Below are 144,179 nucleotides of genomic sequence, written 5' to 3' on the forward strand. Positions count from 1 at the left end.
AGTTCGCGCGACCTCATCCGCGCGGTGATTACCTGCTATGCCGCTGTGCCCCGGTAGCCATTGGTAGATAATGCCATGTCCTTTGTTGATGGCAGAGTGATGTAGTTGTCGAATTTCTGCGACCAGTTGTTCATGGGCTCCACGGCGAAGAGCAGCTTGTAAGCCTTGGAGGGCAGCTTTCGAATCGGTAAATAGACCACCGCTGAGGGCGCTGCTGACTGATGTATTCAATGGCGACACGAAGAGCGGTGAGTTCTGCACCCGTCGAAGAAGTGCGGTGACCTGTCCTAACTCTAATTTCTGTAGTGCTTGCGGGTATGACGACGGAGCCAGAAGAAGAGATAGGGTTCACTGAGCCGTCGGTGTAAACGTGCACCCGGTTTGCATGGTGCTCATGTAAATATTCAAGGGTGACTTGTTGTAGTTCTGTCGGCGATAAGTCTATCTTCTTCCTGATGCCAGGTATCGAAAGAAGCACACGGGGATTGTGCAGGCTCCAAAGTGGCGAGGACGGTCTAGAGGCGGGTGGAAACTGGGACGGCAGAATGGCAGGATGTGCGTCAATGATGTCTGTAAACGATGTGCGCGGCCTGGTAATAGGAAGACTGGCAAGATGGTGAGAGGAAACCCGGGAAATGTGCCGGAAATGTGCCCTCAGTGCGTCAACTGTTAAGTAGAGGGATTGGATGCTCCTGGGCAATAAGTACAGATGCGGCCGTAGAGGCCCATTTCGGCAATCCTTGGCAAGTCCGGAGAGCTTGAGCGCTTTGCAGACTTCGTATGTTTGTTTTTCGAATATTTCCAAGTACAGGGAGGCTGTAGCGAAGAAATCCCATGAATAAGGCGTAGTAGAGCTGCATCATCGACCGCACCGACGCTCCCCACGACTTTCCCCCAAGAAAGGCGAGAACGTGAGAAATCGCTGTCAGTCTCTTTTTCATGTATGAGATATGAGGGGTCCATGATAGATTTCGGTCGATGATTACTCCCAGAAACCGATGGCTCTTTACGTAGGGTATTGCTGTGCCGTTTATGCATACGGTATAAGGAGACATGTTCTTTCGTGTAAAGGCAACCAGTGAGCACTTTTCGGTTGAAATCTGTAGGCCTTGCTGGCGAAGGTAGGCCGCAAGAATACTTGACGCCTTTTGAAGTCTCGCTCGAACTTGTGGGCGCGTAACTCCGGATGCCCAGGTACAGATGTCATCCGCATATATTGAGAGTTGCGCCGACTGTGGTAGTATATCGACAAGCCCGACAAGTGTAAGGTTGAACAGCGTTGGGCTGAGCACTCCACCCTGCGGGACTCCACGGGAAGTGAAATGAGAAGATGTTGGGCCTTCCTCTGTCTGCACAAGAGAGATCTGTTGGATAAATAACTACGTATCCAGCAGAATACGCGGCCACCAAGCTCGGCAGCTTCCAGAGCGTCCAAAATAGCCTGGTGGGTTACATTGTCGTATGCGCCCTTTACATCCAGGAACAATGCCGCGGTCAAGCTCTTCAAATATTTTGGCGCTGGACGGATGACACTAGGTCGACCACGTTGTCGATTGAAGAGCGTCCACGTCGAAACCCGGACATTATATCCGGATATATGTGGTAGCGCTCCAGGCACCACTCAATGCGTGTAAGTACCATCCTTTCCAGTACTTTGCCAACACAACTAGCCAGCGCAATTGGACGGTATGATGTCAGGTCAAGAGGCGATTTCCCTGGTTTCAGGAGCGGAACTAGACGACTAGACTTCCAATCGTCTGGAACTGTGCCCTCATTCCACGATTTGTTGTAATGCTCCAGAAGGACATGCCTAGCTTCTTGTCCAAGGTTTGCAAGTGCAGTGTATGGCACACCGTCGGGTCCCGGCGATGATGATCGTCTGCAACAAGCCAGCGCGGCGTCAAGTTCCTCCACGGAGACGGGAAGGTCCATCCGAGAATCCCGAGAAGCAGGAACATCGCTGCAATGCAGCGTCGCAGATGGGGCAGATGGTCCTGCTACCCTAGCGCAGAAATCCTCAGCTACCTCGACCTCGCCACGTCGTTGGAAGAGTGCAAGAGACTTGAAAGGGTGCAGCTGGTGTGGAGATGTTCGAAGGCCACGAACTACATTCCAGATGCGTGACAACGGTTTCCGTGGATCAAGCGTTTCACAGAATGACCTCCAACGTTGTGCCTGTACTGCTTGAATTCTGCGCTGAATTTTCTTTTGCATGGGCCTCGCATCTCTGAGGTCAAGGCTCGACTTTGTGCGTCGGTACCTACGCTCGGCCCTACGCCGCAGTGATCGCAGGCGCTGCAATTCCATATCGAATTCCGTGTACTTTTTAATTGGGGTGAATAACCGTGTCGCGTTCTCCATGGCCTCCTTAACTTTCCCTTCGGGCCTCTTAAAGGGACCGTTGTGAGACATTCCAGCGGCTGAAAGACACGCACGAAAGCAGACGAGACGGGACGAACGCCTGACTTCGACTCAGGTTTATTCCACAAACAGGTATTACATACAAAGGGGGGCGCAAAGAGAAGTAATCCGTGAGAAGATAAAAACCCGTTATCCAGCCAATGCAGAAGGCACCAGCGCCATACCACTCATGTTCGCCACATCGGCGCACACTCTATTTATCGCCTACCTGGCTCAATCAACACGTCAGGTAATCTATTTTTTTTTGCGTAGCGCCACAGAAGGGCTGCTGACGACGCAGTTTTCTTTGTCACTGATTATGCTGAATGCTTCAAAAATTTCTCGGCTCTTTTGAGTCTTAAACTTACGCATCACACATGTTCTTACTAAAAACGCCTTGCATGCTGGTTTGTGTGAGCAACGGCGAATGCGGCCAGCTAGGTGACCTCCGCCAGAAAACGAATGAGCTGTCCGGCGATGCTTTAGCAAGCGTTCGTTGAGTCAGCATCCAGTCTGTCCGATGTACACAGGCGAGCGGGATGCTTTATACCACACCAACTACAAATTCAACAAGAAGTTTGGTGTGCTTAATTTTGCGCATAGGCCTCTTTTTGTCTCCGGGGCAAACAGTACATATCTGCGCATATTATGCTCCTTCGCAGAATATGCTTTATCGAAAGCAAGCCAACACATCTTGCGCCTGCATTTCAATATAGTATGGTTCTTGCATTTTCATCTCTGAGCTGCGAGAATTCACTCCTTCAGGCTATGTCGGTGCCGCCATACCTGGCTTGCTGAGATAAGAGGCTTTCCTTCAATTTTGATAAGACATGTTTAACTAATATAGGAGAGCACTTCATCGAAATGGATGAACCCAGTTTATGCCAGGTTGGTAACAGGCGCCAAAAACTCAGGTCACTGCACTAAAACTACGAATCCGAGTTTGCTTTTTCCGACTGGGCCCAATTTCTCTTGCTAGACGGCAGCAATTTTATTTTGAAAGCTCACGTCTAATGTTGGAGCAAATGATCTTTCTTTCTTATGTTCCAGGGTGCATCAAGAGTGAATCTCTGCGTGCATCACGACGAGTGTTTTGCTGTTTGTTTCTTGTCGAAATTCTGAAGTTCAGTCAGCATTTCTGCATACTTAGCCTTCTCTGGGCACAGCTGAACTGCTGCAGTAAGAATAGGTTGTTTATTTGACAAATTTTGGTAAACTTCTTTGCAAACTGTCCTTTGTATATCGTGAAGACACAGTTTGAGGAGCATGGAAATCAAAATACAGCGTGCTCTGCAAATAACTATCGGTATTTACTAATCAGCTGAGTGAAACGAAAATGACGCGTGAGTAAAATCGATGAGTGCCACATCCGTCTTCCCACACAAGAAAAAATAAATGAGTCTTTTGAGCTTAGGCCTATTTTGTGAGAAACTTTTTTAAGCCTTCATCTGCAAAAATACTTCACTGAGTAGTCCACGCACAGTTTCACAAGTGCAATACAAGAAGCGCTAAGGAAAAGAGCACACAATACCATGAAAAAAGAACATAACATAGTTCTTGCGAAGTTCGGACACCCAGAGAAAGAAAAAAGCTTTACGGTGGTACGGAACGACAAACTGAGTCCGAAACATCGCACAGCCCACTTCTCACCACGGAGCTAACAGAGAAAGCAGAAGCAGTAAAGAAAAGTGTGTGGAAAGCCCTCAGGGCCACTCATGCCTTTTTAGAACTGCAAAACTTCAAACGGCCACCGGGGACCCGCTTTCAATCTTGGAACTCCATTTTTGTTAACTTTCTTATTTTTTTTTTACTGCTGCTACCCATGCTGAAAAAAAAAATGTCCACAGGACAGCTTTTGTGTCCTTTTAAAGTTACAGGTTTGGAAGTTCAAGGAGCGAGTGCATGGAAGCGGAAATTTGCCCTTTTTGCTTCCGGTGTTGCAGGGAGGTGTTAAAATGTGGTCTGGGCGTCTTGTATATAGCACATATCAGTTGCAAGTGCAACTTTTTCAATGGCCGCGCTGCCTCGTAAAGTCTTAGTTCATAGCGAGTAGGCTCCACGCAAATTGAATCAGGTATAGTAATTGCAATTTATATGAGTTGAGGCGTTCAGTGGGATAGAAAAGAAACACTGAAACTAAAGGAGAAAAAATTCACAGCCGATTACGACAGTCAGTAATGCAAGATTTGAGAACAGCTCTTCACGCGCCACTTGCAGCCGCTGCCAGGTGCAGTATTACGCTCCTTGGCACCCTCCACGATCTTCTTCTTGCAGGCACCTTCCAGATGGCGTTTCGCTCACCTGCATGTGCGTACTGTTACGCCGATAACGCCGACGCGGACGGCGAGGCGGAATACAGGAACGGTGCCTAAGAACCGTACTCGAAAAGCTGTGAAGATGGCAGGAAATTCAAAAGGGCGTCGTAGGCAGGCTACCAGCAAAGCCAGGCTGTGGAACGACGTAAGCTGCAGCGGGCTGGAGAACAAGAACGTTACGAGTTCTGTCTAGATGCAGTGTTTGACATGTACATAAGCTTACGAACGTTGTGGAAGTGTCCTTCCCTTATAAAAATGGTCTATAGACAGCCTATAGACTTGTTATACACTCTATTGACTTCCTATAGATATTGCTTTTTGTCTATTCATAGTCTATAGACGAATGTCTACCAAAAGTGTATGGACATAAATCTATTGATTGTCTATAGACTGTCTATGGCATTTGTGCTGCCTATAGACATTTCTCTAGGATTTTTCTACAGACAGTCTATAGACTTAATAGACAGAAGTTTATAGACACTCTATAGACTGTATAAAACTTTTTTTAAAGGTTAAACCCAATTTCACCTGAATCAATTGCATTACTGCGTACCGCAATAATTTTGAAAGTGCGTATCAATTTGCACAAGAGGTTGGAATGAAATTTAGAGGAAGAAGTTAGCTTTTGCAGTGCATCTAATGCCAAGGCGAGAAAAGCAATGGTAATTAACATTTTAATGTTTTTATGGGATTTATCATTCCGAAGGAACCGAGACGATAAGGGATGCCGTAGTAGAGGGCTGTGAAAATTTTGACTACCTGAGGTTATTTAACATGAACTGGCAGCACACAGTACGTGGGCCTCTAACATTTAGTCTCCAGCGAAATGCGACTGCTGCGGCCGGGATCGAACCCACATTCTTCGGGTCAGCATTGGGGCACCATAACCACAGAGCCACCGTGGCGGTGGTTGTTATGGGTAACGGACTGGATTCCAAGAGAAGGCAAGTGTAGAAGGGAGCGGCGGAAAGATAGGTGAGCGGATCACATTAACAGGTTTGCGGGGATAGGGTGCCGCAGCTGATACAGCTGATACAGCAAAGGAATAATTGGAGAGAGATGGGAGAGGTTTTTGCTTTGCACTGGGCATAGTCACGCGTTCCGCTTTGGCACACGTCTTGATATTTGTTGACGTTATGCCAGGAAGGTACAAACATCTGGTTTATTTTAAAAAAAAAGACCTTACGTACACCATGAAGAAAGACGTGCTTTTCAGATTTGTGCAGAAGCTTTAGTTCTCTTTCAAGCGACAGATGTCAGGAAACAAGGGCTAGGATTGCTCACTCTTCAACTGCACAACTACCGTAAGGAGGTGGCCACCGTCATCACAGATGTTTCACAGTGCTCTCATTGCACCGCGTAAATAACATCGCTGTACCGCAGTCACCGTGCGAGATATTAATGTGTAAATTCAATAATGTCATTAATGACAACAAACGAAACCTTTAATAAATTTTCTGGCCTACCTTTTATGTGTTTATGCAGCCTAAAAATTCTTTCAGTGAGCGTTCTAGTGCTGGGGAGGAGGAAGTGATCCTGGGCGAAGCAAATACTTACAGGTGTAACGATCTATAAGCCACATATTAAAGAAAGGTAAAATAAAAAAACTTATGATGAGAGAGTTTTGATAAAAAGCCACGTAAACCGCCTCAAAATTTTGTAACACCTGTATTAGTCTAAATGATTATTTTTTCATGCTGGATGGCAGGCTTTTCCTGCTGCTATTGTGAGAGGTATGAATAAGGTCACGCAATTTCTTGTGATGCACGATATTCGTCTGAACTTTTATGATGGTCACACAGCCCACAAGACAGTAGGATGACAAGAGTAAGTAATGTACTTGGGACAATAACAGAATTGGCGAAATAGCGGGAAGCAAGTGAGCTTTCTTCTTTCTGATAATGGCTGCAGCGCGGTGGAGGTTCTTAATGATATCATGACGTTTAAATGTGAGCAATCCAGAAAAGATCTAGCAAGCAGGTGCCCTTATTGGGTGTTTTCTATCAAGTAATATTTATGAAAACACGACATGCTGGAGGCATGTCCAAATGGGGAGTTTTAATAATAGTACATCAGTGCTGGTTTGGAAGGAAACAATATTTTACTGATATTTTTATGATGAAAATATTGTGGGCCTTTTGTAATTAAAAACTGAAGCGTCCGACATTTATTACAAAGAAACCAGCGAAATGAAACTTAGTGAGAAGATGCTGTGCCATAAATTATATATTTTCACAATATTCCACGTAAAAAAGTTGTAGCACACAACTTTAATCCAATCTGACGCTTTTGCAACAAGAAGAAAGGATCGCCTTGTTTACTCCGCAGCTGCGTTCTCCGTGTACCGCGTTTGTCTTACCGCCGGATTTTATTAAGCAACTCTGGCGATATTTTTATCAAAATGGCCGTTTACAAAACCAGCTCAGCCATCCCTATGTCTGCACTTTTTTGCAGCACGAGTGCAGTTTTAAAAGATGGGGCGATGTCTTTATTACCCGCAGTGTTCTAGCTATCTTTAATGTAGTTCCTTCGTGGCTTTCCCCCCCAAAAAAGAAAATGAACCCACCCCAGCACAGCAAGCAAGCCAAATTCTTACATACGTCTTTCCACCACCATAAGAGCAGCGTTTATATAGCCTCTGGTAAACACACGAAAAAAAGCCGAACTCGAAAATGTTTTGTATAATGAATATTTCTCCACTGATTGAATAACAGATGTCACAAGGCTGGTGGCAGGCGCTTTCTCCCACTGGAATACCCAAACTTTTCAGGAGACAAGGAACAGCTTTGGTAGTTTATGCGAAAGCAGTTTTCTGTGATTTTTTCTTCAAGCAATTGATTTCTGATTGCTGGGGCTGTGGGAAAGCTATGCAGTGGTTGAAACCATTTGATGTTGTCTTCGTAGAAGGCTGAATTTTCAAAGAAAATCTATTGACACTTTATGGCTACGTTTCCTTTATTTTCGTGGCAGTACTTTTAGTGAATCACCCTTGCGCTGGTAAAGATTCCTTCATTTTAACAAGCTCTGTTAACGCGTTCATCAGCTTCAAATACTGCTGGCATAAAAACTACATTCAAGCTGTGCGACACGTTTTTGTGTGTAGGAAACTTCGCTTGAACATGAAGGTTTTCCATGCTCTAGCTTTACGGCCCTGAAAAAACATAGTGTGCAGAACGAAGTGCAGAACGAAGTGGTTATTTTTTTTATTAAAAAACGGAATAAAAAGGATGTTACCAGCTATGTCACCTGCCATCGATTCCTGAAGCAAAACTCAGCTGCGAATGAGGAAGGATAGATGGAGAGAAGAGAAGGAGAACGAAGTGAACAATGTGGGCTGAGCCCAATCAAAAAAAAAAAAGAAATTGAGAACTTTCTCATTATGCTAGAATAGCACGAACTAACTAGATAATGTCACGTAATTGATATAAATTCGTGTTGCAGACGCACACGCCATCAAGGACTTGATGCTTTCATTCATCGCGGAATCTACGCTCTACAATCGAACAAATGAAGAAGCAGGCAGAGCAGCTGCGATAGAAGCATCATATTTTCTCCCTCCAGTTTTTTAAAAACACTAATTAGCCTTGCAAAGGGTAGGTTGCGATAACCGGGTGGTGTGTAATTACTGCCTTGCAGGTGCCAAATCTAGTAACCAAGTATTAATCACTATTAAAGCGCTAGCGCAGGCTTTCCTATATGCTAGGTCCGTGTACTGCTTAATTGATGCTCTGATGTCTGTTTTCCGGATGCTGAAATCTTACTACAGTTGATTGAATTCACTATTCCTCTGTTTTGCTCCTTGTGAATATACGTCGACTTTTCTTTTAGGTTTGCTGATGCGCGCTAACTATTTTATCGCATTCATCTGAACCTTACTGCAGGATTAAAACTGTATCTTGTTGGAAAATATAAACAGGTCAGGTTTGAGGCTGATCCCAAGTTTAAGCATTCCTGAAATTTTTCCTCCCCTAATAAAAAAATTCGTGGCAAACTTAAAGAGGCAAAGCGGTGGCAGCCACCCAGCCACCAGCGAAAATACTTTCTGTGTCAAATCCACACTGGTCGCCATTTCTTTCGTGGAAACAAATTGCGACCTCACACACCACTATGCACCGTGGTGTCTGCGTCTCTGCACAGCCCAATTTTGCTGAGCTGCAAAGAGATATCGCCACAAAACTTTGTAGTCTTTGTTGATGCCAAAAGCTGCCGGCAAACTGACTTTTTATTTTCTTCTGACGAAAAATGCGACCAGACTTATTTTAAATGATTGCAACCGCGCACAGCTGCGTCCACATTATTCCAGATTGTTTTAGTTGCTATTCCGCTCTATCTCAGTGGCTCCTTTTTGAATTGAGCACGGGCGACAGCATCAGGCATTTCCCTCAATGACTGCTTAGCAGGCTTGTAGCTTTGCCGCTGCCGAGTCATTCAGGCTTGTTGGGCGCAGGGCCGCCCAATAAGCCCTTGCTACGTTTATATAAACACGACAAAGTGAAGTCTAATCCTTTTCGAGGAAAAGTGCACAGAAATTGAGGAAGAAAGTACATTACTATTCCTGCCTTCCTTCTCAAAAATCGCTGTCCTCACCAAAAATCATCTCGACCCGCACTCCATCGAACATATGTAAACGGCATTACTTTTATATGGAAGCCATTTTCTCTGTCTTTCCGACTACCGGACTGCCATCACCACTACGTGATATCTGGTGACGATGCTTAGAATGACCACACTATTCCTGTCATAGCCACACCAGGAGACCAGACCAAAAAGACAACCACACCGCCAAGACCAGCCACAAGACTCGGAATAGCAGCCGTGCAAATGGACCGCCACCTGAGGTCGGTATCCTACCGTAGCCCACCCGACAACGCAAAAGTAACCGACATGGACCATGAGCCCGAGAACAGCGGCGACCGAAGTCATCCTGGAGCATCCCCAGATACCTTTAACCTTGAACGGTTCACCTGGTGAAGACCCTCGTAACAATTGGACCAATTAGAGCGCTTGTCAGGATTCAGCAGATGGGAAAATAGCATGAAGCTACGTTGTTCTCTTTGCTCTCGACGGCTCCGGTAAGGCGCAGTACGAAAACCACGAAATATCCTTGTCTACTCGAGAATCATTCAAGAAGGAGCTATAGTGAAGACTTTCATGAGTGTCAGAGGGTCGAACTGGAGTTGGAATCACGCATTTAAGAGCCCAAGAAGTCCTATACGATGCACACCGGGGAAATTAAACGGCTCCTACTGCGCGTGCAGACCATTTCATAACAGAGGGTAAGAAAGTAAGGCTATTCATGGGAGCTTCAAGGCGCAACTGTTTGTTTGCCTCGTGCGCAACCCTCCCAAAAATATACTAGCGCATTCATTCAAGAAGTGTCTACCATAGAAAAGACCTTCGACTCGTGAGCCCGCCATGGCAACTGGCAAGCCAAACTCCCCGTGATCACCCAGAAACGACGCTTGCAAGCAGCGAGAACTTGAGGGAGATTTTACGTGAAATCTTCCGCAAAGAACTGCGCCGTCTCCTGCCATTGCAAACGCAGCCTCAGGTGGCGTCGCTCACTGTTATCATACGTGAAGGAGTCAAAGAGGCGTTTTGCGCCCCTGAAGCCACACGCGCGGCCACAGAACCGTTGGCCATGCCTTACACCGCCGCATTACGCAGCCAAAGGCGTCCCTCCATCACGCGAAAGAATTCAACAGTAGAGGACAATTTCAAAAGGCCGGACACATTTGCAAGATTAATGCGCTATTTACTACGCGAATAATTAAGACCTCCAGCAAAATGCAAAACAGAGATTGTATAATATTCTGTCAGACTCCGAGTTTTCGCCAAAGAGCAGACCTTCATGACACACATATAGTCAGTAAAAGCGCCTGCAATAATCTTTTAATCGTGATTACCTATACTTGCGGATAACAATTTCAGAGGGCTGTCAAGTATATCACCATCGGCCCACAATTTATCGCGAGCACAGGAAGTTCTGGAAAGAGAAAATGACACATGTCCTGGCATTGGCAGGTTTCACCGCCGACGTATTTACTGAGAAGACATGCCTCAGAGATTGTTACTGTAGACTGCTTTCAAGTTTGCAAACAGACCTAGGTTCTGGCGATGACAGCAAGCCATGAAGCCCTTCCGGCATCGTTACTACCCCGTTTGCAAAGGCGCTGGTGCAGACGACACAACTAGCGCATTTGAAAAAGCACCAATGCTGACAAGTGTCAGACAGCTTTTTAAAAGTGCCGATAGAGACGACACGTGTCACGCTGCTTTTGGAAAGGCGGCGTTGCAGGCAGCCTTTTCACCGAAAAGGTTCACTGTCTGTTTAAAGGTGCCTGTGCAGGTGACACGTCTGTGTTCGGTGCTAGTGCTTCTTTTTTAGCGTTCGGCATGAGTAGTTCCAGAAGTTGAGTTTGTTCTTACAACGTTGCACTCCACAGGGACGCAAAGACATGTAGTTTTTTCGAAGCGCTATAAACTTGCTATGAGTTGGAGCTGTGAAAATATTTGTCTGTCTCATAGGTGACTTAATAGCTAAGCGAGCAAGGAAAGAGAAAGCCTCACGGTGCTTATCTCTGTTTTCTCACCTGTATTTTTTACATGGAGAAACCATTTAAAAACTATAAAATTGGGAAGCACGCACTTGGTTTCTAATTGGCAAAGTAAATAACTGATCGCGTTCAAGGCTGGCAAGTGCCTTAAAGTATTTTTTTTTTTACGGCCTCAGAGGACTCGGGCTAGTCACGTAATGAAGCCTGCGCAGCCTGGTGGGTAGTAGACAACAATGGGACTGTTGTTAGTGTGAACTGGAGATGCCTGTCTCGGTGAGGAAGTAGCTGCTCATTATGTGAACACGCTACAAACGAAGAACACAGAGCCCAAACGCTGACTTGCACACGGCCTTTTTATTCAGGGAAACTTATAAAGGGAAGATTATAAGTGATGTTTCTCGGAATAAAAAAACCTTTTTTTTTGCTAGCCAGCTCTTCTGCTGTGCGTTGATCGTTTGCCCCGTCTTTGTACGCATTTAAGCCATGAATCCGCACTAATATACCATAATCGCCGCCCTAAGTAATTCAAATTTTTTCTCCTAGCAGACCCCATTTATGTTCAGGTCAGTAATAACCCATGCTTTCATTTACTTCGTGCCATTTTCCCCCAAGCATCACGATTTCTGATTTTGCATCTCTTCGATATAAAATATGCTGGAGGGCGTATGGCTTCATCAGGGTGCAGGGGGGGGTGGGGGGTGGAGCTTAGTGGAAGAAATATTTTTAGCGATGGTTGCCCGAAGGTGCACCTACCGGTTGGTGGTGCTTCCGGAGAGTTGTCTTCGAAGGCCTCCTAGAGAATGTAGGTGAGTAGGTTGTGCGTGCAGACTCTTAGGATGGGGATGCATTTTTACCGGTGAGTGCACAGGTGGAAATATTATAGTGTGAGGCGTGTTTTCAATGTCCGTTTTTAGAGTGCGCTGAACTACGTCAAATAGTACGCATTATGCAATAGGTAAAAACGCGCCCGTATGCTGTGCGGTGTCAGAGCACGCTAAATATTCCCAGGTCGTCGAAACTTTTCCGGAGTCCTGTACTAAGGCACCTCTTTTCTCTCTAACTGCCATTTTCCTCCCATCCGTCTCGGCTTGGTTCAAGTGTCGATCGAGACATGAGACCATTAGTGCGCGATTTTCGTTCTTCTAAAACCATTATTATCACGACTCAACACAAAGCACTGTTCAATAGTTTATAGTTGGTTACACAGGTAGCAATTCATTCACAACGGCTCAGGCGTTCTCTTGGTGGGAAGGCACATCTAAAGGTTTAAGTTTCACATGTGAAGTCTAAAAACGTTTTGCGGCTGATTGAATCTGCATTCCCTGCAATCTCTTTAATTCACTGGCGTCAAGAAAGGCTAGGATAGGTATGTGGGAGAGGAAGTTATGACTGATGAGAACTATTCTCTTGTGCCTTTGGAGATGCCGTACGATAATTCTTTAGAAAATCGGAGAGTTAGTATATCAAATGTATCAGCACAAAACTTTCTCATGACCATGTGCTGAAAAGCCATCAGAGCACTTAGACGCCTATTAAGCACAGCTGCTGGGAACGAAGAAGATTGCTGTTATGAAAAATGAAAACCCTGAAATCAGATACGGGTGCCTGCACACGGGCCCTCGCGTGTACGTTGGAAGCGGGGTCCGGTTTGCAACAATCGGTGGACCACGGGGCTCTCTGGACTCTTTTCTTCATGGCTTGAAGCTCTTCCTTTCTGGTTCCCTCAAGTTTTTGAGGAATCCTTGCAGCTCCCCAAACATGTTTTGTTTACGGCTTGACAGTCTTTCAGTCGGCTGGCGAGGGGCAGAGAGCCAGCACCAGGAGCTTTAGGAGATGCATGCCCTATTTCGACGTCCGTCGCGGCGTGGTGTTCGACGCGCTGGCGCTCCGCACGTACGCCGAGGAAGTGCGCATCGAGTTGCCGCTTAAGCTGTGCCCTGCAGCCCAAGAGACGCAAGCGCAGTCCTGTGGCACTTGATCAGCGAGGCGCATGGGCAAACAAAACTGAGTAGGGAGCGTCCGGCGACAATCTTGAAGCCTAGTCTTCACAACTAAATATCTAGTAAAAAAAAAAGAGAGAGAGAGTTTGTCCCCCCGTGATCACGCCGCGTGATAGCGTGCGGTAAAATCTAGCCCGCTGCGCGCGCGCATGCGCGGGTTAGCGCGGCAGACTGACTGTAGGTCAACCTCATTGCTGTGGACGCTCCGCGCCACAAGCCGCGCATACGCGCGCACTAAAACATACCGGAACCAAAACATAAAGGACTGACTGGGAGAGCGAAAATCTGAGCGAGAAAACGGCTTCACAAACCGTCGGCTTGCGAACGCTGGCCGCGTGACGTCATGCTCCCTCCTTAGTTTTTTTTTTTCCTCCATGGAGAGGCGACATCGCAGTGTGAGCAGCCGTCATTGCGGATTGCGCGAGCCGGCGACACAGGACTCTGGTGCCGTCCATAAACACCGTTAGTGACCAGCTCTCGTCACGCGGCTTGCCAAACATAAAGGAAAATTCGGCAGGGACACTTCAGACTGCTTACGCGTGGGAATGCGAAATAGGTGGTGGTTAACTGTTCACTGCGCGAGCACACATACAATCAACTCGTCGCAATGAAATCCATGGAGGAAATGTCGCCGCAAGCAGTGCGCTACAATGTAGGCGTCGTTTCTGAAGCCGCAATGTATGACCCCGCCCCCACACACACGACAGCGTATGACACCACCCGAACGCTGTACGGCGCATGGTTCATCATCATCATCAGCCTGACTACGCCCACTGCAGGGCGAAGACCTCTCCCATGCCTCTCCAATTAACCCTGTCCTTCGCCAGTTGCGGCCCCCGTATCCCGGCAAACATCTTAATCTCATCCGACCACCTAACTTTTTGCCGCCCCCTGCTACATTTGCCTTCTCTTGGTATCCACCTCACTATTTTGATACGAAACTCTTGAAAGGCATAGAATTGTTCACCGATTCGAATCCATTTCGCAAGACATCCTCTAAATTGACTAGCACATACAAGCTATATGCAACGAGAAATCGCGTATGACACCAGCCGGAACGCCTTGGAGCGAACGACTGCGTCACAGTTTTGGCACGAATGTCGAGATTATATATAGACCAATGAGATGTACAGGGTTGTCTAAAAGCGGCTGTGCTGGGCTTGCTGTGTGGATCTTATGGCCGCTTGACGACGTCACACTATTTTTCTTGCCATCGCTAGAATGTTCGGTACCGTCTGTGAGTACACCCACACACACGCGCGGCCAGCCTTTCACGTTATCGCACTAGTAATTCCTTTGTTTTTATTTTTTTGATGCGAAAGCAAGCTGAGCGCGCTGTCACTGGCGGAGCGAAGCGTAGGAAAAAAAAAATCGGCTGATGTGAGCCGCTGTCCAAGACTCCAGTGCGGCTATCGGCATGAATGAGCTGCCCTAAAATACCTTACTTCTCTCTTGCAGTGCATTTAATGTTGGTATCTACTCTCGATAATGAGATAGTAATTTTGTTTTCAATATCTCCGAAGGAGCTTAAAGTTCGCGACACCTATTACACTACAAAGTTTGTGATACTTACGCAGTGCTTGTACACATGTTTTATGCGCCGGTTGCACCCGGGTATCCTGGCGGCTATGTGCCGGAACTTACTTGCGTACACATAGAGGCTTTATGTACATTTCATGAAAAAAAGTCATCTCTCAAATAGTGTCCAATTCAATGTTTCTTAGTACAGTGTAATATTTCTTTCACCGCAGTCATTTTAGTGCATGTTATTGTAGTGGTCTATGTGTGCACAACGCTGGACAACAAAGGCACACCGATCTCAGCAAGTGTCCTGCTTTTAGTCTCTGTCCTACTGCAGTCCTCTTACTTCTGCTAGGAAATAATTTTCTTTTACACTGTATTCTGAAAAAATCTATATATTTTAAAGAGAAAATCTCTCTTCGCAGCCTTTTAATACGTCTCTGTAAGCGTATCTGCTGTGGGACTCCTCGTTTTTAAGCAGCTTTGACATCAATCGGTTCGGCACGCTCGCCGCTGCCGGCAGCAATCTCTCGCAACCGGTCGAAGGTAAGTTGCCGGATCTCCGCCACGGACAAGACGATGTCGTAGTCTCGCTCCAAGGTCTGCTTCACCTCGATACCCATCAGCGAATCCATGCCTAGTTCTCCAAGGCTCGTGTTCGGGTTGAAGGTAGACGGTTCCTTCACGCCTGTAGAGAGCCATTATTAACGGCGCTGTAATTAAGTCTAACACAGCAGAAGGTGCAAGATGCATAGACTATATAAACCACTGTGCAAAATAATTTCTCTTCGGGTTCAGAATGCGTGCAAACAGACCTAAGCAATCCCATCAATGAACGCTGAAAGATATCGCAATGCATAAATCTAGTAAAGTATACCTGAGGTATCATATTCATTCTAGAAAAAAAACTGCGGCGACCCGGATTGGGAGAGTGCGGAAGCATTGACGCCTCCACGGCACTCGTCGTGTTCTTCGCCTCTGTTTCATTTTGTTCTTATCTCTTGCATTTTCTTTTTGTTTGTTAATTTAACAACTCATTTATCGTAATTATCTTGAGCTTTAAGTACAGATCGATTTATTTACTTTGATTATACCTGCTTTTAACTCAATCAGCCATTTCGGTTTTTTAAATTGGCGCCGTGCTTGCTTTCACGTCCACTTACTATATCCCCGCCCAGCCTATTCTTCCGCCCAATGGTTTTTGCTGATAATTAACTAATTATTCTATTTGAAGGGAACTCGATTAATTATCGCTCACCAAATACATTTCAATTGATTTCAAACTTTATTTTCACTGTTTTGCCTATTCTTGCACTTATCTGTTGTCCACGGCTGTTTTGCCGTCCACTCGGTATATAGATGTCCGCGCTATTTCGACGTTTTTTCTACATTTATGCCTCTAAGTAATTAGCTAATCATCCTGTCGACGTACTTTTTTTTGCGCAGTATCCTGACATCATCCTCTTTCGATTACAGCCACTCGTTTAATGCTACCTCTTCGGAGAACGTCACAACTGTTGCGGACACGTTTTTGGACACGTTTCGGTGACACGACACCGCTGACATAGCCTAGAAACGCTTTCGCATTAATAAACGTCAGTCAACACCTACATCCACAAATGTAAGCAACGGAGCGGGGGCCGGGGGAGGGGGAGGGGAAGAGGTCAGCTACAGCGCATATTATAAACGTTTTCGAACCCCCCTCAATGTATTAACCCAGCGAAAATTCCTAATCTCGTCTTCTGTGATTTCCAGTCTATAACAAATCGAGTGGAATTGGGCATGCCCTTCCAATTACATTCTGAGTGTAATTAGCCATGCCCTTCAGCTCGGTAAATATAACTATTTTAATGGCTGAAGTCTCTGCGCCCCAGCATATCAGAGCCAGCACGGGACTAACTAGCAGTGGCAATTCATTTAAGAAACATTTTGCGATGAAGCATGCGGCATTGGATGAGAAATTTTATTTACACAGACAACAATCGTCTTTTGCACTAATGGTCACTCATTTGATATAAACTTGTTCTGTCAGGCTTTCGCGATGAAAGCATTTTAGGTTGGGGTTTATGCGTTAGCATTTAGGTTGTCTCCCAGAAAAAATCCGGGCTCTTCATAACAAAATTCCCCGAATTATCAGTACCGTGATAACGTAATCGGGGTCATGTGAGCCCAACTGACCAATCAGAAAGCTCCGCGAAACATTACACAACACTACTAATCAATTTGATTCGGGTGTGCAGCATATGGGTTCGTCGAGTTGCTTTTGCTACTGCCCATTCAGGCTGGGCATTGCCTAGGCGACCGCTAGTTTTTTTTATTATCGGATATTTGAATAACGACCTGAATCTGTTATACTGTTAAGTGCTTCGTTCTATTTTTGTATCATTTATTGCAATACACCGTCAAATCAGTGCACGCTAAAGTAGCGCTTCGTTTCTCCTCTCCCCAGTACGATAACGTCACACTGTGATTTGCGTGAGTGCTCAGGTGCCCGCAAGGCCTAAACAAGTTACAATGTAACATAACATTGTAACTTGTTAAGGCCGTGTTTGTGTTTTTTTATACTCTGTCTTTGGATGTGTGCTGCTTTGGTTGTACTGTATGCCTCGGCATTGCCTAGGTTCAGTTGTACGGGAAGAAGGGAATTATTGAAGCTGGTTTTACGGGTGTGTGTGGACAGATAGGAAGAACACAAAGACGAGTGCTGTCTTTTGCGCTGTCGACATTCATGGATTATCAACTCGCCCAAGCGTCTGTTTTAACGATAGTTATACGGCTCTTTTTCGGACTATCCGAATATACTGAGCGAGGAATGTAGGGGTATTCTCATAATACATATCCACAACATATTCGTGCCCCCAAATAGCACTTTACGAGTCGGCAAAAAAAAAAAAGAATCTGGACATCATCACAAGTGGCGACTCCGCCATGTGACGCTCGCCTGACGTGGTAAAGAAATGTGTATTCAATGAGGGGGCATGGTAGATGTCTAATAACCTGCAGCTGACAATATATAGCAGCAATATATAGCAATATAGAGCAGCTCCTTTTATGAAATGTTAACTCATTATTACATATTTTACAGTACTAGTAGCCAGCCTCAATGAACATCCCACCCTTTTTGTACAGCGTGCACCAAATGCAAAATTACAAAGTTTGCGCACTCTCCGTAAGATAGCATTTCATCATTCCAGCAATGCAGAACAGCTTTTTATAGTTCTATTCGACAGTATTCCGTCCCCATTTCGCCGAAATTGCTGTTAGCCCACCAAACCAGCGCACCTAGCGGGGCGGAGCTCAATTAGCGCTTGCACCGGTGGAGTGCGAGGGGCAGGCTGGCAGGTGAGAGAACCCGGTTTGTTGCATTGCACCACTTCATCGACGCCGCGTGCCAGTCCCGCCTGGTACCACCGCTACGCTCACTTTTCTTCGAGCTTGAGTTTCTGATGGTTGCTAACGGTGCCTCGACTAGCGAATATTTAGCAGCCCGGCACGCTGGGTGGGCCGAATTGCAGCGTCTAAGGCGACACCTGCCGAAGCGGAAGAGCAGCGGACATTCCGCTATAATCTGGTGCTGCGTCCGTTCTAATTAAAAGGAATGCCTAGGAAACGCGAAGTGCAAGCGTTGGCAGTCTGCCGGCACCCTGCTGTTGAAGATTTGTCGTATGACACTGTGTGATCGCGTGCGAGTTTTTTTCTACCCACTTTTCTGTTACAATTCAGGGCAACACTGTGTCCTCACTGCAGAGCTGAGCGCCATATTTGAATCTAAGAGACGTCTTAGTTGCTCTAACATCACTTGCAATGTCACCTGGGTCAGAGAATTGGTTGTTCATTCTACTCTGGTGATCTTCAGAAAATAAGAAGGAGAAGAACAGGATTGAGGATGGGACGAAGAATACAGCCTCCTTACAACACAGTGGCTTGCGTTGGCGATGTATGGGAATGGATATGTGTGGCGGTTACAGACAGTTTTTGGCATGTGTATTACCAAATATTGAAGCAGCGCATACAGTTGCAAGACTTATGATAAGCCTAATTGGTAAACCTTCGTACTCTTCGAAGCATGAAAGCTGTCAGCGTTAAAATATGCCAGTAGCCGCTTACCAAAGATGCGTGCGATAGTCTTCGCGATATCTTTTGTGCTCGTAATTTCCTCTTCAGACTTAGTTGAGCGGTCGGCCTTCACAAGGCATGACAGAACCGGCTGCCTCTGTCTCAGGAATTGGTCCAGCACGTTCATGCAGGACCTGATCCCTTGTGGCGCACAGCCGGCGACTTCAGCGTCGGTGCCCTTTCTCTGGTGCAGCACGCCTACTTCAGCGATTGGGCCCCACTGAATCGCTAGCCCTTGAAAGAGAAATCATCCTCTAGGTAAATGCTTTGCCCTGAAATAAGTCGCTATCACAGAATTGTAGCTCAATATAAAAATGACCCTTCATCACCTCCGGTGAGAGCTAAGTGCAGGTCCTTTTCTTCGTTTCTTCAGGGGTGTCGCCACACTACTCTACAATTTTAAGTTTCCTAAACAATCAGAAGAGAGACTGCAGAATCACGGGCAATTTCCTGTATATTCTACCGTTTTAAATTTGGAGATAACGCCCCTTGCTTATTTGTTTTGGTGTCAAATGTATCATGAATTGTTCTCTTTCTCGCATTGTGGAACTCAGTTTGTCATTTCGCGTGATGTTTCTGGAGTGTTTTGCTGGCGTCGAAATAGCGCCATCAAAATAACACAGGCTCAAAAAGTCTCTAAATGCTTTTGAAGATCTAATTCAATCTGAAATTCATTTGTACATTTCTATTGAAATTACGTGACCCCATAAAACTCTAGGATTTTACAACCTGACTAAATTCCTGTAAAGGAATAGAAGAGGAATTGATTTAGTGTCTGCAAGGTGCTGTTGAAAATATATCAGATGCAGAATTATGCAACCAGGTTGGTGAAGGAGTTTTTCAACCCTTTAAGGTCCTTTAAGTTTTTTAGGATTGTCTGTGCGATCGTACAACATGAAGATCGAACAAGAACTCGGTTACGTGCATGCACGTGTAGCTCCCAAATTTATTTTCCAAGACAAGAACTGTGGCGCGAAGTCAGAGGCAAAGTAATCTATGGTTGCCAGCGCCACTAAAACACTGTTTGCTACTGAAAGTAGCCGGGCTAGTTTGTACATGGTACATGAGCGCTGTATGTGTCTCCTTTTCTCGGTCCAGTCTTTCGCGCGCTGTTTTCGTTGAAGCCACTGCTTGCTAACCGCAGTGCTTGGCTTATTATTCCAAACTAAGCACCTGAGGGTCACCGAAGGGCAATGGAAGTTCATGTAAAAAGAATCCAGTCACTCTGAATCATTTCTTCTGTTTTGACTCGAGTGATGCAAAATATACATTTGTGGATAATGTGCAGATCGAGATAATTATTGGTTTGGTTTGGTTTATGGGGTTTAACGTCCCAAAGCGACTGAGGCTATGAGAGACGCCGTAGTGAAGGGCTCCGGAAATTTCGACCACCTGGGGTTCTTTAACGTGCACTGACATCGCACAGTACACGGGCCTCTAGAATTTCTCCTCCAAAGAAATTCCAGCCGCCGCGGCCGGGATCGAACCCGCGTCTTTTGGTACAGGAGCCGAGCACCATAGCCACTGAGCCACCGCGGCCTGCTGCACAAAAAGTATAGAATGAGATAATTATTCTATACTTTTTGAGTAGCAGGCCTCAGCACTATGCCAAACTGTTGCGTAACCAATGCGTCGCCCGTACGCGTGTTTGGTGCCAAGGGAATCACCCCATTTGGGCGAAGCCCTCTCGAGAGGGGCAACTCACCGGGGAGGCCATCAGCGAATCGCCGTTCGCAGATTCTCTCCATGGCTGAGTTGGCGTAAGCGTAGTTGCTCTGTCCGACATTGCCCCGACCGCAAGCCACGGACGAAAAGACGACGAAGTGGTCTAGGTAGGGACAGAGGCTGCGGGAGAGCTCGTCCAATAGCTGAGTGCCGGCAACCTTCGGTTTGCACGCATGTTCGAAGGACTCGGCTGTCTGGTTTTCTAAAAGGGCGTCACTGAGAACCTGTAAGGAAACGCAGCGTGTAAGTATATGTTGAAATCGTATTTCACGCATTTTAATTTTAATTTTTATGCGTGTGTGTGTGTGTGGGGGGGACTGAAGTAAGAAGGAGTAAAAATAACAATTACCCTGTAAAACGACCTCTTAGATGTAAAGTGAGTGCAAGAGAAGCAAAAGTGGCACGCGCAATGACCAGATTTTTTTTTCAGTTCTGTTAGTAATTGTAAGTAAGTAAAATCGCGGTGGAATAACAGTTCAGCGCAATGGGAAACGGCCAAAAACATTTCCACGCTTAACGTTCACTTCTTAAATAGTCCCCCGAACTAACACTATCAAAGAAAACTATCAAACTAACACAATAGAAACAAAATGTAGAGAAGGGCTTCTAGGTTCCGCGGCTAACACCACGTACTGCAAGGTGCAGAACATCGAAAAATAACGCTGGAAGTTTGAAGAATCTGTGCAAACCATTCATTTTTTATGGCTGCCAGAAGTAGTCGGAGCGACGACAGGAAACATTTGATAGCTTAGGTTCCACAACGCATAGGAAGAGTCGGCCGTCAGTACCTATACCTTCCTTCGGGAACCGTATCACCGCGCTTTTGAGTTTCTTCGCGATTAGCAATGCAAATTATTCCTTTGAATTACAGTGTTCGCAACTGACGACTGAGGATGGCGCTAGCTGGTGATGCCAGGAAAGCTAGGCATATCTGTAAATCAGGCGTGTACTCTATTTTGTCATGTGGTCACAAAAAGCAAGCAGCGAGGCAGCGAAAAGGCTTTCAAAGGAAACTGTTTATTGTACAGATCTGCTACCGCAGAGAGCTGAACGATTCGGCGAAGGCGTAGCAACAAACGTACTCAACGGTCATCGAACAGACTGCGTGCAGTTCTTGGCCGCGCTCAATTTAGAGCTGCAAAGATCGAACGTTCGAGAAAAGAAACACACGCACTCGAGACACAGTATAAAAATTTGCGCTCGTCCTGTACGCTGTATCGTGCGTGTGTTTTTTTCGTGAAACTTGGTTTGGTTTAGTTTATGGGGTTTAACAACCCAAAGCGACTGAGGCTATGAGAGACACCGTATGAAGGGCTCCGGAAATTTCGAAATGACAGCAGTAATTGTGCAACTGGCCCGACAACTTGTTCTACTTAAACGCTTACTGAGCACCTAAGCATCGCGAAGTCAAAAGTGAAGATGCGGCTCAGTTGTTATGGCGCTGAGGTGCTGATCCGAATGACTCGGTTTCGACACAGGCCGCAGCGGTCGAATTTCGATGGCGGCGAAACTAGAGGCCCGTGTACTGTGCGATGTCAGTGCAGGTTAAATAACAACCGGTGGTCGAAATTTCCAGACCCTTCACTAAGGCGTCCCACATAGCCTTGCCCGCCTTGGGACGTTAAACCCCCATATAAGCAAAGCAAACCAGTGCGGAAAAAGCTAGAGAGTTTTCTGCTACGATATATGGCACAGGCACGCATAATTTGTTGCAAAGTCATCAGATACAGCGCTTACTTCGAGGTGTGATTCCACAGTAGCCTTAAACATTTTGATTTAGGCGGTACTTGGAAGAAATAAAACCAGCAGATGGAGGAGACGTGCTCTATGCAAGTCTACAGTTGCGAAGTAACAGTGTTGACTTCTCTCTGCACACGTTATCAACATCGGAAAAAGCCAAATGTGAAGGGCATTTGTTCACTTACCATAGCGAGGTTGAAGATTCCGCCAATGGGTCCCATGGTCGAGGCTTCTTCGATGATCTGGTGAGCACCTTCTTCTGTGGAAACGTTCGCACTGGTCGCCACCACTTTGGCCCCAGCGTGTTGCCACCGCTGAAGGCACAGATGTTGGTACCCCGTCCGTACTCCCGACCGGGAGCTGAGCAGTAGGTTTCGACAGCCGCGGCCTAACATCCAGTCGGCGAGCTCCAGACCGAAGCCTCCCAGTCCTCCAACGATAATGTACGACTTGTGCTCGTAGAAGTAGGTGCGCACTAAGGCCTCCACAATAACAGGTGAGGTCGGACAAGTCTTGCATCCACTCTCTTCTGGCCGAACCTGCGCGAAATGAACATCACTACTGTCGAGCATAATGTAATAATAATAATAATAATAATAATAATAATAATAATAATAATAATAATAATGTTTATTTGATCACCACGTTGTACATGATGATGCAGGGGACCGAAGTAAAAGCTGTCTTTCAACAGCTTGACAGAGCAACGGCCCCCCTTTTTCGCAGCATACAAACTGGCGCAAAAACAAAATATACAAGGTAAAGGGAAAACTACGTGCGATGAGCACACCGCACTAAAAGACAGTACAGAAACATGTTACAAAACAGATGCACCTGGCACATATATTTAAAGCAGTACAAAACCATAAACACATGACAAAAAGAAATGAGGAATTCTAATATTTAACACAATGCAATTACATGGTAAAGACACTTTAATAGAAAACATATGAATACGAGCCAGGAACACCAACAGTTCCAAGGCGGCTGTTTTCTTTGCATGAAGAATTACATGAAATGTTTACAAAGAAAGTAAGTTAGAAGTCTGTGAAATGTTACACATTGGGGTGTTATATTCTGTTTTAGTAGATCATTAAGAAGTCGTGGAAGACGGTTTTCTAAAGTTTGCAGACCATACGTTGTTCGAAATGTATTAGTTTGCCACATGTCATTATTTCTTGTTTCACAAGTTTGTTCGCGCCTTTTCAGGTCTGAAAGATTTTGAATAAAGGACGTTTTATTCAAAAATTCCTGTTTAAGTGTTCGGCTAAGGTGAACGAGTAAACCCAGTGCAACACACTGTGACAGTCCGCTGCGCGTTTCCAGAGGGCCGCTCCCTCCGGCGACATCTTTCCTTCGTGTGACCCCGGATTTGCTCGAAAAAAAAAAGACTGCATGGCGCCAGGAATCGTCGGTGTCGAGGGCCGAGGCTTATTATGGGTCTGGAGGGTGACAGCCTGACCGCCATTTTTATTTCCACGCGAACAAGCATTCATTTTGTCAAGTACACCAGCAAGAGGGACAGCGGCACCGGGCGGAGGAGAAAGGGCCCAGACCAGTGGGAAAATGCGGTCGAAGACGGCGAATGCCGCGTGCGCTTTCGTGGAGAAGCTAAGCCTCGGAGTACGAAGAAGTTCAACTCCGCAGTCCCTCCTTTCCTTCTGACGAAGACTAATAAAGGCGCGTTTATAGTCCGACGTGGTCGGCGCGCGGGCAAGCGTCGCTCGCGGTCAGCCACGCTATTCTGGTTTCGCTACGCCAGACAAAATGCGAACCCCTCTATACTTCGGCGCTGCGCGCCGTCGGCGGCACTCTTCGGAGCATGCGCAGAACGATCGCAGACCCGCGCGCCAATTTCCGACCCGCGGGCCGTCTGCATTCCGTTCGCGCCTTTTTCTTCGGCGGCTCATCCGTTTCGCTCCATCCACGGCATCGCGGCTACTACGAACCATGGCTAGGATGTTATCTGCGCGACAGAAACTTGCTCTCGCGTTATTAGTACGCCGCCTGCGGCGAAAGCGCAGGCGCTCGATGTATGTGCGAGAGATTTTCTCTGAGCGGAAAAGCACAGGCGAGTACCACCAGCTTGTTCAAGAACTGCGGCAGAAGGACCCAGAGTACCATCTCAAGTACTTCAGGTAACCAGACCGCACAAAGGGTGCTTTTTATTCTTGAGTAGATTTTAGCTTGCTGTGAAGTATGTGAGCAGCTTTTTATTTCTATAAAAATGCACGAAGGAAAATGGAGCCCTGTTTTATGCTTTAGGGCCGAATGCTTTCACACTATGTGATGCTGTTTGGCCCATTTTAAAAATATGGCTGTACTGTATGTAACCTGTCGAAACGGGATTTGGTGTTGCTTTGAACATGCTTAGTGCATGCTTGAAAGCCGTTATGTACAATGACCTCCCGCGCAGGATGACCAAGGCCTCGTTTGATAAACTCCTGAGCCTTGTCCATGACCGCATCCTCCATCCGCCGAACCACAAGAACCCGATCAGCCCAGGAGAAAGGCTGGCAGTAACGTTGCGGTAAATATTTTTGCTTTTAGTTGTGTTCAATAGTCTATTTACCGAGATCCACTTGTTTTTATCTGTCATAATGCTCTACCTACGAGGTTATCGTGTGTTTATCGCTGTGAATAGTATTTCCTAGATCTCCAGATGAAAGTAAGCACATAACCTCCTGATAAGGTTTAGAAAATTTTTATTCTTTTGATCTCTCTTGTTTTTATGCAGTGAAATAGCAGGGAAAACAATTCTGTGTCGTCTGACCACTTCTCGCTCTGGTCTTTCCAAACGCACATTTTCTTTCCACCTGCATACCGCGCATTTCATTCTTTTCCGTGAAAAACAGCACGTCACAAATGACTGAACGCTTGAACATAGCTGAAGACAGCTGCGTCGTCACCCCCTCCAGCTTAATCGTATATTAACACTCCTTTTCAACTGAGTGACACTTTACGTGCGTGCTGCCTGAGTCCCAATTCTGTTTCTGAGAACGAACAGCACTGTTGCATTATAATTCAATTTTTATGTTTGTACCCGTCCCATGTTTCTGGCAACCGGCAGCTCTATGATCGACATTGCTATGAGCTATCGCATGCATGTAAGCACGGTCTCCGGCATTCTGAAAGAGACTCTGCCTGCCATTTGGGACTGCCTTTCCCCAATTGTGCTGCGACAGCCGACCTCAGAAGAATGGCAGCTCATCAGAGAGGGGTTCGACACCAAATGGAACTTTCCCAATTGTGTAGGGTGCATAGATGGCAAACACTTCGCTATTACGTGCCCTGATGAGAGTGGTTCGGAGTATTATAACTACAAGGGTTTTTACTCGTTACTGATGCTGGCGGTCGCAGACGCAAATTACCGCTTCACACTGGTTGATATTGGTGCCAAGGGCCGACTCTCTGATGGCTCTTTCTTTCGAGAAAGCCCCATCAGAAAGAGCTTTGAGGACAACACACTTAACTTGCCTTCGGGGCATAACGGGTGGCCACTGTGTATCGTGGGAGATGCAGCATTTCCCCTGCAGCCTTACTTAATGCGCCCTTACCCCGGCAGGCAACTTAATGACACAAAACGGGTGTTCAACTATAGACTGTCAAGAGCACGTCGTTGCGTTGAGAACGCATTTGGAATTTTGGTTTCACGTTGGCGCTGCTTCCTAGGAACCGTTAGTGGTGATGTGGAGTTGTTAACGGACATGGTTAGTGCGGCGGTGTGCCTGCACAATTTTCTGCTGTCGCACAATGCCTATTGCCCTAATGATTATGGTGACAGGGTCAGTGGTGACAGAGTCCAAGAAGGCGGCTGGAGGCAGACCATAGCACAGATAAACCATCAGGGTACTCGCAATGGCAGCCGCTCAGCTTCAGATGCCATGAGAATTCGAGACTTCATTGCAGAGTACTTCATGTCCCCAAGGGGTTCCTTGCCATGGCAACTGAGGGTATTTCAAGAAATGCTTCGGCGCGGCAGACAAGGACAAAACGTAGAATAACACCACAGAGCGCTCTGTGGTGTTATTCTACGTTTTGTCCTTGTCTGCCGCGCCGAAGCATTTCTTGAAATATGTATGACCAACTGGCCTACAAAACAACCCTTCTCAGCTATATTTCTTCTACTGTAGGCTCTTTTATGTGTTCTATGGCGCTCCGTGGTGTTATTCTACGTTTTGTCCTTGTCTGCCGCGCCGAAGCATTTCTTGAAATATGTATGACCAACTGGCCTACAAAACAACCCTTCTCAGCTATATTTCTTCTACTGTAGGCTCTTTTATGTGTTCCATGGCGCTCTGCGGTGTTATTCTACGTTTTGGCCTTGTCTGCCGCGCCGAAGCATTTCTTGAAATATGTATGACCAACTGGCCTACAAAACAACCCTTCTCAACTGAGGGTAGTCAGGCGATGCTGATGCACAGCACGAAGTTGTTGCCTCTCTGTCTGTAAACTGCGTTCTTTTCCATGTAAAACAAGCAAAAGTCACACGCCAGCTCAAAATGTGAAACTTTATTTAGCAATCTCGTGATCATTCAGTTCAGTAGTTGTACATGGATTGCACTAATGACATGCCACACGTGTGTTGCAACGGTTCTTGTAACATTTGTGTTTCTGCTTTTTGTACACGCATACCACATAAAGTTGTGTGCTTGTTTTATACACCTTATTATTGAACTGTTTTCGTGTTTAACGTTTCATTTGAACACATCAAGGCACGTAGGATTGATTATGTTGCGGAAGAGGTTTGATATATAAATCAACATGCCATGTGAATAAATATATGGTGGAAGTTCAGCAGTGGCCCTCTTTTTCTTCTTGTTTCCAATCAGTATAAGTCTCGAAGCATGAGATCACTTGCAAGAGTATAAAGACATGCTATTTGGTCTCAGTGATTCGAAAACATTTTTTCAGTGAAAAATTAGAGAGGGTGTAGGAAAGAGACACACCCAGGACAAACACAGGACACGGCATTTCTGCTGCGTGTGTCCCTTTCCTACATCCTACCTAATTTTGCGCTGAAAAAAATGCTTTCAAGTTACCATCACATCACAGACAGCTTGCATTGCAAAAAAATAAAGTGGTGAAAGAGGCAGGAGACTACTAACCACATTGAAACTTCCAATAATTACAATGAAACAGTTCAACAGTCTAATAACAAATATATCACAGCTGTGCAGCTGACTAAAACAATAGGAACATGAACACAATGATATCAAAAAACTGCGCTGCATGACAGGAAATGCAAAAAAAATGAACTCAAATGCACTTGAGGTTATCTAAAGAAACAAAGCGCAGATATCTTTGCTGTTACCTACGCTTCAAAAGGTATATGTTAAAATTAAGCATCACACTGGTCAACATCTGCTATGAGTTCCATTATTTTCACTTTCAAGCGAGAGGCAATTCTCGCTGGCATCCTGTCAAGGCTCATAGCAATGGACTGCCCAAAAGCCTCATTTTCTGTGCTGTGCTTGCCCAGCTGTGAAAGGAGCTGCTGCTCGAAAGTGTCACAACCCCTTCCTTTCCTTGGCCGTTTTGAGGGTGGCTCGCTCAATGTGATGTCTTCCTGACTGGCAGATTGACCAGGACTTGATGCCAAGGGCTCCAGGTGTTCATCAATATTGGCGATGGGCGACGGTGCTGACGAATTACCTTGAATTGCGTTAAAGATTTCTTCTGCTGTTGAGGCGCTGTCATCACCTCTTGGCAGGGCACCAGAGCCCACGTTGCAGGTAGTCCTGAAAAAACAGTTTTGACTCCAGTTAGTTCAGTCTTGTCGTTTCACTTTTTTATTTTACTGCAAAAAGAGCGCCAGTGTCTTGTCGAGTGGAACAGCATTACACACAGGGAAGACGAAAGTAAGACAAACATATGAGCTTTGACTTCAACAGATGTTTGAAATTCAGTTGAAATTCAGGACCCATGTGTTTGTCTTGCCTTCGTATTCGTGCCGCTGAGTAGCGCTGTTCCAGTAAGCAAAATACTAAACCAACTGCTCCAATTGTCCCCGTTAGTATTAGTGTCACAGTGTGTTGTCCTCAAACTACGGTGAGCAACGCCTCTACCTTCCAGAAGCAGGAGCCACCTCCCCGACCCATGTCCTAGGCAGGAGGCTGCCCACAGACCCTATGCAACCCTCGATCCACCCTCAGCACAAACAGCAAAGACACAGGCCGAACAACCAAGCAACGAAAAACCAATGCACATGCCACGTTAGCCCAAAACAAAGTTTACGCGAGTTCCAAGAATGCAGCTGAGCCAAACCCATGAAACCAAACATGCAAAAACACACAACACCGAAGCAGAATCCGAAGCTCGAGGATTCACAATTTTCGCAACAGATGTCTGACCGTCCGGCAAGTTCATTTGATAGCATCTTTGGTATTACTCTAGCTTTTCAAAGCTGGCCAAAATTTTATCTGATTTTATTACGGATTGAGTCCTCTCATTTCTGAGCCGCATAAAAGCTACGAAACGTTCCGAAAAGACCAGCAATTGTCCACACGCTTCTCCAGGGTCTTCCCCTGAAGCTATGCTGTTAAACGTAATACAGCGCAATAGTTCATAGGCAGTTACATGCAACAAAACAAAAAGCAAAAAAGGGTACTAAATGCTCCCACAAAGACGGTGAAAGTCACAGTAAAAAAGCATAAATTAATGAAGGAGGCTCAGTGAACAACATGTGCGTGAACGTAGCACACAATTCATGCAGTACAACTAGCACATTTCATGCTCGTAACTCCACGTACCTCGAGCCGCGAAAACAGGCCTTCCAAAACAGAGAGAAAACAACTCACTTTCTTGGACGACCACAATTCTTGTAAAAGTTCATCGCATCGGCAAACTCCCACGTCTGCCTCGCAACGTAGGCGCTGCCTCTCCTTGTTGCGAGCTCGATTGCTTTGAGTTCACGGGTAAAGCGATCTCGCAGCTTTTTCCACAACTTGTGGCACTCTGCAACTACAAACAGGAACAAGGGACAAAAAAATCGGACAAACATTACGGCGCAACCAGCAAGTGGGATTGGGATGCTTCGGCCGACAAACGTACAAATGAAGCCGAACGCAGCAGTCGCTAAACACCTCACCTGTGGAGAGACCACTGCGTTGCCGTATCTCTTCCCACGCGTTCTCTTTGCGCGGTAGGTCCCTAAAATCGAGTCGCTTGGTATCATACACACAGGGGTGCTGTTTTATCGCTTGAATGAACCTCTCCACCACGCTATCCGACGCAAGTTCGACGTTTGAGCCGCTGGCGCCACTCATGCTGCCCGCAAAGACATCCGCCATCTTTGTCTGCGCGATGCATTGTGGGTCGATGCGGTCGGCGGCGCCGGCGCGCGAATGGAGCAGAAGCCAAATCTGCGCCGGGCTCGTCGGGGCGCGCTGGCAGCCGCCGGTTACGTCGGCGCTGCAGTGCGTCGGACTATAGGAGGAGTTGTTTTCGGCAACGTAACGCAGCGTGTGCGAGCGCGCGCGCGCGCGCGCGTTACGTCGGACTATATTCGCGCCTTAAGGCGCCGACGCAGCGGCATATAAGCTTCGGCACCCCAGCCCCTGCACCATGCACTCGATAACATGCGATTCTTGAATATATCTGTTTTGTTCGAACTGAGTGAAAGCATCTCCGTCCCATGGGGACCCGCGAAGTACGTGGGGTCTTCAAAATACGGTTGCTAGAAATGCCAGTCATTGTCACTCAGGGCTGCATTATTAGGCAACGTACATATCAATTTCCAATCATTTTTTTCTTGTGAATCGCAACTTCGTTCTTTTAATGACAAATTGGGGCCGTAAGGCTTGCTCGTAAGGCTTGTTTGACAAAATCCACGAAGCAAGTGTCTCGAAACCGAAAGCGAAGGACAAAGTGCTGTTTGTACTTTCTCCTTGAAACGTTAGTGCGCTATTAACGATAAACAACAAAGTTGCTGATGGTGGTGTTAGTGCCAGTCATTCTGTCCTAAGTTTTCGGCAGCGAAAAAGTTACGACAGTGAAAAGCTTTTTTAGCGAGCTCACCTCGACCGGAAGTTCGGTCCTGTCCCCGGAGTGCTCTCGCCGTGCCCTTCCGCACTCTTATGCGCCGCACTGAGAAGTGTGCGAAAGAATTTGCATGGGCGTCACAGTAACCTACAACACTACACAGCCTTTAGCAAGAAATTAGACGCAGTTGTGCAGTCGACTAGGTACGTGTGTCTACGTTTCTAACAAACCCCTCCTCTGCCCCCCCTCTCCATCCCGCACCTTTCCCGGCATTAGTTTTGGACCACCCCTGTTCCTACCCTGCCCAGCCCCCGCGAAAGGGTGAATTCAGATGGAAAAGGCGGAGTCGGCGAAGAGCAAAAAACACCGCTCGTTGCCCCGCGGCTGCTACTGCAGCTTATTTGCGGTGGACTTGCCCGCGCCGCTGCCGGCCGGCTTCAAAGAGGACGTTCCTAGAATCTGCTGCCCAGGAGGATGTGGAGTGAGACTCAAGAGCGGCTGACTGCAATATGTGCGTCTGTTCACCTGGGCTACAAAAAGCGCGGGTACGCTTCAATGGTGCACTAGATCTAGCGACAATGACGTAGTGTTGCAGCTCCTCTCCGTCGGTGTAATAAAGACTCTTGATCATCGGTTTGGCCTAACACACAAAATTATTCACTCAGCTCTATGAAACCATTGGAATGACGAAGAAGTGCCCACGCGGCAGCGAGACTGCTCTCGGCGAGCGCATGCTTCGGGCTGGTGCGGCTGGAACCACCGACTGTCAGTGAACGTCATTATGCGCCTTGTGCTCTGTGCCGTGCTGTGCTTTGTGCTCCTGCCTCCTCACCTCCACCCATTGCAAGTGGTGGAGGCGCTGGGTATCATTACCATCCTGGTCCCAGAGCTTCGGCGTCCACCACCTGCCGCGATCATCATCCATGTGTACCTGGTCCGCCCCGCCCGGTTGTGGCCCAGCCCACCATACCTGAACAAACCTCGCCGCTCATCCCAGCCCCGTCCCCCGCCCCGACCACAAGTCACGACAAACTGACGACACTGCCGCGACCAGAACCTAGAACCCCACCGACTCGAGACGCCGCTGACAACTAAATACACGGTCCTCTGCCCATGCTGACCTGTGCGTCCAAGGGTCTCCGCGGTCGGCTCCTGGCAACCTGCGGCCCGGATGCTTCGTGGACCGGGACTAATTTGCTCACATCATATAAATAATAAATTAATGCGCAATTCCTTCAACCTAACATGTGTACGCATTCTTATTCTGAAAATGATCACGAAATTTAAATTCACGCTTTCCTCTACCTTAGACCTTGATAATTTCAAAACCGCCGTTCGATATGCCGCACTTTTACATTTTTTCTCCTTTGTTTGCTCCACTAACAATTAGGCATTGTTGCGCAGCTGCCGCTGCTCTGTTGATAGAGTTTATTGCAAGGAATCAATGAACAAATAGATCTCTAAGCGTAACAAACCGTAAATCGATGACAGGGCTTATTCCCATGGTTTCGTTAAGAGCTAACTTGGGGAAAGCCAGAACAAAGATAGTAGAACAAACCCTGTTCTATCGAACTGTATCGGTAGTGCATAATTGTTGCTGACGCTAGCAGCAATTTTTACACCACTCTCAAAGTATAAGTTGCCTTAGAACAAGTGAAAAACGCCGAATAGCAGGGCGCATTTTCAACTACAAAGATTTTCAACTACAAAGATTACATATAGCACGGCTTACCTCAAGTACAACTTTCCCTATATGCTTGCCAGAAGCCATGTAGCGGAACGCTTCTTCAGCCTGATCCCATCTGTAACGCTTTGTGGCTAGCGGCCGCACTACCCCGGAGGCAATGCCCTCTCGAACAAGTTCTCGGACACGCCATTTGTCTTCAGCAGTGACGGGATCATTCCCGTGCAGTGCTTCAAGCAGGATGCCATGGAAAGAGATACCCTTGAGGAACACGGACATTCCCAAGGAGGAGTCCTTAGAGAGGTCGAACTTGCCAATCTCGAGGAACCGGCCGTGCTTCGCCAGGCATCGCACGCTGGCTTGGAGCTTCTCTTCGGATAGAGAGTTCAGTACGATATTAACGCCTGGAGAGAGAGAACAGAGGAGAGGGTAGCAGTTTATTCAGCCGTATTCTTCTAGATTTTCTGCTGAGCGCAAGGAAAGGGGGATGAACGAAGTAAAACAGGGGCGAAGGAGAGCAAGGAAACGTGCGGCCTGATCTGTCTATAGTAAAACCTGACCGTAGACACCGGTCGGTAACGTAAATAAACAACGAAAACAACCCCCACTGTTTCTGCTCAGGAAGCCACCGCCCAAGTCTGTGGATATGAAAAGTTGCACTACTTCTGTATTCTTCATGATCGTAGCGGGGACTCTTGTGTGCATAAGACCTTTAAGCTCTAGAGGGATGGCGTCACGAGAGTACGCGTCACGATATTAGGCTTCACGAATTTACGATAAGTTTATGCCAGGAGACAGTATGAAAAAAGGGACATGTGGGAAGGAAATGCATAGCTCGAAAAGGTACCTATAGCGCTGCTTTTACTTTCAGTGATGCAGTGCTAAAGGGCCGAAGGCTTAGCCACGAGCACCATACGTTCTTAATTCCCTCTCTGTTGAGTGCGCAAATATCGCTCAAAGTACTTATCCTGTGAACATCTCGAATACATTACATCTGGGATACATTGTCGCCAACTGGAGCCAATCAATATATGCCATACCTGCTCAAGTTAAAATAATGATCACTTCGAGAGCTGACCTAAATTAAACCAGGCGCGAAGTAAGGATAGTAAGCTCAAATTATTTTCTTAATTTCAGCTTATATATAACGAACAGTGATTATGAACCGAGTGCCTGATGCGGAAGGAAAAATCGCAAACATGACGCGGGACACTTAGCGACGCGTCAACATCGCTCTAAACGAAGTGTCTGCGTCTTGCCCAAGAAACAGCGCCTGATAACCCTCAACGTCGCGTCACTTTAACAGGTTTATATTATTGTTTAATGTAATCAGTCCCTGCTTTTCGGCGATTGGGAGTACTGTTCCTGCTTTTATGCGAAGCATATTGCTAGAGCTACCACTCACGCCGTCGGCGTGGGACCCCTAGACGTCACACCACGTGACACCGTGACGTCACACCACCTGACACCGTGACGTCACAGCACGTGACACCGTGACGTCACACCACGTGGCACCGTGACGTCACACCACGTGACATCGAATGAGAGAGGCGGCCTCCACCTCGCGCCGTCGCCGTGGGACCCCTAGCCGTCACGCCACCTGACACCGTGACGTCTTCGTGACGATGCCATCGCACAGACGCCGGAATGTCCTCGAGCGGCATTCCCGCGCATTTCGAACGCGCGTTCACACTCGGTGTAGGTGAAACGCTCGCTCCACCGGGCAGGCAGACGCGGCTTCCGTGGCAATCCAGGCGCTCACCCAACGCGCGTCTCGGGGTTAGTCGGCGTTCCGCTGTAGCCATGCCGTTGGCTTCCCCCACGACGAAGGCTTCTAGTGGTTGTATTAAAATGACCAAGTATGCAACCAAGGAAAGCCATGTATTACCAAGCCTAGCCACCAATATGCTTCGCATCTGACTAGGCTTAACCTTAGCTAAGCCTCAGCCATAATTTTTTATAATGATTCTTCCAATAAGGAGCCGAGAGGATATTGATTTAAAGGATTCCATCCGAAATCGAATCATGAAAATTGTGGCTGTGTTGTTAAGGAGAAAAGAACGCAACTTATTTACTCTTACTGGATCAAGCGGAAAAGGCAAGTGCGATGTCAATGTTCTGATTGCTTGTTCTATAAATCTGGCTGAAATTGTGATCTCACCCTTGCCGTTGGTTTCATGGAGCACATGATCCTCAAACGACAGGTCCCTCGATCTTGCGATGTTCAGATCTCCAAGCTGAGGAAAACGACGGTTGAGAAATTCCCGCTTTTCTTCAGAGCCTACGGGATCGGGCACAAAGACAATACAAGAGTATTCTGAAAGACTGTTCTCCTCAAGTCTGAATTTACTCTCCGGTGCGCCCATGGAATTATGTTCACCCTTTGTCAAAAGTTTGGAGAAAAGGGGGTTTGGTTCTGAGCCACACTGTGTGGTTCGGAATGCATCTACAGCGCTCCAAATTTCCTGAAGGTAACATGATTTCCGGTCCTGCCTCCTCCAATGGGTAGGGCTGCCACGAATGCTTCAGGAGTCCCACTACAAAGCTTACAAGCAAACCCCTTGGGCTCTAAATGTTTGACAAAGACTGTACCATTGAAATGAAGGTTACAATATATCCTGGTTTAAAATCAAAACAACCATTAGGAGCGACATCGGGTGTCCTCGAATGGTGCAATAATCCGTGCTTGGTGTCATCCAAAATGAAGATGGCCCGGGCCATCAATGGCTCCCTCCATTTCGAAAGCCTTTTGAGCGTACGAATGCGTACCATATAATCATACATTATTTTTTTCTCAGCGAAAGCTCCTATACGTTCTTCATACCGAGCGCAACCAGCGAGTTGACTGCAGAGCTAGCTTTAGGTCAATGCTAAGTTCCAACCACGCATGCACCAAGTTCTTGGCGGCAGCTGGCGTGAGAGTTTGCAATGTTAGAGTTAGAGTGCCTGGGGAGAGATGTAGCAGAACGCTGCAACTGCGAGTGCATTGTGCCGCGCATAGCACCATCTACTATCTGCTAACCTCTGTTGGCCAATCGGGGCGCCTTGCAGCGAGCTGGTGAATGCGCTTGCCGTATGTCACTCGCAGAAATTCACAGGAACTGTTGGCGCGTCCTTACCGTGATAACAATCACACAGAGCACTGTGACGATATCTGTCAGTGGTCGCTTGCTGTATGGGCCTGTGTGGATCGGAGAGGGGCGCAGTCGCTTCCATCCCGGCCATGGTTGCACCGAACGAGCCCGTAACGGGAGCCGCTTAGTCAGCTGTGCCACTCTGCTGATCCTTATGATTTTGGGGTGTGCGCCGTGTTCTTTCTGTGAGCGCTTTTGTCCGAGAACGGCGTGCAAAAAGCCGCCGCTAGCGTATCCGGCCTAGCCGCGGACAACAGTCAGGGGGCTTTACTAGGGTCTTCTACAAATCAAGAGCCTTCTGGCTATATTCTCAATCACCTCTAACTGATTAATATGCACAGCCTACCGCTACGAATTTTTCATTTGCAAAACATCGCTTAATCCGTTACCATGAAATGCGGTCTTTTAGTTGAGAAGACTGCAGGTCAGGGCTTCTGTCAAAGCACACTGCTTTCTCCATGCGTTTATTTAGAAGCCATCTTTCCCACTAACTTTTTCACGGCAGTGCTGCCACCTAGAGTCAAATATTTCTCCTCCTGGCAGAGAAAAATTCCAACCGTTACTTCAATGTAAATCCTATTCAGCTACGAAGAATTGAAACAATAAAATAGAAATAGTAATAAGGAGACTTGCTTGTGAGGCAGGGCTTTCTGAGATATTTTCAGACCACCACATTTAAACACCATAGAAAGAATACAATATTCAGCATCGTAAATAAGACAGTACTTCAACATCATCGCACGAGGCCTACAGCTTGAAAGCCAGCATTTAATAGACAGTGTGTTTTTTCTCTAAGTTTTCTTGAAAAAGTTACGACTACATCAGACATCCGACGCTACAATTCTGCGATAGCAGTTCGATTTACCCTCGACGATTACTCTGACGCCTTTCTTTATTGAATGATCAAAGCAGTGGCTCAGTGGTTATGGTGCTCGACTGCTGACCCGGAATCCATGGGTTCTATTCCGGCTGCGAAGGTCACATTTCGGTGAAGGTAAAATGCTAGAGTACCGTGTACTGCGCAATGACAGTGGGGTTTAAATAATCCCCGGTAATCGAAATTGTACAGTCGTTTAGTACAGTGCCCCTCAGAACCTTAGTCACTTTGCAATGTTACACAACTTAAAACAAACCACAGCATACATTAATGAATGCTTTTACTCTAAGCCGAGGCTTCAGAAACACGAGAGAATTTTTCTGGAGGACGAAGGAGGGCGGAGCTAGCTTGAGGGTAGCAATGATTCGTTGGGCAGCCCCCAACTAGGGGGTGGGGTGGGAAGGTACCGGGTCGTTTGTGTTTCTTGAGGGAACCTGACTTTCCCACTGCGTCTTTGTGATTTAGCGTTCGCTTTTGCGTTCGTTGCTGCGTGGGCTTCTATTGGGTGCAGGCATTGCGGAGGGTGTAGGTATGTGCTTGGTTCGCTTGTCAAGGTTGAAGGCAAGTGGAGGTGTAGTAGTGGATCGAGAGTACTCCCCCTTGGCAGCTCCGTAGCTAGGCAGCCTAGCTACCCATACACCCACCACCACACTCAATCCACCACAGCTTGGGAGAGGGGGGCTAAGATGCGGGACGGATGCTGCTTCTGGCGGGGGAAGGTTTCAGTAGTACAACTTTTTGACGGGTTATTGGGACATCGTCTTCAAAGAATGCCGTACGCCAAAAAAAAGGACGAAACAGGAAGGAAACACAGAACAGGAAAGAGGCGCAACTTCCAACTTTCAAGTTCACGCATGAAAAGGCAGATCATGATTGTATACAGTTCTTGGATTTTCAGCTTTCCTTTACCAACAACCACGTCTGTTGGATGTATCAACCTCGCTCAAAGAAGTCTCTTTTAGCCTACGATAGCGCCCACTCAAAATTAGTAAAACGAGGTATAGTTTCTCTTTGCATTAGGTCGGCCCTAGAAAAATCTTGTCCGCACAAGATAAGTGAAAGCTTCCAGTATCAGATCGGAAGAGTTATGTCAGCAGGTAACCCATTGCAACTGGTCACCAGCGTGTCTGAAAGCCTCCTTCAAAAAATGAAGAAACCGGGCTAGAAGCGTGACATTGGAAACAAACCTGTGCAGGTCATACCTTACCTGCATGGGTTTTCGCACAATTTGAAAAAAATGGCTTCCAGGCACGGAGTGCAGCTGGTTTTTCCAGCCCCCTGCAAACTGGCAGGCATATGTCCGATGGTGTCAGGAAAGCGGGTCAAAAAGGCCTGTGCTGTCAAACATCAAACAGTGTTCACAAAATGCACCACTAATGTGGTATACGAGATCCCTTTGACGTGTGGCAAAGTATATGTGGGGCAAACGGGACAGTGTTTCAATGAGCGTGCTCGACAGCACAATGTGACCCTAAAAAGCAAGACGGGAAGCAACCTAGCTTTACACTGTAGCAGATGTAAAGATTGTTGTCCGAAATTTAACGAGACCAGGTTTCTAGCCAGAGCAAAAGAAAAAATCGAAAGAGAAGTGATTGAGGCTTTTTATATTGATCAAAGAAAAGATAACTGCGTGAGCACGCCTTCTGTTCTCCTCACCAGAAACGAACTAGCTTTTTTGGACGGTTTCGTTTAGATGCCCTTTGCAAAGTCCGCTTGCTTCCTACAATCGGTTTTATGATTGTTAATATCTTAGCGTTGGTTCTTATACTTATTCATATTCTTTCAACCTGTGCTGTCATTCACACTCGCATGTGTTATCGACCCTGCTTTTAGTAAGAGCGACCTTCCTATGACTCGTCCACCACCGCATTTGTTTTTTAGTTCACGCACCCTCATGCAGCTCAGCGGCTATAAAAGAGCGCCTGGTTTCCTTTTGTGTTATTAAAGTTGGAAGTTGCGCCTCTTTCCTGTGCGGTGTTTCCTTCCTGTTTCGTCCTTTTTTTGGCGTACGACATTCTTTCAAGAAGGTTTCAGTCTCCGAGGTTAAGACACACGCGGGTATTTTCGCATTGTGACATTAGCACTGCTCTCACCTTAAAATTATTCGAAACCCTTTGATCTGACATGTACTAAGACGCGAAGAGATTCGTCATCCTACCTGTTACATATCACTAAACGTTCACGGAATAAAATGTCAAGAAACACCTTACTGAAGAGAACAAAGTGCACGCTTGAGGTTTCCTGAGATCACGTTGCAGGTATAGCCCAAAAAAAGCTTAAAGATTGGCGGCGTATTCTAGAGTGTTATGTAAAAAAAAAACTAATAGAAGAGCGGCATGGCTTCATTTGTGCTTTCGACGCTTAGTTGGCAAAACTCAAACGAGGCCAACTAGCGCTTAATACTACCTCTGCCGCAGTTAATTATGGATATGCTGGTATCGCTGCATGAGTAACACGGGGAAACAGCGCCACACTTTTCATAGAAGTAGATAGTCAGAAAGGCTAGTGAAATGAGTTTATAATCTGCACACTTAATCGATAAATAAACAGAAATGAGAGCGTATGCCAGTAAGAAAGTGAGCGTGCAACTTGCGGCAATCAGCAAGTTGAACCACCGTCGTAGCCCTACTTCCATGTCTGTAAGTGAAATGGCCACTGTTAACAAGTGGCCTAAAGCGGGGCGGGCAGTACCTAGTGAAATTGTCGCGCTCTTTTTGTCGAGCTTAAAAATTTCCATGAGCTGGCTACAAGGAAAAAGTGCAAAAAAAAAGACCGCCAGAAATCGGCATATGCTTGCCTTCCAGGTCAGACGAACGAGCCATACCGACAGTTGTACCATTCACCTTACCTTTGCGGCAATTCTACTGTGCACATGTGCCAGGCCCCTCTGCCTGCATCACGTGAACCCAAAGCACATTTTCGACAGGGGAGTTCATTCCAGAGTTAATATGGCAGACCTCGAACATGTATCATGAAAATTTATGGCAAGTTCTAGATAACTCCGAATCCACGACTCATCGGGCAGGTAGACCTGCCGGAATGCCTAAACTATATGTACCAAAGGGAAATTCTCGACAGAGCCTGTCACACAGTTTAACAAAGGGCAACATCTTCCATGAAAAATGTGAACCCGGTGCGCATCCTCGGTAGTGCTCACTCCATAGTTCGGGTACGGAAAGCCAACCTGCCTGGGTACCGTGAACCCAGGACATAATCTTGCCTCCTCCACCCCCCCCCCCCCCCACACACACACAAACACTTTTTGTTAACATGGGGGATTTCATCCTGCCTATATTAAGTCCTCCAAGGGTATGTGCACTGCAGCGTGAACTTCCAAGCCAAGCCTTTACGGCTAAAATCACATTTATAAACTGTTGGGTTCAGGAGGTTCGATTACGATCGCCTACGACGGGGATGGTAAGAGCGTATAGTGCAAACGAATCCTGATACATATACCGCTGCAATAAACAGCGAACTCTGCTCAGAAATCTGTACGAACCGACGGTGGTGAACACGGTGCACCCCATCGAGAGGGCGATGGAGATTGCCGCCTGTCCGACGCCACCGCTGCCGGAGTGGACTAGGAGAGACTCTCCTGGTCGCATCTTACCTCGTACGAGGAGCGCGTAGTAGGCAGTGGAGTAAGCCACCGGCACCGTTGAAGCCTCTTCCAGACTCCACGTGTCAGGAACATCCCAGAGCCAGTCTGAATCCACAGCCACAGTTGTAGCCATGCCCTCGCAGGGCACCAAGCCCATCACCCGGCATCCCTGTGGGTCGCGGCCCGAGAACTCTAGGCCAAGCAGACACTCAGAGTTTGCGACCTCGTCTGTGGGTTTGTGAAATAAAACGAATTGGTCAATATGTTACTAATCCAATAAAGTAACCGTCATGAGCTTAAATGGCACGAATTTTTGAGCAGAGAGCAATTTTGGTTACTCACTATTCCTAGCACACTTAATGCTAAGTGAGAGTTTTTCTCACAGATTTTTTGTCAAGTGACATTTCCTTTCACGCCATTGGTTAGCCAATTTTTCTTAAAGGGGTACCTTTTCTCTGTATCATCAGTGATGTCTCTTTCACCGGTGAAGAGCGCTTCTTGCGTCACTGAATAACAAAGTTCTTCCACGTCAGTAGACGACGCACAGTCAACATGTGGCATACGAGCTCTAAGGATTTCAGTCTAGTATTAAGATCCCGCCACTGTCAAAATGTCTCGTAGACTCGGTTTACTGAAGCCACCAGAGTAAAGTACATTTTTTGAAAAAAGTGCGAAGCATTTTACCCAACGTAAAGGAACACGAGAATTATGAAATCATAGTAAGAGGTACCTGAAAGAGCAATTGTACAGGCTTTTGACGTCGTTAGCTGTGACACACGTGATTTTGAAAGCACGCCTTTTATTGCCATACTCAAAACTTGTTTTCCATTTTACTCGTGATTACTAGTCTTATTTTCTCCAAAGACTGCTTCCGTACACGGGATGTTGATATTGCTGGTATTTCGGGCGGTGGTGGTGGCGAAGCATACAGGCGGGGTAAGCCTAACAGAGGCCTGTCGGAAATTGGTCCGCCTGACTCATTCATTTAAGAGATTGAGTCCCTACTGCTCACCGATAAGACCAGGGTCCTCTAAAAACTTCATTACTGATCATGGCCCTAATCGTCACTCATTTCTGGAGCCCTGAGGGTACACGATCAGTAATGAAGTTTTTAGAGGACACTGGCCCTATCGGTGAGTAGTAGGGACTCAATCTCTTAAATGAATGAGTCAGGCGGACCAATTTCCGACAGGCCTCTATAAAGCTTACCCCGTACTCACCGATAAGACCAGTGTCCTCTAAAAATTTCATTACTGATCGTGGCCTTATCGCCGCTCAGTTCTGGAGCCCTGAGGGTACACGACGCGTGAGACGTCGTCCCTGGAACTGTTCAGTGTCCTCAGGCTTTCCAGTGGGTGTCTCACATTCGGCGCAAAAGCGCGGGCTCGCTAACACGAAATATGGCTACATTATGTCATATCACATTCAGTAAAGTCCTTCCAAAAGCTTTGAAGATGAATCTAGGCCGCATTTGTTATAGAACCAATCATGAGACTCTCAAGCCCGACATGTTCAGGCGTATTAGATCCCGTACACGAATAAAGCTAGTTTGAACGCAATAGTGATAGGCGTTGCGTGTCGCAGAAAATACGGGGTCGTATTTGACGTGGCATCATTCGCCGTATGCGTAAATTCCACAAAATATAATAGAAGCAGCCTAGCTGTGACACATAGGTCACCGGACATCACGACTTCATTCCAACCTGCCCGCCTGATTGTGGTCAGTGGGCCCACCGTTGCAGCTAGCGGTTATATTAACGATTGTTTCCGAGAGGTTGCCCTGCAACGGCGACCTTGGTCTCAAAAAACGCCACTACTCCAGGAGTCGTATAGGGACTGTCAAAGATCTGTGCCTGTAAATTACAGAATGTCTCATTCCGCATATACAGGTATGCGCTTTAACTTAGTGACGCTATCACGTCATACCCATAAAGCGTACCCATGAGTTTCTGCTGCATTGTTTAGTTCTGACAGAGTTCAAGTTCTTTTCAGAATCAGACACGAAGTGCCTCCGGTAACTGCTTGTGGTAAATGATTGCACACTGTATAGAAAAATATTAATATTAAAACGAGAATGATCCGCATTTTGTTCGAATGGGTGGCGCATCTAGCGTGTCGGATGAAATTGACCGTAGGCCACGTGATAACTCGGAAGTTGTCAGCGTCTACGGTGGACAGGTTACAAAGCGACGAATCGATTTGTAAGGGAGGGCAAGCACAAGATAAACGACGCGTTACGTTAATGACTGAATACTTAGGGCTGGAAACCGAAATGCTTCTGAATCATGTATTTTCGAACCAAACTTGTGCTCACTGGTGCGTTTTGAGCCGTTCCAACTGGATGGAGCCTAGTCGGATAACTAAGACTATATATTGTGCCTGCGTTGGCGATGTGGGAGTCTATCAAAACGTGCTGGAACATTAGCAGCACGCTCAATGCAAATAAGGTCCGGAGCTTTCGAAGGAGAATTTTACTGTACATTTTAAGGGTGATATAAACCTACACATGCCATAAGAGCCGGGAGTCAAGGTATACGTCTATATATTAGGCTTTCTTAAGAGTTTGTAATATTCCGTTAACAACCAACCTATTCTGTTTGTTTATTAATCGTGTGTTCAGAGCAGGAACTTTTGTGCTGTTTTCTGTATTAATATTCGGAGAACTTTTATCGATCTCCAACCATTCCGAAAGATTTTTGAAAGTTTTATTTTTTTAAATACAATTCTGTTTCACTATATGCCGTTACAAAAATGTAAGGGTGGTCTACATAATTAACACAAAAATCAGATATGTAGGATGCAAGATAATTATTCCACGTTATACAGTGGTAAGACCCACTAACTACTCCAGTTGTCTATGTCTACGCTTAGTTAAATATAGGAACCGGCCGAGAAAAAAATTCTGCGGACTCCACCATTCGGAGTTAGTCGTGAAGATATGGATTCACTAGTAGTCACATTGTGTTCATGGATGCACAAATAAGTTTTAAGTACCTCTAACTGAATTACTCTGATTCTACAGTTTTCAGGCTCTGATACTAAATTGTCGTGATTTATTTGGTCATATGCGTTTCGTAATTTGCTTTTTACAATGCTTTTTAATCAAATGCTTATGGATTTTTCACGCATGTCTCAATATGCCTTTTTGTCTAAATAATATGGAGTGAAAGATTCGGTAATAAAAAAACAATGCCCTCTCAGCTATCTTTGCTAAAAGTGGAAGAATGGTTGTTGGACGGCACTAGCAAAAAAAAGAAAACATAAGGCGGGGTGCACAAACAGTTTCTAGGTGCTATGTCTTATGCGCGCGATAAATTAGTAGGAAATATTGAGGCTGCACCATTTGTTATAACATTGTTTTCTATCTCAAAAGACATTATAGCCACTGCAAATGTGCAAGCGACGTATAAAAATGACTTTCTTAGATATATATGGCGCTGCCCACACTTTTCTAAAAGACCAACCAACCCGTATCTGTTGCCAGTTCCAACTCAAGTTCTTCAAACGATGATTATATCAGCTGCTTAAGTCCGCGATACAAAAATAGAGTAAGCCTCCCTGTGATAACTAAACGCACTTACCGGACAAGGCATCGGGCGGAAGTTTACCACTGGCGAGCATGACGTCACGGAAGTTGAGCGGGGCGTAGTACACATTACAGAGGACTTTGCTGCTAGTGCTGGATGTGGCGGTGTAGCGCAACGGAGATTCGTACCAATGCAGGCTGGAGAGGTCTCCGCGAGCCTGGACGTTAAGGTATGCGCAGCTGGTAGCACTCTTGGGGGCACCTGTGGTGCGCGCATTATTTGTCAAGCACATCTCAAGACAGCTTTTGTGTCAAGCTAGGCGGGGTACGAAGGTAGCATAAAACACTTTTAAGGGCATCAAAGCACACTGTTACATGCCGAAACCAGTTTTCTTATATTGCTAAAGTTCGCTGTTCTTTATCATGTCCACATTCCATACATCACCTTTTCTCGGTTCCTTTTTTATCTTTGCTATTCATCATCTAGAACAGCTTGCTAAGTGTGTTGTGTACTCCCTTGAGAGCCCATATATATCTGTAATGTGTGACTGCTTTCAGAGCGCCTTTCCAACGTCATACTTCGATACCTATCCCAGCAGCCTGCGCGCTTTTTTTTTATTGGAAACCTGTTCAATACTTATTACAGTCTGCGTCTATGCAGAGGTTATCGCCTTAATGCTCGCTAAACAGTGTCCCTGAAGCGTACTGTTTCTTTCTGCAGCCTGTGTCTAATTTCAGAGAGTACAGATCTGATAGTTTATGCTGCGCGAAGTCTTCTGTGGAAGCGGCGGTATTTTCACTGCGGTGAAAATACATGTGCAGTCACGCCGGTGTACCCTATGTCACCACCTCAATGTACACGTTGCCCTATATATCTTCTCATCTAGGCACTCGAAATATCAATATCATGTGGCACTTCACTGGCTACGTAATGTCCGCTCATCCCATATGGATCCAACCAATACAACAGGCACTTTGGCGTGGAAGAGCTGGTGATTGTATATCTGAATGGTAATAGTGATTTTAGCACTGCTTGCTTTCTTCCGGATGTCGGATATAATTCGTTCCTTATGTATGGTTTCTGATTGACAATAGTGAACAATATCTCTAAAACCTGTTTTTTGTTTCGCTTAGGCACGATTTTGGTGCTGCTCATGTCCTCTCTGCATATGATGCGACTGCGATAGTTACAGTAGACAGCACTTGGTGGACCTGAAAATGAAAAGGATGCAAAGCTTACGTGAGAGTATTGTCAGATGCCTGAAAGAACCCCACTGTCCATCACGCTGAACGTTCATAACAAGGTCGCGCTCCAGCAAGTATTTGTGTGTGACGTCACTCAGCGTGAAATCGATCTCCTTGTACGGCTTCTTTAAGCTCGCGTCGAATACGCACCTGACAATGATAAACAGAAAACATAATTACTTTTGCGAAAAAGCATTAAAACGTCAGCTTTCTCCAGAAGCGTGGGGACAGGACGCTGCCTTTGATATTATTTACTTTTAATCCCAAGGCATTAGCTTTTTGGACCTTTTGAGCGCAACTCTACGTATTTGCTTCTAATAACTGACTGCCTTTTGTAAATAAGGTCATTGGAATGCTTACTTCTTAATAAACATTTAATTTTTATTAGGTAATAATTGCTTTGGTTAGATTAAAATTAGGAAACAAACCTTTTGAGGGGCCAAAGATCACCCAGCACCGCAAAAAAGTGTCAGAGAAGCAGCGAGCCAGCTGTACGTGGTTGCTTTTTGTTTTCTCTTGTGGCGTTAAAGTCTGCTAGGCTGCCATAACAGAATAGTCAAACTCAAGCATCCTAACGAGCCTTATTATTCTTACCTTATGCGGCTGGCACCAGTTTCCAGACGAATACAATTCATCAATCCAACGACACCGCTGACGCCGATGTCCTTTGCTACCAGCCACAAGTTGTGCCCTGCTGGCTTCCTTGCGCATTCATTAACTTTCCTCTTCAGTGTCTCAACCCAATCGAAAGTTCCGTTGTCTGTTAACATCATTTCTTGTTGTGCTACTCCTGGGCTAGTGGTAATTTTCCTCAGTAAAAGCAGCGTAGACCACTTGTTAGACTTGAGTCCTACGAGGCGAAAGCCACGATAGCCAAGCACTGCCATAACTTCATCTTTTGAGTGAATTGTGCTCGGAACATTAGCCACTTTTGACAAAAATGCCTCAGCCGGAGTAAGAGCTGAGCGCAGAAAGAGTAGCGCAAATCCGGTCTCCTCGCAGTGCGCTAATAGTTCTTCAGCCAAGGTTTCGAGACCGTTTGACCCGCTGGGAACCATTCGAGCAAGAACTAAATCAGCTTCAGGAAGTTTCTTCGCAGTAGTTGAGGCCGGATCCCAAAAGAGCGTCACGACACTTTCAGGTAAATGCTGCGGCATTAGGTCATGTGGACGCTGGTGGGCTACCGTGTACTCGGTTTTAAGTGATATGTCGTAGAGCGGAAGCTGTTCTGACACAAAGGGCGTTAAGAGGAAGTTGCTTTCTTGCGACGTTAGTTCGAGAACACGGATTTTTCTTGCAGTCGTATTTTCAACAGCGACGTCGAGCAGGTGTCGTAAGGGATCCTCTTCTAAAAGGGCTGTGCCAACGATGTCTTTGTCAAGGTCATTCTTGTAGGTTGTCAGCGCCCATTGGACGGCGGAGACGAGAGTTCCACCCGATACGTTGACTCTCGTCTGAATGCCTGTGAGAACACGCATGAGTCCGTTGTTCTCAGCGTTACTTTTCAGCTGTTGGTCGAAGACTTCTTGGGATACCTCGCAGGTGTTTTCAAAGAGCTCCGACACCTCATTCATTTCCTCTCCATCTCTCTGCAGTATGTCCCGGACAATGGTACTGCATATATCGACGTAATCTCGTAGCCTAGCCTCCCGCTTCAATATTGTGGCCTCATCGTCGACGTACGGGACAAACCTGTACTCTTCAAGGCACGGTGTTTGGCGGCAACTGCGGCGTGGTGCTGTGGAGTATTTGTAGCCTCGAACGACGACTCCTCCAGCACGGCACGCATTGAGGCAACCGTCATAGATAGCGGGTATCCCTGCACATCAGAAGACATAGCATCGTGTAGGTGTGCAGAGGTCTCCTATCTTGCCATTTCTTAATGTCGGTGTGAAACATAACGCGGAACTCATTTGGCGCAAAATATCCGCTGGTGTAGGTTAGGCAAGATAACCGCTGGTCCTTAAGGGTAACGGAGTGGATTCCAAGAGAAGGCAAACGTAGCAGGGGGCGGCAGAAAGTTATGTGGGCGGATGAGATTAAGAAATTTGCGGGAATACAGTGGCCGCAACTGGCGGACAGGGTTAATTGGAGAGACATGGGAGAGGCCTTCGCCCTGCAGTGGGCGTAGTAAGGCTGATGATGATGATGATGATCCGCTATTTTATGTTTGAACTACATAGCTACTCACTAAGTTGACATTTAGCTCACTGCAGAAAAAGAAGGAGCTTGCAACAGACACGACTAGAGATGCGCTAATTTTGAGTGGTACTGGATTTGCGACCTTTACTCACGGATGAATTCGATCACTTCCTTGTTAGTGCGTCGTGTCTGCACATTTGGTTTATGTTTTGTTTTTATAGTATCGCTGATATTTTATTATAAATTTATGCAGCACTCGAAATTGTGTGCAGAATCATCGCCTTACGGAGCATTTTCGAATCCTCACAAAACAGAAATATCCCTCAGTACTTATGGCTTCACAGAAACGCTATGACGGAAAACCTTTATCATTTGAACCCTCTGAATTTGTGACTTTATGAATTTTCGCATTTTTTTAAAGTGGAGCTGCTGGCATTGTTGCCTGCAAGCATAATTTGCCAAGACAGGTTAGTTTTACAATACAAACCTCTTTCTGCTGCCTCTTCAACAACCTGTGCATGGAGTCTTGGATATATGTGGCATGACTGGATCTTTGCAAACAGCTTGAGTGTCCGCAGAGGCTGAAGAAAGCTGTAGAATTGAAATATACCGTCGATGAAGGCCACCCAGTTGTCCTCCCACTTGAGCTTGCATTGCGGCCCTGTATAATGCAGAAAGAAAATAGCCGGGTTAAGCTACATCATAGTGCGTAAGAAGTTAAACGACGATACCTAAAAGATGATAAACTTTATATATGATTTTAGTGGTACACTGAAGGTCATGTTCCGATATCTCTGTAATTCGTTCTAAGGCTGTCAGGCTATGGTCAGTAGTAGAGAAGTTGCCAGACGTGGTCTGCCAACCTCTTGGCTACGGGAGCTTCAGCCCATGTTCCTTCTAATTACTATACTGTTTCCTTCCGCGAGCGCGATACGAGTGCTGATGCTGTAATAAATTCTGAGTCTTACTGTCTCTGCTGACGATAAGAAAAAATAAAAAAATATCAAACCCTGCTACGATAAGGGTTTTATTGCTTGTAATATTTTACCCATTTTATTACTGTAATAATGTTGTCCGGCGGTCAAATGGTAAAAGAGTCGCACCTTATAGACAACTCCACTACCCTCTATGTCATGATTCCATGTAAACAACTATACACCGACTATATTGCTTATCTTGTCTTGGGGTAACATTTATCATTGTCTTTAATATTCTAGCTCAGGTAAACAGAACGAGCTCCTTTCACGAGCAATTTCTGTGACAGAAAATATACCCTGCCATCCCCGCAGGTACGAAGTTATAAAGATTCCCGTTCTTTAAGCGCGAGTTTTGTTGAAGGACGTTACATAAAGAAATGGAAAGACGAATTAGCAGGTCTCAGTACCCTGCGTGCTTGCGAAAACCAAACTGCTAAAAAAGACAATGCTTTGAACTAAAGGCGTGATTCGCTGCCAGCAGGAGTGCATTTACAGACTACTTCGCACTCTGCATTGGCTACTTTGTGAAATTGCAGGGACAAGGACGAAACACTAGACATAAATAGTGTGCCGAAGAACTAACTATCCAAGTCGACGCTGAGGATGCTTTGGAATACTCCGTGGTAGCCGCAGCCAGACAGCGCCAGTTCCTTGTAGACTTCTTCACTGTCCAGTTGCAAGACTGCTGCCTCGTTGGAGGGCCATGGTAGGCCATTGTCGAGCACCTTCTCCCCTTCCTCGGCGATGCGGATGCGGCCGCTCGCCGCCACCGAGCCACCTTCGCTGACCTCAAACTCTCCAGAAGCCGGCATGACAAGCACCAGGAAGCGCACTGTACCTGAACCCAAGACATTTCCTTGTTAACAACTAAGGTTTCGGACCAGCTTCCTAAAAAGGTGCAGTGAAGAGGAATCTGAACTCGTATTTTTGCCACGGGAACTCAATCTACACGTTCCAAGCATTCTTAGAAACTTTGATTTATTGCCCTGCGTGGCTGATTTCCCTAATCAAATTGAATTAACGTCCGGCTCCCGCCTTTTTTTATTTGAATTCTCCCCGTACGGTGGGCGGAGTCGACCAACGCGTGGAGTGCCTTTCACCCAGTGCCGTGGCGGCTTGCCGCTCTGCCATCGGCGGAGTAATACGTAGTAATCTGTAGAAGCAAATAGTCATCGTGTATTTTTATTTCTTCGGGCTCATTTTGCGGCTATATTATCAGTGAATGAAACTATTTATTCACGGAAACCTAAAAAACAAAATAAAGTGAAAGCAAAGCCTCCACGGAGCTGGCTGAAAGGCACTGCACGCGTTGGTCGACTCCGCCCACCGTACGGGGAGAATTCAAAAAATAAAGGCGGTAGCCGGACTTTAATTCGATTTAATTAGGAAAACCAGCCACACAGAGGGCAATAAGTCGAAGTTTATAAGAATGCCCGGAACGTGTAGATTGAGTTCCCGTGGCAAAAAGTCGAGTTCAGATTCCTCGTCCCTGCACTTTTAAGAAGTTTTCTGATTTCCTTCCCAAAATGGAACACACGTCCTCGGCACTATAAGGCTACATATTCAAGAGCAGTAAATGATCACATTACATACTTGCACACTACAGAATGAAAAGTTATGCACCATCCGGCAGAAGCGGGGTGAAAAGGAACCCGCTAGCTGATACCAGAAAGGAAACGGGGTGAAGAGAGATTTTGCTAGACACTTACATGTCAGGAAATTCTGATATTCTTCTAAAACATGGCGAAATGAAAAATCGATTCAGTGTTATGCAGAACATGATTCCACGGATGGCCTTTTATAACACCGACAGAGTCACAGTAAACTCTTAGAAAAGCATAAAGTACGGGTGAATGAAATAGGCGCCATGTTAGTGATAAGCGGCTTGTTCACACTTCAACACCTTATGTGGTCGTTTGGGAGTGTAGCGTTAACTCCTTATGGAACCCGCTCGGTGGCTCCGTGTTCTTATTGCTGATATGAATCGGAACGTTCACATCCGGGTGCTCGATTTTAGAACAGGCGTAGCAAAAACCATGACAGTCACTTCTCGATAAGAAGTTGTGCTCTTGGCTCGGTTCCTCTAAATGTGGGCCTATTGTTGTTTATACTTTTCGCTATTACCGCAAATACTTAAAGCCTCCTTACTGTGCATAGGGTACTGCTATTTAGTCGTTATCACGTGGCTTCCTCAGGTGTAGACCAAAAAATTGGCGAGGGCACTTAAGCTCAGCCTTAAGGGTATGACATGATAGCGTAGTGAATGAATTCTCATATATGCAGCAGGTAATTCCCTAGTTTTCATTCATAGATTCCTGAGACTCCTGATTTCCCTCCTGACGCAGTGGTGCAGCGGATAAGTGATGGGTCATTGCCCTGCGATAGCAGGGGCTCCCAGCGGTGGGCCTTGTGCGGCCCAAGTTGATATTCCGGAGCGACTAATCAATAATTTAACTGTCACCAGCCATGGTGGGAACCTAGTGAAGACGCCGCAAGTTCACCTGACCAAGGTGGCTCAACTGCTTTCTGGTTTACTCTGTGGTCATCGCCTTGCTTGTAATTTTGCGTTCACAACGCCGCGTCGACAACGCCGGTGCCAAGTTGTCTGGCCAACGAGGCCTTTAACGCGATAGCGTTAAAACACTGCGGGCCTTTGCTACTAGGCTTAAAAAGGATGGGGGAGATACTTAACCTCCGTGATAAGGGTATGAGGTGATGCTAATGCGTTAATGCCCGTATATGCAGAATTGGCCATTTTCTAATTAACGTTCAGCGATCTCCGGGAGTCCTCCTACCACTCTTGGCGTAGTGGTGCAGCGGTTAAGCCATGCGCCACTCTCCTGCAAAGGTACGTGCTGCCAGCGGTGGGACTTGTGCAACCCAGGATACTCATCACCCGCTGTGTTAGGCAGTCTGTCACATTCAGGTGGGCAGGTTGTGATGGCGCTACGAGATCATGCGAGCTACGGGGCCCATCTACCTGCTAGTGTGCTTTTCTGGAGATTTTTGGCTCACTGTCAATGGTTGGGATGCCGGATTTCTCACGACACGAGCTCCTTAACGCTGTCGCTTTAGTTTAGCGGGTTTATAGTTTATAGGGGTTTGTCGCGCCAAAGCGACTCAGGGTATCAGGTACGCCGTAGTGAAGACCGCCGGAAATGTTGACCATAGGGGCTTTTTAACGTCACTGACATCACAGAGCACGCGGGCCTCTAGAATGTGGCCTCCATCGAAATTCGACCGCCGCGGCCGGAATCGAACCCGCGTCTTTGGGGTCAGCCGCCCAGTGCCATAACAACTGAGTCACTCCGGCAGCTTCAATTTAGCGTGACGCATTGGCTAATCGTCAGCTAACAAGTTCACTGTGAAGGAAAAAAGCATTCGTTTATGAGCCTGGTCGAGAAAGTGGGAAAAAATCTATCTTTAAATCACGTTTATTAAACAGGTACAAATTGATATATTGGCGATGGAGATCAGCGCGGTGGGTAGGTTTCTGACGCACGGCTGTGCAGACGATAGTGTGAGGCGCTGTGTTGAAAGCTGTGCAGCAAGGAAAGCGGCCTGTCTGTTTCGGGAATAGGAGGTGCGAAGCAAGAAGTGTGCATGGAAGGAGGCTCACCACTCTTTGGCAAGATGGTGGCCCTGTGCAAGGTGAAGTTCTCGAACACCACAGGCACCTGGTCGAAGGGCTTGCCGCAGCGTCTGCTGAGGGACTTCCAAGCCAGCACCATGTAACCGGACGCAGGAAACAGCACGCGACCGTCGAGCTGGTGGCCAGCCAGATAGGCGTCTCTCTCATTCGTGTCAAGGTTTACCTCGACGATCTCCTCTGAAAACTGTCAGTAAAGGTGTCCTGTGTTAGGGCGGAAGGCATCATCGCAGTCAAGGATGTCCCACTTTACTCAATCTCTATATTTAATGTTTGCCCGAGTTGGCATGTGTGATGCGAATTTGTAATTGTCTGAGCAACCTGAAAGAGGGAAAACAGAGTTGAAATTAAATTTGTTTTGAATGACAGGCTTAAACCATTACGATATGAGTGAAAACAGCGTGAAAGAAGCCCGAAGGCGAAACGAGGAAGGGAAGGGACTTTCCTGGAAGGGACTTTCCTGTCCCTTCCTCGTTTCGCCTTCGGGCTTCTTTCGCGCTGTTTTCACTCATATCACAATGAACCAACTAGCCCAGCAAAAAGTTCTGCTTTAAACCATTACCATTCATCAAAGCATACGGTCATGGTTTCACCTAGCGTCTTCCCACCACTGCAAGGTAAAGATGACCGATGGATTGTCTCATTGAAGGGTGACATAGGAAGTGTAGAGGTTGGTTCATTTGGAGAGGCCGTAGAGAAAACGAAGACGAAACTCAGGTGGAATCGCTCCCGCTTGAATAACAAAACCAAACACACATAAAAACACAGACTTAGGCGGGATACGCCAAGATGCTTGTATTGATGTCATTTTTTTGTTCGATGATCAGTGACCGCACTAGTGTAGCCGATGCGCTAAACTCTTAAATAATTTCGGTATCGTGTGGCAATTTGTATGGTAGTAGTTAAAGTGCTTCGAGGGAGACATCGGGGTACCTGTCCCGCTCCAGCGAAGTCGCTCCACCTCGGGACGGTCCACCGCTCTGAGTGGTCCCAGCTGACGAAGTGACCGATGCTGGGTGTGCCCCGAGGGACGGGGAATTGTACCGGGGGATACAGTGGGTACAGATCCAACTGTACTCCGATTGTGTGCAGCTTGCCCAACGATTTGAGGAAGAACATGAGGTTGTCCTCGCCACGCTTCATCAGGCCAAGGGAGCTGGTGTCAGGACCGAGAGCGCGCCGTAAGATAGGCTGCAAGCGGTCGAAATAATAGCGTTTTACTGAAAGCAGATAATGTGTTAGGTGTCGAAAAAATTTGAATGCATATGATGATGCTCGATGACCATTTTCAGATCCATGAGTAGAGACGGCACCACTGGTTCGTATTGCTAGAATATAACCAGAACATGTCCAGTAGAGCACTTCTGTTCGAATTTCGCATGGTTTGCAAATTATCGACTCCTGAGCACCTCTTCAGCTGTCGTAAAGGTTTAACGCAGCTTTGGGTACGCGTAAGTGTAATGTGTTTGTTTTGTTTTGTTTTTATTTGCAGGAAAAGAGCAAATAAGTGTTTGGTGAAAAGATCCTGTAATGTGGTCAGAGCAGCGTGTGTCAAAAGGTAACGAACAAAGTGAAGCTACCGTGAAAGTGTTTGGCATGGAATTCGTTCGCTTTATGAGCGGAAGTAAAGTGAAGATTTGCCCGTGGTAGCAAATGAGTTTAAAAGGCATCCAGCCGTCCATACTTAAAGATCATATAGCCAATACTTGTTTTCTTTTTTTATCGGCATATCATGAGGGAAAACACTATATCTTGACGCAAAACTTTCCTGCTTAAAGTCACAAACTGTGGCGGACGTCATGGATAATCTAGGAAGAGTTTATTCTCTTCAGGGACATGCGCATGGGTGTGTTAAGGACGAGGTCACCAAGGAGAAGACCACCAAGCACCAGCCACTCGTTTAGCCTTCACGCGTATACATTGGTGGTCTATGCAAAAATGAAGTTTAAAAGCTTGTTTCTGCATTTAAATAAAATTTTCACGTCTTAACTAAGGCTTCGGAGCTTTGAGCCCTTGAGATAGAATTGCAACAGCCATCTCTGAAGATGGCATCAGCGTTTACGGGCATTTCCACTACGCTACCAAACAGGCAGAGCGACCTAATATTTGGTTAGTTCCTCTCATTTCAGTCGGCAACATGAACCAGAGTAGCCACTCTCCAGCATGTCATATCCTTGCGTACATGACTGACAGAGTAAATTCAACTGTTTATCCCACACGTCCAAACCACTAAATTAGAGCACGGTAATGCGCAATTTGGCATTTGTATCCCTCACGATAAAGCAGCAAAGAGGCGACAATACAAATTATAAAAGTCTTCATCAATCTGATCAGCAACGTGTGCCGCTCCTCAACTGAGTATATCGGCATATAGTGCAGTACTTTTCTTGGAAGCACTGGTGGAAACAATTCGAAGAATAATGACACAACCGCGGCCGCAAATTTCTTCAGAAGTATTCTTTCGAGGGCCAGTTTTTCCACAATCAATGTTATACACCGCTGTGCTGAAGGATAAAGTCCGGGGAAGGAATGGTCTACTCCCGTCTCGTGTTGCTCATTCCTTCCTTCGTCCGAATGTTTTTTCTCCTTATTAACTGATTAAACAAAGCTCCTGAAAGGTTGAATTTTACACTAACCTGCAGAAGACAGTGGGGTCCGATCTCTATTAAAATGGCGTCCTTTGGCACTTGCAGAAAAGCTTGGTGGAAAAGCACAGGAGCAACAAGGTTGTTGACGAGGTAATCAACCGAGCAGTTTTCGGCTTGCGACTCCTGCCAGTGGTCAATAGGCACAGAAGTGCTGAGCCAGCGGTCGCTTCGAGGCTTCGCCTCAGATACTACCTGTTGAAAGAAAAAAGAAAGCAATGATGTAGTCCACTGACGATATGGAACATGCTCACTCACTGGTTTGTGGCCTTCCAAGCATGGCCGCAAAACATTACCGACAATTCTGGAAAAGCGCTTCAAGTTCTTCCGGCTGCCGTCACGTGGTGCATAGCTTTGAAATTTCAAAAGTAGCGCTTCCAGATCATGCGTGCCGTAAAAATGAATGACCGCGTGGCTATCATTGAAGAACTGCAGGCTGCTGTGCTTACCGGCACTGGCTGGACGGTGTCCTATTTCTTGGTAATGACCAAATCCAAGAAGTGTCCTCCACATCACGCATCACTTACTGCCATCGCTCATGCCTCTCTCCAGCGACAAATGCTGGTGTATTAGAGCGAAGCTGATTGTGCTTGCATGTTTAGATTTCAATGAAGGATGATCCAAAGCCCAACGGTTTAAACAAAAGAGGGCGGGGAGGGGGAGACGGAGTTCACAGCGCAAGTTCTAGTAAGGTTATGCCTAGGTTTCAAAGGAGCTTTGAACTCAACGTGTCAAAGGCAGCGTCAGGAGATCAAATCAAACGAATGAGATATAATGTCCTGAAATATGTGCAAAAAAGTTGAAGCCTAAAATTTTCGGAGATAAAAACACAAGAGCTCGCTGTTGTTTAGCTTATATGAGGTCAAATAAGAAGAGCTTACAGATTTCGGGGCAAAAGCAGAAAGGCCAAAAAATTCCCTTTTCCACTGCGGTGAAGAATCGGAAACTAAAGCTGTTAAGCTCCTCTGCCCTCCCCAATCTGCTGAAGGGACATCTCTCTCTTTCTCATGTTTACTGAGGTGTTGGCGCCAAGAATGTCACATATCCACTCCCAGGTCCTACGTCTATTATTGCTTGCGATCATAAACACAAACTTTGCTCACCGAGATAAGTGGAACTGTATTCTCTCTTGGGACAGCGGCGCTGCTTATGGCGTTGAACAAACAGCTCTGATTATTCCTGTGATGAACACCTCCATACAACCCATGTAACAGAATATGCATACTGTGACTCCACCTGTGGTATAGAGATGAGCTTCTTCTCAGCTCATAGACTACCCAGCTCATACACGAGGACGCTGTCTGCTAACCTGCTTAAAGTGACGACGAGAAATAGATGGATTTGGAAGTGGGCTTTCGCAACCGGAATTGCAGTGTTGCAAGGAATTTTAGTCATCTTCGAACCTGCGTTGTAAGCCACGCGGACGGTATCATGTCAATGTGGCGTCAGTACAGTGCCTGTGCGCTCTCGTTACTGCGTGGAGAATATGAAGAAATTTGTTTACGTTTCTAAAGTTACTATAATGAATTCTGTATTCTTTCGGCGCGATGTCAGCAGGACTACATGATAAACTCCTATGTAATCTGACCAATACGTATGTATTGTGTGTTAAGTCCGCCCACGCTTCATTTTGTCTAAATCAGTCTGCGAAAAACTTGCGGAGTTAAATGAGGCAAAAATGAATTCCTCATTTTGAGCGTCGATTCCTAAAGGTCGGCTACATGTAATTTAAACCCTTTTACACAAGCACAGTGCAGAGGGTAAAGTGTTGCCGATAGCAAAGCACACCGTAGACTATACTCTCTGCATTAAAATCTAGTGGCCTGTATTCAGCAACCAGCAAAACCAAAACCCCCAAACTTTTATAACAGTTTCGTTGCATAAAAGTTATTTACCTTCTGCAAGGCTTCCTGGAACGCAGGAGCGATGCTCCGCATGTGATCGCTGTGGAAGGCCACATTCATGCTGTCAACCTCGCGGACAAACACGCCTTCCGCCTTGAGCTGCGCCACCAGATCAGTCACTGAGTGAGCAGGACCGGACACTGTCACCGAATCCGCAGCGTTGTGGCACGCCGGCAATACGCCATCCAGGCAGCGCCGGGCCGCCTCCTCCCATGTTAGCCCTGGACATAGGATTCGCCGCCCGCTCACTCAAACATGACGTGCGCTTGAAGGCGGCTTGTACACTTCTAACTTTCGCTATGACGTGCGGTATATGCAAAGAAATTATATCGGTTGCCTACCATAGTAACCACAAAAATGCCCTGCTTATTTTTTCGCCAGGTCACTGGTGCCAGCAACTGATTCCTTTGCGGGGCCGACAAAAAAAAAATGTCTGACAAATCAAAGACGCTGGGAACCGATATCTTCAAAACAGTCTCGGCTTCTTCAGGAAGGCTTTCGTCCGCTTTTTGTCGGCTCAAGAGACCCGATAGGCCGCCCTGTCACCTCGCGTGCGGCCACATAGTGCTGTTGGGCGCGATCCAACCAGTGCTTCCATCCAGGTTTTGTAGACGCTTGCTACCTCTTGAACCATCTAGACCTATCCACCGGTTGTTGCGCTAATGCCAATGAACACGCGGAGTCGTTGGATAATCGTGCCAGATATGAAGCGTGACTGTCGATGAAAACAAAAAGCTTTTATGCGTTTTCATTATCTGCTAATTCTTTCGGACTGACCAACTCTCCTTTTACGCAGCACAGACAGACACAGACAGATAGAAAGGTCCGTAGGTAGGTAGCTTGTTCGGTAGGTAGGTGAGTCGCTATCGCATTAGCTCTCTCGTTTAAAAGTTAGGAGCTAGTCGTTATGACACCTGAAAAGTCTGCGTCCGCTACATAATGGGGAGGATATCACCCCTCACCTACGAAATTCTGCATGCGAGCATGACGTTTGCCGGCTTCACTGCAAAAGACTCGGTATAGACACCAGGTCGCGAGCGACTTCGGGAGAACTAGGCCGCAAACGCAGCTACCTGAGCGCTCATTCCCTGGGTACCTCATTTGAGCCCTATGGATTGGAAGCCGCAACCGCCCCTGTTGCTGTAGAAAGAAAGTGTGGAATACTATCGCTCCCAGCATTGCCGATATCCACACCCGCCAAAGGCCTTAATAAGGCGGGAGGACGAATTCTATTCCAACTCTAAACAAAGAGATTGCTCGGCCCGGCTATATTACAATACTTTGACCCCACGGTCACTAGAAGGTGAAAACTGAAAATACTGTGGGGAGACAGCGGATGTCTAGCACATGGTATAGGCACGCCAGAACACATTCCTTCCCCCAAACTTACCTGAGAGGACTGCGACACTACCCTGGTTAGCCGCTCCGATCTCGGGGCCCAACAAGCCGTCATTGCGCGCGCTAAAGCAGCGGGATTGTGCTATTATTCCCGGACTGAGGATGTCGCCGAGTCTGTAGGGCTAGTCTGTAGTGCATATGAGCCCTTCGGCGGCTCATATGCTCTCTTTTCTGTAATAAATTTTCCACCACCACCAACCGGGTTATGGGCGAGTAAGTGCACGTAAAAGAATCCCAGGAGGTTGAAATCATCCGAAGCGCTCTACTACGGCGTCCCCCATAGCCTGAGTCGCTTTGGGACGTTGTTCCCCATAAGCAAAGACATACATCGATACTATTGGCATTCCCTTTCAATCGGGTAGATGGGGGGAGCACCAACTACTAAATGAATGTGTTGGTAATTTTAATTTTTTACACTTGCCTTTGTTATTGTGTACTGCTTATTTCTTTTCTAGTCGGCGCAATCGGCGGCAATCATTGTGGCATGTGGCGTGTTTTGCTTTAGATTCTCCCTAAATCATTCTGTCCGCTTCCTGTCACTAGCACCACGTCCTTCATGTTCGCCTTTTTACCGGTTGCGTGTCCTTTCACGACTTTGAAGCTGAATATAAGCCAATACATGAATAAACTATTTATCGTACCTTTAGGTTTCATGAAAATTTTTTCCTCTGTGCTGTTCTATTCTTGCGAAAGCATTATGTGGCTCATGGGCAACGAAACGCGGCATCGGCATTCCCCAGCAGCAGTGGTCCTGAAATCTCCGATGACGTCACCGTGGTATCAACGAAAGAAAATTTATTCGGAAGGTGCGGGGAATTGAACGCAGGACTTGATATTGCAAGGCGAGCACGCAATCGATCAGCCAAACAACCGCGGTGCTTTTTTTCTCACTACACAACTCACTACACAAGGTTATGTGCGTGAAGCTGCGCTTTTTGGCAAACAAATGTGAACCTAGTATATGTCTTGCCTTGTGAGTGTACACAGGTAAAAAAAATCAGATACGAAAAAAAAAATCCTTTCGCATCCTAAGCACTTAGGATGCACTTGTCTTTAGTGCCCTCCGTAATTTTCTTGTTATAAGCTACAACAAAGCCCAATCTCGTCGATGGCTTTCAAAAACCGTCCTTCACAAGGGCGCTTACCTGTAGCGGCCATGGCTCCATCAGGTAACTTTCCCATGTCGATGCAGTGGCCTCGCCAGTATGCACACACAACGGCCTGTTCGGCCGTCAAGCAGCCGTCGGCGTAGGCGCAGCCAATTTCCCCTACAGAATGGCCCACCATTCCATCCGGCTGAACGCCGATGGCGCCAAGAGTGTCTACTAGTGCCACCTGTTGCCGATAACAAGGAGGAAAGCGGGGATTTATTGAATTAATATTTGTTTGTGCTACTACGCGGTGGTATCAACACAAAGTTCAACGGCCAGCAGAGAGATTTATCTTTTTGCTATCGTTATTCATCATCATCAGACTGACTACACCCACTGCAGGGCAAAGGCCTCTCCCATGTCTCTCCAATTAACCCTGTCCTTTGCCAGCTGCGGCCACTGTATCCCCGGAACTTCGTATCCTCATCCGCCAACCTAACTCTCTGCCGTCCCCTGCTACGTTTGCCTTCTCTTGAAATCCACTCCATTACCCTTAAGGACCAGCGGGCATCTTGCCTTCGCATGACATGCCCTGCCCAAGCCCATTTATTCCTCTTGATTTCAACTAGGACGTCATTAACCCACGTTTGTTCCCTGACCCACTGCGCCCGCTTTCGATCTCTTAACGTTACACCTATCATTTTTCTTTCCGTAGCTCGCTGCGTTGTCCTTAACTTAAGCGGAACCCTGTTTGTTAGCCTCCACGTTTCTGCTCCATAGGCGAGTACCGGCAAGAAATAGCTGCTGTATACTTTTCTCTTCAGGGATATTGGTATCGTTATTTGGCGCTTGCCAACTAGGCTTGACATACCTGTACAGCTGCGATTGAGGCCTGCACGGACGCCATACTGTGATTTTCTGTCTTGTCGTTGGTGACACTGTCAATGAGGTTAACGCCGTACTGCGAAAGGCAGTCGTGCGACTTGCGCAGGGATCGCGCGAACGCGTCGAATTGCATCATCTGGCGTCCCATCCCCTTCCAGTGGCAGCCCATGCCGGTGAAGACAAACCACAGAGGGCGTTTCTCGCATGAGGCCTGTTCGACGACCTTGGCAACTTCCTTAGTGGAGCCGTCCACAGGAATGACAGCGAAGCCTCGGTAGGGAAAGTGTTTGGCGCTCGGCTGGCCCACTCGGTTGAGAAGCGCGTAGGCGGAGTCTGGGAGCGGTCCTTCATCTTCCAGCCGGTTGAGTGTACGCTGGAATCACTCTGCACATCTCAATTTCCACATCGTGTACGCAAAAGGACAATGTCAACAAGCTAATAGGTTGCTGAACGAAGTCTCTACAACCGTTACTAGGCGCTGGCAGACGGCGCACACAGCACTTACTAAGATATTCACGCTATAAAGCAATAAGCAAATAAGTATACAACTTTTCAGGAGCAATTTTTACTAACACTTTTCCAGAATAGGTTTTATACTTCATAATAAGGCAAAACACGTGCAGTATTTGTGAAAGTATACAGCCCAAGAAGTTGCTTCCAAGCCGTGTAGCGGGCCTCTTAAGCACATTTGACAGTCCTAAGCTTGGGAGGGTTAAGGACGTATGTTACTCCCGCCTTCGTAAGGTTAGGGTCCCTGAGTATGCAAGAGGTGGCAGGGTGCATGGCTCAGAAGCAGGCCCCTTGGTCTGTATACTTTTCACAAAGCCTGTGCATATAGGCAACAACTGCTGCATTGGCTTACCTATACCATAACTTTCAACAACGCTATCTGCAGTCTCCTCGACGAAGGAAAATCATGATGAATCCTTAATCAATCAAAAGTTGCGGCACACTTTTATCTCTTCCAAGGAGTCTACATTGTCAGCCAGATGCACTACGAGGGCGAGTTAAATTAGCCAATGAAAATTCGTTGCCTCGTGCACTGCCTGATGTAGCACCCTGAGTGCTCTTTTCGTTTATGCGTAGACAGCATCGGAATCACTATTTCCGGTTAGTTCCTGTTACCCACTGCAGACCACTTTCGATCTGTCATGCTCTGAATTCGATTTTCGTATTTAATATTGAGAATGTGAGCAAATATTTTTATTTTGGAATTGTCCCAAATATGAGTTGTTAATGTTTAGCGTGGAGTTGTTTATATTGTACGGCAAACTTTATTTATTAGGCATTTTTCATACACATCTGTTGCTTCTATTGACCATTTCCCCTTCGCAGTAGTAATACTTCTCTATAACTGCGTGATTCTAGTATTTATGCGGAGCCGATATTTCTATTCCTTGTCGTTGTTATTCAATCATCTCCTGGAGGCTCGGAGAATTGTGAGAAAAATTTGTATAAATTTTTTATCGATAAGTTTGTAAGAAAATATCAATAATTGAAGTCGAAGTTCTCCACGAGTAAGAAATAAAGGAGAATTTTGTCACAAGCTCTTGAACAAGTAAATGTTTCATAGCGGCTTTTAGATACTCAAAAGAAGAACACTCACCATTAGCAACTCTTCGCTCCGTCCAGCTGCAAGAACAAGCCTCGGAAGGTCGCATTTATCCCGCGGAATATTGTTCACGTTAGGTTCTTGTCTTGACTCAAGAATAACGTGGACATTGCAGCCCCCCAACCCGAATGAATTTATGCCAACTGGACCGCCAGGGAACGGAGTATTTTTGTCCACAACTTCGATACTTCCATCCTGCAAAGAGGGTATGTTGGGGTTCGCTTCTTTGAAGTGCAGATTTCCAGCAATTTGTCCTGTCTCCATGGCCAAAATCACCTTGGCAATGGAGCTGACGCCTGCGGGAAGAGAGAGGACAGCATTGAATATTGACGAGCTTAGATACGGCTAGTACACATTCATCAGCTTAAAACATGGCCGATGTACTTCAGATGACGTAAAAGTATAATGCAGAGGGCCAAATCATAGCCTATTCTATATGCTTTGATTCAATGTCTTCGAAGCTCTGTGAAAATGCATGCACACCAAAGTCAACACGCGCAACGAGGATATGCCGGGCTGTCTTGTGCGTGATCGGAACAAATGTTACTGATCAGTTCTCTTCGGGCTAGAAAGTGAGTCGAATGAATATCTGGAACGTTCAAGCATTTATATACCATGTTTCTCTGGGCTTAGCTGCCCTTACAATCAGCTTGCCAACTTTTAATCGCAAATTGATCGCAAGCTTCAGAAGACAGTTAATATAGGATTTCCGGAAGCCTGAACAAGCATCGCACGGAATGCGGCTGAGCTTGTCTAATCCAAGCACACACTGTGTGTCCGTGAAGACTGTTGGACTAAATTCAAAGGCGCATCACCATAATCGTTATTCTTTATTTTATTCTTTATTCAATTTTTACCCCGCTTAGCCCGAAGGCGCTACAGCAGGGGGGTTAAAATGATGAAAAAACACATCTTCACTCTTACGCGTACACCACACTTGCTCACCTGAAAGGCGATTCCATTCATTGATAGAAAGTACAAAAGTGAATTTGCATACATATTAGCTCTGGTACGGTATTCCAAAATTTTATAGCAATGATCAATACAAGAAGAGACATAATAGGGCCTGTGTAAATATTTTTCCTTTCTACGCCTGACTATGCCCATTGCATTTTTCCTGACTCCGCCCACTGCAGGGCAAAGCCCTCTTCCTTGTCTCTCCAATTAACCATGTCCTTTGCCAGCTTCGGCTACAGTATCGCCATAAACTTCTTTATCTCATCCGTCCACCGAACTCTCTACCACCCCTCGCTAGCTTGCCTTCTCATGGGACCCATTCCATTACCCTTAGTGACCAGTGGTTATCTTGCCTTCGCAGCGATTACGTAGAGGTAGAGCATCCGCCTCGCGTGCAGGCAGTGCCGCGCAGTTCTCCACAGAGTCTAAAAAAAAGACCTCCGTGTGTCGATGGAATAGCATAACCAGGTCTGGGGTGCAGCCTGATCTCGGTGACCAGCACCGACAACGCACTTCCTCACCAGAACAGGATTTGGGCACCCTGGTGTAGTACCTGGCCACAACCTTCTATGAGCAAATCAATTTAAAGGCACACTGAAGAAGAATTGAGTTGTGCCTTCATTGTTCGGTCACCGCATTCTAAAGACAATTTCGCTACTTTCGATCAAAAATGTTTTGAGCAAGTAAACACCCAAGGGAAACAAATACGGGTTTTGCAATCACTTATTTATTTCTTAAGCAAACTGCGCAGCATCGACAACGTCTTCTGGACCTGGAGGCTATATCGGTATTCATACCAAAATGCTCATCACGGAGCCCTTCTATGCATTGAAGTCAAGGGCTTAAATCGGCTGGCAGCTAAATATTCCAATGCAGTTTTGTCAGCAATGAATGCGGGGCGACACACTCTACGCATATTCCCGCGCCGCCTCCGCCTTGTTGTCATCCGGCACAGCGTAACACGGCCACACGCTAGACTGCGTTACCGATAAAACTCAGCGCCACGGAAGCGCCACCGCAGCGCCACCCGAGGCATGGGTCGCCGACGGTGGCTACAAAAAACAGGCTGCCCGACTGGGAAGGGGGGCTTTTTCCTTCCGCTACCGAGACGAGCGTAGCGTTGGTATGCTCGTCCGCTGCCACCGCTAATTGAATAAACAGTTGCTACGTTTTTATGTTGGGATTCGTCCTTCAGCAGAAACGACATCCCTGAAATGCGTCTCTGGTTGTCTGACCAAGGGGAACATACCCAAGAAAGGCGGTAGAATCAATTTTCGCTAAGAATAAACATTTGTTGGATATTTCCTCAGTATACCTTAAATTAAACCACAGCCCACGCATCGCAAACTACGCCGCGCTGTGGGTGACGCCTCCAGTTCAGCACACAGTGCATGACTTTAACATTCCCCCGCAACGCAGAGAAATGGTACGATAAATTAACTAACTAAAGCCCACTATCCTGTTGCTTCTGGCTCCTGTGCTGCTGTTCTTCAAAAACCATTGACCAGCTCGCGTGTGTTCTAATTGTAAACCGTCGAGCAGTCCCTTCCCTCTCAGCCTGCACCATATATCTGCGCAGAACACAGCTGGCGCTATTCATCTTCATTTCTAGTCTTTTCTGAGTGACGTGCATCATGGCATCATACTTAGGTCGGGTTATGCATAGGATTCCGCTGTCGAGGTTCATCCCAAAGCACCTCTGTATAGCTTAATTCTCCCCTAGAAGGTGCACCACTAGTAACCTTTGTTCTAGTTAATAGCCCAGTTAAAATTGTCGATTCGGGCGCGCTTTGCCTTTCTTGTTCACGGTAAAGCGAAGTTTTTTGGTGCATGTGAAAGGCAGTTAACCTTGCTCAAGTGACAATCGACAAACTCTGGGGATGGTCGCTTCTCTACGCTAATGGCGTAGACTGATGTAGTCGATGCTGTGATGAAAAGAAAAACTATTTACCTATCTTGATTGTGAATGGGGTGGTTCAGTGGGAACGAGGAGCAGCAGCGCTCTTAAAATGCCAATCTTGAAACTCTTCGGACGTACTTTTCAATATATCTGTCACTTTTCTTGGCAGTGAGTTCATGGCGGTACATTCACCTCAGCTGGCCGACGCATGCATCTCTGATGGTCCCGAAGTCCATGTCAAGTAGCAATTAAGTAATTTTAAACGACTTTCTTAGTCACACTGCAGAAGTGAAACAGGTCGCATATACTTGCTTGGAACTCAACGAAACTTTCCTCCGCTGCACTCCTTACGCAAAGAAATACCACACTACTAGCTTGTTGCGACTAGTTTCGAGAACACGTTGTGGTTGCCGCTAAATTTGTGGCTGCGGTGCACCGTGTCAAATGCTGTGTTTTGCGCAGACCGACTGGCTAGCTAATTTCATTCATTCATTCATTCATTCATTCATTCATTCATTCATTCATTCATTCATTCATTCATTCATTCATTCATTCATTCATTCATTCATTTAAATTAGACCGATTTAAGGACGTGAAATACGCAGTAGAGTAATGACTACTCCTGTGTTCCTAGTGCAGAGATAATTCACTAAAACTTGTGAATAACAAACACAGATTGCGACGCGCAGTTTCCTTTACCGGAGGCAGCTTCGGCGTGTCCTACGTTGCTCTTGACGGCTCCAACCTTGAGAGTCTTGTCGCACCCCTTCCGACAGAACACGTTGCTGATGGCGCACAACTCATGGCTATCGCCCGCCGGCGTTCCGGTGCCGTGGGCTTCGACGTAGCCGACATCGTACAGATCCACCTTCGCCTCGGCGTAGGCGGCTCTGAGAAGCTTTTCTTGCGCTTCGCTCGAAGGGTGAACGAATCCTAGAAAAAAGCACGAAAGGCACTTACGACGTCTGTTACTTGCCCTCTCAACGACCCTAGACACGGATTCACTACCGCTTTGAGCAAATCTGAAACTGCCTGAGGATTTTTAGCCGATTTCATCAATTAAATATCCTTCATTTTTTAGTGGAACATAAAAGTTTTAATTTATAATTTTTCTAGGGTACAAACCAAGCACAAGTGTAGCAGCTTTCAGCATAGTAGAACAGGGCTATTCGTTACGAGAGCAGATGCTTTGGATACGTTTTGGATGTAGATTATGTGAAATAGCATGGCACGCCAGAGTGTTCCCAGCCGCTCCCGATACGTACCACGCCCGAGCAGGAAGCACGGTTGTTTTCTGCGCAGTGTTCGATGGAGTTCCTCAGAGGAAAAACTTACACTGCAGTGGTTCTTTGTCTAAGTAAATGCCGAGAAATCCGAAATTTGTATTCGGCTTTTGCAAGTGCTTGATCGAAAATGTCGGTTCGATCACCTGCCGTATTTATTGAAAACGACAACAATGGCTTATTCGTTAAATGCATGGCCAGCACCGAGCGCTTACAATCAAAGGTGTATGAAAAACAAATTTAGAGCTGCAAACAATTCTTTCCACATAAGCGGAAAGTTTTGACTTTCCGTCAGATTCTGAAACCTTCACTCCTTTTTCAGAGGCTTCGCGATCTGTAGGGACACATTACAGCATTGTGATCAAGATTGTCAGCGATTTCTAGTCAGCTGCCACTGCACCGGTAAAAACTTTTCGACGGTACTGACTTAAGTTTCCACCCTGACCACTGGATTGTGGTGCAGCTCTATTCCCGCATTCCGAATTGATGTTTCTTTTAGGCAAACGTACGGCAAAATAAACAGTTTCCAAATTATAACATTTCGTTTGTGGAAAAACGCGTTTTAAGACATTCGCACATGCAATGGCGCATCTCTGTAAATTCGAGAAATTTATTGGTTCTCCTGCGTTGCTTTCTCTGGGCGCTCTCGATCATCCATCCAAAGAGGAAAAAACTATTCCAGAAAGTCACTATAAGTAGAACGGGTGCCTCAACCAGTTTATCTTAGTGATACAAAACTTATTAGTCAAGTCAAGTCAAGTCAACTTTATTCCAGACATGTAAAGAAAATCACATGGCTGAGGAGGAGGGAAAGAAAGCCGCAATATTGCGGCTTGACAACGTTCCCTTCCCCCTAACTACATCGGCGGCAGGGATAATGAAACCATATAGAGCATACATACAAAGCACTTAGTTCACAATTTGAACTGAAAAAAAAAGAAATCGAACAAATAAGAATGTACGGTTTATCCGCAACCGAAAAAGCAATCAACATAATATATTTTACATCACATACAAAAGAAAAAGGCATTTCAAAGCAAACACATTCCAATACAAAGAGCAATCAAGGCATCGCAAAGGCAAGACTAGCAAATATTATAAAAATAAAGTTTTCATAAAAATAAAGTTTTCATCTGTTTGTTCGAAGGCAAACGAGCGGAAGAGCTTGGCAGGTGAAATTGATTAAGCAAAGTAGGTAGGGCGTAATTTAGTGTCTGAAATCCGTAATCAGTGCGAGGACGTGGAACATACCAAACTTCATGATGGCGAGTTAGATGGGAGTGCGTATTTTCGCGCAAATTGAGAGTTTCTTCTAAGAACGGCATTCGACGTTCGGACAAGGCTTTGTACAGTTGGAGGAGGCGAAAATTATAAAACGAGAAAACTTTAATTATATTATATTTTGAGTATAAAGGCCGAGAAGACGAAAAAGAAGGCAAATTTGCTATTGCTTTCAGCGCGGTTTTTTGTACCGTTAACAGCTTGTTTCTATTGGTGGCTGTAGTGCTGCCCCGGATTAAGTTACAATATCTTATATTGGATTCGAACAGTGCGATATACAAAAGAAGCTTGGTTCTCTCAGGTAGCATATATTGCAGTTTTCTAAGAATTCCGACTGTACGAGACAACTTGGTCTGTAGATGCTCAATATGAGCATCCCACAGCATAAGTAAGACTTCTCATCTACTTCTAGAGGGTTGACTGTCAGCAATCAAGCATTCAATAGTTTGCTGTGACTGCAAATTTCACTTTCATGCTGTTGAGTGTTCTGGTATGACGGAAGAAGCGTTCAACTCTAAAAAAAGCAAAAAGTCCTGGAAATGTGCAATGTGCACACCAAGTGGCGCTCGGGACGACGGTCCCGTGGCTTTTGGAAAGGAGGACGCTGAAATAAAGTCCCTCGTATTAGAGATCAATCGGAAATTGTCAAACCTTCTCCCAGCAAACAGAGAAAGTAGATGGCATTGAACAATCGATCCAGATGTTGTCGAACCCGTTCGATACAGTGCAAGAAAAGTTAAAGCAACAGGGAAAGGAAATAAAAGACATTAAGGCACGAATTGACCGAATTGAGAGAGAGGAAGACGTCGGGAGACTGGCGCAATTACAAATGGATGTTGACGATCCTGAGTGGCGGAGTAGGCGGTTAAACATCGAAATACATGGTCTAGCGGAATCTCAAGATGAAGACCTCCATGCTAAAGTCAATGAACTTGCGGACGAGTTGAACATGCAACAACTCGTAAAGGAGGACGTTCTGGCTGTTCATAGGCTGCTCGCGAAGTCCGGGAACACAAAAGCCGTGATCGTGAGGTTTGCGCGCCAGGGCCTAAGAGATGCATGGTTGGAAAAAATAAAAGCTCTGAGGGATGCCGAAGGAAAAAGATATATCACAGAAAACATGACAAAACGTTCAAAAGCGCTCCTGGTAGCTGTCAAGGCATGGGCCAAATCTCATAACTATGACTTTGCCTGGCACACGAACGGGAAGGTCCTGGTGCGCAGAAGGCCCGGAGACTCCGCCGTAGTCATCAAATGTGAAAGTGAACTCTCAAACCTGGTCACCTGAGTCTTGAGTCTGCGCTGTGTTGCCTTTGTTCTGTCTAAATTCCAAGTTCAATGGCGCATTTGGGATACATATCTTTGGATGAGCTAACCAAAGAATATGGAAATAGAGACACTCTCCTGCGTTGTTTCCATTTAAACGTTCAGTCCCTACAAAACAAAACTGCTGAACTTGCGTGCTTATATAACAGAATACAGAATTGCTTCAATGCACTAATGTTTACCGAGACCAGGCAAGCTCATGAAACGGATGCGTTTTACCTTCCTAACATAAAAACATTTTATGTTCATAGAACCAAGTGCCGTGGTGGGGGCGTATCTCTTCTTGTAGAAAACTCCTTACAAGCCCGTTCATTGCCAGACTTTTCTGCTGTTACAGATAGTTACGAAATTGTATGTGTGCAGGCAAAAGATATCACTATCGCAGCATGCTACCGTCCTCCAGATGGCAATTTGTGTGATTTTTTTTGAATTCCTAGACAATATGTTAACATTTGTAAATGAAAATCACTATAAGTGTAGTGTAGGACGTCTACGAAGGCGCTGCGTCGCGAACGGCTAGCGGTACGTCCCGGCTCAGTCCAGAGGCAGCGATCAGTCCCAGCGGCAACGATCAGCGCACACGCTCGAGCATCGGCGCCGCTGTCTTCGTCCTCTTCTTCCTCACGCCAGCCGCCCAAGGTTCGAGAGCCGAAGGCCTGTCTTACAATGTCATTATTGGCATTGATTTTAATATTGACATGGCATGTAATACCTCCAGAAAAGTTGAATGTGAAAATCTGCTTAGTAGCAATGCCTGCTCAAACCTTATAAATATGGCTACTCGATTGACACCTACTTCAGAAAGTACTATAAATTTGTTCCTAGCTAATTATGATAAAGGTTCCATTACTACAGCTATTCTTACCTGTTCCATTAGTGACCATATGGCAATATGTTGTAAGGTTGACACTAATCCCTTTAGTACAACAAAGAGCTCTGCGATGTTTTCTCAGTTGATTTCACAGAAATCACAGACTCTTTCCGTACAGAGTTAAAAACTACAAGCTGGGACTACATTCGGAACATTGCTGATGAGAATGCTGCATATGAAGCGTTTATGGGTCGTTTCATATGTATCTATAACAAGCATTTCATTCGTAAGGAGTGTGTATAAAACAAAAACTATAAAAGCCTTGGATGACCCGTGAACTTCACAAAAAAATCCATAAAAAATATCGACTTTTCAAAAACATTTATGAATTCCCGTAAAGAGGTGGACCTTCTAGCATTTAAACGTTTCCGTAATGTTTTAAATAAAGAACTGAAAAAGGGCAGGGACACCTACTACTTTCGGTACTTTTCTATGTGCTCAGGTTGAATGAGTGAATTATGGAGTAAGATGAATGCTCTTATGGTACGTGGGCAGGAAAGATTCTGTAGTAGAGATTATACATGACGGAAAAACGCTGAGAGGGGACGCAATGGTTAATGTCATTAACGAGTTCTTTGTTAATAGGAATGCGACTGCACGCCCTTCAGGAAACAACACAATGCAAGGTGCAGCTAACAATAATACTTTTATGCGAAGCATACTAAAATAGCCCAACCCAGCTCCTCGAGCGCGGCGGTGTCGTTACCATTGACCTTTCGTGACCTCCATGTCATACCACGTGATGCGTGACGTCACAGCAGATGAAAAACGGGGGCCCAACTCGCGCCGTCGCGCGAGGCGTCGTGACCAAGGATGACCACGTGGTGCGTGACGTCACAGCAGATGAGAAACGGGGGCCCAGCTCACGCCGTCGCGCGAGGCGTCGCGACCAAGGAGGACCACGTGATGCGTGACGTAACGACATAGGAGAAACGGGGCCCCAGCTCGCGCCGTCGCGCGAGGCGTCGCGACCAATGTGTTTCCTGCTTCTGCCGCTAGGTGCGCTGTAGTGAACACGTGATGCTGGAGCGGCGGTATACAAGGGGGTGCGCCTGCCTCTGCTAGGCGTACACGCGATAGAGATGCCTCCTGGAGACAGGGCTGCTCGTTGGAATGAGAAACAAAAGTTGCGGCGTGCTACAGAGACTGATGAAGAGCGTGAAGAACGTCTAGCCAAGCGGCGTACTCGATATGCAACTCGGCGACAATATGATTCGCATCTGACTAGGCTTAACCTAAGCTAAGCCTCAGCCATTTTTTCTTAGAACCAACCGACATTCTAGAAGTTTGCTCTGTGTTTGCAAATTTGAAAAATTCGCGTAGCTGCGACGCTGACGATGTGCAAATTAGTCCAGTGAAATATGTTCTTGATGTTATAAGTCCCATACTAACCTACATATATAATCTTTGCCTTTCAACTGCAGTTTACCCAACAAAAATGCAAGTGGCTCGAGTGATTCCGCTATACAAAAAAAAAGCTGATAACCGAGATGTTTCGAACTACCGCCCCATATCAATATTGCCTGTGTTTTCTAAAGGTCTGGAAAAAATCCTGTTCAAACAACTTTCACATTTCTGCCACAAATATGATATAATCACAAAATCGCACTATGGCTTCCAAAAACATCCGTGTACAGAACTGGCACTTCTTGATCAAAACTTCTTGCAAAACTTTGAGTATAAGAACTATGTTCTGGGGATTTTTGTTGACTTTACGCAGGCTTTTGACAACATTAATCACTCTATTCTTTTTGATAAATTACATCACTGCGGTATCTGAGGACATGCACTTAATATGTTAATTAGTTATCTCTCTCACAGAAAACAATTTGTCCAAGTAAGCCATTTAATATCTAATCAGAAAGCAATAGTCGCAGGCGTACCCCAAGGAAGTATTCTTGGTCCCTTACTCTTTAATTTATACATTAATGACATAGTATGTATATCATCTGACCTGAAGTTTGTTGTAGGAACGAATTGCGCACAAAAGACATACACAGGAAAACACGAGGGAGACTGAAAGAGCGCAACTGCAGCTGAACTGAAGCTGAACTGCAGCTGAACTGAACTGCAACTGCAGCGCAACTGAAGAGGCTCTTCTTCTTAACTACCTGAAGTTTGTTATATATGCAGACGACACTAGTATATTTGTGCCTTCAGCCTCTTGTGCTGAAGCGTTCGTTAAAAGAAACATAGCCTTAAAAAAGTTGGAAGCTTGGACAGACAGTAGTCAACTAAATATTAATATAAAAAAGGGAGTAATTTTTCACCCCAAGGGTAAGCAGCTATATACCGATTACGATCTTCTATTTAGAGGCACAAGGATTGAGGTGGTCGAAGCTATAAAGGTTTTGGGCGTTTTATTTTCCAAGACGTTGCAATGGGATGACCACGTAAACAATATCTTGCAGAAATTATGTTCCGTAACAGGTATACTCAATCGAAATCATTATGTCTTTCCAATGTCTGCAAAACTAGCAATTTATTATGCCTTATTTTCCTCCTACATAAACTATTCTCATTTAGCCTGGGGCTAAATGAGAATAGTTTACATTTGTTTCTGGATTTTGTTGCTTCGTTGCCGTCAATGACAGGGGGACCAAGATTTTTTCAAGCCGTGAAGGAACGGCTTTTATTCTTGGCCCCTTTCACAATGTGTACGTCATGTTGTGAAGAACAAATAAAATGAATGAATGAATGAATGAATGAATGAATGAATGAATGAATGAATGAATGAATGAATGAATGAATGAATGAATGAATGAATGAATGAATGAATGAACTTTTTCTGGTTTAAGTAGTATGGAAATGAGATAAGAATGAGTCCTATTTTAACGAGGAGACAAAAATCAATGCGTTTTCAGTTTTGCTGCTGCACCAGGTGGCACTTTTCATTAGGCCCTTCACTAAAAATTTATCCAACCTACGTGCAGCTACCACCTGTCCACAAAAAGCCGTCATCCCCACAATCATAGCTTAGTATCGCACGCTTTGATGAACATAAAAAATTAAAATGGTATTATTTTTCTGCAAAAATTCGCGAGCGGATTCTCTGAGTAGCATGAACAACACTGCACAATAACGTTCACAAATTGTTTCAATATATAGATATATATATATATATATATATATATATATTGGTACCTCTGGAATGGAACTATTTTCGTTATTTTACATTTGCCTACAATTTCTTTCTCCTAGCATGCGTAGCATTTGCATGAGCATTTTTCTGAGTAAGTAGTGTCACAACTAGTGATTAATATCGGTTGGGTTTTAGGCGTGCATGGCGGTGAAGGCGGATATCACATCAGGTCTAGTGGAGGGCGGTTCTAAGAAATGTCTAACGTGTACAAAGTCACCAGTATGGACTTCGGAGAGCGCATGGCGCGAAGCGGCGTGGAGGCCCGTTGTGAGGTCGGAGGGGCGGGACTATAAAGGGGCAGTAATATACTTTGTGGGGCTAGTTGGTTCATACTCAGATTTCTTTTATTTGCGGTTTGCGCTCCGTCCTGTCTACCTTGTCTTATTGTGTCGTCTTTCTGTGCGCATAAAAGAAATCTGAGTATAAAGGGGCAAAATGGATAGGTGTAGTCGTGCGAACCGCGTGTATTCGACCAGTTCATTCCCAACTGAGACGTCACGATGTACCTCACCATGCTTCGCATTATTAGTTTTCCGCTGGCTTTTTCAACCAGACTAAAATAGCCGCACAATGCCATGGGCCAAATAAATAAAACATGGCGTAGACAATGTAGTTGCTATCCTGTTTCTTTTTCTATTACTTTAAAAGCCCGCCGAAAGGCATAAACAAGATTATTTTCCAGAGTAAGCATTTCCGAATCAAATCTCTGACCATAATAAGAAAACACGCTGAAGCAATATGTTTTACTTCAGAAAAGCGCGGCAAAAGGAAGGCACTGAGAAGAACACCATGGGTGTCTAGAACAGGAGCGCATAGCTGCAGCGCATCGGACGATTATACACTCCGTGTTTCCGAACGTGACCAGCAAAACTTCTCTTACCTTGACTCTTGTAGCCGTCGCAGTAAGCCTTGACATGGCTGATTTTGACGTATATTCGACGGGCGTCCATCGCTCGCTGAAGAAAGAACACGCCCACTGTTTCGCTTCGAACGTATCCATTGCCTAGAACAAGTGGAAACGCAGCCACAATTCGCTGTATTTTTAGCGTTAGCTGGAGAGAAAAATAAAGCAGTACACCTTCCCCGGCTGTATTCTATAACGCATCGGTCCTGATCGATTTTTATGGTTTTTGCCATTTGTTGCGCATGGAGTCACATACTCCACAGTCGCGTCAAAGGCAGTAGCAAGGGAGAGTAAATGGATGTTTCGAAAGAGTCAAGAATCGTCACAATATAATACCGTATGACCTTAAAGACGGACGCCACCTCTTTAGAGGCCTTCATCCCTGGAAAGGACGAACCGGGCCGCCGGCAGTACTTGTGGGCCCTACTTTTTGTAATGCTTGTGTGTTTCTGGTGGCACGAAAATTTGAACGCAGTGTTGCCGCCGTCTGAGCGTCAAGGATGGCCCTAGCGATGTTTATTGAACTGCGCTCTTCCAGGCACACTACTTCTCAAAATGCGACGTGGTTAATTCACACCACTTAATTCATCATCTTCTCGTTTGCACTCTATTAGAGGATAAGAATTCCGGCGACTCATGCATGTGAAGCTGGATAGCCCTAACTAAATTTGATTTTAAAGGTAAAGAGAAATCATCATTACTCAAAGATTTTAACAGACGGAGTAAACCTCTCACCAGCAGTCCGTCGAGCATGCTGCACTTGTTGGCATCTTTTTAAATGGAGCATACGCACGGTCGAGCATGTGTTAGTGTCGCAGGCAGAGACTGTTACTTCATCATCGCCAAACATTAGTGGCTTTCTGAATGTGGTTTCGAGACCGGGCACTCTATGTGCAAAAAATTTATCGGTGCTACTCCTGGTCAGCTTCCCTATCCCATGATGTCCTGCCCTTGGAGACATTTTTGCGCAGAGGCACCAGCAGCATCCCTGCTGCGCTGTTGTCTAAGGGTGGTGGCGCTATCAAGCTGACCAACCCTCGAGTCGTTCGGGCTCCGCTCCAGTCAGCCACTTCTCATTACGAGACCATCTCTGAGGTCCGCCAATTTGGACGCGGCAGGATTCTGTGCAGATCGCCAGACCTCGCCTGTGTCAGAGATATTCTAACTTCCGCATCCTTTTCCACACTTCGGATAAGCTCCTTTATCTCTCCCCATGTGGCTTGTACAAAAGGCAATATTCGAGGCGTAGACTCTTCCCTGACTCTAGCAGAGATTCTTGATCTGCTGTCCGCCGCAGGTGTTGTTGCTGAGCACCGCTGTAGCCGGGATGTTGGCAGCATGCGGGTACCTACAGAATCTGTGATTGCCACCTCTGCCGGGACTTCCTGCCACACTGAAATCAAGGCATGGCCTTTAATTTTTGGAGTTGACCAATTATCGTCTAGGCGTCTGCAGTAGAACAACTGTTGGCGCTATGGCCATAGGGCCGGCGGTTGCTAATCCACCTTGCGGTGTTGGAACTGTGGAGACGGTTATGCATCCAGCACCTGCTCTGAGCAGAACGAGAAGTGCTGCCTTCGTGGTCGCGCCCACGCTGCAAACTCCTCCAACTGTCCCTCTCGAGCGCAGGAAATTCAAATTCTTGAGATTATTGACAAGGAACGCTCTTCGCGCCGAGACGCTATATTAGAGGGGAAAGAGCGGGCCAGCGGTTAGGCAGGTGTGACCGCTCGTCAACGAGTCATGTTAGACTCGACGCTGTCTCAACCAATTGCGCCTACTTTGAAGGCTTCCATGGCTAAAATGGTTGAGAGGATTGTTTGCAAGTGTTTCGGAACGACTTACTAAGGTTCTAGCGACTCAGCTTACCAATGCCGTGCAGGCCGGTTTGGCCTCTCTCTCGACAGAATCTCCCTCTCCTGTTACCCGTTGTACGCTACCTGAAACATCACAGTCCCAGGAACGAACTACTGCCCCTACCACTGTAGTTGACTCGGATACTTCAATCATCTATGATTCTGAGACGATGGAGCCTGATGCACGGGTTCTCAAGCACCGCGGGTTCCCATGCCTCATTTGTCTGCTTCTCCGCGTCCGCAGGCCAAATCGAAGAAGCAGCAGCTTGGCACTAAGCCTAAGGACACCACTTTAGATCAGGCAGTTGATGTCGCTAGGGTTTCGCAACCATAGCGTCGTGGCAAGTTCTACAGTGGAACTGTTGCTCCATTCTTACAGCTTCAACAGGCTTACACTGCATTTCTTCCCAGCCTAATCCGGATGCATAATTCTTCATGAAATATGGCTTTCAACCGACAATTTCATTTTAAAAATTATTTTTAATTTTGCCTAGATCGCCATTTACGAGGCGGGGCTTTGCTAATTTTAGTCTGTTCAAAATTTTGCCACAGGGCTAAGATATCTTTTCAGCAAATGCCCCCTGACTGTGAGATATTGGCATTAGACTTTGTTATTCCTGGGTGGTTTTCATTTCCCTAGTGAATAATTATTTCTGAACATGCTTCTCACTAGCTGTAGAAACCCAGTTGTCATGACTGGCGATTTCAATTCACACCATGTGTCGAGGGGTTATCGGAATAAATTATGCGGGAAGCGCCTTTGGAACTGGGTTTTTGATAACGGCTATATGTGTTCAAATTCAGGATCGGCCACTTAACTTCGCTCCTAGTCTGAATCTGTTTAATAATTTACATTCAGCAGTCCTGGAATTGGGAATTGGGGTAACGAATTGGTCTCCTTTTATTTCCGGCACCACGAGTGACCATATACCTATCGCTTTTGATATATCATATGTGGTGTAACTTCTGCATCTTCTCCGTTGTAGTCACATGTAAATTATGACAAATTTCAGACGAGGTTACTCTCTGCCCTTGGGTCACTTTCTACATCAAAGAGCACCACCAGTCAACAAGCATATGCCTGGCTACAGAGGGATGCCGTAAAAAGTCGGAGTTCCTGGTGCGGCTATCAAACGGGAATTCCTGAAATCATTGATGGAATGCGGACTGTAAGAGATTACAGACGGGGAAAAGCAGCTTCTTTATAAATAATACGCAAATAACTGGAATGATTATAAATTCATAGCAGCAACATTTGAACGCACAGTGTCTATCGCGAAAGACAAATATGACTCAGAACGTTTCGATGATCTTTCCAAGTCGGGCAACCGACGTGCACTATTCGGCTATCTATGGTCTAGAAAACAGATCCTGACCTCTCGTTATTTACAGTCATTAGTTATGCCACCTAAAGAAGCTATCGAGGCGGTTTAATGAATTGCCACGGGTCTCAAAAAGCGATTCTCGTCTCTACTACCTTTATGTCTCATGCTGTCGAATAATTATGTCTCTAAAGTTAATTTTCGGAGCTGTCTCAAGTTGTTCAGAGATTGCCAGTTACTGGTCTCGGTCCTGATGGCGTCACTTCCAAGACGCTCAGGATTCTATTTCAGGAGTCTCCAGACTCCTTGTTACACATGGTGAACTATTCTATCAAACACGCTTGGATCCCCCTGAGTGGATCCAAGCTGGCCAAGGTCCTTTACTTGAAAAACAGACTGGTGGCTATGAATTCGAAAATATCAGTCCTCTTTCTTTAACATCAAACGTGGTAAAATTAATATAAAGGGGGTTAGTTATTCGGGTTTCCGCCTTCGTGGACCGCAGAAATATTCTCAGCCCGTGCCAACTCGCCTTCCGGCCACGATGTTCGATACAGAATACACATGTATACGTCTAAATATTCGTAATATTCTTGCACGTCGTCAACGCCTTTACTCTGCTTTGGTTACGTTTGACGTCTTTAAAGCTTACGAAAGTGTAGAGCATTCCATCGCAGTAAATAGATTACAGTCCTTTTAGTTTCCAGAATATTTAGTTTCTGGGATATCTGCATTTCTGCATAACAGGGTATTCTTCTGCGTCCATAATGGTGTTCATTCCGAGAGATACAAACAGACGAGAGGTATTCCGCAAGGAGCTGTCCTTTCACCTCTGTGTTTAATATTCTGCTCAGCTCCATTCCTCGACATCGCCATATTCGTACTTACGTCTATGCGGATGGCATTACGTTTTTTTTTGCGGCTGCGCCTGATACACATTCCGTTTATGGTGAATTACAATCATATTTGAGTACTCTTGAGCACTCTTTGATGCAGTTTGGTTTGGTTTGGTTTATGGGGTTTAACGTTCCAAAGCGACTAAGGCTATGAGGGACGCCGTAGTGGAGGGCTCCGGAAATTTCGACCACCTGGGGTTCTTTAACGTGCACTGACATTGCACAGTACACGGGCCCCTAGAATTTCTCCTCCAAAGAAATTCGACCGCCGCGGCCGGGATCGAACCCGCGTCTTTCGTGTCAGCAGCCGAGCACCATAACCAATGAGCCACCACGGCGGCTCACCAGTTTACACCTGACGTTAAATGTTAAGTGCGCCGTCCTTGTCTTTCCTACACACGATCCTGTATTGGTCTCTCTAACATGTAAATTTCAACCAATACCTCAGGTTCAATCCTTAAAAAACCTAGGCGTCATTTGTGACGACAAATTCTCCTGGAGGCCTCACATTGGCCATTTCGCTGTGAAAGGGGCTCGTGCCGTGGGCATGTTACGTAGATTATGCAGTCACAGGCATGACAAGCGCAGGGATGCGCTACTAATGATTTACATAATGTATGTGAGGCCCATTTTAGAATTTGACTCTGTGTTGTTTTCAGGCTCGGCTACATACAAACTTCGTACTTTTATTCTTTGGGAGAGGGAAGTGCTTCGGATGTGCCTTGGCCTCCCCAAATTTGTGGTCACCAATGTGCTGTACCTTGAAGCCCGCATGCCCCCTCTCTTATCCCGACTTCACTTCCTGACTGTGCAGACTTACCTCAACATCTATTAAACACATTATCACCGTTCGCAATGCATTTTCTGTTGCCGGCCGACCTCCTTGTTTCGTGTCCACTGGCCTCGTTTTCATACCCCACTGGTTGTGTTTGTGTAAACAATGCTTGAGCCTTTATACGTGCAAATTCGTAACATCCTTTCAGCACTAAACAGTGGGTCCTCTGTCCACATTGATTTGACATTTTTCTTCAAAACGCCAAATTTTTACCGCCGCGTATTGTAAAAGGAATATTAGAAGATCATTTAAGGTCCTTTCCTATAAAAGTTGCAACGCCTCGCAATGAAATGAAAAGGCAGGTGTGGGAATTTTCTGTCCGCGTTTAGACTGGTCTTTTTGGGTGCGCCTTCCGGATTTCACCCTTATTTTTCAAGCAGAGTTTCTGGCAGTAGTACTTCCTCTGCGCTAGCTAGGCCCTTCTGTTACTGCAGTGGCAGTCATTACCGAATCTTTATCTTTGTGTTCTTCCCCCGCATCGCATGTTGACTGTCGCACTTTAAGCACTTTGTTTTCGCTGTTTTCTTCGCATTTGAGCCTTGTTCGCTTAATATGGGTACCCGGTAACAGCAACGTGACAGTAAATGAGATCGTGGATAGCCTCGCAAAGGCTTCCCTATGCGGCCGCGTGTTGATTATCGTCCCGGCTACAGCGTACATTACAGCATATAGGTTTCGGTTACGTGCGTTATTAAGCGTGCAAGACAGAGCACTTTTAACATCGGCGGAATATCAACGTCTGTGATATTCCTGGTGCAGGAAAGTTTGTCGATCTCGACAGCTTCAAGTATCTCTGACGAGGTTGCGCTGCCGTATCCCTCTTATAAATTTCTATCTACACAGGTCTGGATTGGCGCTATCTCCCCTCTGTGCATTTTGCCGTGAGCCTGAATCCATCAATCATTTTTGGCTCTATTGTGCCCATTTCACATCTTTCAGAAGAAGATTGCTGGCGGTGCTCTTACAGCACCTTGGCCTTAGTTTGAGCAGCCAACTCTTGCTATAATTTGGCGCCATCACACTTTGGTTCAGCCAATGGTCTGTTTGTGCCGCTATTCAAAATTTCTTGCTGTAATCTCATCGACTGCCTTGCTGGAGGTTACAATATTTTCTTTTCTATGCTTTATTTTATTTTGAATGAATCACTTCTTCATTTTTATCTCTCTTTTCCATCTAAACTCTTATCTCTTTTCAGTCCCTGCCCTCCTCCCGGTAGACTCCACGAGTGTCGCTTTCCTGCGTACTTTTATTTTTAGTATGTACAGGTGAATAGCAACCCCTGTCTCCCGATTCTTAACCGATCGCTCAGTGTGGGCATGTGCCATCGTTTCAAAGGCTAACAACAACAACAACATAACACGATAGCCTACTGGTCTCGCTGAACTGCCTTTAAAGATCTGCTTGCGCAGCCGCGGGTTCGACTCCTAGTCATGGATATTGACTCAATTTCTTTTTCTTATCTTCATGGTTTGACCTCTAACTCAGCTGAAGGTCAAAATTAGGCACCCGGCGATCGAAGCACGAAGTCCCGTAGTGAAAATTTCCCTTCAGTAAAGATGCTCAGCGTAAGCAGGAGTCTAACTCTGTCGTGCGCAATATCTAACCCTGTCCTCAGAATTGCACTTCGTGGCGCGTAATTCGAAGTGTGGGGGTTCGGCACCCACCGGTGGCATCTCTCTGTTTTTTCTTCTGCTTTCTAATCATTTATCATTAAGTGATAAAGTGATCAACAATGAGCTTTATTGATCAACACCACAAATTAAAAATATATTCCACTATGCTTCTTTGTTTACTGTGATATATGAAGGCCCTACCTAATTCCACGCATCATTTTTATCGCAAACATGGACACAACACGCTGAGGCAATTTCAACTCACCGCCAGAATCAAATGACATGCACTTCCCATCCGGGGATAACATTCCAAGGCGTTGAAAATTCAGTGACGTGGTTGGCTTCAAGCAGATCGAGCTTCCACCCACGATGGCCGCCTCGCACTCCCCGGCGCGAATAGACCCGACGGCGTGGTTCAGGGCAGCCATCGTGGACGAACAAGCTGTGTCTATTGACAGGCTTGGCCCTGCAGATAAGATAGATGGAGTTCAATATTGCCACGTATCATTGTAGTGTCCGTACGTTCGCGCTCAAAAGGCCGCAGGAAAGAAGTGTTATCAGTTTTGTTCGTAACGCGAGAAGCGACCGCACTAATCTCGATTGATCACAGCCATGAAGAGCTGCATCTACGTTTTTCCAGATTACTGTAGTTTATCTTGACCTTTTATCTCGAAGTTTCCTGGCTGGCTTTAAACTGAATGATGCAGCGAGCTGCGGGTATTCATAGTTCGACGACTGACGAGCACGTTTTTGGCTTACGCCCCCGCCGAGTTATTCAGTTCTTTTGCGGGTGCAAGTCAGTCCAAATAAAGAGCTTCGTTTACAAGTTTTGTTGCTGTCTTCCTGACCGCTGCACTGCCGCCACTACAACGTGAAAATATGGAAAGTTAACAATTTATACGGACTCTGCCTGCTTGTACGCAGCAGGAATTAAGGAAAGCATTAAACTTATATTGCGAATTAAAATCGACTATGTGGCTCTTTCCGTTTATGTTGATAATTATCGGGCAGAAGAAGAGGCATTTATAGCTGATAAAATCGGGTTTAAAATTTTTCTCTCTGCTATATACAAACTCAAGTTGCCAAGACCAAAAATATTTCATCAACACGTTAGCCATGCAAATCGTGGTTTATCGTAGCCTGAGCAATTCACGCAAAATTATGTATTTAGGCAAAGCAGTTTGCTAGGACGGCTGCCTATAGCGACACCTGTTTCATTTTTTCACCTTTTGTAGATCATTAATTTTCCGTATGTAGTTAAAGTAGACGCTGGGTCATCAATGCAGAACAACTCTTACATGTTAAAAGTGTCTTTTTAGTAGTACATGCTCGGTAGGTCACGCTCTCTTAGCACTCCTTATGACTTCAAAAAGTATTAGAGCCTTGCGAGAGCCTCCCGTTGTATAAATACGCGTGGGTAGAAAATGCTTTGCCCACGACATAAATAATATTTACTAACTATACGCACAACCAATATGGATAGGTCGGGCTACCTAAGGACTGCCTGTGGCGTCAAGAACGTCATAGGGATGTTGTACAGAAAGCACAATGAGAATATATGAGAATATAGCGTTAACGACCTCGTGTAGCAGAAAGTCCGGCGTCGTTAAACGGGAGCAAAACGTCCACGACAAATCGCCAGAGAAGCAAACTAGGTGGCAGGTGGGCCACCTCGGTCATGTGACCTTCTGGTGCCATGATCAACTGCCGTACTAATTATGAGCAAATTCCAGCCGTGGCAGGTGGCAGTTAAATTAGGCGCGAGAGGTTACGTGGGCCGCACAAGTCCCACCGGTGGTAGCGCCTGCCATCGCAGGGCAGTGGCACATCGCTTAACCGCGCTGCCACAGAGCCAGGAGTGGTATGAGGACTCCCAGGGATGTATGAAAGTAAAATTAAGAATGATCAATTCCGCGTATACGAGCATTAACCCATTAACGCTATTGCATCACACTCTAAACGCGAAGCTTAAGTGCTCCCTTCAATTTTTTCCTTCCTGTTAGTAACAATGCTCCTGTATACATGCTGAAGCAAAGGCTTCCGTGAAAGCAGTGTTTGCGCCCCGTGCTATATAATAATATGCTCCGTGGCTAAGAAAGGACGGTTCCAATTTCGGGCGTCTACATGTCAAGCCATTTCCTCCGTATACTATCCAAAAATTCGATGCCTTCTGATGTTCTTGGTAAGAGCGTTTGTAAGGGTCAAAAAAAAAATTAGAAACCACGCAGAGACTCAGTTAAACATTCGGCGTAAGCCGCAGGCGGCGGCTACTTCGCTCTATTGCTTTCTATGCTCTCGCTCCAGAGCCATCCTTGTAGCTACTGATGGGCGAGTGGTGGTGGAAAACGGGAAAAAGTTTGCACATCGTCAGGAAGGCTCCTAAAGCAGGCATTCAGCAACTATTGCAGTCAGCACTGAAACTTTGGCAAACGACTTTGTAAAAAAAAATTAAGCGTGGAAAAACACCCTTCATTGACTATACTGAATTGGGTTTTGGTGCCCAAAGCGATCCGAACTCACAGCTTTTTTTTTTTTTTTGCTAGTATACGCAACTTTGCCAGCCATTCATTAAAGCTTCAGCCTTTCGTTTGGTTTCTTGATCCGAAGTTGAATTCCTGAAAGGTTGCATTGTTTTCAGGCTTGTAGAAATGCTCTGACTTCTGTAAGTAAACGTCGACGTCCTTTTTGTCTTCTCTCGATTCGAACTTGAACGTGTTGTACCCCTATCAACGTTATTTACCAATCGTCACTAGTAATGTGGCTGCCTGTACCTCTTTGCTCGGCTTGTTCAGCTGGGTAGCAGTAGGAAATAATGTAAACTCTTGTTCCAATTTTGTCATCCAAGCCAAATGTTGCTTTATGTGTCCAAAGGTTTTGGCGGTGGAAGAAAGGAGGCTGGCGGCCGCATGCCGTCTACGGATTGGTGCCACCTTGTAGGCAAGCCTATTGTCAGTGAAGGACAACATTTACTTTAAATAGCAAGCGGGTATATAATGGACCAAGAGGATGGCGTAATAGGTCACGATGGTGTCTACTGGCATCGTGGCATCTGAATGACTAAACGTTGCTTCAACTGACGATAAATTCTTTGGCCGCGAGAAGCGGGGTGTTTTGTTCCAGTAACATACACAGATCTCGCACTGTTCTTCGTGCCATTTCTGGCCTGCTGTAAGCATTGCTACACATATGCGCTCTCTAGCTGCTTCGATAGGGGGTCGCGTTCCACTCTCTTGCCCTTCAGCGCTGCAGTTCTCCTTTTTTCGCTTAGCGCCGTTCTTCGATTTACCGCGTCGTGCTGCTTTGTTGGACGGGCCTGCTCAGACGGCTTGCTTCAGAGCGCTTGCGAGCGACCTCTTTCTCGGCTTCCAACAGTTATGTCGATGGCACGGGAGCACGACTCCGAATGCGGCTTCTTACTCTTTCGGGATTGTAGACACAGGGGAAAGCTGCGAGAACTGTAGCGGGGGTCGGCCTCCTAATCTCAATGTTTAGGGACCCAGAAGGCCCACGCAGCCAACCACACTGTTTCCACACTGTTTCCCTTTTCCGTACCTCATCGTTTCTTTTGCTTTCGCTGTGACAGCATTTCCTCCCTTTTTTTTGTTTTGCAGATTGTACGGCTGGTTTCTCTAAAGCCAGAGGAGCCAAAAAATATTGAAGCTACCCCTACCACGCACCCTCCTCGCCATCTTGGTGGTAGCCCCAGTAGGTCATTGTGTTTTCGCTACTTTAAGCCCTTTTTACACCTCCTCGCTACCGCCTAATAGAAGTCCTTTTCACTATTCGTCTTCATGGTAGTCGGCTTGCAACGTCGTGGACGTGTCCACGGGAACAGACGTGCGTCCGCTGGGTACTGTCAGCGGCTGCGCCGTACAATTCCTCACATACAAATGAATTGCTAATCCTCTGAATCGCGTGTACATCTGTACACTTTCTTGTGGAAGGGCGCTGTTGTGAACGTGAACTTCTAACACCGGAGCGCTCCCAAGGATGGCGTCCAGGCCTGCGTCTCAACGAGCCTGCGCGTCGTCTTTGTGGAGAGTGTTGCGCGTTCGGCCGGTGAGCTACAGAGACGCTCCGCAAGGACGGCTTCCAAGCCTGCGTCTCTCCGAGCACGCGCGTCGTCGTCATGGAGCGCGTTGTGCGTTCGGGCCGGACAGCTACCGGAACGCTACCCGGGTTGGCGTTCAAGCCTTGCAGGCCAATCAACCACCAGGACGCTCCTGATTGGACGAAAAGGGGCGGGAGTCTGTGACGACTCTATTTAAGGGCTCCCGTCTCCTTTTCCTGGGTCATTTCCTGTTGGGATACGTCGTGCCATGTATCGTGCTTCTCGCTGCTTGTAAATATGTAAATACATATACCTTTTTTTCACGCTGCTCCTCATCAACACCCCCGTCTCTTCATTTCTCCGGCCGGTCAGCGACAGCGGACCCGCGTCCCGACGGCAACTGATAACCCGCGTCTCAACAACTGGATGGAAGCGCTGGGATCGAAGTCAGCTCTTCGCATCGCCTAGCAGCGTTGGCAGTTGCAAGAGCTCCCACGTCGTGGACCCCATGATCACGGCTCTGTGAGTGTTCGGCCTTTCTTCCCTGAGTTATTTTGCCAGGCTTTTGAATTTAGCGTCAATGCTGGCAGGCTTTCTTTGACAGTGTTGTGAGCACTGATTGTTGTACGCATTGCTAAGAAGAGATAGGGGATCGGTCGAGTGTCTGAGCGCATCATGGACCTGAAATCTTTGCAAAAGGCGGATCTAATTTTGATCAGCAAAGAATTAGGGGTTAAGCTTGGGAAGGCCGTGCGGAAACCGCAAATCATAGAGGCAATAATATCTTGCGGTGCGGACGATGAAGAGCTTATCGAGACATGGGAATTGATTAAGGAAAGGGAAGCGGCTGAGAAGGAACAGCGCGAGCTGGAACAGAAGCAACGCTATCGAGAGCTTCAGCTTCGAGAGAAGGAGCTCGAGTTAGCACGCCGACAGCAGGAAATTGACCTAAAGAAACTGGACGCGGAGTCGAAGAGAGCCGAAGCCGGCGTCGCCCTGCCACCATCCTCCAGCCCAGGAGGGAGGGAAACAATCAAAATCAAAGATTTCATGCAACCCTTCCAACTAGGCGAGGACAAGGCAATTGTTTCGTGAATTTCGAAAGGACATGCCAAAAAATATAGCTGAGGCTTAGCTTAGGTTAAGCCTAGTCAGATGCGAAGCATATTGTCGCCGAGTTGCATATCGAGCACGCCGCTTGGCTAGACGTTCTTCACGCTCTTCATCAGTCTCTGTAGAACGCCGCAACTTTTGCTTCTCATTCCAACGAGCAGCCCTGTCTCCAGGAGGCATCTCTATCCCGTGTACGCCTAGCAGAGGCAGGCGCACCCCCTTGTATACCGCCGCTCCAGCCCAAGTTATTAGATTACCTCTAATAACGTTATTAGAGGTAATCTAGTAACGTTGGCTCCAGCATCACGTGTTCACTACAGCGCACCTAGCGGCAGAAGCAGGAAACAGATTGGTCGCGACGCCTCGTGCGACGGCGCGAGCTGGGGCCCCGTTTCTGCTATGTCGTTACGTCACGCATCACGTGGTCCTCCTTGGTCGCGACGCCTCGCGCGACGGCGCGAGCTGGGCCCCCGTTTCTCATCTGCTGTGACGTCACGCACCACGTGGTATGACATGGAGGTCACGAAAGGTCAATGGTAACGACACCGCCGCGCTCGAGGAGCTGGGATGGGCTATTTTAGTATGCTTCGCATAAAAACAATCCTGGGAAAGATGGGTGGCCACAGCAACTATTGACCCTGTTGCCGTGTAAGGTAGCGGACGCGATCGGGAGACTGAGTGCGGAAGAATCGGATGACTATGAGACCGTGAAGGCAAGCCTCCTAAAGAAGTACCGTCTGTCTGACAAGGCTTTTCGCCAGCGTTTCAGAAAAGCTACTAAGTCTAAAGAAGAATCTTACCTCGAGTTTGGTTATAACTTGAAAACAAACTTAGTGGAATGGTTAAAGAGCGCTGGCGTTCACGGGTACGCAGGAAAGATCGTGGAGTGCGTGTTTCTAGAGCAGTTTTATGCCACAATTCCGGATCAAATTCGTTTGTGGATTCTCGACAGGGCCGAGATAAACACTGTTCAGAAGGCTGCTGAACTCGCGGACGAGTATGCGTCACGCCGCGTGTTGCTTGAAAGACAGGGTACAAGCAACACGTACAAGGAACGGTACCCCGCTAGGCATAGAGCAGACAAAACAGGTGCGAAGCCGGTTTTTAAGAATGCCGGAGCAGAAAAAGGGGACGACCTTCCAAAAGGGGAAGCGAGACCGCCGGAAAATTCCCGCGACAATGCAAAGGAAAGGGAAAGAAAGAAAAGATATGAAGCACCAAGGCAGAGTGTATGTTTCAATTGTCAACAACCGGGGCTCTTTGCTTAAAGTTGCCCAATCAGCGTGTAGTGTTTTCCTGTGTAAGCGACGCTGATGAGAACTTGGCTTTACTTAAGCCATTCATGAGAGAATTCACAGTGAATGGAAAGAAATGCCGAGTACTAAGAGACTCAGCGGCTACCATGGATGTAGTTCACCCCTCGAATGTGTCTGCAACAGATTTCACTAAGGAATGCGCCTGGATTAGGCAAGTTGTACAGGAAGATACGGCCTGTCTTCCTTTAGCCGTATGTATTGAGGGCCCGTCCGGTATCCTTCCTACGGAAGCGGCTGTTTCCGAGAATCTGCCCAAGGAGTATCCTTATTTGTTCTCTAACAAGTCTGAGATGTTGCTCAGAGAGAGGGGAACTACATTTGAGCAAGGAGACGTTTGCGCGCTAACCCGCTCTAGAGCGAGAGAGTTAGCAAGCCAGCTGAAGTACGACATGCCCCTTAGAACAGACGCAGATCAAACAATGGGGCATGTTGTCGAAAAGCAATTGGAGAGGGGCTCTGACGGTGTAGACGATGATGATGACACCATGGTTGAGTCAGAGAGAGGGTTGTAAACAGGGATAGCGGCGGCGGAACCTAGTTCGTTGTTATCACCGTGGTCCATTCATTTCGAGCGCTTGCTCTCAGTAAGCAAGGAGCAGTTTACTGAGGACCAGGAGGCAGACAAAACATTACAAAAACTCCACAGTTCAGCCTGAGCAGGAGTTGCTAGAAAGAATGTCACGCTGCTAAAAAGAAATGGGCTGTTGGTTCCTCGTTATCAGGACAAGAGAGGGGCAATTTTCGATCAGTTGTTAGTGCCAAGAAAGTACAGACAGCACTTGCTAAATCTCTGTCATGGCAGCGGCTGGCCGGGTCACCTAGGGGTAAAGAAAAGCAAACCACGCCTCTTGCAGGAGTTCTACTGGCCTAATTGTTTCCGTGACGTAGAGCAGTTCATGCGTTCATGCGACAGTTGCCAACGAGTAGGGAAGCCGCATGACAAGGTCGAAGCTCCAAAGCAGCTAGTTCCTGTGATAACGGAGCCATTCAAACGCCTCGTGATCGACGTTGTCGGGCCTCTACCGCTAACTAATCAGGGAAATAAGTATTTGCTGACAATGGTGTGCCCAGCTACTAAGTACCCAGAGGTAGTGCCGCTGCAAGAGCTAACCTCCACGGCTGTGGTCGATCGTTTACTGCCTGTTTTCGCACGTGTAGGCTTCCCATCAGAGGTGCAGAGCGATCAGGGTTCCGTGTTCACTAGCGCATTGACAACCACATTCATCGAACGGTACGGCATCCAGGTGATTCATAGCTCGGTGTACCACCGTCAATCCAATAGTGTCGAGCAGAGTCACTCCACTATAAAGCGAGTCCTTCGGGCCGTTTGCTATGAACAGAAAAAAGATTGGGACGCCTGCATTCCAGCTACACTTTTTGCACTTCGGACAGTGCCGCATGAATCGACAGGGTTCGCTCCGGCCGAGCTTGTTTACGGAAGAAACCTAAGCTCACCTATGCTTATGCTCCGAGAAATATGGGAAGGACGAAGCGAGGACACAACAGTGGTTGAGTACGTTCTGACTCTTCTAGAGAGGATGGAAAATGCTAGGAAGCTTGCGGAAAAAGAAATGAAGGCTAGCAGAGCCAGCGGAGAGCGCACATTCAGTCCGGGTGACAGGGTTTTGTACCTCAGGCCTTCGAAGGCAAACAAATTAGAAATCCAATGGGAAGGTCCCCGCACTTATTTTAGAAAAACTCTCCCCCACTAATTACCTTGTCAGAATGCCAGTAAAGCGAAAGACCTGCAAGATCTATCACGCAAACCTTTTGAAAGCTTACAGGGAACGCGAGGCAGTCGTGAATATGACTGTGAACCTGCCGGAGGAGGTTACACAGGATATTCCTGAACTGGAGAGCGTCACTCAAAATTTCTCAGTCGAGGATATTGAGAATCTGACCGTAAACCCGCATCTCCTTGATTCTCGTCAGCTTCAAGGCCTCCGAGAGGTCATCGGAGAATTCAAAGATATATTCTCAAAACGACCAGGCGTACCAACCTTGTGACGCACGATATTGAGCTAAAAGAGGATGCCTGCCCCGTGAGTTCAAAGCCCTGCCGAATGTCGCCTAAACAGCGGGCCATACTCGAGAATGAGGTGCGCAAGATGCTGGAGCTAGGGGTGATAAAAGAGGTAGAAAGTGACTATAGCTCACCCATGATTATCGCTGAGGCCCCGGGAAAAGATCCGCGACCATGCATCGACTACAGAAAACTTAACGCACTCACAAAAGACCAAATCTTTCCTATTCCTAACATTGAAGAAAGGATTGAACAGGTTAGTGCCGCAAAATTTATATCAACTTTGGACCTCGTACGAGGATATTGGCAAGTTCCCCTTTCAGAGAGGGCTCAGAAGTACGCAACCTTCGTCACACCATTCGGAATGTTCTCACCGACGGTGCTCAGTTTCGGCCTTAAGAACGCTTCTGAAGGAACCAGCGCACAAAACACAACGGACAAGAAAAAGGTGGTACACGACGGACAGGAGCGCTGAACTTACAACTTTATTTCGGAAGCAAAGATGCAACGTATATATATACAGCCATGTCAGGGAGGCGTGTCACACAGGGAAAGCAAGAACAAGTGAAATCTACAAGGTCATGATGAGACAAGCGGCACAAGCAAACCAAAAACCTTAACTAATATAACATGTGAAGGTGACCAGTTTCAATGGAGGCAAGAAAAACAACAGGGAAAAAAAACAAGGGAAAAACGCCAGACCTCGTGAAGATGAAAATTGATACTGATAACAAAAACCGATAAAAACAAAAAGGCAAAAGCCAATAAAAGCGATAAAAGCAATAAAGTTAACAGGGCAATGGAAATGAAAAAGAAAAAATGCCAACAAGCAACACGGCAAAAAATACTAACAGCTAAAATTAAGAAAACATCGCGGAAAAAACTAACAGCTAAAAGGTAAAACCCACAGAAACATAAGGTTAAGTCTTGTGTAAACAAATAGCGGAATAAAGTTGGCGGGAAAAAGACGGTTGCATAAGGTGGGAAGTTAAAATGCTAGTGCCTCGAATTTTGTGCCAGATAGGCGAGTTCTTTCTCAGATAGCGACACTGAAGGCTGGCTAATGCACTTTTCTTTTAACGACGCTATCGTGATTGCCTCAACTATTTCACGGGGCCTCGTGTTTCTGATTGTGGCTATTACCCGAGTTTTTTCGAAGTGTGGCAAACATCCTGTTTCTACATCTTTGCAATCCCGACAATGAATACCAATGTGTCGGCACTTTTGAACATTTGCGTTGTAATCATGTTCTTTTAGTCTTTCATTTAAACAACGCCCTGTCTGTCCAATATACTGCTTCCCACAGGACAGGGGGATGGAATAGACAACTGAATCGGTACACTGCACAAAATTCTTATGGTGCCTGATATTGCATGTACTCTCTTCTTTACGAGTTTCATTGACCTTTCTGCAAAGCTGGGAAAGTCGCTTTGGGGCACTAAAGACGACTTCAACTCCAACACTTCAACGACGACTTCAACTCCAACAAGATTTCACTTGTTCTTGCTTTCCCTGTGTGACACGCCTCCCTGACATGGCTGTATATATATACGTTGCATCTTTGCTTCCGAAATAAAGTTGTAAGTTCAGCGCTCCTGTCCGTCGTGTACCACCTTTTTCTTGTCCGTTGTGTTTTGTGCGCTGGTTCCTTCAGAAGTATGTATTACCAACTAGCCCAACAACAAGTGTTGCTTAAGAACGCGCCTTTCTGTTTTTCGAGTCTAATGAGCAAGGTGTTGCGGGGTCTGGAGGCCTATGCTGTGCCGTATCTAGATGATGTGGCCATCTTTTCTGATGACTGGGATGAGCACTTGGTTCACCTTAGAAATGTGCTTTCTAATCTACAAAGCGCCGGTCTCACGGTAAAGCCAGAAAAATGTCAACTTGGGAGCACGCAAGTCAGCTACCTGGGACATATAGTCGGAAACGGGATTCGTAAGCCCTCCGAGGTAAAGCTGCTCGCCATTTCAACGTACCCCCCGCCGAAAACAAAGAAAGATGTGAGAGCCTTTCTCGGTCTTGTAGGGTACTACCGGCAATACATACTGCTGTACTCGGATATCGCTAGCGCCCTCACCGACGCTTTGCGCAAAACTGAACCAGAGCGCGTCGCCTGGAACCCCGCGAAAGAAAAGTCCGTCCTATCTCTAAAGGAAGCCCTGATGAAGGATCCCGTGTTAAAGTCCCCGGATTGTACAAAACAGTTCATAATCCAGTGTGACGCGAGCAACAGGGGAATGGGTGCTGTGCTTTGCCAGACAGATGATCAAGGGAACGAACACCCAATCCTTTATGTAAGCAGGAAGCTCACTGCCAGGGAAGAAGCATACAGCGCTTCTGAAAAGGAATGCGCGTGCCTGGTGTTGGCAATACAAAAACTTGCCTGCTACGTGTCTGGTACGAACTGCATCGTACAAACGGACCACTGTCCTCTAACTTGGCTAGAACGCATGTCGGGCAAAAATGGTCCCCTCCTGCACTGGAGCCTTGCTCTGCAGCAATTCAGCTTCGAGGTTCATTGCAAAAAAGGAAAGGCAAATGCCACCGCCAATGCTTCTTGAAAGGGAAAGGAATGGAAGAGATTTGGATGGGCTGTTACTTTTTTTTTGCTGTTTTGTAATCTTCTGTTTACTTTTTTTTCTACTCGCGAAGAAAATGGTCTGTGATGCGACGGTGCACTCGCGATTGAACCTGTCGCCTGTCAGCGAAATTATTGGTAGGATAGAAGTCTGGCAGATCTCTGGGGAGATGGAAGGGCATTTGCTCGCTGTTGTTGTGTCCGGTCCGGTCCACCTCCCTTCCAGACCTGAAGAGACCGGTTGGCGAGCCGTTGACGGCCGGCGAACAAAGACTAAGCCCGACCTCGGCACTTCGAGAAGTGGCTGCGGACCTCTTCCCTTCGTGCACGATTTTCCGGGCGGGGGCGAGCTGTTGTGAACGTGAACTTCTAACACCGGAACGCTCCCAAGGATGGCGTCCAGGCCTGCGTCTCAACGAGCCTGCGCGTCGTCTTTGTGGAGAGTGTTGCGCGTTCGGCCGGTGAGCTACAGAGACGCTCCCCATGGACGGCGTCCAAGCCTGCGTCTCTCCGAGCCCGCGCGTCGTCATCGTGAAGCGCGTTGTGCGTTCGGGCCGGACAGCTACCGGAACGCTACCCGGGTTGGCGTTCAAGCCTTGCAGGCCAATCAACCACCAGGACGCTCCTGATTGGACAAAAAGGGGCGGGAGTCTGTGCCGACTCTATTTAAGGGCTCCCGTCTCCTTTGTCTGTGTCATTTCCTGTTGGGATACGTCGTGCCATGTATCGTGCTTCTCGCTGCTTGTAAATATGTAAATACATATACCTTTTTTTCACGCTGCTCCTTATCAACTCCCCCGTCTCTTCATTGCTCCGGCCGGTCGGCGACAGCGGACCCGCGTCCCGACGGCAATTGAGAACCCGCGTCTCAACAGCGCTGAAGTAATCGCTGTTCTGCTCGGTTTCTAAAGGAAGCCACAGTATATGTCGTCTGTAAATAGGTGTTATTCGCAGGAACTGCATGCATCAATCACTCTGTTGTGAAACAAGGAAGTTAAATCTCCAGAGGGAAGGTCAGGAGCTCGAACTCAAAAATGCACGTACCATGGAAGTCGAATGAGTAAGAGATCCGATTGGCGAACATGGCTTGCGTGCCGCTGATCACGCCATACCCGTCAACCGTCTCCGCGTTGTAGCTGAAAGCCTCATGCGCTTCGCAGCTGTAACAGCCGATGAAGACGCCGACCGCTCGTCCCCGCCACGTTTGCGGGTCATAGCCAGCGTCCACCATGGCTTCGTACGATGTCTCCAGTAGAAGGCGCATCTGTGGGTCCATCCTGTGCGCCTGCTTCGGTGGAACGCCGAAAAACTCCGCGTCGAACAAAGACAGGTCACGGATCTTCCCCATGCGCGCCGGCAGGCCGAGGTAACCTGAAATTTATATGAACTCATATTAAGGAATATAAGCTGAAATTCACAGTGGCTACAAAGTCAGGCAAAGGTGGTGTCGATGCTTTGCTTTTAATGGTGCAAGAGCGCCTGGGCGGAACAATGCCATCACTAACTGCTTTATGGCAAGTAGTAAGCAAAGTTTTTCAGTCATTTTCAACTTGTGAAGCCGAGAAACAGGAGAGGACGCGTATGCGCTGTTGGGCTTCGAACTTAGCTGGACCAAAAATTCAGGTTCCTTAAGACAATGCAGGAAGCGATGCTTGAATGGCTACCTCTGCTCTCTGCACTACCGCCCGTGCAGAAACGCTAATTTTTTTTAACCCATTAATTCCCACCGATTGAAAACACCAGAGAAAAGTCATGAATTTCCACGACTTCATCAACATAGGCTTCTTGATTTCAAAAATGTAAAAACTGAGAATTAACAAACATTAATTACATATTAGTTGGTTTTTACTAATTTTTTTCTAGCTCGGTGCCGAAGGTACTCAAAACCATTTGCTAACACGCAGGCGCGTGCAACAACTGAAGTAGAAAATTCAAAATTACTCCATAAGTCGAGATAGGAGCATTGCGACCACATGAATGTTATGCTTTTTGCGTTTTTTGCACGAATTTTTCTTTTCGCGGGTGTCCTGCATCTCTGGCAGCTTATACTTTGGCTTTCCGTTGATAAATATGTTGGAGAAGAGCGTTACTTAAAGAATCCTTGCAGTTCAAGTAGCTATGCGGGAAGAAATTAAATAAATTCCGATTTTCGCATCCTGTATCACATCTATACGCAGCGTCGGGAGTTAATGGGTTCAAGCTAAAGTGTTAAGGAGCTCGTTAGGCCTAAAGGCCAGCGTCGTTACCGTTCCAGGCGACGCCATAGTCTAAGGCTGCCGCGGGTCCGTCACATTTTTCGTGGTGAAAAATCTAAGGACCACCATGGTTGAGACCTTACCCAGCTGCTTCGTAAACGGGCCGGACCGGCACCCATCCCGGCCCGCAATTGCTGATAGCCACTGGCGATAAGCGGCGGTGGCCCGATAACGCTATCGCATTTTACTTTAAAGGCGAAGCATAGGCCCCCTAAGCTTTTTTTGTTTCGGAAAGGAATATCAGAAAGAGCAATGCTGACTGAGTGAAAAGAAAAACATGGTCTATTAAGCGGAACAGCTGTGTAAACCCGGGTTAAATTTAGCTCGACGGGGACTCGTCATCATGGTTCGTTTAAATACTTCAAACAAGTGCGTTCGTTTGGTTTGAAATATGCTTCCGGCCGCATGACAGTCCGTACCAGGTGTGTCACTAACACAGCCAAACAAATGAGAATGACCAGCTCAGTTAAAACTGTCTTGGAAACTTAAGCAACAAAGAAACAATAGCGCGCAGTAAACAGTCTAGCCAGCTTATTCGGCGTGGTTTGATAAGCCAGTGACGTTTTATTAATGCTCGACTAAAACAAATCACTTATAAAAACATTTATTCGCGACCTATACGGGCTTCAAGCCTGACAGTATCTAACTACTCGTGTCATAAAGGGTTTACTAAATAAAGCACGACCCTAAGACAGTTTTCGGTCCTCATGCCGTGAAAAGAAACATAAAAATTAAAGTTTTATTCCACTTTTATATTGCTTAGACGGTAGGTTCAGTCATAAGAACAGTCTCAGATACATTTCAACATCGGCTAAAGACGAATTGAAAGACCCTGGCGGAACAATTTCAAGCGGTCCAAAATTATGTTCAGGCTGGTTTGTATTTTTTATTGAAGATGGAAGCTTAGTACAAATTTGGGACGTAGCGCTGTTAGCTGGAATCACGGAGATCAGCTTTCACAGGTCGAACGGGCTCAAGCTGCCGCTGCCTCCGCCCGCGTTCTTGACTAGGAACTCCACCTATGAAGGTTCCCAAAGACGCTGATAAGCGTATTAACATTTTTTCTCTCTCTCTGTCCCACAGAAAAAGTAGCTTCCAATTTAATTAAGTTTCCTTTTATTTTCGAATCATACAAACTGTTCAGATAAAAAGCATTTATACAGGAGGAAAAAAATACACGCCCCAAGAGAATTCAAAACAGCATCCTGAGGATCTATACTCCGTTTCATACATCAGCTGCAACGGTGCCAAAGCTAGCGCTCCTTTTTGCGCAACCTGCATCCGTGACACAAAATAGTGCGTTACTTGTGGTGAGCGAAAAATAACAAATGCTTTGCCGCCAGGCTTCATGGATAATACTTTTGTCATCAGCGTGACAAAAAACGCTGCTATTGCGAGCGAATCGATCGAGATCTGTGATTTTGTATTTTGCGCGTGTCGTATTTTTCCATTTCACGTTTGCGCTGTCTCCGCAACCCTGGCCGTGTTTACTCTTTCCGTCCAGCTTCCTTTCACTTTTGAGAAAATGGCGTCCTGCTCAGCGGCCCCTCCCACCTCTCCCGTACGCATTTTCTCGAAGGTTCGTGCATCCAAGCTGTTAAGGCACGCCAGGCAAGTAATTGCAAACTTGTCTGTTCGGGAAGTACTGAGTGCTGTGAGCGAGGACACCGGAGTATCGCCCCGTACCGTTGCCAAAATCAAGGCGCAGCGTCTGTGTTGGCCTTTGGCGTCTCCGAAGAAAAGACCTCGCGACGTGAAGATTTCAAGCTCGCGAACAGTCAAGAATGACAGCTTCACAGTCCATTCCATCCGTCTGAAAGCGCACAGTATGTACGCGAAAAGGGAACTCCCAACACTGGAGTGTGTTAAAGGCTGTCAGCGAGGTCGACGACCTGCCGAACTTCAAGAAAACGACGTTGTGGGGGTTGATGAAATACATCGGATTCACATTTGAAAAAAAGAAAAAGGAACCTTGCACTGATTGAGCGAAGTGACATCATTGCCTGGCGTCGCAGGTACCTGCGGGCGATCAAGGCATTCCGAGAACAGGGAAGGTACGAGTCGTTCCTTGCTTATTTTCTTACGCAGCACGTTTAGACTGGCTTCACATAGACCTTATGTTAGCGTTGCAACCTCGTAGTCGTAACAGTGAGGGTTGCTTGAGAATGACACATTTAAAGGAAGTCGTCTTAACCACGTTGCTGTTGCGGACCTTTTGCTCAGAGGTGGCGTTTCACGGCCAGTTTTGCGCTACGTTTGGGTGGGGCACGTGTCTACATGGGTCAGATTTAATCGCTAAATCCGAATTGGTGCGGCAAGCAAAAACAACAAAACTGCCAAAAATCTCGTAGCACCGCAATGGGTAGTGCCATCTCGTCGTCACCGTTAGGAACGAATAAACACCCACCGTACACTGTCCGTTGCTCCGGTGGTGCTACTGCTGCGAACGTTGGGAATTTTCGTTCGCAGTCGCCACAAGTGAAGAGATTTCAAATGTTACCGAATTAGTCAAGTAACCCACGCAAACATACAGTGAATATACACTGGCTACCAAATGCCGACTGGGCGCGAAATATAAGCCCGAACAGGGAGAAATAAAGCCGAGATAATTCTTTTTATCGATTGCCTTTGAACTGCTGTTTGTGAGACAGTGGTCAGCAGTGTGTTTGTTGCAGTGCGTTACCTGCTTACATGCTCCAGTATGTTTGTTTACTCACAAGCATTAACTCGTGCACTCGGTTGTTTCGCATTTACAGGTGCATCATCTACCTAGATGAAACCTGGGTCAACGCAGGGCACACAAAATAATACGTCTGACAGGACATGACTGTGAAGTCATCTCAGGATGCCTTCCTGAAAGGTTTAACAACGGCTGCGCCTTCGGGCAAGGAGGCCACTGACTGTTTCCAGAATAAACCATTTCTCGAAAACACTGCGGGGTCAACATTCTTTATTGTCCTGCCTCATTTATCGAATATGTTTTTCCTAGCGTTGTACAACTTTTTCTGCATTCTTACTTGACGCTCCCACAGCTTGGAACTCTTTTTACCTGGCTGCATGAAAATCCTGCCTGAGCAGCTTATGCTCTTCTATGAGAGCAGGGAAATAGAGACAAGCTCACTTGCCTCTGTATTGCCCTCATATACATTTACGCACGACAACAAATCTAACACTTCAGGCAGTACTATTTTCTGTCACTGTGTGAATTAACACTATGTTCTAAATTGAACAAAACACGGGAAACAGGCCATATCGAGGTGGTGTGTGTAAAAGCTATCTTCAATGACAAATGAAAATGCGCTTTGGTGAAGAACGAAAGATATTACACAGTAGGATATTGGTGATTAAGAAGTCTAGGTTATGTTTTCTGCGATTCTGTATTCTAAATTCTAAACCAGCATTCTAATTTAACAGACATCTTGCTTCTCAACTTTGCGAGCAGTAAAAGATAATTGCTCTCGCCAAGTCCTTCGGGCTACTGTACAGCACAGTGCCAAAGTCGGTCCCACACTCTTTTGGCGAAGACTGGATCAGCCGCCAACCGGTTGCACGGAACAATTCATAACATGCCAGATACCTTAAGAGACGCCCACAAAAAAGTGGGTTCCTGGGCAACAGCGAAATCAAAAGATGCAGACGGCCACTTGTTAGTCAGGCCAGGCGGAGCACTGACCACTGTGGTAATTAATTACATCCTACGAATGAAAGTAATCTTTCGTTCAAATCTCTAGCTTGCATCTAAAAAGTATAGTTACAATGCTGCAGAATCGGGAAGAAAACCGCCACTGCTGACCAAGGGCCGGTGCGAGCTCATTGACAACGAATTTCGGACAGCTCACATTAACGCGGTATGCATCACATGAACAGATGCATGCAGTTTTTTTTAGAACATGGCATAATATTCAAGCGAATGTGAACAAAACGAGATTTATCTTTCAAGTCACGCGAAATGCAACTTGCGATAAAAAAAGAAAAAAAATGTGAGAAAAAAAACTTTCACCACGCGCGATCTGTACCCATGCACCCCCATTGCCTGTCGCCTCCCCGTCCGTGCCGACGCGTTAGACCACACGGCCACAGAACAGTTTGTTTTTCTTCAACATGGTATTTATTACAGTGATGTAATGTTCTATGTACATGAACTATATACAAGCCATTATGAAAACAGTGGTAATCAATACATATTCAAAAGACCATGCACTAGAAAAGGGGCTATGCAGAGCACATCACTAATAGTGAGTGCCACTCCGGTTCGTACTCAGTCTGGGCATACACGTCTCTTAGATGAACAACCATTCGACTGAAGTGATCCTTTGTAGACACAACAGGTTCACAGTGTCTGTCCATCATGCGGGTTTTCCAGAAGCTGTGCAGTCCAATCAGAAAGAACATGTCCAGGGGTTCATCAACAAATGGCAGCGCAGTGAGATAGCGAACAGAATGTGGAGTCAGATGAATTCTTTTTTTAAATGTGCGTTGCAGGATATCCCAGAAGAGTACTGCATCTTTGCAACTGATGAACCAATGCTCAATTGTTTCTGGTTCATCACGAAGGCGGCAATTAACGGTAGACACAAAAATGCCCTTTTTATCTAACCATGTTCTAACGGGCAACGTACCAGTGTGAAACTTAAAGAAAAAGGTCTTTGTACACGGCGAGACTGGCATCTTACGTACTCTTTTGAGTACGTCATGCCCCGGTAAACCAAAATACAGAGAGCGGTACATGGGCGGAGGGAAGAGCATACTAATCAAAATCCTTATACAACTTTTTCCTCGACACTAAAAAAAGGAACTCAGGAGAAAAACGAACAAGTCGGAAACGGGCAGCCAAATACACCTCTTGAATTATGCCCCACAAACACGGACGGTCACAAACATTGGAAGACACAATGAGGTTGGGTAAAACATGAATTAAATTTGTTTGCAGGAATGAACGTACTATTGGGTGTGTAGTGTCACGGAAAAACATGAAACGTGACACTATCTGTCGGACATACAGGTGAACTAGACCAAGGCCGCCAGCGCTTACAGGCCGAAAAAGGTTATCACGCCTCATGGATTCAAAGGACGAATCCCACACAAAAGTAGCGAAAACCCAGTGAAAACGCTGGATAGGAAGTCTCGCGCAATGAATAATTTGCAGTACATAATATATTTTAGTGGCGAGAAACAGATTACAGGCGGTCGCCCTGCCAAAAATTGAGAGGCCATGGGGGACAAACGTTTGAGCATAGCGCTGAAGAGTTGACACGCGGTCTTTCCAATAATGTGCGCTATGCTTATAGGCACTCAAAGGGACGCCAAGGTACTTTGGTGGCCTGCATGTCCATGTTATACCAGCATATTCAGCAGGTGTCGAACCCCAGCTACCAAACCAAAGACCGCAACTCTTAGAGCGATTAATCAGACTTCCTGACACCGAACAAAAGTCCTCCGTTAAACGAATAACCTCATCGATGCTTGGCTTATCAGTACAAAAAAACGCAAGGTCATCTGCATAAGCCAATACCTTCAGTTCGTGGCCCATTACTCGGAAACCATTGACAGCTCTATTGTTTATAACACTTATGCAAAGTGGCTCCAAGTATAATGCGAACAGGAGCGGAGACAGTGGGCACCCTCGTTTCACCGAAGACTGAATTGGGACTGGTTGCGAGAGACAGCCATTAACAATCAAGCGCGTGGTACAGGATATGTAACAAAGGCGTATGCCAGTAGAAAGTATTGAACCGAGATTGACGTGATTTAAAAGTGCAAAAAGAAATGAATGGCACACTCGATCAAAATTGTTCTTGAGCGTCACTGCAGTACTGCAACACCGTACGCGCTACATGTAGGTTAGATTCTATTGGTCGTCCCCGCAAGCCACATGTTTGATGAGGCCCAATCAAAGTAGACATTGCAAGCTGCAGCCGATTTGACAGTACTTTAGCAAAAATCTTATAATCTACATTAGAAAGCGTGATTGGTCTGTAGCCATCTACAAATCGAAGTTTTTCCTTATCCTCGGTTTTTGGTATCAAGACAATATGACTTTTCGTAAATGACTGAGGCAGAAATTCAACATCAATACTTGTCTCAAAAATTTGGAGCAGGACAGGGGCTAGAACGGATTTAAATGCCTTGTAAAATTCTCCTGAGAGGCCGTCAGGCCCCGGAGTTTTCGAGAGCGGAAATTGATCAATTGCATCTTGCAATTCACCCAAGCTTAAAGAGCCACTTATTGCCTTGCACTCATCCTCATTGAGTGGGACACCAATCGCGCTATATGATCATCATCAGCAGTGCTAGACGTGGCAGCAAACAGAGAGCTATAGTGGTTGCCAAACTCGGTAACTATGACATTTGTACTTGTGACCAGGGCACCACCACAGTAGAGCTCAGAAATTCACTTGGGAGCCACGTGACGACGCTCATCTAGCAAGGCCTGTCTAGTAGGCTCCTCAGAGTACAGAGCACGGTTGCTGCGGGATCGTACACGGGCCGCACGATAGCGTTCTGCATCAAACTTTGAAGGTTGCACTTAACAGCACCAATTTCCTCTGTGTACAAGCCAGGAGCCTCACATTCAAGCGCATGCAGATTATAAAGACTCTGAAGTAACCGTTTCTCCTCTCCATGCTTAAGAGAAGACTTCACGGAGCCGATCTCAATAGCTATGCGACGAACTTCTAGCTTAAACATCTCCCAAGCTGCAAATAATGGGACATCCATGACCAAGCAAGATTCCAAAGCTGTCATCACTCGCTGCTGAAAATGCTCATCATTTAGAAGCTCGGAATTAAGCTTCCACAGTTCCCACTGGAGCTGAAATTTGGGACGGGCGCATTCTTCAATCCGCGCAATGACCATAGCATGATCTGAGAAAGAAACAGGCTTGACATCACATGAAATGTGCCGTTTAAGGAGATCTACGGAAACGTAAATGCGATCAAGGCGTGAATGTGAGGCTCCTCTGATGTATGTGAAGGCGGATGGCAATCCGGCATCAATTAAACCTGCGTTTTCGGTAATAGACAATAATATACCAGAGCTCTTATCGGCGTTTTGGTTAGGACCTGTGCGATCGCGTGGGTCGCACACAGTTGAAGTCACCCATGAAAACGACATAACGATCACATCCTAGGAGAGTTGCAATGGCATGAAAAAAACTGCTCGTTGCACCGGATTATTTGAAGCATACACATTGATAACCCTCCACGACTCGCCATGCAGTCGAAAGTCACAACATATCAGACGCCCTTCTATGTCAACCTGGTACTTAAAATCAGAAATAGGTAGACTCTTCTTTAAGAAAAGAAAGCGACCTGCCGAAAGACCCACTGAGTGCGACAGACAGACGTTGTAATCTGTTAGGAAAGGTCGCAGGGCTATCTCTGTATCTACTTCACTTTCTATCTTAGTTTCTTGAATAGCGACAATGTCTAACCGATTGCCCCAAAGCAATCGGCTTAACTGTAACTGTTTCTGCCTTGAACGGAGTCCACATGTGTTGAGTGTTGCGACAGTCAACTGCTGGTTAGACGCCATGGTGGCTAACTGGAGCTTCAATCAGGCATCCACGGTGTCTGGGGGCATCACTCCGGAAGGTGAGACCTCCCTAGAGTTGACGCCCTTTCTCCTTGATCTGGAGCGCCGAGGAGGTTTCTTATTCTTTGACTTTCGACGGCGGGACTTATGCTTGGCGGGGACACTGTCCTCCTCAGAGGAGGCAGAACTCGGAGACACACCGCGCTTCGAGGCCGCTCATCGGCATCACAGTTGCCGTCGGGGAGTGAAGTGCCAGGTTGGCACTCTGTTACCTGTGTGGCACATTCGGCAGGATCCTCAGAAGATGTAGCAGTGCAGACACTCGGCGCCGGAGCCACACCGTCGTCCTTGTCTTCCTCTGGCCCACGCACAGCACAGGCACGTGCGCCAAGAGTGCCATCACTGACACTACATATAGCTGGAGCCTGCTCCGCCAAGCGTCGACGCTCATCATCTGCAGACAGCTGCTCCATCTGTGAAGGCTGGGTAGGCTCATGCTGCACAGCAGGAACGGGGCCAGACAGCGGGTCAGTAGTCGCTGAGTCAATGGGCGCAACGGCTGGCGTGCCACCAGCAGCATCCAAAACTTCTGTTGCGTCCATCAAGTGCTCCTGCAATGCGTCGTCCACGGCACGGGTGCCACCGCGTAGCTTATCAGCATACGACACTACGCACTCCTCTGTAGTATGGCCGAAATGCCGACAACCATCACACCGAGGAGTGCGGCAATGACGGCGTATATGGCCAACCTTGTGGCAACGGAGACACAGTGGTGGACTTCCTGGCACTAAAACCAGACATTGTACACCGCAAATTGTCAAAATGTGAGGCACGTCATTGACAGTGACGCCATCAGCAAGAGCCAAGGCAACGTCTCGATTCAAGGTGCGCATGCCCTCCATTTCTGGAACCCTCCACTGCTCCACTGTGATGGACGTAATCGTTCCGCAAGCGCGAAGGGCGTCCCGAATGTAAAAATCTTCAAGATGTTCAGGGAGCCAAAGTATCTTGAGTTTTACTGTCTTCTGTTCCGGGTCAATCACTAGACAACGGCGGTTTTTCACTTGTAACTCCTGAGTGCTCACGAGCTTAGCTTTCGCTAACGCTGTCTTGCATGTTATCATCCATACGTGAGACATCTGAAACTGTCCGATAGAGCTGATGTCACAGAGGTCAACGACCCCCCGTAAGGCATCTCTGAAGTCCTGGGCACGATAGGGACGGCCAGCAAGTTCCGCATGCAGAAATACGGAGTTAAAAACCAGCTTACCAGCAGGCAGACGGGGAAGAACAGTACGGTAAGTATTACTGGCAGCAGAAGCCGCAACAGTACCTCGGCCTAGGGCCCATTTATCCATTTCTGCGGAGAGCATCAAAAACGCGACCGTTCGGAACGCCGTATTCCACGGCCACAGAACAGCTAGGAGTGATACACCTCTCTTTAGTTTGTTTTGCGGACTACCTCCGTAGCCTTCACAGCGTTGCACATGATGTATGAAACGGAGTATAGTGCTCAGTGAACTAACCTCTGAGCCACGACTGCAGCAGGGAGTGAAAGCGTTATTTTTTATGGCAACACTCCCGCTATCCTTCCCATTACTTTGCCGATGCATCTAGCCAGTGCAGCAGGGCGGTAAGATTTGAGGTGAAGTGGTGAATTGCCTTGTTCAAGGAGTGGGAGTAGACGACTGGACGTCCAGTGATACGGCGAATTTTACCAGCACTTTATATATATATATATATATATATATATATATATATATATATATATATATATATACACGTAATTCGGTTGACACACGGTAGAAAAACAACTGAGGAGGAAAGTTGTTTTTGTACCGTGTGTCAACCGAATTACGTTTACGTTCTACCGGATCCATCCGATCTTCACACCCTTCTTATATATATATCTATATATATATATATATATATATATATATATAGGGTCTTTCATGTAACTTGAAGCAAGGATTTAAAAAGCGGTAGACCGCAGCCCGCTGCAACCAACGATACATTGTTCGCCATCATGTGGCGCTCCTCAGAATAATTTTTATTGCGCTTGATTAGTTAATTAACTACGATGAATTATGCAAATTTTCAAATATCCATTTTAGTGCCAAGAACGTTACGTTAGGTTGTAGAGCAGGTTTATAAACAACCGATACAGTTTATTATAGCATCGTATCACCTACGGGGTCCTTTTTTCAGGCATCTAAAAAAAGCCCGCGTAATACGAAAAAATACCACGTGGCTACGCTCGTGCGCTACCAAATTGCAGCGCTCTCAGCGGCGTTTCGAGCAAACGGAGCGTGCCCGCTGACCGTGGCGGAGTGAACGACTGCCGCTTTTAGCAGCGGCTCGACAGTGCGTCAGCACTTTCCGCAGTGGCGCGGTGGCCGTTCACTTCGCCACGATCAGCGGGCACGCTCCGTTTGCTCGAAGCGCCGCTGAGAGCACTGCAATTTGGTTGCGCACGAGCGTAGTCACGTGGTATTTTTTATTACGACAGCAATGCTACGCCAGGTGTCGCCTCTTCGCGGTACCGCAGCCTAACCTTCACGGTCGGTGGTCGGTTATGTGACTACTTACGTCATACCGGAGCGAGAGATGAGGCACCAAGTCGGCTCTTTAGCGCGCCGCAGCTAGAACTTCGCGGCGGTCGACCACCTGCGAACGGCGGCAAGCGATTGACGTCATACAAGTTGCAAAAGCTTGCAGGCCTTGCTGCGGTGATCGATGTGTGTTGCAGCGTGTGGTATGACGTCATCCACAGACATCCAGGCGCTATCGGGTGTAGAGAAAAGTAGCACCTGCTAACCGGTTCTTCGGTGTAGCTATGAAAGACTTCGAATGCGAGTCAAGATTCTTGTGTTGTGTTACCGTTTAATCTGATGGAGGCTATGGATATCGAAGATGGTACAAGTCACAGCACTTGCTTTCGCAATTACCTAGGCTTAACCGAAGCTTAGCCACAGCAATTTTTCGTATTTCGCGGGGTTTTTTTAGATGCCGGAAAAAAGGACCCCGTAGGAGATACGATGCTACAATAAACAGGATCGGTTGTTTACAAACCTGCTCTACAACCTGACGTAACGGTCGTGGCACTAGAATAAATATTTGAAAATTTGCATAATTCATCTTAGTTAATTAACTAATTAAGCGCAATAAAAAAATTACCGACGATTACGTTACTTCCTAATGCGAAATTTGAGCGCAGCAAATAAGCTGTTTCACCTTTTCGATAGTGAGTCAACCCCAGCTGCGGAGTTGGTTTCAGGGACAACGCCGCCGATGCCGACACAAACAATATGATACCCTCGCTTCCGCAGCGCTAAGAACCAGGTCTAGCCGTGGGAAGGTGGTCACGTATTCGTCGACGTGCCGGGGCCTACGTGAAATAACCGGCGCGTCGGCAACTGCAGAGCACCCTATCCGCCACACAAGAACAGGGGGGGGGGACCCTTTCCGTATTTAAAAGCGATTCAACGAGACATCATTCAGGCCTTCGAGGCACACAAACCGGGACCACCGAATCTTTCCAGGGAAGAGCGTGACGCCTTGGAATCACTCAGCAAGCGAACGGACATTGTTATTAAACCCGCTGACAAAGGAGGCGGCATAGTAATTTTAGATAAAGAAAAGTATATCCAGGAGGGATACCGCCAACTCAATAACTCCAATTTCTATCGCTTGCTTTCATCAGACCCCACCACTGAGCACAGTAAAATTATAGAAAAAACCTTGAAACAACTCACCGATGAAGGTGAATTACCGCCACGAGTAAGTAAGGCGCTGACGCCATTAAATGCGTCTCCAGGGCGCTTTTACATGCTCCCAAAAATACATAAAGAAAATCATCCGGGTCGACCGATCGTTTCCGGCATTGGCACACTCACGGAACCGATCTCCAGCTACATTGATTCTCTGATCAGGCATATCCCTCCTAAACACACATCTTACATTCGTGACACTACTCATTTTCTAAAAGAATTAAGTCAATTTAATGCTCCAGAAGGAGCTTTTCTGGTAACCCTGGACGTGGTATCCCTGTACACTAATATACCGCATGATGACGGCATCCGGGCTCTGATCACATCGTATGAGAAATACAAAAGCATAGATTCTCCCAGCAAAAGTACCCTCGCAGAACTGACTAATCTGGTTCTCAAACTCAACTCCTTCGAATTCAACAACTCTTTCTACCTACAAACGAGTGGCACCGCTATGGGCACAAAGATGGCGCCAAACTATGCCAACATATTCATGAACAGCATTGAATCGGACTTTCTTCGGTCATATCCAACAAAACCGGCTTTCTACAGACGCTTCCTAGACGATATATTCATGGTATGGACCGGCACTGAGGACCAACTCATCCAGTTTATCTCATCATTTAACAACATACATCCAAACCTCTCTTTTACGCACACCTATTCGACCAATCAGATTAACTTTTTGGACGTCTTGATTCGAATAGAACAGGGCATCTTAATCACCAGTGTCTACAGGAAGCCCACTGATAGACAACAGTACCTCCATTTCAAGAGCTGCCACCCACGCCACTGCAAAACCTCTATTCCATACTCTCAGGCCATCAGATTCAAACGAGTGTGCTCACGCTCAGAAGATTTTAAGGATAATTCTAATCGTATGCGGGAGGTTTTGAATCATCAGCGCTATCCGCTCTCTATTGTCGACGATGCAATTAGAAAAGCGGAAGAGAGAAACCGTAACGAACTGTTTGGGGATCCCGCGTCAGCAGCTCCCAATGAACACCGCTCTAATCTAGTCTTAACCTTTGCGAACAACCTTCCGAATGTAAACAAAATTCTAAGAAAACATTTTAACATCATCGAACAAAGCGACCGACTCTCAAAGGTTTTCCCAACGGCTCCACGGGTCACCTACCGACGACCAAAAAATTTGCAAAATTATGTGGTTCACTCTACTATAAGTAAACAAGAGCCTGTAGGTTGCGTGCCTTGCGGGAAGAATCGGTGTAAAGTTTGCAAGCACATGCAGAAAACGACGTCGGCTCAGAGCACACACTTTAATTTCAAACACTCCATTCGAGAGAACTTGAATTGTGACAGTAGTAACGTACTGTACATGCTCGAGTGCGGCAACTGTCAAATGCAATACATTGGCCAGACCGAGAATCCCTTCCGAATTCGATTCAATAATCACCGCGCGCATGCCAAATCACTTCCTCTCCTCCCCCTGTCGAAACACGTCCGTCAAGAAAATCATGATTTCGACAAAATTAAAGTCACTCTGCTACAGAGCGGTTTCAAAAATACCCGTGAGCGGGAACAACGGGAGTCATACTTTATTTTCAAATTTAATACGGTGCAGGCCGGTATAAATGAGAACCCCGGAGCTCTCTCCGCACTTCAGAAATCAGAGGCCCAGTAAGATTCACAGCCTCTTCGACTGAATCGCCTGAGGTCATACCATTTTGAGTGTTTGCGTCTACATGCCGCCTGTCTCCTACCCCAGCCTTTCTTTTCTTCCTTATGCCCAAACATTGCTGCTGAAACGACTTCTGCAGTAAACCATAAGGCGGCCTTCCACCCCCCCCCCCCCCCTTTTTTTAAATGCCATTTCAAACAGAACGACAAGAATGATACTCAATACATTACATTGGTTTTCGAACGAGGATTAGGAGTGTTGCTATACACTAATATGGTTGTGGATCACTGTGAATCCCGTTCGTCGGTCGTCCAGCTAGATAGCCCAATTTTCTACTTGCCTGCCTTACGAAGGCGCAGGGCGCTAACAAGGGGCCGTAAGTGAATTTGGGCTACCTCGTGTTTTTCAAAAAGGTGAGGTAGATGAGGGAGGTACTTAGCAAGCCACCCCCCCCCCCTTTTCACTTTTTTTGCAAGTTCTCATGCCTCCTTTTCTTCCCTTTTTTCCTTTTTTTTCTTTCTCTTTTCTTCTTTTGTTTCCTTTTTTTTCCTGCTCTGCGTCCGAACTCTCTTTCTCTCGTTTTTTCGTTGCTCTGCCCCCCACTTCGCTTTTTGGAAAGGGCACCTCGTCGGCGGCGCAGTGTCTTTGCGAGGGGGCGCGCGGCTGACGAGTAGCGGCCGGGGGCTGGCGCTGGGTCTCCGCGGGGCCCAGCCACGGGATCAGGTTTCCGTCCGGCGTCTGGTCGGTTAACTCTCCGCCGATGTGATCGCGCCGCCGCCGTAACTCACATTCAAACAGTCAGTAACCACACTTCTGTCGGGCGGTTGGCACTGTGATGCAACGGGCGCGATAATGTTTTCTTCCCGCGTGTTCGAACGTCCCGCTCCCGCCGAAGGAAGCCTCCGCCCACAATATTTCCCCGCCCACGGTTTTCCTCGCAGACAGCTCACCCCTCTCCACTTCCGCTACAACCTTTTGCCTCCTTCCCTTCCCCCTCTTTTCCCCTTTCTTGAATTCGTTCTTTTCTTTTTTTTGTGTGCTCGCATTGCAGCCTTCATTTTCCCCTTATTCGGCAGGAACACCCTTGTCCGCCACTGTCTTGCTTTTCGTGTTTTGTCTTGTTTCCTCAAAGGAGAGCGTCTTCCCCTCTCCATCTGTGTGCGGTGCCGTGAGCAAGTGGATCGTTTTTGTTCACAAACAACCTTACCCTGATGAAGGACGGTCCACCGTCCGAAACCGTCGGTAAATAAATGTTTCTTTAAGAAGTGTACTTCAACTCTTTACTTATGTTGTTAGCAGTCGAGCAAGTTTTTTCATCGTAATATATATATATATATATATATATATATATATATATATATATATATTGCTACGTGGCAGCCAGCCGAATAATGAGGCGTGATGAACGATGAACAAGAGATGATTTACTGACCGCTTGCCTAGCTCGAGCGCTCTATCCTGCGCCACTGCCAGCTTCGTCTTTTTCGTAACAGTACCCGGGGCCACCGAGCGATCGTCCCGATTGTAAACAGAGGAAGACGTTGATGAAAGGACGGGCGAAACGGTGATGGGCTTCCAGGTTAGAAAGAAGTGGCAAGGTGGTGAAGTGCTGGCCGCCATGGTGGATGAGATTATAGGTGAATGAGGCCCGGTTCACGAAGCATCCGGGCCGTAGGGTGCCAGGAGTTGACGGCCGGGGTCCTTGGACGCCCCTAACGGCAGGGGCAGGTGGGCGGTGTCCTTACGTGTGGGCAGGGTCTTGGATCGGTCGGGTCATTCTGGTCGCGGCAACGCCGTCGGTTCGTCGTGTCTAGTGGTCCGGCTGGGGTGAGCGGCGAGGTCGGTTCAGGTCGGGCGGGCTGGGGCATGGCCGTGAGGGGCGGACCAGGTACTGACGGCCGACGTCCACGGCAGCCGCAGGACGCCGAAGCTCCGTGACCAGGATGGCAATGAATGGACCCCAGCACCTCACACCAAATGTTACGAGGCAGCCAGCCGAAGATTGAGGCGTGATGAACGATGAACAAGAGATGATTTAATGGCGGCTGCCCTAGCGTGAGCGATAGGTGCGCGCCACTGCCAGTTTCGGCTTCTTCGTCCCACTACCCGGGGCCACCGAGCGCTCCGTCCCGTTATATATATATATATATATATATATATATATATATATATATATATATATCCAAATATTTGCTCCGTCAGCTTCTTTCTTGGTCCTACTCTAATTGCGCGCGTTTTTTTTTTTGATGCACTCGGAGATCTGCCACGAATGTACCTGGAGTTATTCCTAACGTAGCTTTGCAACCGCTCAACAATGCAGGGAAGACCATATTTGGGTTGCAAATAAACTTGTATCGAAGCACACTGGAAATGCCGAACGGCAGAAAGTTTGGGTAGGCAGTATTTGCAGCAAGTAAGCGGACACAGACAGGGAAGCAAGGGAAAATTAAGTGAAACAGGCTAAAACTTTTGAATGCTTTGGTTCGACACTTGTGAGCCACTTGTTCGTCGCTTGCTTTTGAGTGTTCACGAAACTCACGCGACTACATACGAGGCATTCATGAGCGTCCACCTGTATCGCACGAGGCAACTATGAATTCGTACGAGATAAATTGGGTTTCATACATCCGCACAAGTGTGTTGTGTCAGTTGAGGTATGCTACATATAAGTTCATACCAGGCACAACTGCGGCGTGTGTGAACTCGTGTGTAGCAAAAATATGTTCTTCCGAAACACTCGTGACGCGTATGAACTATTATACAGCCCATATGAGTTCATACAAACATTAGTGACACATATGAATTTGTATGAAGCATATGAGTTTATACAATGAACCTTTCTTACATAAATAGCTGATATGCTGACGATATTAGTTTATACGAGATATGTTTGTGGCCCATATGAACTTGTATGAATCATATTTGTTCATACAATGCGCCTTTCTTGACACATATCGCTGATATGCTGCCTATACGAGTTCATACGGAATACATTTGTCACACGTATAAGCTCGTAGGCAGCAAATGTGTGTTCATGCCAGGCCCTTTCCTTGACAAAACATATAAGCTGCCCATATGAGCTTAGGCGAGAAACACTTGTGACACATATAGCTCCCATGTAACATATACGAATTACAAAGAAATTTTTCGACAGTGGAGGTCACGTATCCTCCTGTCTCAGTTTAAGTCCTCCCTTCCCGGCCTTTATATCATCGCGTACGGTTCCTATACCTCCAATCTGCGGGCGCTTCCTAAGTCGCATTCTCGTCTTCTGGCACGCTATGGAACGTAGCCCAGTTTCGTCTTGAGACAGTCTTTATCGCCTTCAGTACTACAGAGACTGCTGCGTTTCACGAGGTTTGTTGTTATGCCTGATGCGTGGCCTCTCCTATCCCCTTGCGTGTCTACTCTGATTGCCTTTGTCTTCTTCAGGCTATCCACTCTCTTTCCACCAAATATTCCTTCATCGGAGCGATCAAGCACTGCTTGGCCACCATTTCTCTTCCCCGCCCCGTCATTCTGTACCATCTGCCTGCCAAGTGTGGCCCTGCTAGAAGACCAGGCCACCTCTCTGGCGTCGAGGCGGCTTGTCCTAAAAGCTGTCGTGGCTGTCGACCTTCAGTGGGCGCACCCTCATGCGCACAACCGTCCTCAGCCTGTGGCCATCGGCCTGCCCGGCGCATCACACTAATACCTTCTTGTCCATTTTTGTCCCCTCCATTTTCCGTCGCCCTCTTCCGTTCCCTGCAGCCTGTTCACTTGTCCCTCTCCTAGCTGGCCACGGCAGCTTTCCCTCGGAGTACCTTCACTGCTTTGCACTCCACCCTTCGCCTTACCGTCTATGCTGTGCAAGTATGGGTGACGTTCCCCATTCCCTAGGAGCCTGTCGGCTCACCAGGACATAGAAAAGTTCTCTAGGGCGTCTGTCCCTTTTCAGTTAATTTTGCCTGCCATAGCCTCTGCTTCGATGCGGGCTTCCGCTCACATTTGTTTTACGCTTTTATGTTTTTCTTGCGTGTTTTAAAATAAATAGGATGTCCCAAGGCTAAGAAACCGCACGCAGAACCTTCCATAATAACTCACAAGAAGAGTGTTAAAATGCAAGCGGTTACTCTGCAGTTTTCAGTGTTTTTCAAGCAGCCACAGTTACATAGACTAGCTTTTCGTTCTTTCTGTGTCGATGGATTAGGCAAAAATGAATTCGTCGGTTGCCTTTCATTTCGCGGTGAGGTGGATATCAAGAGTTCCATCGGACGACGGCTATATGCATTTTTGATTTGAAAAAAAAAAGATCTGGGTATTTCCCACAAGTTCTGTTTCTAACCTCGTTGCTTTGCTATCATAAAATCCCATCCTCCTCAAGGGGCACGCACAGTCAATTAAGACAAAACCAGGAGTTCCCAGTGAAGCGTGGGCTCCATTATGTATCGCCAAGGCGGAACGCTGAAAAAACGCGTGCGCAGATTTGTAAGGAGGAATAATAAGTTACAGTGACCGCTCGCACTTTGAAGCAATGCCACAGAAATCCATGTTTTTAACTGCAATGCAAAGGAAAATGTAACGGGGCTGACAGCCCGGAAAACAAAGCTTATCACGTACGGCAGCTTTGCATAGCTAAGCAGATGAATGTCTTTCCTCATTTTTATGTCTGTATCTGTTGTGTCCCCCCCTTATTGCTTTTGTGTGTGTGCGCCCCCTCCTAACGACCACTCAATCCTCCTCCTAACGACCACTCAATCCTCCTCCTAACGACCGCTTGCCCCTCGTCGCACGCTGTCGCCGGATGCCCCCCCACGGTGCGCCCCCGCACCCTCCTCCTGTTCTGGGAAGCCACTCCCTCCCGTGGACGCTTCTCAGCTCCCTCCTTTCTTCGGGCGGCCAGTTCGGCTGCTGCCTCGGTCGACGCTACTCGCACCCTCTTCAGCTTTAAATAAACGAAGTCTAAAAGTACCGTGTGCGTCTTTCGCTGCATTCAACACAGCGACCGGACACGACAGTGGCGACGAGAAAGTGGATTCGACCCGCGCTACGCAACGCTATTGACAAGCCATGGCTACGCGAGGGATACCAGAGTTCAACGGCTCATCGTGGTCATCGTGGGTTGGACGCCTTCAGTTCTACTTTGAAGCTAACAACATCACAGACCCAGCCTTGAAGAGGGCCAACCTGCTGACGCTGTGCGGGGAGCAGACCTACGATACTGTCTGCGCCCTTATTCAGCCAAGCACACCAGCGGCAGTGTCTTACGACGACATCGTAAAAGCGCTGCAAAAGCACTACGACCCAAGGCCATCCGAGGTCTACAGCCGGGCTCGCTTCCAACGACGAGATCAACTGGGAGGAGAAACTGTGAGCGCCTACGTAGCCGCGCTCAAGAAGCTCGCTGCCGACTGCAATTTTGGAACGCTGTCGACAACAGCTACCGGGCAGGAGGGAGACGCAGCTTCTTCTGCTAACACCACCATGCTTCCCTTGGACGTGATGTTACGCGACAGATTTGTGTGCGGACTGAGTGACGAGTCACTGCAGCAGCGCCTGTTCGCTGAGAAGGACCTCACATTCAGCAAAGCTTACGACATCGCCGTTCGAGCGGAGAGCGCCGGTCACCAGCAGAGAGGGATTCGCCGGAACATCGAGCCGGTACACCAGACAAGCAACCAGGTGCGCAAGCCTTCTGTTGTTGTAAAATCGGTCAAAAAGGCACAACGCTGCTGGCGGTGTGACGACCAACACAACCCCCAGGGATGTCGATTCCAGTCAGCCACGTGTAATTTTTGCCACAAGCGAGGGCATATCGAAAGAGCATGCATTACGAAACGGAGACTTGCCAAGATAAAGTCACCTTCCCAGCCTAATCACAGCGTCAACGCCTCAGAGAATACGCCGCTATCTGATCTCCATGGAACAACATCAGCAACACCATCTGTGTTGTACGACCTGAACACCATGAATCTCGGCACGCGACCGAAGATTTTTACAGAAGTAAGCGTACATCACCAGCTGATTAAGTTCGAGGTGGACTCCGGCGCAGCCTGTACTATGATCAGTGAGGACACGTTCCGAACTTCATGGCCATCTGACGCACCCGCCCTGCAACAAGACGACACGCACCTGCGAACGTGGTCAGGACAGAATCTGCCACTATTGGGCTCTGCCAACGTGCAGGTTAACTACAACGGCCAGACCCATACGCTACCTCTGCTTTTTGTGAAGGGCACAGGATCAAGCCTTCTAGGGAGAAACTGGTTTTCTCCACTAGGCGTGATGATATGCGGTAAACATCAAAACGCCGATGCGCTAAGCCGTCTGCCACTAGACGCAACTGTTGACGAACCATTTCCACCAGGAGACGTTCTGATGTTCGAAGCACTGCCAGAACCTCCGCTTACAGCAGGCACAGTTGCAGCATCTACGCAGAAGTGCGCAGCTCTCCGGCTAGTTTACACAGCTGTTCAACAAGGCAACGTGCATAAACTCAAAGGGGACAACTTCGGCGCTTACCGCAGGCGAGCTACAGAGTTGAGCACCCATCGCGGCTGCATCATATTTGGGTCCCGAGTTGTGATGCCGAGAGAACTACGCGCACAAGCTATGTCTCTCATCCACGCCGGACATCGGGGCATCGTTGCAATGAAAAAGTGTGCCAGAAGCTACATGTGGTGGCCTGGCATTGACAACGACATCGAAACAGTGGTGCGAGAATGCAAGCCTTGCCAGAGCAGCCGGAGCGCCCCGCCGAAAGCTCCTGTCCCAGAATGGGAAAAGCCAGACACACCATGGCACACACTGCACATTGATTTTGCAGGACCAATTGAGGGCTGCACTTTCCTTGTGGTCGTAGATGCCTACACAAAGTGGCTTGAGATAAGGCAAATGGGACAGACGACTTCGGCAGCAGTCATTGACAACCTCCGATCACTATTTGCAACGTTCGGCCTGCCGCGCAAGGTAGTGTCGGACAACGGAACACCGTTTGTGTCTGCGGAGATCCTCAAGTTTTATCGCGACAACGGGATCTCATCAGTTACATCGGCCCCCTACCACCCAGCGACAAACGGACAAGCCGAGCGCTACGTAGCCGAGCTAAAACGCGCCCTTGAAAGAGATCAGACAGGCTCGCTGCAGCGCCGCCTTGCGCGCTTTCTCTTCAAGCAGCACACGACGGTTCAGAGCACAACAGGCGAGACCCCCTCGAAAATGATGTTCGAGCGTGAAATGCGAACCCAGCTCACAGCCATCCTCCCCGAGCCAAAGGCAGAGACGTTCCGGGAAGAAAAAGCAATTCCGCGCTGCGGCACGCTTAATGAGGGGCAGCGCGTCCTCGCCCGACAGTTTCTGAAAAAGCCACGCTGGGAGGAAGCTACAATTGTCAGACGCATAGGCCTGCGCTCTTGGCTCGTCAACATACATGGCACAGTAGCACGCCGACATCTCAACCAGCTGCGTAGATTTACGACGCCGTCTGAGATCTGTCCGCCAGCGGAGAGAACACGTGCACCATTTTCCCACATAGCCTGGCACCTCTTCCCGGAAGAAGAGACTTCGCCCAGGACAGACCCAGGAGACACAGCGAACAACAGCCAGCCTACAAGTGTTTCTCCCCCGAGCGCACAAAGCCAGCGCGCCTCCACGCGTGAGCGCCGACCCCCTGCACGATACCAGGCAACTTTCTAAGGGGGAAGGAAGTGTTGTGTCCCCCCCTTATTGCTTTTGTGTGTGTGCGCCCCCTCCTAACGACCACTCAATCCTCCTCCTAACGACCACTCAATCCTCCTCCTAACGACCACTCAATCCTCCTCCTAACGACCGCTTGCCCCTCGTCGCACGCTGTCGCCGGATGCCCCCCCACGGTGCGCCCCCGCACCCTCCTCCTGTTCTGGGAAGCCACTCCCTCCCGTGGACGCTTCTCAGCTCCCTCCTTTCTTCGGGCGGCCAGTTCGGCTGCTGCCTCGGTCGACGCTGGTCGCACCCTCTTCAGCTTTAAATAAACGAAGTCTAAAAGTACCGTGTGCGTCTTTCGCTGCATTCAACACAGCGACCGGACACGACAGTATCCAAGATGAAAACAGCGTGCCCTATGCCAGTCGGAAAGCATAACCGGCAATGATGCAAAGGCACCACCTAAAATGCTCCCGTTAAGTAGGAACACAAGTTGTAGTCCCAGCCACCATAAATATTGGCTTCACTTTGCGGTGGCACAGTGATGACGATGTTTGAGTGCTCAGCTCGAGTACGCTAGGTGAGAATTCTCACCTCGGCGGCAGCATTTCGATGGAGGCGAAGACCAAAATACGGCTGTATGCTCTGCGACGTCAGCGCACATTGCGGAAGAGTGCAGTTGATAGAAATTAATCCGTGACCTCCAATATGAAGCCTTCTTTTTCATTTCTATCTTTCCCTTTTTCCGTTATCTCTGCTCTCACGATGTGGTTTACTTGTACACCGCGAAGGGACACCGGTACTGCACTTTTCTTTTCCTCATAAGCAGCTGAAGCTTTCGTCGGCTTGTCGTTATCGATAGAGGGTCGCCTCCAAGGAGATATCGAAGCGGTCGCATGTACCGATTTGTTTCATGCACATGATCTCTCTTTTCGCCAAGATTTGCTGTACACTGGAATGCACATGTATGTTAATGAGAATTATTTCTGCATTTTTTCTACTTAATGTCTAGCAAAGCTGACGCTTATCATTCAAAACATAATGTTGACTGCGGTACCAGACGCAGGCATGATCATTCCGTACACCTCAACGTTTGCCTGCACAAGCCACAAAAGCATGCTGCTATGTTTGCGCGTGCATTCCTCAAGCCGACATTGAACACTATACCCGTACACTAACTCCCGATTGATCAATTAGTACGTATTAAAATAAACAAACCAGCTTTCCGGCCAATCTTGAAATAGAATTACGGGGACTAACTGACCAATAATTGTACCAGGCAGCGCAAGCCAGTGATTGTTTTTCTTATCTTATTTTTATGCTATAGTGCAGTTTTAGGTGTTCCAGGTAGCACTGCATATTTGGCAGCCGTTTTACGGTACTTCTGAAGTGCTTGAAAGCGTTTGTAGGTTCACTTCTGATGGTTGTCTTTTTGATTATATTTGTTGACAGTGCTTCACAACTTTTCCCCTGAACAAGGCTGTTGTTCCCCACCGACTAATGCCCAATTTACCGGTTTTGTACAAATCTAAATAAATGAAAAACAGATTACTTTAGACTTATTTCTATGGGTCACATACCTTGAGGCCAGCGGGTCTCATCATCCGTGACGAAGTCCGCACCCGCGTACAGCTTTTCCTTGAATTCGGCGAAGCTGTCGGCTTGCGGGAACCGGGCCGAGAAGCCACTGATTACTATGTCCTCTTCTGCCGCAGCCATCGGCAACTGGAAATCCAAGTCAGCACAGGGAAACTATAACCGGTTTTTTCTCACCTTTTTATGTTTGAAATTTTCACTGCTCTAGCGCAAGTTTTCGACTGCCGTCATCTAGAAGTACCCCTGCACGCATCAAACACTGCGTGCAATTTATCTGCCCCTCTTTCTTTCTGCGCTGTTACATCGGCCTCACGCCTGCCTAGCAGCCCAGCTAATGTTCTCACAGCTGCTTTCCTTTCTGCGTAGACTCATCTACTTGTACACTACGACGACAATATGACGCGTGTCTTGTGCAGGGTGTTCTGTTGCAGATGACCTGCGAGGGATGACCGAAACGCATGGATGGAATTTTTCAGACGCAGCCGAGCGGCTGTGCACTGCCCTCTGTATACTGTCGCCTCAGTTTTGCAGCGTGAACTCAATAAAAGATGGTCTGCAGCATTCCGTGACTTACTACCTTTTGCAATCCAGTGCAGTCAAGCTGTTTTTCATTTTTCGTATCCACGTGGCTGGCACAAAATGTCAGCTATGAACAATTTGTACCGAAAGCGTTTCTTTTCTTTATTTGCGTGCGGTAAATCCCGCTGGTACTGCGTTAAATTGGACGCCCCACTCCAGCTGTACTCTGCATCCTGTCGTGGCCGTGTGCTTGTGTTCTACTTTAATTAGAACATCATGCGCGTACGATCTGTACATATGTTAATATGTGAATATGTAAATAGATTTCTTGTACAGTGTACCTCTCTCTCTCATCCTTTCTAAATGTCCCCTCACCTCTTTCATTTCATTTCTACTCCCTGGCTGCTATATTTTGATTTCCGCTGCCCCAGCTCAGGTGCCTCCCGCAGCGATGGCAGATGCCAGGGCTAGCAAAAAAATCTTTTCCTTCCATTTCTTTTACGCTGATGAAAAACCGCTACTACCACTACTGCTACTGCTTTAAAAAATCAAAAGAAATCTAGAGTGTGTTGAACATCGTTTAAAGGTCATTGACGACGTAGGTGCTGTTTTGCTCTGTCGCTGCGCAAAAATTTTTATTGCCTCGAATACCTGACGCTTCTCTAAAATGACAGGCAGCCCAGCTGTGTCGGGCATTCAGCTATTGTGTCCCTCACTGTGTTCTAGCCATTTCTGGACGTATAGCTTTTTACGGACCAGAGTAAATTTAAGTGTACAGCTACAATTTTATTTTGTTAGTTGAAAAGAATAGAATCACTTTTTTTTACTGTTTCTTTTGATGTCCGTGTCGTAAGCCAATTTTTACAAAAACCTTATTTCGCACTAGAAGTGGCTGTCCAACCGCGGATAAAGAAAGATTGGACATCCCCGACTTTTGCAGCGAGCGCTAGCTCACCGTTCTTCTTTTTGGATGCAATAAAGATATAGAACAACCGAGTTCGTAGCATCCAGCCACAGGTATTGAAGAAAATATATGCTTTGTGCTCATAACATAACAGTGCTTTCATGGTCGTAGTGCTACCAGAATATGTATTCTGGTGAGTTTTCAATGGTACACTTCACATTCGCGTTTTAAAGAGCCATCCGGCGTTTTTGACCAAGGATGTTATAAACTTGTGACATTCAATTTCAAAATTCCTTGGGCCTTTCGCTCACACCCAATTTACAGGTTAGCTCTGATATTCAACATTATGCTGAAGATGAAACGCTTGTTGCTAGCACGCTGTTAGTGTATTTATGGTTTGGTTTATGGTTTATGATTCCTTAACGTTCCAAAGCAACTCAGGCTATGAGAGACACTGTAGTGAAGGGCACCGGAAATTTCGACCATTTTGGGTTCTTTAGCGTGTACTGGAATCGCTTAGTAATCGAGCCTCAGAATTTTGCCTCCATCGAAATTCGACCTCCGCGGCCGGGATCGCACACGCGTCTTTCGGAACAGCAGCCGACCGGTCTAACCACTAGTGTATTTATGGACCCTAAATGTCGGACACTTCACTTTGAATGTCATTGCAAAAATTTTCGGCGAATTAAAGTACAATCCAATAGCATTAGAGATCGCTCCAGTACAATTACTCCCCCTCTTTCGTAGATTCGTACGTCGCGTTAAGTATCGAAACCAATACTGGCGCAGTGGTGGAGCTGTTACGTGGTGCGCCACCAGCCGGAGGGTGGCTGCTTGAAACAAAGCCACGGGTGGGGCTTGTCAGAACCAGATTACTGTTTTGGAGCTCTCTTAAGGCCTAGGTCTATCTCACGACCGACGAGCTTATCCCTCGTGCCACGGTGGGTACGTGGCAGTTGAATTGATCTATTCCAATGGAGTTCAGTGCCACCCGCTTTTTCATGACTCATGACACGGAGGAATGGGTAGACGGACGCCAGCTTTTCTCGTGAACGGCGCCTGTGACGTAATCGCATTAAATTATAGTTGCCGCTGCTGCTGGACATGAAAACGAGTAAATCAAATGCTCCCTATACCCACTGCTAAATTTAAGTGGTAATAAACGAAGGGCAGAATTCTGGTCTTGTGTAGGCAACTTTGGTCAGGACTTTTTTTCTGTTTTTTAAATGTGATTACAATAGTATAGTGCCTATTGGGAGCACTTACGATAGGACTGACCACACGTTATTTTTACAGCAGAGGCACCTGAAATGCTCAGAAATTTCAGCATTTTCCTGCGGATATCGCTGCGGATATCAGTTCGCAATAGTTGAGTGGCGTCCACTGCAGGAAATTATGGAGGCTGTTGTTCCCTCATAACACTGAATGCTGCCGAGAACCAGGGCAAAAATTGGTGGAACCGCAGGAAGCGACTACACTGATAATGTTTTTTTCAGTCCACTGGGTATATATCGCCGCCGAAACCGCACTTCTTCCGCCGCCACCAGCGTCTTCGCTAGCCACGTCAACAAAGAGTGCTTTACGTCTTGAAAGTCAAGACCGCACTAGAGGTCATCTAATAAATCTGCCCCTCTACCTACGTCTTGATCTAGGTCAGCAGAAGCATAATGGCTTTGTACTGAAGCTTCGGTGCACATGCTCAAAATGTCCTTCAGTGGTATAAGAACAACACGCTTCATAATGACCTCTCTAAGACGAAATTTATCTTCTCCAGCTCACATCAATGAAAGTTACCCTCTATTGAGTATATCTCCTATTACAAGTCAAAACACAATACCATTTGACAGTTTTATATTCCTTGGTGTTCAATTAGATTACCATTTGCAGTATCATTACCATATTGCTTATGTGAATAAGAAAATGGCACCTGACACACGTATTCGTTTAAAAGCACGCCCCTACTTTAGCATTAACACATTAATCACACCATATCAGACATTTATCCAAAAGCACATCACCTACGGCTTAACATGTTGAGGAAATACGCACTGGTCTGACCTTGCTTCAAAAGAGGTCATTCAGGACAAAGCCATAAGAATTATTACGTCCAGTCCGTGTATTGCTGATTGTAGAACTCTACTCCATATGAATAATATCCTATCTGTATCAGAGCTTATTCAACTTTCATTTGGGTATTTTTCTCTTAAGCCTCATGAACAACCAATTAACACCTGTCTGTTCATATCTTCTGACCTGAACAATTAAGACATTACCCATTTCGCTTCTACAAACAATTTGCTCCTACCCAAAGTTTGTACTAACTATGACAAGCAGGCTGTTCAGTTTTCATTAATGTCATCTTGAAACACCTTACCTCGGACCTATTTCTACATATCAATCTGTACTCATCAACTGAATGACTAATGAAAAAATTCCGATTCTGCTTCTGATAAGTTCCCAGCTGCCCATGTTCACATATGCTAGATGTTTTCTTAGACAAATAAGCACGCTCTGCGAAAATTGCAGTAGCAACGGCGGTGCCTGTACTCTCGGTAAAGTTCCTGGCGTGAATGCGGAAAGTTTGATTAAACATGCAGAAAGAATTGATTGCACATACTCGATTATAATGCGGACATTTTTCCCGAGAAATATCGTCTAAAAATTACATGCGCGTAAGGATCGAGTACGAAAATGAAATTACATCTGCAACATTCTATTGTCATCGATATGACAAAATGGTGGCTTGGTATTAATTATGCGCCAGCATCAACGTTGCTCAACACAGTAAAAGGTCGCGAATTCTGCGCCCATTAATTCGGAAATCCGGATAATTCGAATATCCGGCGTGGTGACGGCTGGCGTGCATGTACGACTATGATGTTGGACTTTCGCAAATTCGGGCACTACAAGTCTCGCGCCGTTTAATTCGAACAGCTTCAAGTAGGGAGGCCGTGCCCAGGTTGGACTGGCCCAGCAAACTATTGTAAAAATGCTGTACTCAAACCTGAATTGCATGCTTCAAAACTGGCCGCGCATCTCTAACTTGAGCGCAACCGAAAGCGGAACGAAAAAAAATTTCCAATGATTACGTTACCTCCAAATGTGAAATTGCGCTCATCACCAGCTGTTTCAGCTTTTCGATAGATTGAGCCAATGAATTCGAGCAATAGATGAATGTACAATTACAGACAACTTGTTATTTTCACACATATTCCTTCTTCAAGAAACACTTCACTAACAGTTCTTGATTGCCATGACGGAAGCTTTATGGACGGATAAATAGACGGATATATGCTCGAGTTGCTGCACCAATGTCTGGTTCTGAAACACGAGGTCTATGGAAGTATTTCGCGAGGTTGTCACAGCCGTGGGAGGCGTTACGAGCGAGAGGAACGAACGGGATGTTCTGCCGCGTAAGTGGTAAGAAATTCCTGTTTGTCTTTATAACTAAATTAAGTCTCCACCCACCTCGTTAATTGTTGATCGCGGAGTCGCTCACCGTTGTCAGCACGCATGCAGCCCACAACTCTCTCTCTCATCACTCCACGTATCTATAAGCGCGATTCAGGCGTCCACTGACCCAGGGAGCCAGTTATGCCCTCTTCCGTTCCTTAAAATGATCGGAGCGTGAAGCGTTGCCAACGGGAACGCCAATCAACGCAATGAACGCCGACGGCCTATGGCTTCAGCGCCGCGTTTCTGGCGCATCGTTGTCAATACCTGCAACCAACATCTCTTTCTCTCTGACCAACTTATCGCTTTACGTACCTCTAAGCGCGATTCAGGCGCCTACTGACCCAGGGAGCCAGTTATGCGCACTATGGCTTCAGCACCTATGGTATGGCTTCAGCGTCGCGTTTCTAGCACAACGTTTCAATGCCAACGCGTGAAGCGCACATCTGTCACTACCGCCCCTCGCCGCGCGGTGGCTCAGGGGTTAAGGCACTCGTCAACTGAGCCGGAGCTACCGGGTTCGAACCTGACCGCGGCGGCCGCGCTACGATGGAGGCGGAACGCAAGAGGCGCCCCTAGTGCTGTGCGATGTCAGCGCTCGTTAGAGATCCCCGGTGGTCGAAATTATTTTGGATACCTCCACTACGGCACTTCTTTCTCTCTTTATTCTTTCACTCCCATCTTCTTCCCTTCTCTACGGCGTGGTTCAGGTGTCCATTGAGATATGTGAAGGAAATACTGCACCATTTCCTTTCCTCAAAACCAATGTACCAATTTGGCCGCCACGTAGCTGAAGCCCTATTGAGGTGTCCACTGTTCCGAGAGGGCAGTTATGCGCGTCCCCCTGCTTTCCAAGCTCCCGCTCCATTTGTTTCGCAGCTTAAAGCGCGGCTAAGTAGTCTACTGCAGGTTACAACGGCGACGGGACGCCGCGAAACTCAACCGAACACAGCTAGGGAATTCCTTTACACGGGATACGTGTCCGGACTTAACCTTCACTCGCAGCATACGACACGCAGAGTGACTCAACACCGAGGAGACCCTCGGTAGCGACAACTGCATCCTTAACACTACAATACGCACACGCCCCCTCAAGCGTCCCAGAACGCAAGCGCTTATCCCAGATTGGACGAAATTCAGGCAAAATTTTCACTGACGCCCTTTTCCGAGTAAGGATACCCAGCATGGTCCGAACAGCTGCTGACACACCTTTGCTCGCATGAAACTCAGATGCAGCTCTCAGTGGCGATTACGGACGTGGATAACCACCTTCTACACCTCTGGGAATCCCGTTGCGGCCTCGTCCGCCGTTGAAGACGCCAAAAAACAAAACAGAAAGCTTAAAGCTCGAATTGCCGAGCTAACCCAGAAAGCCGCAAAGTACGTGGCCCAACTCGCCGACTCCAACTGGGTGGATAGATGTAACACGGCCGCGCGACAAATGTCCAGCCGAAACACGTGGTGTCTAGGGCCCTAATCGACCCAACCCAAACACGACCCGAAACACAAAAACATTTGCAGCGAGCCGTGCACGCTTTCCCTGGCAACAAAACTCAGCTGGCACAGGAACTTCGGGACCAGTATATGTGTACAGCCCAAGACCCTCGTGGATCTGCGTACTCTTTTGCAGGCAAACAGAACACCCCTTTGCCAATCGACTGAAAAACGACTCTGGCCACTCTTATTCTTAAAACAGGCAAACCAATTGTCACAGGTAACCTTCGCCCCATCTCTCTCACTTCCTGTGTGGGCAAACTAATGGAGACGATGGTGCGGGATCGGTTATCTGCATATCTTGAACAACAACATGTCCTTGCAAGCACCATGTTCTGATTCCGCCCACACAGATCCGCACAGGATGTCCTGCTGCAACTCAATCGGGAAGTCCTTGACACCCTCGAGTGCCCCCATAATGACCGGGTAGTACTCGCCTTGGATCTTAAAGGGGCATATGACAATGTAACACACGAGATCATACACTAACCTAAGCCAGCCCGACTGTGGCCTCAACACATTCCGATACATGTGCTGATTTGTAATGGATCATCAATCCTACACCCGCGTCCAAGAGAGAGAGCATGGTCCTTATCTACTCCGCACGCGGTGAACACCTGAAGGCACGGTACTTTAACCGCTGCTCTTCAATCTGGCTATAATGCACCTATCTGCCCAGCTGGGTGGTATCACCGGCGTGCAGCACGCCCTGTACGCCGATGACATCGTCCTATGTGCCACGCAGGGCAACACTGGAGACATTGAAATCAGCCTGCACACAGTGGCGACGATCGTAGACCGCTGAGCCCGCCGCTGCAGTCTTCAATGCTTCCCTCAAAAATCGGAATTTGCGCTCCTTCGCCCTCAAAAAAGTCCACAACTAAAATCTCTCCTTCTCTTGAGAGTGGCCCCATACGCGAATCTGACGAGATACGGGTACTCGGTCTCTACATCCACAAACACAGACGGCCAGACACTACATTGGCCAAACTCCGTAAGGTGAGGGGCCAGGTGGGCCGTATGGTCTCTCAGGTAGGCCTCAAAATTATTAAGCGTGCCCTTGACCTCCCCATCCCTACTTCAAACAGCCGGCTTGTGGCCCTTGGGGTGGTGAATACTTTCCAGGAGCTCCGGGACGCGCACCTTACAAACCAGTACACGCGCTTGTCGCTAACGAAGTCGAGTCGCCGCCTTCTTGCTCGACTCCATATGCAACACTCCACTTCCATGGAAAACAGGTTTCACATCCCAGAACTGTGGAGACGTGTCCTCCCCGTGGGGCCTCTTCCAGCCAACATGTTACACGAAGACCATAATGGTCGGCGCCTGGCACGAGCGGAAGCCCTCGCCCGACATTATGGCAACAAAAGAGGTGTATACTACGTGGACGCCTGTGGTCCTCACCACGGAGGATGGTACACGGTCGCGGTAGTTCACAACAGCAACAAAGTTAACGGCCTCACCTTCAGAGCCCGCAGTGCAACACAAGCAGGGTCGCGATTGTTCTCACGGCCTCACATTCCGATTCAAAATACATAATCACCGACTCGCGAGGGGCTTGTCAGAACGTCGAACAAGGCTGCACTCCCTTCCTAGCCTTTTGAATCTACCAAAATTGCATAGGGGATATGGACTCCGCACACCGTTACTTTAGCTGGGCCCCTGCTCATCAGGAGTTGGCAGGAAACGAGGCAGCAGACGCACCCGCCCGCGCGCTCTCTCACCGGCCTGTTTTCTCCTCCCCATCAGATCAGGAACCCGATACTAATCCGATCTATACCTTCAAAGAAATTGCAAGCTACTATCAAGACAGTCATCGCCTTTATCCTCGCCTATGTAAAGGCCTGAAGAAGGCGGTTGAGCGGGTCCTTCTCCGCCTTCTGACCAATTCATTTCTGTGCCCGGCAGCACTAAAACATTTGACCCCTCCTTTAACGGCAGCTGCCCGCACTGTAGTGAGGAGTATTCTGACACCTATCACATGGTGCGGGCCTGCCCCTCCAACCCGGCTATTCGCCCCATCCCCAACCCAACGCGGGAGGACTGGGAGGCGACTCGGCTCGGCTGCCACGACTTACAGGCCCAACAGGCCTTAGTCGGGCGCTTCCGGGCGGCGGCCATTGCCACTGGGGTCCCATACTATGCACATCCACCTAGTGTTTGTAAGAATCCGTCTCTTGCGGGCTGATCCAACCTTACCTCCTGTCCCTTCTTAATAAATGTTTTCATCACCACCACCACGGAAACGCTGAAACAGGCGCCAAAGAGCTGCGATCGAAAAATTGGCGGGGGCTTAGCTTTCGTTAAGCTTGGTAGGTTGCAAAAGCAGGTGTTTTATACTGCATATGCAGCGCCTCTAGTGGGAAGAGCGCGGCGCGCCGTTCCCAGCGGCCAACGTTACCGACGAGCCGAGTTTGTAGCCCGTCTCTCGCGACTGGTATGACGTCACGCCATAACGTCACTAGCGCCTCTAGCGGGAGGAGCGCGGCGCGCCGTGCCAAGCGGCCGCCGTAACCCGACGAGCCGAGTTGGTAGCCCGTTTCTGGCTCCTGATATGACGTCACGCTGTGATGTCACTAGGAATGGTATGACGTCAGGGGTCATTCTAAAGACCTAACGGGTCAAGTTGTCGCCGCTACGCGAAAGGCCGTTCTTGGAAGTAGTATTGCTTTCGCAATAAAAGTGGCTGTGGTTTGACCAATGGCCATCCCGAGTAGAGATGTGAAGGCCTGAAAAAAACACTGCAATTTTGGAAAAAAACCGATTTTTTTTCGTTTTTTTCAGACGAGGAAAAATGGAAAGAAACATCGAAAATTTCACATTGCAATTTCAAGGTTTTATGATTGCTTGCTTTTAGTTTAGGTTTTTGTTTCTGGTTTGAAAATCATTACAGCGTGCATCGTTGAATGATTGGAGAGCAGTCGTCATCGCTGGTGCCACGTAGTGCTTTTAAAACGTTCGAGCTGCAAATACGCGGGTTGAAGGCCGGGTCACATATAAGATCCAGGCTTGACTTAAAAACACTAATACTTGAACTCACGGCTGAAGTAGAACAAAATGGCTGCAAATTCTACAGCGCTACACAAATGGCATAAATAACATAGGCTGCTGTGCACGTAAGTGGTTTAAGCCAAATACAAGCCTAGCTTCTCGATTTCCAACGTAGCAGAGTACAGGACATCCGCAGGAATTTGGTCCATGACAGGCGTCTTCAGCGAAGCACGTGGCCCCGTCTACCTGGTGGCAAGGCCTTTGCACTAACCAGCCGCTAACTCCTCTGCCTTGCCGACTGCTGCAGATACCACAATCAACCGCCAGCTGCGAACGAAACTGGTCACATTTCGGAAACCTTCATGCAAGGATTCGCAGCAGGCTTTCAGGGGAACGCGTTCGAAAGCTTGTGTATGTGCAGTCCAACATATCTGTGGACACAGCTTCAATCCATGCTGCTGCGCGTAGTGCCGCATCCAGCGACACTGACTCTGAGTCCGATATGGAGTGACTTATAGATCAGTTTTCATGTTCCCTTTCTCGGTGCAATAGAACAAAAAGTTCGTTCCACAAATATGATATTTATATCTCCATATTCGCCTCAAGTGCAAATCATTATTTATCTTCTCGGTGCAATAGAACAAGAAGTTCGTTTCACAATATGACATCTATAACTGCATATTCGACTGAACTTCGAAGCATTATTAATGATCGTTGTGCTGTTGCAACTAAATCTGTTTTTGTCACGTTTTGCAAAATTTCCATTTTTTCATGAAAAAAACCCTAAAAAGAACGGTTTTTTTCATGCCATCCAAAATTTCTTGAAATTTTACATCTCTTATCCCGAGTAAAATTGCGGAAGCAACGGCGCGGCAATCGCAGCGGCGGCGGCATCTCAGGGGGCACTTTGTGCGTAGAGGCGAAATCGTCTTCCGCACCACTTTGACTGCCTCTGTGGTACTGGTGACGTCACCACTGGATGACGTCATACATAATTAAATACTTATTACCCGGTGAATGTCACGCACTAATTAATGGCTAATTACTGATTAATGACTAGCACTAATTAACCGCTAATTAATGACGCTTAAGCTTCGCCTTTAGGAGTGGAACGCGACAGCGTGTTGTAGCGCTGCCAGGGAGTCAACGGAACGCCACCATCCGTTCTGCGCGATGCCTTGCCCTTTGAGACCAACGCTTTTTGAGGAAACGAAATGGAGCAGTAATTCTCTGTCATCTAGGTGGACACCTGAACCACACCTTACAGGTAGGGAGGAAGTCGTAGTGAAAGAAGGAAGAGAAAGAAGGGCCATAATGAAGAAAATGAAAATTTTGTTTGAGAAAAGGAAATTAAGCAGTAACTGTCCCACATATCTCGGTGGACACCCGGCGTCCATCTGCGGAGGAAGGGAGGAAGTGGGAGTAAAAGAAAAAAGAGAAAAAGGGGCCCTAATGAAAATTGTGTTTGAGGAAAAGAAATTAAGCAGTAACTGTCTCACACTCGCTCTTCGCGCATGCGCAGTTGGGGCTCTCCGGGCCTCCGATAAATCGCTCACACCTAGCGTATATAGTGTCGATTGTATGGATGGAAACAACTTTATTACACACAAAACAAAATGGCTGTGGCTTAGCTTGGTAAAGCCCGGTAATTGCGAAAGCAATATCCGTAGCTACGCCATGGTTCAGCTGGTAGTGTAGCTGGTGGTGGTGCTTGTGGTTAGACTTGTGGTGATGCATCGGTTATACAATCCAATCCAATCCAATCAAACCAATAACTCCAACCCAATCCAATGCAATGCAATGCAATGCAACGCAATCCAATCCAATCCAATCCAATATGCTAATTTGGTAGCTACCGGCCTCGCTACGCGACGGGCTGAAAGTGCAACTAGTATTGCTTTCGCAATAAAAAAATTCTTCCGGGGTGGTCCCCTACTGGTCCAGGAGTCCACGGGGTTGTGCTTCACGTAAAGCCCGATCCATCATCCAATTCTGCCCGGTGGGCTGAGCGGTCCGTAAAGCAGCCTCCCAGGTAGAAAGTGGGATTGGGGATGGGGGGTACTTCCTTTGGGGAAGGACATTCCCAAAGGTAGTGGAAAAGTGTGGTTGTGGGCACGCCACAGATGTTACAATCAGGGTGAAAGGTGGGGTGAAAGCATGAGAGACGGTGGGGGGAAATGAATATTCGAACTAATTCGCCTGCAGAGGCGGAAGAAGCCGCCATCGCACTTGCTCTGGCCCACTCCACTGTTTACAAAAACGTAACCGAAATTTGCACAGATTCCCAGGCCGCGTACCGCCACTACCTAAAGGGCGTGGCGACGCCGGCAACACGTCGTATTCTTGCCACAACCAACCCTGTCGACCGAACGGTTACTCTGTCGTGCGTCCCCGGGCATGCATCGATCCCCAGTAATGAGCGCGTTCATGCGCTGGCCCGAGAACTCTCATCCCGGACCCCGGATGATCAGGCGCCCAATCCTGCGCAAGAGGCCCCATCGGTCCTCTCTACATATCACCAAATCTCCACATTCTACAAACTCAGCCGCATGACACTGCCACCACCCCGCAGTACCTTATCCAGCGCCGCATGGCGACAATTATACCGTAGTGTTTTTTTTTCCGCAACAAAACGTTGGGTGTGGTTCAAGTACTCTTAAACCCGATGAGAGAGCGAAAGATATTGCGTATCGGGTAACAACTATACGCGGCTGGGCGTCTGTAACGATGACTGCGTTTCGGAGACAGGATAGGCAGCGCGCCCACCCTGCCACCGTTAATGGTTGATAGAGAGAGTCGCTCACTCGTGAACGCTGCGGCCTATTGCAGCAGTGCCGCGTGTCTGCCACAACGTTGTCAGCGGTAACACATGCACCCCACATCTCTATCTCACCACCCCACGTACCTCAAAGCGCGATTCAGGCGTACACTGATCCTGGGAGGCAGAGAACGCCGACTGCACTCGGAGCGAGCGGACGCATCTTATATGCGGTCTGCGATTTTCCGGCGATTTCACCAGTTTCCGGCTATTTACAGCCACCAAGTTTCCACAGGATGGCCCGCCACCCATCCGACGTCACCTGTGGGACTTTTAACCACTTTCAGGCGAGTTCCTTCAACTTTACGGCCGATTTGCGGCCACGCCCGATCGCGGGAGCTAGGCCTAACGGCTCAACACGCCTAGTACGTGGTCTGCTCCCACCTGCGGCGGCGACGCCCGCTTCGCCTCGACGGCGATTCCCTACATTTAAAGATGCAGTGCACAGTCACCGGCACGGATGTTACCGCCGCGGAGCTGGCCGATGGCACTTGGACGGCACTCGAAATGCAACGCCGCTACAGACGCCCGCCACCACCGGCAACGCCGCCGGCCACCACCCAAACGCCCGCAGCCACCACTGTCCTGCCAGACCAACGACCTCGAGGCCGTCCACCACCGCCGACTAAAAGACAACCACTTCCTCGCCTGCCTACAGAGGACTACAAAATCGTCTTCCGGCCGCAAGGTACCGTCGACCTCAACGCAGTCGGCTCGGTCAAATTGGCGATGGCCATCTACAACGCCGCCAAGATCGACGGCCGCCTTGCAATCACCGCCGACGAAGTCCGCATCCACCCCACAAACAACACTGTCACCATCAGCACACCGGACAAAGAACGGGCGTTCCTGTATGCTAAAATACAAACCTTAACCATTGACTCCAACGCCATCCTGGTAGCCACGTATGCCCCAGCCCCCGATGACTCCGTGCGAGGAATCACATATAGAGCCTACAGTCACGAGACCGACGCTGAGATCCTCGCTGAGCTCCAAGCTCGAAACCCCGATCTCCCCGTAGTCGCCGCACGCCGCATGGGCATCACACGACATTTTGTGATGACTATCGCTAATGCCAAGCTACCTCGCTACGTGAGGTATCTCGGCTTCACTTTTGAGGTGTTCCCCTACAAAAGCCGTCCAGAGGCATGCTTCAACTGCCGGAAGCTGGGCCACAGGGCGGATTTGTGCCCCCCCCCCCCCCCCCCCCCCGCGACAACCAACCTGCCGACGCTGTGGCGCAGCCCATGACTTTCCTCCAACCGCCCACGTGCCAAGCCTCATGTATCGTCTGCAAAGGTGCCCACCCTACAGGCAGCAGAAGCTGCAAATACCGGTTCACGTCCTCCACTCGGCCCAAGTCTTCCCCATCGGTCACTGACACCGATACCGGCTCCAACTCGGCAAACCCCGAACGCCAGTCCCGGTCCCGACACCGCAAAAAGCGGCGACCACAACCTACTGCGGGACGGCTCCTTCCCCCCGCTTGGCAGCGACAGCCCTTCCAGCCGCACTCGCAGCCGTTCCACATCCGCCTCACGCAGCTCTCGGGCCAGCTCTCAAGCCCGGCCGGAGATCAAAGCAGCCAAACAAGTTGGATGGAAGACTCCTGCACAAGTCACCGCTTCTCCACCAGATTCACAGGTAAGGGAGCTGGCAGACATGGTCAAGGAACTACAGCTATAATTGGCCAAAGAAAACGCTAAAATTCATAGCCTAGAATCAGCACAGGCAAACCCCAAATTGCAACCGCAGCAGGTGGCTCACACTCCCACATCCGACCCCGTAGGTGATCCACGCATAGACACTGAGCAGTCTAATCGCACGTCTCCTCACAAGCAGACATAGATGCAAATTCGAGGCAGCTGATACGCGAATGGCCCAATTCGAGGGTTCCCTCCTTCGACTCGCCCCCACCATTGACCGTCTAGTAGAAAGCTGCGCCACAATGGCAGCCAGCATCCAAACCTTTCATGCCAGGCTCGATACCCTCACGAATCCCCCGACATCCACAACCCCCTTGAAGTCGACAACCTCTCCTAACTACCCAGAACCCATTATTGTCGCCACATCGGAGAGTGCAACCGCGCGCTCACGTGCAGGCGGCATTCTTAAATCACCCGTCGCGCTATCACAGCGCCCCGAACCCTACGGGAATCGCGATGGCTAGCTCCCCCTTCACATTTTGGCAATGGAACTGCAGGGGCTTCAAGGCGAAGCGGCGAGCCTTGGAGCACACCCTGCAGGCCCAGCCGCACACCCCCCACATCATCGCACTTCAGGAAACCTACATGGACACGAAACTTACCAGCTACGCCGCATATAACCAACAAACGACACCAGACCACCGGCCCAACACCGCCATCCTGGTCCACCGAAATTTAGCAGCTAATCATATAGACCTTAGTTACCCCGAGGTTCCGCACACTTTCGTACAGGTCCTACCGAACAGCCGCTCACAAGCCCCGCTCCACATCCTCAACGTCTACAGCCCCACTAGCGACAAAAGCACACAAGTGGCAACCCTCGTTCGTGAGGCCTGCGCGACTGCACAAACAGGGATGCTACTCATCTTAGGTGACTTCAACGCGCCGCATACCGAGTGGGGCTACTCCCGCAAAGCATTCGGTCGTAAGGGAGCCAAAGTGTGGGAGATAGCCCAAACACTGGGCCTGACACTACTCCTAGACCTCGACAGGCCTACTCGCATTGGAAACAGTGTCACACAGGACAGCTGCCCCGATCTCACTTTCGCCCGCAACATCCCAGACGCACGCTGGGAAAACCTCAGCATGAACATAGGTAGCGACCACTATGTTCTCAGCACAAACTTCACGGCTACACACAGCAAAGCCCCCAACCGAACAATCAGGCACACTAACTGGGACGCCTTTTGATACGTGCGCGCCAAACGCACTTCTGCCCCCATAGACGACCTGGACACATGGACAAACTCGCTGCTCGAAGACACCGCCAATGCCACCTCCACTACTACCCAGGGCGAGGATGGCCCCTCTCCCGACGCCAAACTCATACACATGTGGGAAGCCCAGCGCAGTCTTAACGCTCGCTGGCTCCGCTGAAAACACAATCGACCCCTCAAGCTCCGTCTCGTTCGACTCGAGCGAGAGATCGAAGCTTACTCCATCAAACTGAGTCACGAGCAATGACATCAAACCTGCCACCGTCATAACGGCCAGTTAGGAAGCAAAAACTCGTGGTTCTTGCTCAGACATCTACTGGACCCAACTCACACCAAATCCACATCTCACAAGAACCTCACCCGCGTCATACACGCTTTTAAGGGAACAAATGAGGAACTCCTCGCTACCCTGAAAGACAAATACATCAATAATTCCACTGAAATTCCCATCCCTTCAGGGTACACGGTTGCTCAGGACACGAACATGGACGGAGGCATCACGGCAGGAGAAATCCGCGCCGCCCTCAACCAGATTAAGACCACCGCGGCCGCTGGCGACGACCACATAACCAACAAGATGCTTCGTAACCTCGAAGATCAGTCCGTCGAGGCACTCACGGACCTCTTCAACCAACACTGGCATGAGGGTCGCTTTCCAGACACTTGGAAGCATGCCAAAGTGATTTTCATACCTAAGCCAGGCAAATGACTCGAGCTGGGCAACCTTCGGCACATCTCTCTCACGTCCTGCCTGGGAAAGGTCATGAACACGTCATACTCAATAGACTCCACACTCACGTAGACCAAGAGGACCTTTTTCCCCCCACTATGATCGGATTCAAGGGCCGGCCTCTCCACTCAAGACATTATGTGGCAAATCCAACACGACATCCTCGATTCGAGACCCATCCGAGCTACACGAACCATCCTAAGCCTAGATGTCAGCAAGGCTTTCGACAACGTGTCACATGCTTCCATCCTGGCAGACCTCTCACAAATGAATGTAGGCACTCGCACTTACAACTACATCGCCGACTTTCTTCATAACCGTACAGCAGAACTTCACATTGCAGACCTCCACAGCGAGAAGATCACACTAGGCACCCGAGGAACACCACAAGGAGCAGTCCTGTCTCCGATCCTTTTCAACACTACAATGAGAGGCCTCCCTCCGCTCCTGGAAGAGATGCCTCCCAATTAACACTCAATATATGCCGATGGCATTACCCTGTGGACCAACTCTTACTCTGACGGGGAAATCCAAAACTCCCTCGAAACAGCAATCGATAAAGTACACTACTTTGTACAGGCGAACGGGCTCACATGCTCCTCCACGAAGTCCGAATTACTAGTCATCAGGGACAGACGAGCTCGCCTGCCCGTACCCGACCCGCAAGAACCTATTGTGCTTCAAGTCGACACACATCCCATACCTCTGATCCGCACCTTCCGCGTTCTGGGTATGTTAATACAGAACAACACGCAAAACTCGGAGGCCATTCAGTGCCTCCGTACCACAGCCAATCAGATCAACGGCCTTATCTGCCGCATCAGCACCCGCCGCAGAGGTATGAAGGAGGGTGACCTCTGTTGGCGCACGCAAGCTTTCCTCATTAGCAGGATAGTCTACTCCAACCCCTAATATCACCGCCGCCGGAAGGACGAGGAAGCTGTGAACAGCATTATACGTTCAGCGTACAAAGCGGCACTGGGGCTACCTCAGTACGCCAGCACACAGCACACAGCATTATCTTGCAGGCGAAATATCGCAAATTCTAAGACGCGCTCTCGCCGATCCAACTCGCACAAAAGTGATCTGGGCTCCTGGCCACCAGGGTCTACGAGGCAATGAGGCCGCTGATGCGGCCGCCCGAGCGCTCACACACCGGGCTCCTCATCCTAGCTCTCATGGCTCAGAAGCTCATAAACCGCTTCTGCGGTTCCGCGAAATCCTAATTTATTATTGCGACAGCCACCGTCTCTACCCGGCACCTGCCAAGGGGCTGAGTAAGGCGGAGGAGCGAACTCTGCGGCGCCTGCAGACAGGAACCCTTCTCTGTCCTGCAATAGCAAAACACTTCGATCCGAACACAGATGGGCGCTGCCCGCACTGTGGAGAGATCTGCGATATCTTTCACATGGTGTGGGCATGCACTCAGAATCCTCACCTTCCCCCCTCCCCCACCCCCACCCGAGAGGCATGGGAGACTGCCCTCCTCAACTGCTCCACACTGGAGTCCCAAAGGGCTCTGGTCAAGCGGGCGCGAGACGGGGCCTCGTCATGCGGTGTCCCGGACTAAGGATACCGACCATGCAGCAGGGTTATTTTTTTTTTAACCCTCAAGCTCTCTTTGATTAAAGTTTTTCACCACCACCACCACACAGCACCTCCTCCAACTCGGCATCTACAACACGCTCACAGAACTCGTAGAGGCACACAAGACCGCCCAAATCCACCGCCTCTCCCGCACTAAACACGGGCGGCTCATACTTGACCGTCTCAACATCAACTCCATAGGCGACGTCCACCCCACGACGCCCATTCCGATAGGGGTCTATAGCCGCCTAGTTGTAAAACCAATCCCCAAAAATATGCTACCTGGCCGCCATGATACGCGCCGTCAGCTGAACGCCCAAGCACTAGATGCCACATACCTTGCCGACGAACACGCAATATACGTAGATGCTGCACGGCAAAGTACAAATACATACGTGGCTTGTGCAACCACGCCACAATCTACTCTCGTCACCGCCGCCACAGTGGTACTCACTCTCCGACAGCGGCAGAAGAAACCGCCATCGCGCTTGCCATCGCTGACCCACGTACGCGCACAGTCCTCAGCGACTCCAAAAGAGCGATACAAAATTACTCGGCAGGTTTTACCTGCCACCCCACTGCACGCATCCTTCGCGGCTGCACTCCCGACCATAAGATCAACCTGGTCTGGGTACCCGCCCACGCGGGAAACTCTGGAAACGAAGGGGTCGACCGACTAGCCCGAGGACTAACCAACCGGGCGGCCGGTCCCACGGACCCGGACGCTCTTGCCGAGGCTCCCCAGACCTTTGCCGAATTTACCAACCTCTACAGAGAGATGAGACGCCAGTTCCCGCCTCCACACCCCGACTTGAATCGAGCGCAACACAGCTAGCTCCGCAGGTTGCAGACACACTCCATCCTTAGCCATTCTAGACTTTCACTCATCACAGACGGGGAATGCGACCCCGTCTGCCAAAATTGTTACCAGGGAGAAATCGCCACCCAGGCTCACATCCTCTGGGGTTGCGCGGGAAATCCGCCCCCTCGAACCTTACTGCCAGCTCCCTCCCAAGACGGATGGAACCAACTCCTCAGAAGGCCAGACAAGAGCATCCAACTGACACTCATTTCGTGGGCCCAGGAAGTCGCCCCCACCTGGGGGCCACACCAAGCCCACCTGCCCTAAATCCCTCCAATCTATGGCAATAAAGTTGTGTGTCTCTCTCCTGGGAGGCAGTTGGGCGCATTTCCTTTCCTTAAAATCACCGAAGTCTAAAACGGTTTGGTTTGGTTTGGTTTATGGGGTTTAACGTCCCAAAGCGACTAAGGCTATGAGAGACACCGTAGTGAAGGGCTCCTTCGACCACTTGGGATTGTTTAACGTGCACTGACATCGCATAGTACACGGGCCTCTAGAATTTCTCCTCCAAAGAAATTCAATCGCCGCGGCCGGGATCGAACCTGCGTCTTTCGGGTCAGCAGCCGAGCACCATAACCACTGAGCCACCGCGGCGGCGAAGTCTAAAACGTTGTTAACGCTAACGCCACTGAACACAATGAGCGCCGATGGCATATGGTTTTATTGCCGCATTTCTACCACAAAGTTGTCAATGCCAGTGCATGCAGAACACATCTGACAATACCGCCACGTAGCTTAAACCACGACTGAGGTGTCCACTGTCCCAGGGGATGCACTGGGGTACCTGTTGCAGCCGGCGTCCACGGAGGTGGTTGTTGCGACGCGCGTCTGGTTTATGCGAAGCATATTACTAGAGCTACACTACAGCCCGTCGAGCGCGGCGGTGGAGCTACCATTGACCTTTAGCGTGACCACGTGACACCACGTGACAACATGACGTCACAGCAGAGGAGAGATGGACTGCCGGCTCGCGCGGTCGGCCGCGTCGGTGGAGGCTCCACACCAGAGGCGCGGCGGCTGACCACGTGACAACATGACGTCACAGCAGAGGAGAGATGGGCTGCCGGCTCGCGCGGTCGGCCGCGGCGGTGGAGGCTCCACATCAGAGGCGCTACAGCTGACCACGTGACGCTACAGCAGCGCTATAAAGCTGAGCTTGCCTCGCTCTCCGGGCACTTACGAGGCGGCCAGGTGTTGGGATGCCGCCTAGAAGCAGGGCTGATTTCAACGAGAAGCGAAAGCTTCAGCGTGCCACAGAGACCGATGAAGAGCGGGATGAACGTCTGGCTAAGCGGCGTGCTCAATATGCGGCTCGGCGACAACGTTCTACAACAAGTGAAGAACAAACCGAGGAACTTTACCAAGCCAAGCCATCAATATGCTTCGCATCTGACTAGGCTTAACCTTAACTAAACCTCAGCCATTTTTTCATTATTTCCTCTATCAACTCTCTTCTGCTCGTGGCAGCAGTTGTGGCTGAGGTCGAGCCAGTAGGCAAGCCCGTAGAATTTCCTTTTCATTCTTCTTTCAGTCGTGACAACAACAACAACAAAACAACACTGTCCAGGAGGCCAGTTAAGTGCCTTTGCTTTCGAAGCTACCGCTCTTCGTCGGTTTCACAGCTTAAAGCGCGACTAAGGTGCGCGCTGTCCCATCGGGAATTATGCGTTTTTCCGGTGCTTGCGAAGCTGCCGCTCAACATCGGTTTCGTAGCTTAAAGCGCGACTAGGCTGTCCAGTGTCCCAGGGGGTCAGTTATGCGCCTTTCGTTTCCTTTGCTCTATCTGTTGGCAGTGTGGCATGGGCTTTGCTTACTAGGACCATCTGAAGGTCAAACTTGCGGCCCCGGCGAAACTGGCTTTACCTAGCGCAGCGAAGATTTCGCTTTCCTAGCTTTCGGTAGGACAGCAATACGACCACTTAGTTTCGGTTTCTCTGTAGTGCGCTTCGCGCCAGCCTTCGGCAGCGTCGGCTGATTGATTTATAATTTTTTTATTACAAAAAGGGGGCTTGTACTAAGTTCTCGCAACTGTCGGCCGCGCATTTGCAAGCCAATCGAACAAAGCTGCGCGCCGTTTAGGTTTCGCATTGGCACCTCTGCTCGGTTCCCACGCTCCCATCAGCTTGGTTCTTCCAGTTTGTCGAAACTGCGCGCTAACCCCGTGGAGTCGGCTCTTTATGCGGCGACAAGGAAATCCGGTGCATGTTACAAACGAACACATTGCCTTTTTTTTTTGAGCGTGAAAAAAAGCGCGTGCGTTAGAATCGAGTAAACACGGCAGGTTTCTAGACGTTTCAGTCGCCAAATTTACGCGTCTACCACGTGCCGGTATCTGTCACGGAAAGAAGTTTGCTTACTAAATAAGTAAGCCAGTGTAGGTTTTTAAATTGTTTTCGAGGAAAAATGAAGAATTCGCTTTTGTGTAAAAGAAGTACCGCGCGTGCGATCGAGAAAATCGAATTGCTATATTTCTCTTGTGGATTAATAAATTGTGGCCAAAGAACAAGAAATAGTCCTGGGCTGGGAACTACTAGCCTGGTTTCCTTTTTGGATATTTCATTTGACTGAGTAAGCTGCCGGCCTTTTTTGATTGAAGTCAATTACAAATAGGAAATTGGCAATGGCTTAGCTCAGCTATGCTACGACATGCGTAGCGAGAGTGCCAGGCGACGACTTGTGGGTCCGAAGAATTGATCTTTTCCTGACGATACCGCCGCATAGCGGCGGCTGTAGTCTCCTTTTCGTCACTCATACGAAGCGATTGTTATACACCGAGTCCTATCACCTCGGCTTTTATACACACAGCCGCGCATACGCAGTTTATCTACACTACCCCATACGCGGCGGCGGCGGCCGAGATCTGAGGTCATGCGCCGCGCACCTGTGCTCCTCTCTGGTTTCGCGCATGCGCACTATCGGCCTCCAAGGCTCACGCCGAAGTGCTCGACTGGGTAGCGTAGTGTAGCTCTCGCTACAAAATGTTCGCAAATCTAGCACGTCGCGCTGAAGCCTACATATAAATCTAAATTCTCTCAATCGTTTAAAGTCAGCGAATTACAATATTTCGAATTCCTGTGCCTTCTCTTCGCTTAAACGGACTTCCACAGATTAACACTAAGGAAGAAAATATCTCAGAAGCACTCGCCATACCTAGAGGGAAGGAACAAAAATTTATCTGTCGTCGCAACTTATTTTTATAGTAATTTAGAACATTACCCTGTAGTATGTACAAGATCCTTTGTAGATAATTTTTTTACTGTGCCATTGTTACTTGTAGTAACGACAGAATAAACGATAAAAATTTCAGCATTAGAGAAAAATAACTGAAAGCTAAATAAAAACCTGCCTTTACGATGGGATGAAAAAGCATTTTGTTGCATTTTGTATATGCGTAGTCCTTGTTTTTAACTCATAGCTTTTCAAAATAAAATTCCAAACCTAAATGATGCGCGAGTTATGTATTCTATTTTCGTTCAATCCTGTCTGCAATTCTGTTAGATATTCTGGGATTTGCAAACTAAGGCTAGGTTAGAGAAGTTGGCTTTTCGCATAATGAGAGTTTGTTACGTTGAATGTCTTCAGCGCAAGCAATATCGGGTGCTTATCAAGAACAGTAAATAGCTCAGTGTTCATCATTCGGTCCACCTAAAGCTGTATAATTAATTATTTGGTGAAATAACCCCTTATCACAGCGCATTTTTTTACTTTCACTTATTTTGCACCGATATTGCAGTGATTGATATTTTTAACGCATTTAAAAAACATGAAATATCAAAGATACACATACCGTTCATTATTTCTGTATTGGCTCTGCGATGTGTAATAAAGAGAATGGTCTTTCGTCAAACAATAAAGCTCAGTTTCGTTTTTTCCTAGTTGGTTTGTTTTATTGGGGTTTATCGTCACCAAGCAACTCAGGCTATGCGGGACGCCGTAGTGAAGGGCTCCGGATAATTTCGACCACCTGGATTTTTTTAACGTACACTGACATCGCACAGTAGAAAAATGATGTTTTTTTTGTGACCCAAGGACATATGTGGCCAGGTCACTACATATAGTTCAGGTGGAGCCAAAGACCCATTTCTCAAGCATTTTATTCAACTTAAGGCGAGCACCAGGCCTAGGGAAATCTTGTACCCACTGTATCACTGATAGTCAGCAAGGCGGAAATTTGGGCGAGTTAGTAAGTATTCATGATTTTGTTGACAGCGCGACAAGAACGGGACAGGCGGCGAAAGAGTGACACCAACAAGCGCTGACTATAAACTAGTTTTTATTGAAGAACGAAAGGCATATATAAACAAACATTAAAAAAACTTATCAGGAACTCAGAAGTTATCTGGAAGGCACGTGGGATGTTTAGATACCTCAATTCCTCTCGGATAAAGCAATGGAAGGGCTGCTGATACACAAAATACCTTTCTCGTGATTACAAAAATACTCCATTATCTCGCATGTGACTATCGCTGTGTTGGAACAGGATGCGCGTGCTCTTATAATCGGGTACACATTTGCACTCCTTGCATAGAAACGTAGACTGGCCGTGGAAGTCACCTTTTGCTCTCCTTTCTGCGTGATCTTTCACATGCTTGCAATGGCAGTTCCTGCAGTGGGAGCCTGTGTGGAAAAGGGGATCATTTTTTCTTGTATTCTTATGCTCCAATAGACGCTTAATGACACACCTGCCAGTTTGGCCAATGTACAGGGTCAATCATACTTAGAGGGAACACGGCTCCGCGTGGCCACGTACTTGCGGAGTGCCATTCCATCTAACCCCTTCATGCGGCAATGCAGAGTGGCGCTTGAGAAGAGTGACCTTGACGTGGAACTTCGTGTCATCTGCTCCTCTGCACGGATTTGCCACCGGCTTGGTCGCACCGACGTGTCTCTCGAAACCCTGTCATGTTATAAATATCTGGGTGTTTACGTTTCTTGTAACCTGTCTTGGAAAACTCACGTTGAATACATAATAAATAACGCTGATCGCATGCTTGGGTACCTTCGCAGAAATTTCTCACGTTCATCTAGTTCAATAAAATTATTACTTTATAAAACATTGGTACGGTCCAAGTTAGAATATGCTGCATCTGTCTGGAGCCCTGGCATCGATTCACTTGTTTCAGATTTGGAAGCTGTGCAGAACCGCGCATGCCGTTTCATTCTTTCTAATTATCACCGAACAAGCAGTGTAACCGCCATGAAATCAAGTTTGTCCCTACCACTTCTTTCCCACCACAGATCAATAGCCTCATTGTGTCTTTTTCATAAAATTTACCACAACAGCTTTCTCAATCCTAAGTTACTGTCAAGACAATGTTACATATCAGCACGCGTTCATCACCGTCATAAACTTGGAATCCCATCTTGTCACACCAAATGTTTTCATGACTCATTCATACCTCGAACTTGTGCCAGCTGGAATCACCTTCCCCACGACATCGCAGGTATTTCTGATAACAATGCATTTCGTCAAGTCTTTAATGTTTCTTTCTGAGTATGTGTCGTTTATTACTGTATAAAAATTGCCGTTCACTGTCTACACACTGTTTTAATATATCCCTACTGCATTCTAATCTTATTGCCTTCCTGTGTTTTCAATTTGTCATGTATTCCTGGTTTATTTTTGTTTTCTCTTGTTGTTGCTGTTTAGACTGAACTTTTTATGTATTCCCACTCCCCTCTGTAATGCCTTCGGGCCGTGAGGGTACAATAAATAAATAAATAAATAAATAGTGCTCCGTGTGGCTCCGCACACGCGGAGCCGTGTTCCCTATAAGCGTGATGAAAAGGGGACCTGATACACCATCCCCATCTCGCAGGGTACTGACGGTCCATCCCTGCAGGTTCGATCCCTGCGCAGGCTACTTTTTTTGTTCTCCTGCTCTCAGCGCAATTTATCGTTCGTAGCGCAGGCAACGCCACTTTTACTTCAGTCACTGAAGTGCACTGCTTGCGTGAAAGAAGAATGAATGGGGTGGAAAAACTTGGTGCCGTGAACAGTTCTGGCCTGCTACACTCTAAGAACTGCTACTCCTGCATTAAGAGTAAAAGAGCCTCGCTACTCCTGCAGGTCTCAATCTACTCTCTCTACAAACGAGAAAGAGTGAAAGGTCCTGTTCACTCCTCTTGACAAAAGAGTAAAATGGCATTTCCACTCCTGCATACCCCAAGGGAGTTCAGTGCTTGTTTTACTCCTCCGCCCTTACGGCCATACAATCGTAAGGGCGCGCTAGCTTCTCGGGGCCGGCCTGCCAGCCTGGATGCCGGCGTCAGAAAAATGCACTGGTATTGTTTGTTCACGACCAAAGCTCTGGGATAGAGTATCATTAGCCAATGTCGAGTTGTTGGTAGAAGCGATAACAGCCATACAAATTTCCTCCCATAGCCGCTTTGCTGCTGCTCTGGAGTTCGCCTGGCCTCTGCTATAGCTCCGCTCCTGAAGGGGTCGCGGAAACCGAGCATATATTTATTTCCCTATGACGCGGGGTTCAGAGTAAAACGGTGCCGAGGGTAGCACCTAAGTGCTGGCCAGTTTCGAAGCGCATTCAGCTACAGCATCTATGTGAAATCGGCTAGGTTTAGCGACGACAAGGGCAGCCAGCGAGCAGCGCACAGTTCGTCGCCCGGCGCGATCGCGGGCGCCGTCGTTGCCGAAAGCTCGGCTCGCTCAATGATTCGCTCCGTAGCTTGCGAATCGCGCACGCAAGGCTGGAAAATCGAGCAGCGACTGGCCTGCGATTGAGCGAGCCTTTATGCCCACGTTTGCAGCACAGGTGAACAAATTTAGCACACATGTATGCATGGAATATCGGCGGCGTTGCGGCGATTCTTAAGCTCGTCCTCGACGCCATCATCACCGTTCGGGTGGACCCGAACATATCTTTATTTCACTACGAGACATAGTTCACAATAAAACGTACTTACAATGCAAAGAGTAGCACCTCAGCGCTAGCCAGTTTCAAAGCGCTCTCAGCTCTGGCATCGAAGTGAAACCTCCTAGGCTTAGCTACGAATACGGCAGCCAGGGAGCAGGCCGAAGCTCGTCGCGCGGCGCGCTCGCGAGCAGCGTCATAGCTGAAAGCTCGGCTCGCTCAAAGATTGGCTCAGAAACTTGCGAATTGTACTCGCAAGGCTGGCAAATCGAGCAGCTAGCGGCTGGCCTGCGACTGAGCGCACGTTCGCGGTACAGCTAGGTGAACAACAATTAGCGCACGAATGCTTGGGATACCGGCTGCGTTGCGGCCACGTTAAGGCGATTCTTAAGCTCGTCCTCGACGCCATCGTCACCATACGTGACACACAGGCTGAGAACTTGAATTCGAGTACGTGCTAAAGTAAGCTGCTCGTATTATTCGGAACAATCTGAACTCGAAAAGACAGTTGCTTCTGTCGGCTTCCATGCATGTGGGCTCTTGCTAGTGAAAGTACACTCGAACAGGATGCGGCGAGTGCGGGCCGCTGTTGCATACAAGCTAAAGTGTGAAGCAAGTATCGTCGTAGTTCCGTAACGCAGTTGATATCACAGTAATCCGCTTGTACGGGTCACATTTAAGCTCTGTTTCATGTAGATCTCCGTCGACCATGCCAGTGTCGCGTAGAGTAATGCATCGCAGCTGCTCTTTGTCCTACCGCTCGCGTCGAACATATCCTTGATATGGACCAGTTTGCGATACGGTGCGTTTCTTTGCCTTTTTTGTCGCATTTAAGGGATTTTCGCTGCCGTCAATCGAAATTGCATTCCGTCAACAGCGTCGTCTGCGCCGTCGTCTGCTAGGACACCCGGGGATGGGATCACAGGATCGCAGCTTCTACAAACGACATGTCAGCAAAAGTATCTAAAAGCGCTTTGGTATTCGCATTTAATAAAGAAATAAAATCAAAAAATATAATTTGTTTTTGTTGCGAACACAATTCAAATATTAGTAATAAAAAAAGCGCATTTGTAGGTTTTTTCAACGAAGCAAAACTGCAGCCGTCGTCACGTTTTGTGTTATTTGGGTTTTCGTAGCATTGTTTGAGTGCTCGTGCGGTGGACGTGTATGAAGAACACAAGTGTGTTTTGGAAACCAACGACGAGAATTACGCCCTATCAACACTGGTGATTTTGAACGGGTAAAGCCCTGAAGAAAGGTAGCGCTACGACTTCTTGTCATCTGGAGAGGCAACGAAGAAGAATGTGCGGTTTTGCTAAGCCTTGATGAGCCGTCTGAACGGTGAGTCCCGTGTACGTTTCTTTACTTCTGATCTCTATTCGCACGCGTTATTAGTGTGCGCCTATATAGGGATGGCAGTGCAGGCAGTCTGCGTGCGGTTGCCTCAGCTATAATGCGTTAACGCCGATTCACACGACGGTCCGTTCGCCCGCGGTCCGCGCACTACGTATTCATGCGTCACCACATTGAGAGGCGCGCTGTCGGCCGCGGCAGCGGGCGAACGGAAAATCGTGTGAATCGGCCTTTACCAGAAAAGAACGGGCGTATAGGCCGCATGGCAACTGTTGCTCCATAGTCTCTATCTGCGTTTAGTACTCGGGTGCCGCGGTAAATAAAAACGCCACCAGTTATCACAACAGAGTTATGCGGTCGCTTGCTAGCGCTGCGAAAAACAACAGACAAAGTTTACTACATTCCAATAGCATAGATTTGTGCTACGTAGGAGAGGATGATGAGCGTGCAGTGCCACGTTAGAGAGCGCTCTTGCTAGGCCAGCTGCGGACAGACAAGGGAACTGACAACGGTCGAGTTGCCTCGCGGCTGGTGCCCGTCGGATTGATTTGTGCTACTTAGAAGATGACGATGAGCGGCAGTGCCGCGCGACAGAGCACTCGCGCTAGGCCAGCTGCCAACAGACAGTGCTCAGTGTGTGTACTCGTCGAATTAGTGCTTACGCCTTAATATTTGTCATACAATTTTTTCGGGGACAATGATCGCGTGTAAAAGGCTGGGGCATATCCCTTGCCTAGTCATTTGTTAATTTTTATCTGTGCTTCCCCATGGAACAGAATTTGACACAGTATTATGTCAAAGTTAGATCGTTCTTGCGTCTGCCCTGAGGTGTAGGTGTCGATGCTTCCTCGCCTTCAGATTTTGAGAACTGTTTGGGATGCAACTGCGCACTTATTTAGGATTTCAAGCTTTTTGCTATATCCCTCGTTTGTGCGGCCCGCTTTCAAGTCGTTCGCTATATCGGTGATGGTTTGTTATTGATTTTCACTTTCTCTTATTTATTCTTGGTTGACTGCCACCAGCTGTGCTGCCGGCGATTCTCCGCGCTCGGAACTATTCCCAGGCACGAGACCCTACCGACAGACCTCCCTGCACCACACTCACCAGTTTTCTTCGGTATTTTTTTCCCTTGCTCTTACTTGCATTGCCACTAGGCAGTTTTTATTTCTGTGCAGATTTGTTAAATGCAATACCAATTTTCGTTTCATGCTGTGATGTGAGATATCGTGCTTCTTGCTAATGAATGCATGCCTTTTCCATCCTCTCATCATTTGTGCAAAGCAGACGGGTCTACTGGTCGCTACGTTCAATTTAAAAATACCTTCGGTGCTGCTGCAAAGCACCCTAGTAGTAATAAAATCCTGTGCATGCTATATTCGAATAGTTACGCTCTTTTCATCATGCATAAAAATAGTGGTATTCCAGCCTGCTCATCTTTCTATGCGGGTGTGACAGTCATGTAAATCTACTGAAAAAATGTATATCGGTGCATCACATACAATCTGTTCATTTCTTTTGTCATGGGCCCTCTCATTGCTTTTTGTGTTCCTATGTTACTACCTTATTCTAATTTATGAAGCAGTAGACAATTTCTTCTCTTGTCATTCATGACATTGTTACGGCCACTGACAGCAGTTGCTCTGACATATTTATTTGCAGTTGCCAGCTGCCAGTATCTACTGGGCCATTCGTGCTTCCAGCTTTTGGCTGTGCTATCTCTCCTCAGCTGTTTGTGGTAGGTATTGTTTTCCAGTGATGCATACCTTACCTGCCTATTTAGAAAAATTTCGTAGACATAGGCTCACAGCCGGGTTTAGAAATGCATGCAGAGCTCTACGTGCACTTAGCAGCAGTACCTCCCTGTATAATCACATGAATCTGATCCTGAATTACATGAATGTAATTACATGATCTGTATGAAATAGTCGCTCATGAAGTTTTTGACTGCTGCTGTTAACATAATGGAATTTACACTGCTTCAGGTGCAGAGACTATTTCACACATGTTGCCTCTTATGCATATGTGCCCTCTGAAAGGACGAACATATTCCTTTATCCCTTTAAAAAACATTGTGTTCTATCATGATGCTTTACCGGTATTTCTGGTGTATAGACCAAAATGTCACTCAGTATTGTAACATGAAGCGGGAACTCAGTTTGTCCAATGTTTTAGAGGTAACATGAAGCGGGAACTGAGTTTGTCCAATGTTTTAGGGGTCCTAAAACATTGGACCAACACAGTTCCCACTCGAGTTATTGATCACTTCGCTCTCGCCCTACCATAAGCTTGCCGTCCAGGTTGGACAAATTGATAGAGCGACTGCTCCTGTGAAGTGGTGGTTCTGAGTTCGAACACCGGACCAGGACGAATCTTTCTTTAACTACGAAGTTTCTGTGAAAGCTGTATAGCTTTCCTTTGTAGCCATTTGGCTGTGCTCGAGTGGATGTCAATGAGTAATTACTCCTTATTACAGATCTTTTGTCAACGCCAAACTGATTCAGTAGCAACAAATAGTAGAAGGGTAAAAGCATGCTGCTCCCAAAAATTCGTTAAGCATGTTATAAAATGTATGCTGTATTGTTTTAACTGCTGCAAAGAAATAATGGTGATGTTAGATGCCCAGCCCCTATTAGGTAAACATAGCTCGCAATTAACACAGTGGATGGAAAAGAAATATGGACTTCAACCCTCACGACGACCCTCACCCCAGTAAAACAAAAAGTGCCAGTGTTGCCATACTTGAGAGCTTTGCTCTTTAAAATTGCAGTAGACTGCTACTCAAAGTTGACAAAAAAATGCGTCTCGTTTTCTGCATGTGCATTCCACAGTGCTGGTGCCATTTTCACTGGCCATTGACATTCAGTCGCATGATGTGCACCCCGCTCCTCGAGTTGATTTTGTTTGTCTTGTGAACCTGCCGTCAAAATCAGTGCAGGATAATGCTTCCCCAGTTGATCTGCAGTTAACCTTGTCCTTTGCCAGCTGCTGTCACCCTTTCTCCACAGAGAAGGGCGGTGGGAGTCCAAGCCAGGTGGAGTTGAAATATTTGACTAGTAGTGGACAGGGATCCTGCGGTTTGTTGAGTACACAGGCAAATTGGAGACTTATGGAAGAATTTTTTTACCAGCCAAAAAAGACGCATACACAAGACAGAACCGCACAGGACAAGGGCTGGTAAAAGCCGTAGTCCTCTGTGGTTCTCTCTTGTGTATGCGTGTTCCTTG

The 144,179-nt window shown here is 47.4% G+C and overlaps 2 protein-coding genes across 2 annotated transcripts; both read right to left on the reverse strand.

The window, feature by feature from the left end:
- Window positions 1-15,266: 15,266 nt before the first annotated feature.
- LOC149346042 (fatty acid synthase-like) lies at window positions 15,267-114,680 on the reverse strand. Its single transcript, XM_089585337.1, has 24 exons — window positions 114,434-114,680; window positions 91,039-91,365; window positions 79,179-79,379; window positions 72,368-72,490; window positions 64,284-64,517; window positions 60,722-61,023; window positions 59,102-59,488; window positions 58,285-58,474; window positions 55,733-55,962; window positions 53,829-54,032; window positions 52,126-52,383; window positions 51,163-51,379; window positions 48,127-48,381; window positions 47,054-47,227; window positions 45,019-46,243; window positions 44,420-44,574; window positions 43,235-43,441; window positions 39,552-39,881; window positions 34,203-34,322; window positions 32,090-32,445; window positions 22,560-22,913; window positions 20,615-20,858; window positions 18,901-19,143; window positions 15,267-15,481 (listed from the first exon to the last, which is right to left on the reverse strand). Exons 1-24 carry the CDS (start codon window positions 114,570-114,572, stop codon window positions 15,267-15,269), a joined length of 6,690 nt encoding a protein of 2,229 aa, XP_089441463.1. The 5' UTR covers window positions 114,573-114,680.
- On the reverse strand, window positions 27,405-29,224 carry LOC149346043 (uncharacterized). The gene is made up of 2 exons (XM_089585338.1): window positions 29,175-29,224; window positions 27,405-28,115 (listed from the first exon to the last, which is right to left on the reverse strand). The coding sequence occupies exons 1-2, from the start codon at window positions 29,207-29,209 to the stop codon at window positions 27,716-27,718; spliced, it is 435 nt and encodes a 144-aa protein (XP_089441464.1). The 5' UTR covers window positions 29,210-29,224; the 3' UTR covers window positions 27,405-27,715.
- Window positions 114,681-144,179: the final 29,499 nt, after the last annotated feature.

This window comes from Amblyomma mixtum, chromosome 4 (genome assembly GCF_055824585.1).
Source record: "Amblyomma mixtum isolate Tamu chromosome 4, ASM5582458v1, whole genome shotgun sequence".
Lineage (NCBI taxonomy): Eukaryota > Metazoa > Arthropoda > Arachnida > Ixodida > Ixodidae > Amblyomma > Amblyomma mixtum.

Coding starts and splice junctions, on each gene's coding strand:
- LOC149346043 (XM_089585338.1), bottom strand. CDS start 29,209: ATGAACTTTTACAAGAATTGTGGTCGTCCAAGAAA. Junction 28,116..29,174: donor AATTGTGGTCGTCCAAGAAA/GTGAGTTGTTTT, acceptor CTGTTTTTTCAG/GACTACCTGCAACGTGGGCT.
- LOC149346042 (XM_089585337.1), bottom strand. CDS start 114,572: ATGGCTGCGGCAGAAGAGGACATAGTAATCAGTGGCTTCTCGGCCCGG. Junction 48,382..51,162: donor CACCATCTTGCCAAAGAGTG/GTGAGCCTCCTT, acceptor TCTTGGGTTCAG/GTACAGTGCGCTTCCTGGTG. Junction 44,575..45,018: donor ACTGGTGCCAGCCGCATAAG/GTAAGAATAATA, acceptor TATCATTGTCAG/GTGCGTATTCGACGCGAGCT.